At 39.0% G+C, this 119,785-nt stretch overlaps 6 protein-coding genes across 7 annotated transcripts; 2 read left to right on the top strand and 4 right to left on the bottom strand.

The window, feature by feature from the left end:
• The first annotated feature begins 24,610 nt into the window (after window positions 1–24,610).
• Window positions 24,611–54,569, top strand: LOC121947348 (chemokine-like protein TAFA-1). The gene is made up of 6 exons (XM_042492354.1): window positions 24,611–24,666; window positions 25,923–26,064; window positions 52,723–52,863; window positions 53,970–54,094; window positions 54,275–54,363; window positions 54,507–54,569. Exons 2-5 carry the CDS (start codon window positions 25,923–25,925, stop codon window positions 54,305–54,307), a joined length of 441 nt encoding a protein of 146 aa, XP_042348288.1. The 5' UTR covers window positions 24,611–24,666; the 3' UTR covers window positions 54,308–54,363; window positions 54,507–54,569.
• Window positions 54,570–66,213: 11,644 nt separating this feature from the next.
• Window positions 66,214–79,524, bottom strand: LOC121946474 (chemokine-like protein TAFA-4). The gene is made up of 7 exons (XM_042491041.1): window positions 79,500–79,524; window positions 78,319–78,438; window positions 75,854–76,009; window positions 75,510–75,634; window positions 74,038–74,045; window positions 66,940–67,110; window positions 66,214–66,238 (listed from the first exon to the last, which is right to left on the bottom strand). Exons 1-7 carry the CDS (start codon window positions 79,522–79,524, stop codon window positions 66,214–66,216), a joined length of 630 nt encoding a protein of 209 aa, XP_042346975.1.
• A 1,576-nt stretch (window positions 79,525–81,100) lies between these two features.
• LOC121946477 (NEDD8-activating enzyme E1 catalytic subunit-like) lies at window positions 81,101–89,174 on the bottom strand. The gene is made up of 18 exons (XM_042491046.1): window positions 89,116–89,174; window positions 88,976–89,014; window positions 87,452–87,575; window positions 87,228–87,308; window positions 86,618–86,700; window positions 86,180–86,260; window positions 86,048–86,091; window positions 85,904–85,968; window positions 85,642–85,797; window positions 83,933–84,035; window positions 83,713–83,823; window positions 83,535–83,588; window positions 82,521–82,557; window positions 82,355–82,436; window positions 82,133–82,233; window positions 81,512–81,575; window positions 81,369–81,423; window positions 81,101–81,262 (listed from the first exon to the last, which is right to left on the bottom strand). Exons 1-18 carry the CDS (start codon window positions 89,133–89,135, stop codon window positions 81,174–81,176), a joined length of 1,389 nt encoding a protein of 462 aa, XP_042346980.1. The 5' UTR covers window positions 89,136–89,174; the 3' UTR covers window positions 81,101–81,173.
• Window positions 89,175–90,013: 839 nt separating this feature from the next.
• Window positions 90,014–94,620, top strand: LOC121946478 (PRA1 family protein 3-like). Its single transcript, XM_042491048.1, has 3 exons — window positions 90,014–90,252; window positions 90,857–91,074; window positions 93,591–94,620. The coding sequence occupies exons 1-3, from the start codon at window positions 90,071–90,073 to the stop codon at window positions 93,764–93,766; spliced, it is 576 nt and encodes a 191-aa protein (XP_042346982.1). The 5' UTR covers window positions 90,014–90,070; the 3' UTR covers window positions 93,767–94,620.
• A 582-nt stretch (window positions 94,621–95,202) lies between these two features.
• Window positions 95,203–99,287, bottom strand: lmod3 (leiomodin 3 (fetal)). Its single transcript, XM_042491045.1, has 3 exons — window positions 98,987–99,287; window positions 97,294–98,865; window positions 95,203–96,265 (listed from the first exon to the last, which is right to left on the bottom strand). The coding sequence occupies exons 1-3, from the start codon at window positions 99,272–99,274 to the stop codon at window positions 96,218–96,220; spliced, it is 1,908 nt and encodes a 635-aa protein (XP_042346979.1). The 5' UTR covers window positions 99,275–99,287; the 3' UTR covers window positions 95,203–96,217.
• Window positions 99,288–100,699: 1,412 nt separating this feature from the next.
• LOC121947209 (FERM domain-containing protein 4B-like) lies at window positions 100,700–119,303 on the bottom strand. Of its 2 annotated transcripts, none has more exons than XM_042492149.1 (22): window positions 119,238–119,303; window positions 117,989–118,083; window positions 117,779–117,871; window positions 117,328–117,412; window positions 116,939–116,995; window positions 116,820–116,842; window positions 115,163–115,246; window positions 114,775–114,840; window positions 114,397–114,454; window positions 114,224–114,310; window positions 111,699–111,775; window positions 110,857–110,995; window positions 110,622–110,763; window positions 110,284–110,417; window positions 110,011–110,127; window positions 109,195–109,423; window positions 108,057–108,110; window positions 107,791–107,938; window positions 107,409–107,576; window positions 106,452–107,236; window positions 104,835–104,973; window positions 100,700–101,595 (listed from the first exon to the last, which is right to left on the bottom strand). In XM_042492149.1, exons 1-22 carry the CDS (start codon window positions 119,301–119,303, stop codon window positions 101,559–101,561), a joined length of 2,883 nt encoding a protein of 960 aa, XP_042348083.1. In that variant the 3' UTR covers window positions 100,700–101,558. The 2 variants fall into 2 exon arrangements, with proteins under 2 accessions (XP_042348083.1, XP_042348082.1); XM_042492148.1 differs by lacking the exon at window positions 100,700–101,595 and adding an exon at window positions 102,983–103,655.
• Between the last annotated feature and the right edge of the window lie 482 nt (window positions 119,304–119,785).

Here is a 119,785-nt window from a genome sequence, read left to right as displayed (position 1 = left end):
TTACTGTTGGCTTATTTACCCAAGGTGGTTATTTTTTATCCATTGTTACACACACAAGCTCAGGTTTTACAATAAACCTGTCACCTGCGTATTTGTTACATCAAGTGCTGCAGTGGAGGAATTTATATAAAGATTCTTAACTAAGCTGCTGATACCACTTTAATGTTTTGGTGTGAGTTGCCGAGTGTTGGTGAGCTGAGTGGTTAATAAAAATGAATAAATAAATGAATAAATAAAACATTTGAGAAACTCAGCACTAGCAATGTCTCTTTCGAGAAATGATGACCCAGGTACTCGAGATAATCCACAGACCTTGTTTTGGCCAGTTTCATGTAGGAACTATTCTCTTTCTACCGAATTACACCTGCAAACCATAACACTGCACAGAAGGAAGTGTGCATCTACTGTTAGCTCACCAAATATCAGAAAGCTAGCTAATATTGCAGCACAGCTGAGGAGGATGCCATTATTCTTTACATGGCTCCTTTTCACAAGCACGAGCCTCCTGTCCATAAGAAGTTGCACGCTCTCTTCTGCGCTGTGATATGTTTTGCAGGTGTAGTTCAGTAGAAACAAAATAGTTCCTACATGAAACTGCTCACGACGAGGTCTGTGGATTATCCTGAGTAACGGGTTCATCATGTCTGGAAAGGGATATTTTTTGGGCACTTTGAGCACCATAATCTAAGTGCCTTCTGGTTCCATTATATTGGAGAAAAGGCAGACATTTCTAACCAATATCTCAAACACTCTCACACTTGGCAACTCACGGCAAAACAATCTATAATGATAAATAGCACTACACAAAAGAGGAAAAATGTTTTTTTTAGAGTTTGGGCTGAACTTAAGTACTGAACTTTGGTAGATGTATTTTGTACATTTCCACCACTGTGCATATTATATTAAAAATTGCAAAGGGTATCCATATCATTAACAACTAGAAAGAAATAGCAACTGTAAGTTTAAAAATAGCTTGAGTAAGTGCAGTTCTACCATATTTTAGTGTGAGTAAATAACCCAACAGTACCCAAATTGGGTCAGTTTTTACACAGTGATTTTTAGTGTGTAGAGGGAAGCATGAATACATTATTTAAAGCACTCTTTTTTAAAAATATAGGTATAAATGTTATTATGCAGATATGGGCCAAATTTGTAATCTGTTCCTATGTAAATTTATTAGTGAGTGGTCACAAAGTGAGAGAGTGAAAACCTCCAATTAGTGGCAGTTCCCATAAACTCTGTATCATCTCTCACTGAACAGCTTGAGCATAATCACTGTGATGAACTGTGACTGATGTCAGTAAATCTGACTTTAATTGGGACCGAAGCGATTAAATCCAGGCAGCTCTGCGTCCAATCCCTGTGATGACTGCTACCGCGCTGAGACATGATGTTTTAACTGCGCGGCTGGTTTGAGCGGTTGGACCCCAAGTTCTGTTTTAACTGCGTGGTCAGGATGTCAGTAAAAAAGGGAGTGATACTGTCTATTTAATCCAACATGTTTGTTAATAATCTCTGCTAATCTTCTTTACCCACAGCAGCAGAACTAATCTGTCTTCACAATGTTTGCACTCGGAGGGAAAGCAATGTCATGTAAATACCACAGACTTAAGAGTTTATTCATCAGCACTGTGGACGGAGCTATTCATGACACATCTCTGGTCTAAAATAAACATCGATAGCCAGAGCAGCTAACATGAATACACAGGGCATGTCGACAGAGGAGCAATTGCCATGTCAGTCTATCCAAGGAGCTCTCAAGGACTCAATCACACCTTCCAGAGACGACAGGCACCATGTCCTGCAGTGTGCCTTAACTGACTGTCGTCCCCAGTGAAACACAAGATTTACTGAGATCATTTGGTGAAAACAAGGTGCAGAGTACTCTACTCTCAGAATCAATAATCTTTGCAAACAGCTACCAGAACATCGATCATGGTCACCTTGATATTTATGTGGCGTAAAATCATCTGTACTTCTCAGATACTTTTAAAAAAAAAAAGATTTTCTCGAGCACAAGCAGTCAACATCTGAATGTGCAGAGGGGGAAACAGAGGAAGTCGAGATTTTGTTTCTCATCCCTGGAGGGAGAGCCTGAATCAGATGAAAGACATCTGTTATACAAAACTCTCAGCTGATTATAGTAGTTAATATTCATCTTCAAAGGGCATTTGTAAACAGCTATACAGTATGTACAGTAAGCTGTGTACTGCTATGGTGAAAACAAAGTACAGTTACTCAAGTAGCCTACTTTTCTCAGGTTACTTATAAGTTAGTCTGTGTTCAATTACCACAACTTTTTACTTCCTCTCCATTAAGTTTCAAGCTAAATACACCCTATTTATCTATCAGCTGTAGCTTTGCAAAGTAGAATTTACAGAAAAGAACAAATGATACATTTATGAAAAACAATCTATTATTAAAGACGGTATTTGAGCTGAAACTACTGAATATTTATTTCAAAATCCACTTTTGTTATTGATCATTTTGACTTCAAAATTTCAAAAAACAATGAAAAATTTCCATCCCCATTTCCCACAGTCCAAGATTTCACAAAAAATGTATTGTCTCCTTTTTGTACAGCCAAGAGTACATTTGTTTATCAATGACTCACCCTGTGTTACATTAAATTTGTCAAGAAAATACTTGTATGGCTCTGGTGAACAGAGTCCAAAAATTGAGAAAATAATCAATGAACTGACGTCATCGGCAACAACGTTGAACAGCAAAACTATTTAAAAACATCCATTTACAAACATGACTACAGGACTCATGCGACATAATCCGAGTCTCATTTATCCTGTGGTATGATGAGCACTTTCCAAACAGACAGCCTTTTCCAACACTAAACTAAATTAAAGGTACAACACATCTATGCTGTCTTCAAAGCCAGACTTCATTAACAAAAAACGTAATTTTACCTCATTGTACATGGGAGCTGCTTGTCTATCGCTGCCTAAATCAGTAAGTTTGTGTTATTGGTGAATGTGATTTAACCCATTAAAATCAAAGTCACACAATAACACAAACAAACTACCAATTAAGGCAATGGCAGACAAGCAGCTCCTGTGTGCAGCGAGGTAAAATTACTGTTATGTATGTGAAGACAGCTCCGATAAATTTCACAGTTAGTTCAGTTCCCTGCCAGAGAGGGCTGTCTGTCTGAGATGAATTAAGCATATGACTGGATAAAAAAGACTTTTACACTGCATGAGTTTTGTAAAAGTTTGTAAAGGGAAGTTGTAATATGGTGTTTTCAATTTATCAAGAATTTTCTCCATTTTTGGATTCTTCATTTACTGGAGGCATGTGAGAAAACAAACTTCACAAACTCAATGTAACACATGTGAGTAACTGATAAACAAATGGTCATTTAGGTGAAGTATTTCTTTAAGTAAAGTATCTGAATACTTCTTCTACCGCTGATGTATTGTGCTGAGAAGGTGTAAGATGTTTTTAGGAGAAAAACAACAGTCTTTGGACGGATACATTTCTGGATGTTTCTGTCTTTACTAGGCCAAGACAGTTTGGTATTACAGACTCTCGACCAGGCAAGCTGTGCTGTTGCCGCTGCTGGACATCAGGCATCCTTGCGGAATACAAATTGGACAAAACAGGCCCTTATGAAGACGGCCATTTTTTGAACTCAAACAAAAGAGGAACTTAAACCCCTAAACTACTCAATCATGACTAATGCTTGTAAAAGAAATTGAGTCGCAAAGCAAAAGGACTTAATGAGATTATGTTACCCATAATTAACAATCTGTGAAACACATTTCCCAAAACCGAGAACACTACGGCTTTTTTGTCCGCCGTCGAGCCTATGAATGTGTGAATTATCATCCAAACGCACATTTACCCCACTTTTCAGAGTTGACAATGCAGAGCCCCTGACCAATATCCTTAATCTGCCACTCAAAATACATTTAGCCTTTGTGAGAACAAATGTGCGCCGCTGAAACACTGGTTGTGGAGGCTCTCTGCTGCCTATTAGAACCATTGTTCTTCTTTATCTGGTGAACACAGACAACCACTAAAGCTTGCATGTCTGGGGACGCTGGTGCTGTTGTGTGCATATTACAGGAAGAATACAAGGATTGTCCTGTGGATTATAATCTTTCCTTTGAATACCACACTGAATTACACTGCTACATAAACAATTTTGATTGAAGAGCTAAAGGACTGGGTGACATAAACTACCCGCAAGCACTGTAGCATTTACACATAGTGCACACACTCAGCCTCTAATGTAATCTCTGGCATATGGATGATAAAAAGTAAAAGGCTCGTGTTATCAGTCTATCAGAGCAGCACACTTGAGCGACCAACTCGACCTGAGAGATAACATTGTAAGATTTCGTTTAATTCCTCAGTCTCGATTTGGAAAATAGTATTGAATCTAAGATTGTTCCCAATCCCCATGTGCAGACGCCTGAGATAGGCATTCCAGCATCATGTCCTCGGGGATCGACACCCAGGCCTAGGCTGAGACTGAGAGCATGACACAGAGACTGGGCATGGAAAAGGGAGAGGAGCAGAAATAATTATAAGAGCAACTGAGGCGTATCGGCTTGTCCTTGCCTCAAAATGAAAAGCAGGATGAAACATGATGGCACAAATCAACTGCAAGCTCTTATACAGTACCTGATTCACCCATAACATCTGTGTAATTACACATCAGGAACCTTGTAATACTGGGATTCTGCTACCAAATTGTGTCATCTGCACAATTCTGGCCTGGACCCAGAATAATTAAACGTATCATTTCACCGAAGCGAAATTGTTGATTTGCCGGGATGACAGTATATCTCTCCCTCAGAATGTGGGAGGCATTAATGACGAACTTATTTTGATACCCAGCGTGCACTATGCCGTTTTATTGTCACTCGCCTGAGCTGAAAAGGTTTTGAGCACACTGGCCTTTGTGATTGCGAATGAGCGCTACAGTAGCTGAAGTGAATCAATGTCATCAGGGGTTCTTTGTGTTTCAAGGACAGTCTCTCCTGAGTCTGAGGCTGACATGACGAGGTTGTTGACTGTCGCAGCTGCCTCACTAAGCCCGCCAAAGGTGTGTGATTAAATTCCCATTCTTTTTCTAAAGAGAAGTCGAGCCATTTAGAAACCTATAAACCATATGGACAAGTCAATAAAATGTCTTTAAAGTAGAGCCTATAGTTTCTCTCTGAAGGAAATGACAACAGAAACTGGATGCATTTGTGTGCAGCACACAGTATGGACAAACACAGTGGGTTTTCTTTTTTTCAGATCTCATGTACAGTGGCTGAGCAGTTTTTAAGGTGACAATAGCTACACAGGTGGAAAGAAAGTCATTCAGAACCTAGTTTTCTTGTTTGTAGGTTTTTGAAGAATTGTTGTGTAATTTTGAAAACTGTTTCAAGGACTAGCACAGAATAAAGTTGTTGATATTCCCTATTTCCGTTTTTGTTAACAGGCCCAATGGAAAGATTTAACTGCCACACAGAGGACTGAGAAGTTGCAGTCTTGGGAAATGGACTAATCCATTGTTGGTTTTAGTCCTTTCGAGGGACTGATTGCAACAAGTCCTCCTGCCCTTCATAACAATACATATAAGCATTGGCAGGACAATGTCTTTATAAGCCACTTCTGTTACTGAATAACTGTTGCAAAGAGAAAACTTTTTTTTCTGATCTCACTGCTAAAGTAAAGGTCTGGTTATGTTCAGACACAAAAACAACTTAGCTCACCATAATAGACAGGACAGGAAGGGGAGAAAGCAAGTCAACAGTATATGCCACATAAAATGGTAAACATTGTCTGAAAGCAGGAAACAGCAGGAAAGCTCAGCACTGTGTTATAAAAATTGTGTTTTTTTAGGTGCCTATTCAAACTTTAAAGTTTGAGTGTGTAACACCCAGGCCACACTGCATGCATGAGCAGCATGTGACTGCTATTTTGCTGAACTGCTGCAGCTTGCATGCTTGCAGTGTTTACACTGACAGTGTTGTTGCTGCAGCACTGCTGCAGAGCTGCTACGACTACTGTATTTCCACGATTAAAATCTCCACAAATTTATGAAACCGTGTAAACTACTGCATTGTCAACAATTCAATCATGCAAATATTTCAAAGTAAAAAAGCCTTGTGTTTAAAACTGAAGGGATTCTGTTCACTGAAACACTGTCAGAGGGCTTTTATTGTTAAACAAACAAAAGGTTGAGTAAAACAGATATTTGTATTTCTATTTCTATGTCTGTGACTGATCTAGACACTGAAACTTTAGTGAAACTTTAGTGAAAGTGGTATGAAATCAATATCATTACCAAAAGACAATTTTCACTGTCCAGTTTTGCTGAAAACTGCAGAAAAAAAATCTGTGAGCCTCCGTTTTTCTAGATGTTCCGCAGCTGAACAGCAGCCGCGCCTGAGAAGCACTACTCATGCCAGCAGTGTAGCTGCTCTAATCTGTTAACATGGGCGACACATCCCGGCACATCCTCTCCTCAAAAAAAAATAAAAGAGGGTCCTCGGGCAGTGTGGCCAGGAAGTAAGGCCTCAAACAATATGATGAAAATATATGATGGCTATCTCCATGCTCATTTATGTCTTACAGGTTTTTAGCAATTTTGGGGTTAATACCATTTGTTACACAATTTTGGTGCTAAATCTAAGAATTTTTCACAACTCGAGAATGGATAAAATGGCCAAAAATCCACCCAAAATACCACATTAAGACACAAAGACTGTGAGACACCACACCACAGACACCACAGTAAAATCCATGCTGTGTTTTGGTGTTTAAAAAATGGACATTTGGAGATTTCTGTAAAAGTGTTTTTTTCTGTGATTGAAAGGTGAGCGCCTCTGGTCTGGAAACTGCAGAGAAACCCCCTTATTGTCAATATGCTTAAGAAAGCGAAACATCCTCTTAAAGCCCAAGGTCTCTAGTTTGTGGTTGTAAAACTTCATGAGTCTCTGATTATCCGAGAGGTCAAATTAGGTCTTTTTTTTTTTTTTTTTTTAAATGGTCGCATGAAATGGCTACTATGGAGACCAACAACATCACACAGGAATAAAACTAGGCTTATTGAATCCATAAGTCTAAGCTTTCCGGTCAGACCCAATATATGGATTTCCAAGCCTGTTAAGGGGCCCCAGTATGCAGATATATTCAAATACAGTAGATGAAAAAAAAACACATATAATGCATGCAAATAAAGATTCAAGATTCTTGATTATTCCTCCCTGAGGAAATTTGTCTTGGATATAAAGGCTGCCACACAGAAACGCATGCTTTTTGCCCAAAACTGCATGGAATTAGCAAAAAGAGGGTATGTCTTTAAAGGAGAGACTCATGGGTACCCCATGAACCCATTTTTATTCTGAAATCTTCAGGTGAGAGGTCAAAGGACCTATGTAGAAATGGCCATTCCTGTTTTTCCTTCACCAAAATTGAGCCTAACTTTGGAGCTTTATTTCGTCCCCCTTCTTGAAAAAAAAATGCCAGTGTATTCCTTACATCTTCTAGTTTCATGTAATGTAAAGTTTAAAACTTGGCCTCTTAAAGACAGGAATGTCAGCCAGGATCACCAGCTGCCCCTTGGGTCTAAAATTGGTGTTTGAGTTAAAATGCAATGATGGTTAAAAGAAACCAACACTGACTGTCTGTAGAAAATCAAACACAAACAGCAAACTCCTGTGTTAAAGAGCAACACTTTGTTGATCTACCTCTATAGCAACGTCACACCATGTCCTTTGCTGCTGATGGACAACAGTTATGATTTCTATTAGTCTAATTTGTTGAGTAAGAAAAGCATAAAATAACACCAGCCTTATCCTCTAACTTTTGACTGTTCTCCAGAGAAAAATGACAGCATCTGTTGTTTCAACAATGCCCAAAAACAACATATGTTTTAGTACAAGTGACAAAACCCTCGAGCAGCTGTAGTAATTATGATGGGAACAAAAGAGGTCAGGTGACGAAATCATGGCACGACAAAGACCGTGTAGGGAGGAGATTGGGGTGGGTGGATGGGTCAACAAAATATTGGACATGGGAGAGGGCTTTTTCGTTTCCAGTTTCCAGTTTCCAGCCAGCAGCCAGCAGCCAGTGATGTTTTAAAAGCATGACCTGTATTATTCAATAACCTTATTCAAGTGTTTATTATTGTCACCATGACGACAAGGCTCCTCTCACCTTTACAAAAGCGCTATTCGAACCATGATCTTCCCTAAACCCTAACCAAACTGTGTCTGTTTCAAAACCTGATAAAACTACACCCGCCAACCATATCACCATGCAGAAGAAAGCGTGCAGCTACTCACGGACGAGAGGCTCATAATCGGGATGGTCCAACGTGTAAAGTCTACTGCCTCCTTCTAGGTTAAACTGTACATTAGCTGGCTCAGTGGTGCTAGGTGAGCTAGCAGTGGATGCACATTTCCTTCTGCATGGTGATATGATTGGCAGGGTAGAAAGAAAATAGTTCCTACATGAAACTGCTCACAACATGGTTTGTGGATTATTTCAAGGAACTGGGTCATGATTTCTGGAAAAAGACATTGCCATGGAGTTTTCCAAATGTTTTTCAATTTTTCCAATTTTTTTGCCTCAAACTGACTGCCATCATATTAAAGGGAAGACATTTCTACAGCCAAAATCTCCGACACTTCGCAACTCACACCAAAACAATCTAGACGGATAAATAGCACTACAGGTAAGAGGAAAAGTATGTATTTTTGATTTGGGGGTGAATTGTCCCTTTGACCTCAAGAGGTGGAAGTTGAACTGAGAAAATGGTTTGAAATATCATTAGCCCAATTCGAGACTTTATCTATGCATTGTTAAAAACAAACATACCACCACCACCCGGTAACAAATCACAATTTGCCCCTTAAGGCAACTGACTTGACAGATGTGTGCACATGTAACTACATACTGCCACATAAGATATAAGGTTCTATCTGTGTTTTGAGCAGTTTTGCGATATTAGGCTCAAGTTTTTCCATTTTAATAGCAAAACTGATCTGAGCCTTTTTGTTTTCCAAATAAAAAGTCCAAAAATGCGTAGAACCTCACAAAAAACCTCCTTAATAAGTTGTCACAGAATAAGAATATACCAATAATTCAATTTTGACAAAAATGTCCGATAGATCCTTATAATTCCAGGACAACAATCTGATTTTGTTTGTGTTACGTGTAAAGCTGCAGAAAGCTTTGTGGTTAAGCAGTTCGGGAAGCACAGCATGTTTTGATGTTTTGTCTCACACCTTTTATTGTCTTCACACTAGTGTTTCTAAATTTAAAATAATAACAATATTACAATATTGCAACAATAACTACATTTACTTCCTATCAAACATGATTAGCAACTGACAGGCTCCGTCTTTAACATTATATTCTTAAAGCCTCAGTTTAATGTATATGTCACTTGTGCTTCAAAAAATATTTTGTGAATTTTCTTAAACAAAACTAAAATCAGCAAATCAAAGAGCATCAATGCAGTTTGTGATAATTGCTTTTTACACTTTTTGCAAATACAGTCAGAGCCCCTCAAAGATGAGAAAAAACTGAAGCTCCTTTCTCGCCGTACAAAAAACCCACTAACACCCACTAACATTGGCTTTTGTATGTAAAGGTTGCAGTTGGCCTTCACTCCGGGGTCAAATGACTCCACAATAGTCACGGTGCACAAAATAAAGGCATGCCTGTCTGCTGCAGCGCTGTGTACATGAACCTAGTATACCAGCAATAGGAAAGAAGTATATTGTCTATTTTAAGTGTTTTTTCCCCATGTTAAAAGAACCTGCATACTTGCACTAATTTTGATGGAAAAAAGTGTGTAACAAACTTCTGATTTCCTTTTGCAAACTCATATACAATAATGTACTTTTTGCAAACGTTTCACTGTAAATTTTGCCTTTTTAATGAATATGTATTATCAAAGGCAGTCTTCATGGCCATAGTTCATTGGTTATATTTGAGGGTCTTTTGGACTCTAACCATGGGCGGATTATGAGACAATGGGCCCCTGGGCCCATAGATATGCAATACACCCACCCATCTCTACACGACACAAAGATTTGGTGGTGGTTTTGCATGTTTTTTCTGTTATTTTGTTTGTCTTTGTCATCATGCATTTTTTAATGTATAGTTTTGTGTGTCTGTGATAATTGTGTGTATCCTTTTGATAGATTTGCATCTCTTTGTAGTTATTTTTGCTTTTTTGTTTTGTCCATTTTTTTAGTTATTATGAGCCTCTTTGCAGTTACTTTGCATCTCTTTTAATAATTTTGTGTTTCTTTGTGGTTGTTTTGTCCATTTTTGTAGTTATTTGAGTTCAATTGCAGTTCCCATGCATCTTATTCAGTACTTTTTGTGTCTCTTTGTGATTGTTTTGTCTGTTTTTGTATTTAATTTTGGTCTCTTTGCAGTTCCTTTGCATCTCTTTGCTGTCTTTTTGTGTTTCTTTGTGGTCATTCTGAGTCTCCTCCAGATCAATACATGTTAATTTGAGTGACATTTTGCCATGGGGCTACAGCAAAGTGAAGGTCATGGGGCCACCTGACACTTTGGGCCCTGGGTTTGTACCCAGTAGGCCCATTCAGTAATCCATCCATGCCTGTAACTGATTTGGAAATGTCAAAATATCACATTTTTTGGGGGTGCATCTAAGGAAAGGTATTACTGGGTATTTTCTTAACACTGGATATTCTTTACTAGAAAAGGAGGATTTATTCTGTCACTACAAATGCTTAAGTGGCAGCTCAACTGCAGCAAGTTTCTCTTACTAACTGATGATTACTGCTGCTTTAGTCACTGTTTAAAGTGCTTCAGTTCATTTATATAACCTATAATTAGTAAGGACAGCACTGTGTTTATGTATGAATACTATGTATAGATTTCACGTCATTTCAACACCTCTATTGTTTTTGTTTTGCTTCTCCTCTAAAATCAGTCCTGTCATTTATGTCCCTGCCAGGCAACACAAATCAATGATCAACCTTTAACTCATCAAGTATTTGTTGGCTCTGCAATACGTGTGTCGCCTCTACTGAAGCCTAAAGTGAGCATTAGAAATTATTTCCTTTATTTCTCTCATGTGGAAAATTATACCTCAAAGAACTATTTGACATAGATTTTTGGAGATTTTAGCAAACAGTCTCAGCAGCATCTATCTTTTTAGAGTTAAGAGCTAATGCAACAGAATGACAAACCACATAACTCACAAACTGACTCCTGTGCAGCCAATCAGCTTTAATGTATTGAAATGTATTCATAAGGTCGTTCGGTGGTGATGGATTGGCTGAGCTTCAGAAAGAAGGAAGCTAATAAACAAATTTGTTAAGTCTTTATCTCTGTTGGTGTTGCAGCTCAGGATGCATCACCACATGAGCGGCTTTAAATATGTCACTCGCATATATTTTTACTATCAAATCAAGAAGAGAGCAAATAAAATGTCTAATATGGTGTATGTAAAGATAAAGTTTGAAAACAATAAAAGCATAAATTAAAAAGGCCAATGTGATTAATTCATAATCTGAACTATGAAAGCCTGTAGTTAAAAATTAAGCTTGTTTTGCAGTTGAGTTAAACTGCTTACATAAAACAACCAAATAAGCAAAATATACACAAAAGACCGAAATTAACCTCATCACCGCAGAGTGAAGAGCATGATTGCAAGCGCAGGCAGCATTATACAATACCATGTTTCAAAAAGCAGCCCTCTCAGCTGTCTAAATAGGATGATTGCTGCTGGTCTGAAGGGTCCTTCAGTGAGAGGAGCTTTGGAGGAAAGAGACAGAGAGAAAAGAGGCAGCAGCACATGTGGGAGGTGCCAAATAAAACATCACTGATTAACTTGTTTAGTTGTGCAGTGATTTCCACAAGCCAGTGTGTGTGTGTGTGTGTGTTTGCACTTTTAGTCCATACGGCTACAATTTGTGAGCGCCCACGTGTCTAAAGACGGCAGATTTACTGTCACTTTTGATAAAGGAAAATGAAAGATGTCTGGACGCTCTTTTTTTTTTTCTCGCCTCTTTGAAAAGCGTTCACGGCCAGGTGAAGGACAGAGTCAAAGGAGGACGTCCTTTGTTGCAAGAAGCTGATCCTTATTATCCTTTAACAGCATGATGATCTAATTATCTCCCATGTAACTGCTGAGTATAGAACTAATAGCGACCATTTATCAGGGCATATTAATTGAAGCAGACTTCCAAAATTAATCAGTGGTTCTGGCTATTGTCATGCGCCACACTGCTTTTGCAAAGCCCAATAAAGCATTTGTAACCACATGATAATAAAATTGAAATGTCTCATTCCTGTTTGTATAATTCAACAGAGGTGTTTTAATGACTATAGCTTTCTTTTCTATTTTTCTAGTCGTGCTGACCTGCATTATAAAAACCGCTCATCCCTTGTGTCTGATCCGGAGCTTCTTGCTGCGTATTAGCATGCTCATTACAGCCCACGTCTACTCTGTTTTAAGCCATCGTCTGTGTCTCGTCAACCTTCATGTGAACCCGAGCGTCAAGCACATGTAAACTGGATCATGACACTGGCTTTAATTTGATTAGCCAATTATTTCCTTTGCAAATGACAAATCTGCAGGGGAATCATTCTTGAAAGTGTGAGTGTGCGAGTTGTCTGTTTGATGTTTCCAGTCATGAACACTTAAAAATATATTTTTATGATGAGACAAGTGATGATGTTTATTTTTAAGAGAGGTCAAAGTTGTTGTTCATCATAACTTGTGTTTAAGAGGTGCAAGTCCTCATAAAAAGTGGTGTAAAATACAGTACAAAAGAGGGACTCACTCTACACATCTACAGTATACTGTATATGTTGTTTTCTGCTGTTGAGTTATGGCAATAGCACACAATGGATGATAGGACCATAGACTTATCAATAATGCATAAGATAGTAAGAGAAATGACAGGCACTCTGCTGGTAGGTTCTCTCCAGAAGCAAGCCATAAATTTGCAGGGCAATAATAATGACTCTTCTCAGGGAAATAAAGGCCACCCTCTGCTCCCCATAGTCATAAACCTGACTCACTCTTCCATTGGTTGGAAGAAAAATGCTTCCTCTCCCACCACACAGGAGTCATACACAGGAGGTACTTCAACCAGCCAACTTGATATGCAATCATCTCTCTTTACAGAGGAAAGAATACAATTTCGTTTTTTATATTAGCTATTTTCCTATTATTCCTGTGGAGGTGGGGAGAAATGGTGAGCACAGTAATGGTGAAATGAAGTTCACTTGAGCTGCTCTGGAAAATATTCAAAAGAGACCTCCAGTAATTCTTTCACTTCAACCATCTTCTAATCCTGTTGTGCAGCCGTCTGTGTTGACCTGCTGCAGGGGGAACGCATGAGAATGGGCGAGATTCGGGGAGTTGGACGTTACGCTCAGTGTCAACGAACAGTAACAGTAAAAAATTACTGTGAAAGTCAAAACTCAATATTAAAATGTACTATTTAATGAACATGAAGTCAACTGGTTGTTATTTGGAAAATAGAAACACTGTTGTATTAACAGTTTGTAAAATTTTATCCATTGGACAAAATTAATTTTTTCACTCCAATAGTTTCATTTTATCAGAGTGGTTCCTGTCACATCTGTCTGCATGATGCGTATGGCAGGTCAATCCTTCTCCATGGCTGCCTGCAGCTACATGTTCCCTGTCCTCACAACTAGGGCTGTACAATATGCAAAAAAAAACAACCTTTTTTTTAAAAAATCACCTTGCGATTATTTTTTACAAATATTGTGTTTGCAAAATTAGTCACAATTTCAGTGGGAATGGAGATTTTTACATTTCATTTTCACTGAAAAAATACTATAATTTTGGGATTCCAGTAGCCCACCTGGTAGAGTGGGCGCCCCATGTACAAAGGCAATGTATTTGCAGCAGCAGCCGCAGGTTCAATTCCAACCAACAGCCCTTTGCTGCATTTTTTGTGACAAACAGGAGAAAATTCCCATCACCTGCTCATAATTCTGCTTATTATTTTGCCAATAAATCAGTAAAAAGTAAAATAAGTGAAACTGCTTTATTCAGTGTTTTAACCAGATTTTAATCACAACATCCAGCTGTTCTGGAGAAGAGGTGACCTCTGCAGATAATTCGGCTCCCAATAAAAACTTCCTGAACAATGTACACAGAAGGAATGCTAACTAGGGGAAGTTTGAGCCTGTTGCAAGCTGCAGTCCTCACAGCTAGATGCCACTAAATCTTACACACTGGGCCTTTAAATAGACAATTTCAGGTCGTTCTGTGCATTACTGCAGGCAAAAGGGGCAGCGTATTTAAAAGCTGCTTTGCCTAGTTTTGTTCCTCTAACTCTGGGGACCAACATCTGGAGAATATTGTGAGAGCGCCAGTGATACTGACTCTGTTTTTTTACATGTATGTACACAGATAAGAAAGAACAAGCCCAAGCAGAGATCTATACATAGAAATTAGTCAATGTGAAAGTCTGCAGACATACAGAGGGGCCATTCAACAGTAGCGTACAGAGTAGAGTGGTGTGTGCAATTTCCACAGCCAGTAGTAAAAAGCAAAGCACACTGGTATACAGTTTCCAGCTTCTTGTAGCACTGGTCAGGTGTGTTCATAAAAAGCAGATCACCATAATTCAATAAAGTTGATGAAATTAAGAGTTTAATTGCTTGGAGAGAAAAATTGGATCTATACCTGAACAAGAAACTCAATCTAAGTCAACAAGCAATCATTAGATAGATGGCAGAAATATATTTGTCACTTATAGAAAAGCTGATATATGTCGGTGAGGTTCCTCCAGCTGTTCAAGTCATATTCCACAAGCAGTGGCCCAGAAAAAATATTCTACTGGGATGTGAGAGTGTCGAGCTGGGTCTCCATAGTCGACCTGAGTGAGCAGCCCTTAGAGTGCAAACAGCAGGTATCAAACAGTTTGGGGTCCATTTCTTGTGCTGAGTGCTCTCCACAAAAGGTTGCATGAGGCACTCTGACCTTGTCAGGAGGGTTAGACTGAGACTTCTGCTGAATCCCTTCAAGACTGCAGAGGGGACCGGCAGAGATTTGACATGTCTCACTGATTTCATCCTGAATTATGGATCTTTAACTTGCTGTAACAGCCACCTGAGACCACAAAAAATGACACATTTTCTGTCCTTGTATGATTGTAACTTGTGGAGGTGGAGACTGCTGTGTGTTAAACCTGTTTTCTGACTAGTTTTTGTGTTTGGCTGTTGCAGAAACAGAAGAGGATGTACTTATCAGCATGTTCTCATCGCAACCCGTCAAATATCGCCGCTTTGTCAGTTTAAATCTGACAAGCTAGCTACCCTTGTACATCTGTTTCAGACGTTCTGGGACAGCATGTCATTTTATGCTTGTTATATGCATCATCTTTTCAAAACACACTTTTGTTTTCACAGGAAATGTACAGTTTCTGCTCATTAGATGAGTACATTCTTTTTCACAATAAACTTACATCAGTTAAACACCTCGTATTTATATTCATTTCCTTGTGCAACAAGGAAATAAACCTAAGCACTTCCTTAGGTTTAGAAGAAAACATCATGGTTTGCCTCAACTTTTATACAGGAAACAAACAGCAGGCACCCGGGTGAAGTCCAGGGTTTCTCGGACCCGGCCACAGTCCTGCCTGCCCTATAGGGACATTCCAGTTCCTTATATTATGTCGTTACTGGCAACATTTTTAACTGACACCATCCAGTGGCATATCACCTTTTGCGGTGGCTTAGGTGTCAGCGTCTGACACTGAATTCACTGACCAAGCGCTGGTATCTGACAACTTTGGAATTAGAATGACTTCCTCTATAGAGACTCTTACGCCCCAGATACGCCCAGTGCGTATCCTACCACCACTAAAGGTGCCTCAGTGCATCGGTGTCTGACGCTTACGTCCACTGGCAAAGCAGCAGTGTTTGACAAGTTACATTGTTGCCCGCTGCCACTAAAACTGAAGCACCCAGTACATGTCACACCACCGGGAAAGTTGCCTCTTTGCCTCAGTGTCTGATGCTGACATCAGTGACAAAGTGGCAGCATTTGACAAGATGGGTTGTTGTCTGCTGCCTTTAAATGATGTGTGTGTATCCCACAGCTGCAAAAGGTGCCACTTTGCGTCAGTTTCTGATGCTGATGTCAATTGACAAAACAGTGGTACTGGATGTGTTGGTCTGTTGTCCAGTGCCTCTAAACTGACTTGCTTGGTGAATGTAATATTGCCACAAAAGGGGCCTACTTGCATCTGTGTCTAACTCCACTGCCCGCTGACAAAATATCAATATTACAGAGTTGGGTTATTGCCCCCTGCCTCTAAAACTAGCATGCCTGATGCATATCATACCACCACAACAGGTGCCTCTTTGTGTTGGTGTCTGACGCCAATATCACAGTCCAGTCCAGCATCAAGTCAGGCATAAGCACAGACACAACCCTTTTACAAATATGATCTGGTGTGTGCATCCCTGACGTGTAACATACGGCAGTTACATGAACATGACCAAATTATTATGTTCATGCCATTCAGGTGCTAATGTAAACATCTGGAGGGCAAATGTGGCTCCATCTCAGGAGATGAATACAGGCATCAGAGAGCTGGCAAGTTCAATAACATGAGGAACCACAATTCTGGGGCTTGTCATGTGATGTGATGGAGCCAACATGACTTCAATGCACCATGTCAACCGCATGAGGTGAGGAGGCAATGAAAATGATTGATTGTACGACTAAGGCGAAAAATGATTTCCTCCCTTTTCAAAGAAATCCCTCAAAGAAGCTGTTTAATGTTTTCATATCGGACTCTGCAATCTTAAAAACGCACATCACACTTGGCATATACATTTAATCTCAATTATTAACACAGCCTTAGGCACTTAACCTGGATAACCGCTGATGGTCGATGACATTTTTAAAAGGCGGGAGTAAAAGCCACCTATTGTATTAGTGTTTTTCGTCACCTGGATGCCACGAGAGAGAGTAGGTTTTACAGTAGCAAATCTCAGGAGGCACAGAGGTAGTTACTGGATTGGAACGGTGAAGCCCAGAGCCAGAAGGCAACAGCATCTGCTCTCTCTGGAGACTGTCATCAGCAGTTTGGGCTAAAAGAATGGCTACTTATGTTGAAATGCTACCTCTGTTTTTTCTTTTCTGCCTGACACTGCAATACTGTAGCCCTCTTTGTTAATTTGAAATTTTCATAATGTGCATGCAATGACATTTGGCTTAATGGTGGGATCAAATAGTGTAGCTCTCGGTAAATGTCAATCGGACTCAGAAAATAATGGAGGAGAAAAGGCATTTCCAGTTTTGAATTATATGCTTTAAAGGAAAAAAAAAAACATAACAGAGCTGGGCATGCATTACGTCGCAAACTGTTTTTATTCCACTTTTTTCACCTGAGTTTTCTCATATCAAACCTCAGGTGTAGAAAGGTTTGTGTCTGGGAAATTAATGAGTTGTTTGGCCTGAGAGAAATATGCCTCACTCTTATCCACGACAAAGATATAATGGAAAAGATTAATATCCCTAAAAGAATCTATTAAATGTTAAGATCAACTGATGTAAAAGGTGAGACACTCAATTTCCATTCAACATGAGGGGCTCAGCGAATTGAAAAAACATCCCGCTCAAGACTCCAGTTATTTTAATAGCAGTTTGGGCTGATTCTACCCGCTAAGACATTAATACTCCACTGAATAAGATTCAAAGGCCAGATCCTCACACTGCCTTCTATAAAGATAATCTTATTTCTTACTTGGCTGAACTTGAGAGTTGGCTCATGCAGATAAAGTAGACACCAACCGTTTCCCATTGACCTTTGCAGAAAGGAGCAGAGAATGCTTCAGAAAACAAAAACACTCAATGAAAATGCAAATGAATCACTTGAAAGGGATCCCTCACTGTTTCACTGTAAGTAATTTCCTGGCAGTGATTTATTGATCTCGGGGAAAAGATATTCGCGTTGTTAAACCAACAGCGAGATAATATCTTCTTCTCTTATTGAATCTTTGGAACTGTTTTCACACCACTTGTCTTTTTTTGTATCTCGCAAGCTTGTGCGAGTAGACGAGGCATGAGGCAAGAGCATTTTTTTTTGTGTGTGTGAAATTATAGCAGAAATGCCTTTAGAAATATATGACTTTTATCTACAAGAACTCCCCCCGCTTGCTTTATTGTTCAAAAGGCATTGATGCGTGACATGATCTACCGTATGACATGTTCTCTATGTCTAATAGAAATCGGCCTCCGGGGAATGGTGTTATTGTAATCAACAGTAATATCATCTTAAAATGTCACATGTTTTTTTAGGGCAGCGAAACATTTCGTGATCCCTGTTATGACAAGAGTAGGCACAGCTGAAGGGGAAGCAAAATAGAAAAACTGCTCCATAGTTCTTCCCGAGACATCTCCAGCTCTCCCACCCTGAGCAAAACACAACGATTTATTGACATTTTTACTCTGCTTAGCCACCCTCGGCATAAAGTAGCAACCAACACCTTATCTTGTGGGCATGCCATTTGGAAAGGGAATTTGACATGGAATCAGACAGGCGTTAAGAGTAGACCCATATTGCTGCCATTATTTGTAAAATACATGACTTTATGCTGTCTTTCTGCAGATGTACGGAGAAGCACGATGCTTTGGATATGTCCCCAAGAATCTCATCACTGTAGGTATGTAACATTCAGGCCAAAAGCCTGTGGGAGCTTATGGGCTGTCTGCTTCCTGGCCATATCTGTACCGACCGTTTTAGATTTAGGAGACAACGCTCGTGAACATTCTTACAGAAAATCGTCTCTCTTTTTTTCAGGGTTACTTTTCAGAGAGCAGCCGTCAGAACCTTTCAGGGAGGAGTCCATTTAATCAGCAGTGCATGAACCTTTTTCAGACAGAAACTGGTGGTCTGCAGGTCAGGAAAAAATCTTTTTGATTGGTTTGTTGCATGGCAAGAATGATAGATGTAGATTCAGGGGTATTTGGATTTTTTTCCAATATAGGAGAAACTGAACAATAAGTTTGCGTTTTGTATTGAGCTCAGTGATTGTGGGTCGTTGAAAATTACATCTGTGAAAAAAAGTCCATGTAAGAGCCACTTGATCACATATTATAAACTTGGTAAAAATGTTTTTGTTGGTATATGAGATACAATATAGATTCTGATTTTATTTATTTACAGGCCTTCTAGTTGTACTTTACTGATCCCATGTCTACTTGTGCTTATTTCTTGCTATTGTAGGATTCTGTCCTTTTTTTTGTAATCCATTTGAGGTGAGATTCTCTAAGTCTCTAGAGGTTTTCTGTATCTCACCTGTACAATCTACTTCTATTGTGTTGTTGTTCTGCTGTTTGTTTGTTTTTACTGTGCAAAACGAATACATAAAAATTAAAAAATAAATTTAGGTTTACATAACAGTTTTGTATATTTTTCAGTTTTATATAGTTTTCATGTATATTTTGAATAGTGTATAGTAGTAGCCATGTTTATATTTGTATTACTCATTATAATATTTCTGTCAGAATACAGGGAGAGCTGTATACCACAGCTATGGAGCAGTAAGGCAGTTTAGTGTGCACGACAACTGAGGACAGGATGACGTCCTGCTAAAAGACGACCAGAAGTCTGCATAGATGTGGATCAAAATAAGTTTTTGACCGTGCTTTATCGTGTAGGAACGTGTTGTACTATTTTATGTGAGATAAGAAAAGAACATCACGTCAGTAGTGTACCAGACAAGATGTGATTATGGAAGGACTTCTCCTGCTGTATTTTTCTGTTTTTTTCTGCATTCCAAAATAAACTTCATTAAAGTTTTTTCCTGCCTCACATGAGTGTTTGGATTTTACAGAGCTGGAACACGAGTCAAAACGGCGACACCTTGCAGACGAAGTGGTCTAGGAACTGAGGTTTGTTGAAACGGCCACTATAATCCAAATTATTAACACATATTTTAGATGTAAAAGTTAAGGGATGTAACAGCAAAGCACACTCGACCTTATCAGTAATCTAAGAGGAGAATCTGTTTTGTAAATTTCACTTGTGCTGCTCCTGTAAAGAGTGTGAAACAATGACAGAAATATTTTAGATCGAACAAACAGCAAATAAAGCAAGCAAATGAAGTATTGGTATTCATTATATTAATCTACATGGTCATTTTACCACTGATGGTAAATGATGAGCCTGTTAATATTTGATATTGTTACTATTATCAATAAATTACATGTAAAGACAAGACTCACTAGGGCTCCAAATGTGGATTAACCAGCTACTGAAAATAATCCACAACAAATACACAATTTACTCCTGAAAAGGAGGAGGAAATGCCCAGCTGTTTAAGAAAACTGTTGATCATTAATAAAATGTACAGGCATTATTTGTGACCAGTTTTTAAAGATTTTAACCTTCAGTAGGAACCTATGGACTTGGTGTAGTGTGACAAAGACAAGCCAGGGAAGTCAGAGATTACTGAGAGACAGACTACAATATTGTTGGTTTTCTTCTATTTGCTGGATTTGTTTACAATAAGAAAATTACAACACCAGACATAACCTTTAAAGACCAGACCAAACAGATGCAATCATTTTTAAAGAGACAATTCACTCCCTGTCAGTAGAGACGTCTGCCTTCTCTCTAATATAATGGAACTAGATAGCGTTCAGCTTCTGGTGCTCAAAGTGCCAACAAAATACATTTGAAAAACTGCAATGTCAATTTCAGCAATTTCAGAAATGATGACCCAGTTACTCAAGATAATCCACAGACTTTGTTGTGAGCAGTTTCTTGTAGGAACTATTTTCTTTCTAAAGAACTTCACCAGCCAACTGTATGATCCCGCAGGAGGAAGTGTGTATCTATTGTTAGCTCATCCAGCACCACTCAGCTAGCTAACGTTACAGCTCAGCCGAGGAGGACACCTTTAATCTTTACATCTCATGCTGTCATGAGCACAAGCATCTCACCCATGAGTAGATGCACACTTCCTTCCGCACAGTGATACAATTTGCAGGTGTAGAAAGAAAATGAAAATGCTCACAACAAAGTCTGTAGATTATTTGTGTATATTTGGTTTGGGGGTGAACTGTCCCTTTAAGTTTATCATGGACGTGGATATTACTGAATTAAAATGGAAACACATAGTGTATGTGACAGAATATTAGCTTTGGGAATTCTGGGACTCTGTGGCCACATTAGGCTCTCGACATTCATGATGTCCAAAAATAAAAAAATGTCAATAAAGGCTTGTTGTTTTTGAACAAGCGGCAAAGTAACCTCTTGACTGTGCTTGACTGGGTTCCAAACCCTTTACAGTTATTGTCAAGAGTGATTTGTTTTGTGTTTAATTGTGTCCAACTTCATTACAGACCTTTACAATGTTTACCCAGGACTTTAGAGACTTGCTTTTAGCCAATCATAAAGGTGAAATGGTTGTTGCACATTAGAGATGGGCAGGTTGATAAAAAAAAAAAAACTCACTGATAATACTGATACTAAGTCTAAGTCTACAATACAATACTATGTTTTGAGTGTCAGTACTGCCTTCAATGGGACTGATGCTTCTGCACTCATGAACTTCTTAGCGCATGGCCTCTGCTTGTAAATGTATTGAGAAATATATTAATAATGATGCATTCACCACTGATATCATGACATAGGACTTTCTTGATTGGGTTGGGTATTGTTTCAATAATTAAGATACCAGTACCAACACCAGTATCCTTAAAGTGATACAGAGTAATCGTTACCTTTTTGTCTTTCTTATTCTTTCTTCTCTCAACACGTGGAGCTGCTAACTCTGTCAAATACAACATGTTCAACTTCATCACACCACAGACTCTATGTGTTGTAGTCAGTGCAGTTACTTTTAAAATGTACCTCACTTCAGATTACTTGATAATTGATCTAAAACATTATTTGTAATATAGTCAAACTAAGTCACACTTCCAAAATACTTTTAGAATAATTCAAAATTGCCTTGCTGAGCTTTTGTCTGGGTCTTTTATTTCCATGCCAAAAACAATTTCCTGACAGTGTCCTGGATGAGCATCTCATCTGCCATTTTTGTGAAGCCAGTGAGCTTCACACATTAAAAAAAAAAAAAAAATCAGTTTATGGGAAATGCGTGCCTCATATGAATTTTATACCGTGCCCTAACAACAAGCCAGAGACGCTTTCTGTCAAAACCGAATCCGTCAAATATGCACTTCTGTTACATCATGTAAACAAACCACCGAGGCTACCAAACAGCTGTGTGCTTGACTTAAGATGAAATTGCTTAAAAGCTGGGCAAGTACTCAATTTCATGAATCAGCCATTCTTCGTTAAATGGATTATTGTTGCTACCTTCAAGGCAGTGATACTCAACTTGCTTTGATTGGGGGCCACATTTGCAAAATGACAGGAGGCCAGGGGCCAACATAGTAGCCCCATACATGTTTTTAGGACTATAGGACATATCTGGGATTTTAGGTAAGTTCTAGGACTTTAGGATGTTTTAGGATTTTAGGACATTTCCCGGCTTTTAGGGTGTTTCTAGGTTTTTAGGACATCTTTTAGAACATTTCTAGGATTTCACATCACTTCTGAGATTTTCTGACGTCTCTAGGATTTTAGGATATTTATAAGATTTTAGGGTATTGCTCGGATTTCAGGACATTTCAAGGATTGTATGTTGCTAGCATTTAATATGCACTCTGATACCTTACGTTTACTAATGCACAAAAACAGTTCCCACCGTGAACCACTTTATTTTTATTGTGAAATAAAAATTGGTTGGGGAGCCGTCGGGCACCCTATCAAGGGCCATATTTCTCCCGAGGGCCTTAAGTTAAGTATCGATGCTTTAAGGTATTGAGTACCTAAACACAGCGCTATTTGCTGATCGCATATTAGTCTCCTGCTTTAAAAAAGAATTGATATCAGTATCAATATCAGTGATTCTGTGATATCACATTCCCCTGTTCCACATCTTTAAGTATGACCATATTAACTCTTCTTTTCAAGTGATCTGGATATCTGTCTGTGTGTCTCGTAGGAATAAGGATCAATTATATTGTTAACTGTGTTCCAGATACATGACCTCCGATGTGCTCCAAGAACTCTACACATCTCTGAACAAACTCCTTGTGAAACAGATGGCTCGAATAAAGTTCACTCCTCGTGAGTCAAAGCACAGTGTCAACACGGGGAAATCTCTATGAACAATTAATGACCGCCCCATCTTCAGAAACCATTGTTCTGCTTAGAACAACTCAGCAATTTATGCTATTTGGCTTCCTCCTATATGTCCCAAATCCCCTCTGCACACAGTTGACTCTGCCAAAGCCTCAGACATTAATGCTGTGTTGTAGTGTGCCTACATCTCAAGCAGTTTCTAGCTGTTCCTCTCACTCTGGGTATTCTTCACTCCTTCCTGAACTGGGAATGCACCCTGTCTTCCTGAGCAAGCATCAAAATAAAATGTGAAGTCTTTATGCCGTAGAGATGGCAGTGTGAGCTGCAGGCCTTGGGCATGTTCTGCATGCCAGTGATAAAAAATCCAGACACAATGCAAAAGTAGAGCTCACCATGTAGTGAAGGTGGCGAGGCACGGGGAGGATCGAGCTGTTAACCACACATACAGATCTGGGCTGATTTACTCCCAAATAACAGCACTCGCCTCCCCTTCTGTGCTCCGATCACCATTACGTCTCCATCATGCACTGAAGAACTCCCCCACTGTAGGTGAAGATTACCTTCAGCTGAATGGACATTATTATTTCTCATCACAATCCGCTTTCAATTTTCTTTTCTGCTCAGCTTGTTAAAACATGTGCTCATAATCTCCTTCTTTGCACCTTCCTCTGACAACACAAAGGTAAGCTAAGGATCGAGGGTTTATTTTTTCCCTCCTCACATCCTCAAATCTGGACACGTTGGATCTCTCACTGAGTTTCTTGAAATAACTTTAAATCACTTAAAAGCGATTAAGCATGTTCTTTATATAGGGGAGAGTAAAAACTGACAACAACAAAAAAAAAAGGAATAAAAGAAATTTCCCTCAGGTGAAAAAGAAATCCTTTCTAAATGTAAATAATTGTTAATCATGTGGTCACAGCGACGTGAGTGGTGCCGGTTTCTCTGATTTGCATTTGTCAGAAGCATATGATCAGGTGGAGTCCCACCATGCCATCTAATCCAGAGGCAGTCTGGCTTTAAGACATGTGATACAGTCTTTACACACAGCCAGGCTGCACGGGAACATTTGTTTCTTAGTGCTCGCTGAGGGGGGACTCAGCAAAAGCCGCTGCTCAGAGGCTGCCTCTCACTGGAAGGATGCAGACGGTGAAAGAAGAGATTCCACTACAGTTAATTAAGGAGCACTCCGCACGTGCCTATAAATGCGAAGGGGCAAATGAATTCAGTGTCAGTGGGAGCAGCTCCTCAAGGGGAAGCAGTGATATTTCAAAGGTGGAATTGAAAGAGCTGTAAATCTATTTCCTGACTTCGGCTTGACGGTCATTTCTGAATCACTGGACTGTTGCTATCAAAGTGTGGAGCAGGGAGGCAGAGTCAGTGGAGTTCCCTCCTCGAGCTATATTCAGAGTTATTGGATGGGATCAACATGAGCGGCATTATGGATGGATTTATGTCATTCTTTTGAGATATTTATACTCTTTGTTGGGTTTCTCAGGTAAGATTTCCTTCTTTCTCCTCTGGGCAAAAATAAATCATGTCATTGTCAAGAGATTTAGATTTTTGCATAAAACTGGCAAATCATACATGTACCGTAAAAATCTGTTTGGATTTGAATATGAAATCTGCAAACATAATTATATTCTCTAGCATACTGTTGACATAAACAAAAAGCATTTTTATTTTATCTTATTCCATGATATGATTTAGTGTCGATTATACTGAGAATTTAATTGAATTAAACATGTGTGTGCCGTTTTCTAAACGTTTTTATTGCTACTTTGGAAGCTGAGAATCACAATGAGAGTGAAAAGCATGAAAAGTATTCTGCACTCTAAATATCACTGGCAGAATCCAGAGAATGCACTTCTGTTATGACCTTAATAGCACAAATCGATGCAATGCATTTTTTCTTCCTGCTGTTCTATAAAAGTTTTGTGTGCTTGAAAAAATTCAATATCATGTTGGAGAAGTGTCCTGGAGAACATATCTCATAAATGTTACTCCTAGTCTTCAATATGAATTATTGCATTTAAAAAGAAGGTTAATAATCTAATGCTTGTTGGCAGTTTGCTGCTGTGAATAAAACTGTTTCCAGGGCTGAAACATTTTGCATTTTCTCCTTCATAGATTTCCTCCACAGCCACCCTTCTCCTATGACCAGGAGCATTCCTCGCTGTTGTTCTATTTCTTTTCTTTTTTTCTCTCCTTATCTATAACAGCATGGTGAAACATTACAAGGCTTTTGATTCCTATTACTGCTGTGTCACTGTCACATTATTCTGACAGATACAGAAAAGCCTCGGCAGCCAGATGCTTCGAAAAAAAAAATCTTATCTTTCTTTAAGTTTGATTTAGGTTTTGAGGCAGGAGCACAGCTCAGGAGTTGAAGGGAGTCAGCCTGTCAGGGGAAATCTCTGCTGCATGGGAAAAACTCCCCAGGGATCACTCCACATTTGCAGCGTTGTGGCTCAGGGACAAGACAGGGCAAACTAGGAAGACGAAACAGTGAAGAAGTCATACTTATATAATCATGCTAATGATAAATTCCGATGACTAAAAGACTCCGCTGAGGAGCGTTAAGGCCAATTATAGACCAGGGTGCTTTTACAAAAATTATTTTTTATTTGTATTTATTAAATTATTTTGCTCATGACTCTGGAAGTGTGTTGGGGAGAGGAGGGGGGGTTTAAGGTCATAGGTTGAGAACATGATGTATTCTGCTTTGACTCCACCTCTGCCGGTCCTTAGCAGATGTGTCCTGTCATGTCCTGGCTGCTCTGCCTGTGCCTCTGGGTCAGCGTGACTGCCATTCAGCTGTGTCAGGCCACTTTCTACGACACCATCCAGCAGCATCATGGGACGAGGCCTGGACGAACCACCATCCACATGATCGGTGAGTCCTCCTCTGCCATGCTCTGGGTGCTAAAGATCTCTCAAAAGCATCACAATGAGAAGCAACTGTTCTTTCCGTCACCCCTTTAGCAGTGTTTTGTTGCATCCTGGGTGTGGTTGCTCATGTGTTTAATTAGATTGTCACAAGGTTGGAAAATAACTTTTATTTCGCTCTGGGTTCATATTTCCATCTTGATTTCACGAAGCTGTTACATTCATTGTTATAGTATCAGTAAAGCTTGGACTAACAACCAATTATTTAGCAGGAACAATGTACAAGGGCTTTTTTTTCATTAAGATTTGGCCTTGATAGCATGAGAGTTTCTGTGCTGAAGATCACAAAGATAGACAATGACTGCCTTTGCGCTTTCTGTCTTGAGCTATTACAGTTGATATTCATGCTACACTGCTCCCTCTCAATTTGATCTGTGCGATTGTGGTTCCTGTGAAATTGCACTGAATAGGATATGACCGAAACATTGCGGTTCGAACTTTTGTTTTTCATCAGGCGGATGTGCGCCGTGGTTATGGTAAATAATTATGATCTCAGGATTCGGCGGAGGAGAGGAAGTCGAATGCTGTCAGAACTTCAAAGGGAGAAGTAGCTGCATGAGCGTGCAGGTCCTTGGTGTCTGTTATTTCCTCTATTCGCCCGGTGCACCTCAAGCATATCAGCAAGGGGTCTTTTCAATACTCTCAATATTGTGAGTCAGAAGACTTCCTGTTCCAACACCTTCATTTCATTACTCACGTCTGCACATATATTGGAGGAGGAAAAATGTTTTAAAAAAAAAAGAAAGAAACACTCACAAATAGGATATCTTCTAGAAAATGTGCTCAAGTCAACAAAAGGGAAACGGAATTAATATTTCAAATGTGCATTGAGGTACCTCTTTGGAGGAAACGAGTTCAAAGCGGACAATTTGAATCCTTCAGGACCCTCTGCCTCTAAAAGTGTAAATGCCCTGTCATTCCATTTACCATAGTATGGCTAGTCCTCACTCCTGGATAAATGAGATGCCAGTTTTATGAGAGGAGGATGGGAAGCCTGTCTGGATTGATTCTGACACTGGGACATTTGTTCTGTGCCGTGTGCTGTGTGCCTGTTGGATTGGTGGGAGGATTGGGGTTGACGGGTCATGAATTGGTGGCAAGAAGGCCATTGGTTGCAGACCATTGGGCCAATCATTAAAGGCAGCCAAATGCCACAAGTTCACGGTGACTGGTATTACCGGCGGAAATCGAGATTACAGAGGCCGAGGGATCAGTTGTGTCCTTGCCAATAGAAATTTAGATCTATTTGGGGGGGACGTAGCTTGGAAAAACCAAGTCAATCACATGTGGTGAATTTGCTAAAGTGTGACCTGATGCTCAGACACACAAACTCCAGAGAAATGATGAATAAAAACACCTGTAGCGTGAAAAAGGCACACAAGACAGGAGGATTACAGATTTATCAGCTGCTTTATGTTGCTCACTCCAGTTCTCAGTGATAATTTCTTTCACAGCATGTAAGCATCTATTCCACCCATGCGCCATGATATTGACAGCCTCATTGCAAAGAGCGTGTGTCCAGAAGTCCATTAGCTGGATGACCCTTGAGTAGCTGCTTGTGTATGCTCAGTGATTCGGACAAGGCAGCCCGCTTTCCACCCTACAGCTCTACTTACAGATTGCTGCCTGCCACTCTCTCAGATATGCTTACGGCTGTTCTCTGCCTTCCTGGTGCAGGCTGTGTTGCTCTCTGCGGTATGATTCATAAGGTGCTGTATTTATTTGGTGCAAAGAGCGTGAACTGTGCACAAAAGAGAACAGATTGTATTTGTCGTGCATCCGCAAAGTGCTGGGCAGAGATGTTGCTTTTGGGGTCATGGGTTTCTCGACCCTTAAATATGTTCAGAGGAAACCTCAAAATGAGGACTGTCCTCAGCGGAAACTCACTTCACAAAAAAATAACCCTCCCACTTGCATCGATTTTCAAACTTAATCCTGAAAGTATGCTATGCAGGTGTTACAAATCACTTCAGGAGTAACAGCTTAGATCTTGTATGTAATATTTGCTCACTGCAGAGACAACAAAGGTGCATTGACTGTGTTGAGCAGCAGTCTTTTTCTTGTGGAGGAAATTGCACCATTGGCGATGCAGTGCATCACATGCAGGTGATAACGGAGACAAAAAGTAGATAGCGGCCGCCTGAGGTGGCCTTGCTCCCTCGTGAACTTCCTCCCACGGCCAAGCGGCTTTGCGGGGTCAACCTGTTCATAACTAAAAGGGCATCAATTCTCAACACTGTGCAGATAATCTCTTACCTAGCGGTTGCTGTAAAATGTGTAGCGAGCATAACGAGGCAAGTTATTCAGAGCAGCAGAACAGGGGATACAAGCAGAAGTAACTCACTTGTAAGTATCCACTGTATACTATAATTTATTCAGACTTAAGTCATAAATACTTTACGCTGTGCAATATCCATTTCACTGTCTTCCTCTCGCCTCACACTGTTAGCTACTGTGATAGTCCTTTAGAGCAGCTGTGGTCACTCTCCCTCCTCGACCCTGCTGTTCCTTCTTTAAAAACATGGATGCAATTTTTAAGCAACTTTAATACCAGTTTTCTTCTAGAGCTCTTATAGTTTCATTTCTTTCCAGAGCAAAAATACCATTTAAATCCCTCATGTCTCCCCTTCAGGAGCTTTAATGACAAGTAGAGGATCTGGGCTTTTTTTTTTCAGTGCGCTCCAACAAAAGAAACCACTCGCTGCTAAAGCTCACAATGAAACAAACATGAAAAATGGATTTTCGGCTGTCACAAACAAAGGTTGTATCCTCTATGCACTGTTTTAGACACTGACAATTTAATAGCCTTATATAATGCATCCTGCAGGCACATTATTTTGACATACATCTTCCTCCGCCCCTAGCCTAGACCTCCTCTCAACAATGCTCTCGCTAGTGTCATCCCTGCTCCGCTGCAGCGCCAATGGGAAGTGGCGTGCAGCCTCTGCCTGAGGCCTCTCCACATCTGGAGCTCAGCAAACCCATTTTGTCCTGATGTTGTTACACATGCCACTGTGACGTCTAAAGGACCTCTGACCGTTCTGTAAAACACCAGAAACTTCCTCCCTTAAAAGTGGCTTTGCTTTAGTCGAAAGGAAAGGCAAAGCTTGATTACTTCACCAGTGTTTTATCATATTTTTTTTTACCAAAAATAAACTATCCGTGTCATTTCCTTGGTTAGCCCTGAAAGAAAAATATATTCTTAAGTAAATGAATCTCAGAACAATCAGTGCTGTAATTATTACTGTATGCTCACAGCTACAAATAGGTTTTACATATTTCAGTATTTCCCATTTATTTTCTCTTCCCGGCTATGAATAATTCATAAGAGAGAGCTCCTCTAAGCTTGTGGATATTTGTTTAAACAGCATGTTTAATTGAAGTCTTTCAGCCAATTCTGTGCAGGGGCTATGGTTTGTGGTCACAACGCTTATATGCAAAATGAATTTCTTTGGCCCACAGCTTAATTAATTAGCCAGCTTTCTCTCTTAAGACTACACCAGCTGTTTCTTGTCTTAGCCAGAATCCCCAAGCATTAATAAAAAGGGTGTTAACAGCAGACAAAGTTCACGGCTCGATACGTGTCGCAGTGTTGAGGTCACGGTTATATGTGGTACACTGGGAAGAATAACATTTCTTTTCATTTTAAATATCAGAGTGCTATGTTTTTTTCAAGCATTCCTACATATGTTGGGTCTTTAGAGACTCATTATTTGTTAAACACAAATTGAGCTACAAATTAAAATAACGTTGCTTGTAAAACTCTCAGAACGCTTTGTTAACAGCAGTGACTCCCACATTTATTTTTTTACCATAAAGACTATTTGTTTCCTTTCCAATATACACACTGAACTGTGTTACATGAAGGTAACTGCTCAATGACTGGCAGGTATAAAACACAAACTAGTCAGCACAGTGATCACAAATCGTACAATCGTGTGGTCATTGCAACATGTTTGTACACACTGCAAGCAGCACAAAGTTATTTTCCCATTGAGTCAATTAATTCTGAACTAGAATTGTCAAACTCAGCCTCCAATTGTGTTTCTAAAAGATCTGACTTATCGTTCGGCACACAAATGTAATCATTATCATCAGGCAAAAGATATAAAACTATATATATTACAACAAGTCCAAGGAGGCTTTCACATCAGGGACATGGACCCAGATCTGAGTACACTTTACCGCAAAGTGCAGTTTGTCTGATCAGTGTGATCACTGAAAGGTGGTCTAAAGTATGGTTTATTTGTTCTCCGTTACGGCTCAGGTATAAAAAAACAACTACACCGAAACACTGAAGAGGACTTCAATTTAACACAAGCAGCTTTTGGCAAATAGAGTTGCAAAGGCAGTTCTCAGCACCACTTGTTTCCTCCAAAATCTGCATTTGCGTACAGCACCCACCACTCTCATCCTCTGAACTGCTTTGCCATGGGTGATAAAGTAGACAGGCAGGCGAGAGGGTCGTTCTGAACACTGTCCCCAAAATACAAATAATAGTAGCCACAATGTAGAGGTTGACTATCTTGTATGGGCTTGGGATCTTTTGGTCTCTTTTCTACACTGTAAACACATACAGGACTTAAGAGCTGCGCCCACTGTGGCCAGTTTTAAGAAGCAACTCAAAATGCTTCTGTTTAGACAGGCGTTTGCAGAACATTTGTGACTATATGTCTATTTTTATTTTTATGACTGTAATTGATTGCAGTTCTGTTTTCTGAGTTTAAATTGTTATCTTGCATTCTATATTCTATTGTATTTTGTATTTCTTTTATCCTTTGTAAAGCACTTGAGTCCTCTCTGTGAGAAGTGCTATATAAATAAAATGTACTTTCTTAAACGAATGTCACATAGATGATGTGATGATGACAAGTGTAAAGAAAAATATAACTGTATTAATGTGAAAGCTGGGAGGAGGGTGAGTGAAGATGGCGGGCAATCATACTTGATCAAATAAGAAAAGACCTAACATCCTACCCTAGTCTACAGTAATGTCAGGCTGCACTTGTGCACAACACAAAGTACAGCTGAGGCTGATGTCATAAGTGCATCCTGTCAATTAGCTATACCCATTTGTACTTAAGGGTCATGGGGGGCCGATCCCAGCTTAAACTGGACAAGAGATGGACCCTGGAAAGGTTGCTAGTAGATCATGGAAGAGACAGACATCTGATGATGGCGCTACAGGAAATATTCAGCCATCATCAAGGTTGTTGCCATTCATCATGAGGGTGCCGGGAACGTTTACATCAGATTTCACAGCAATCAATCCAAAGGTTGAGATGCTTAACTGAAATCCACAAATGTCAATCTCACGGTGGCACCAGAGGAACTAGAAGTAGCACCTTGTGGTTGTATGCTTCCACAAACCAGTCAAGGTACAGTTTACATCCATGTCCATCAAGACTCATCAGACTGACAGCTGACCATGCTTCAAATACAGATGTTGCTTCAAAGAAGCTACAAATTCTAAAACATGGATTCTTCACACACATCTACAAACTGGCAGCACAGAAGATCTATACAATCAGCACAGTTTCAGGGTGGACACCCAAAATTAGTGCTACTGGTTCAGTATCTGACCAAATGTCTCCCCTATGTTATGACGTTGAGTGATGGACAGAAGTGTTTTTGCAGAACATTATGAGGTCACGTGAAGTTGACCATTGACCTTTTGGATATAAAATGTCATTACTTCATTATTTTGTCCTATTAGATATTTGTGTGACATTTTGTCATAATTGGCATATGATTTTTTGAGTTATGGCCAAAAACTTGTTTTGTGAGTTCACAGTGACCTTTGACAACCAAATTTTAATAATGTCATCTTTTGAGTCCAGTCCATTTGTGCCAAATTTGAAGAAAACCCCTTAATGGCGTCCTTGAGATATTGCATTCACAAAAAATTTATGGACACAAAACCCAAAAGCATAAAGCCTCTGGCCATGGCTGTCACCGGCACGGGGGTAATAAAGGTCAAGGGATCACAAAAATCATTAGGCTTCATCCTGCAGGCACCATGACTGCCTTTCCAAAATTTCATGGCAATCCATCCAATAGTTAGACTGGATCAAAGTGGTGAATGGCCATTAAAACAGATTTTCTGTCAGCACAGCTACTAAAAAGTACTTTCAACAACTTCAGCAATCTGAAGCAAAAGAATTATTAGAGACAAATAGTTTGAGAAACAGCAGGGACTAAAGAGCTTAACTGAATAAAATGAATCAGTTAGACAGTGTAACACTGACCTCAGGTATGGCTTTCAGGGTGAAGAAATGAAGAAATAAACAGCTGTACATGAGCTGTCTGGTCAAACGCTGACATACTTTCAACTTTTCTTTTGTAAGACTCAGACTTTTTAATAATTGTTATGCAATTTATAAAATGTAAACTGTAAGTAGGGTGTATTAAACTACTAAGTCTGTGATTATTTGGATCACAGCATAGGGGGAATGAAACACTTTGTGTACTAAACCAAATGTCCTGTTCCAAACAGCTAATGAGGAATATACTGCTACAACCCAAATTAAAAAGTACATTTATGTTAGTGAACTGCTACCATGGATTGCAGCCTCTAGCCAAAAAAAATAATCATGACTGCACATAAAAGGAGGCTTGTAGTTAAGAGACGTTTGCTTTTTAATAACTGCAGAACACATTGTGCCTCAGAATGGGATTATTAGTCGTTCCAAACCACTTTGCTCCGTTGGGTAAAAGAAGCAGAGCATCCTCTTGGGGTCATTAACAAGATTTTAAGACCCTTGTTTTGTTTGGTAGTTAGCAGCAGTTTTCTAAATATGTTGTTGTGACAGCTGACATAGCTGAAGGATAGTTGACTCTGAAACCCTGAGTCCTGATAAAAGTGTTCAGTTTGCTTTAATCCAAAAATAGTCCAAAACAAAGCTCAGCTATTACAGATACCATTCCTTTTTGTGTGTGTGTGTGTGTGTGTGTGTGTGTGTGTGTGTGTGTGTGTGTGTGTGTGTGTGTGTGTGTGTGTGTGTGTGCAAACAGCAAAACAAATAAGTGACTTTGCTCATATTAAGCAATGTTCTGGAAACTTATTGTGCCTGCAGAACATTTAGAACTATCTGTAGCTGAAAATAAATTAGAGGCTTCTTAACAGAGTTTATGTATTACATTAATTTTTCACATTGATAAATGTGTAATGATGATGTTAGCTGTAATTAGCGTTAAACTTTCATGACTGTTAATCGTGCCTCTGCTTTTGACCAGGAGTTTTAAAAACTTTTAGATGTTGGGGGTCAGGCCAGGGCAAAGTTTTACATTTGTAAATTTAGTCAAAAATATGTTAAGACTTGCATTTAATTTCCTGGTTCTGGGCAATGAAACTGTACATTATTAATAGTTACATTGTGTATTCATTGAAATAAATGAATGCCAAATAGAAGTTGCTGCTGCTGCTGTGAAATATTTATAATAGCTGCTATTTGTAACTCTAAATAACTCATAGCCAAAGACAGATTATTAGACAATGAGGCCCTGGACACAGAATTGAAAAATGTCTTCTGCAGGACACTCTTTGTAGTAATTTTCCCCACTTTGTCATCTTTTGGCACCTATGTTTAGTCTTTTTGCTTGTCTTTTCAGTCGTTTCACATCATTTTGCACCCATGATACTAAAGCTTTGTGTATGCTTAAGCCATACAGCATGGCAGGGGAGTTACAAGCGTGCAGAGGCTTTTATGCCCAATGCTTTCTCTGTTGCCGTATTTTCCAAAAAGCCAGGGGGCATTCAAAGAAAATGTTGTTTGCCGAAGCACAAACTCAATAAGTGTTAATCACTGACTACATAAAAATCATGGATGTAGCCATCATGTTGTCACTCAATGGTTTGTGGACTCCAGCTTTGAAGACTCAAATTTGGCATTTTGGCAGTCGCCTTGAAACTGTGGAGCCAGAAGTGACCATATTTAGGCAAGATGGTGGGCAAATATTCATTTCTTAGGAATAGTGAAGGGACGACTCCCCTCTAATCTCTCTCTGATTGGCTAGTACTCGTTCCCTACCTTGGTATGACTGGTTAGGTTTAGGTAAGAGGAGTGAGATTGGATAGAGGTAGGGTAAGAATGTCAGGGGAGGTCAATCAGATGCAGACTAAAGCAGTGTAGGGCTGATCAAGCCTTCACCATCCTAGGAAACTTGCAAAGTGCAGCATGGATGTATTAAGAATCTAGATACACCCTTTGAGGCGGGGCCTCATTGGCACATGAAGCAAAAAAGGCTCTTTTTCCAGGTATAAAACTGGCCCATAAGGCATACGCACTAGAGACTTGTGGTGGTCGAGTGTGTCTGAGTTGGTAACTTCTGCTGGTGGAGCAACTGACTTCCACTTTAGCACTCTGCTTGTGGTTTAAAAGATTTAAGCTTTTAAGACTTTACAAGTGATAATTGTGATAATTAATGAGACAATTGAACTGGATGGCTTAAATCTAAATAGTGAATGAGTCATTTTGCGGGGGTTTTGACGCTCAAAAAAAATTATTTACAGACGTCTTTTTCCCCATGTAAGTCAATGGGGAAAGTCTTTCTGGGTCAGTGGACATCACGTGACCGACCCGGACAGTGTAATTTCACTTTTGACCACTATGTTTGACCACTGGCGTACTTCCTGGGGGCTTAGATTGCAGGAAGTGGAAGCCCTGTCTATGGTTAACTGAGGTAATGCTCATGCTAATGTTAATTTTTGCCAGAAACAGGCCTAAAACCGTTAAAATACAATGTACTATATGTGAAAACTCAACATCTCCTCAGACGGTGTCATGTAAAAACACAAATTAAGCAAAATTTCATTAAGTGACCAAAAATGTTACAATTAACTTTCATGAGCTGAAAATACATTGAAATAGCAACTGTACAGCTAAGCCAATGCTTTGTGAATCTAAGGTTACAACATAGTTATGTTAGATACACAATATTATCGCTGTGGTAACAATTTGCCAGCAGACGGCCCCCACCTGTCACTCAAAGCAGCCACACACTTTAATCTGCATAACTTTAAGCTCTAATAACATTTAAATGGGTGAATTCTAAAAGTTAATACAGTTGTCATGAAAGAGTATATTTGCTAGAGAAACCAAAACTGTTTTTTTTGTTACCTGTTTCTGCTGTACTGTGGGGCATTTTAACATGAGTGTCTAATAGGGATTTACTTTGTAGCTGGCCTCGAGTGGCCATTTGAGGAACTGCAACTCCCTGGAGGTTGCAGTTTGGTATCACTGAAAGAACAATCATTTATTTTCAAAAAGGGTTTTTTTTTTAATGCAGGATTAGGAATAGGAATTTGGTTTGGTGCTTTCAGTAAAATGTGGGTACATTAACATGCACACCACTATCCCACTATTATTCTGAAAATGGCAATATCTGATTTAATATGGGTTGTGTGAACAGCATATTCTGTTTGGATATTCTGAAGTAGCTTTTATTCTGACAGAAACATTTACTAATTAAGCCATGTGGGATATGCCAGTATTATTGATGTTTTAGGTGCATGGTTTTGACATGTATACAGCACATTTAGAATATACTGTATGTCTCAAATTGGGGCATTTATCGCAATTTGCGGCAGACAGCCTCTTGCCTGTTTACTGTCAGCTCTGTGTTGCCACGGATGCACTGTGCACAAACCAACTCACCAATCCTTTGTAAGGCAGTGGGGTAGAGATGCATCTCCAAAAGAAAACCCCACATTTCTGGTCTGATGGAGAAACACACCTACTTTTACACATCATGAAAGACTACGATAACATGTTTTTTTTAGATTTGCACAAATATTGCAACAGCTACTTTTTCAAAAAAGGTGGTTGAAGGAATGAAAGAGGGAGGCTGTGTTTGCACGGTCCAACAAGTCCAAAACCAAACTTTGAAAAATCCTGGCACAAGTGACAGCTGTTCCACTTCTCCATATGTTGGTTTGATAAACAGCATAAGGCACATTAATTGTGGTACGCACAGCTGCATGTAAACGTGAATATTAGTGGGATATTCATTTTCTTTGACAATGTAAACAGCTTGGTTGGAATATTGTCTTTTTTCAGAATCAGGGCAGAAAAATGAACATTTTGTGCATTTAAGAAGGTGACCACCACACATCTGAAACACTTTACAGCAACACATATGGACTCAGTACATTTTCAGTCATGGGTTGTCCTTTCTGGAGTCACACCCTTCAACCCACTGAGTTACAAGATAACAGACTAAATTAAATGTGCCCGACGCAATAACAGCACTTCAAAATTTCTCTTGATTAATAACATAACAAAAAATAAAATCAATCCAACCTCCTCTATCTTTTGTTCTCATGCCAGAGAATGAAAACAAGCCCTCACAATGGAAAAGATCCCACCATCGCCGCACTTCACAGTAATTGCTGATGTCAGTGGCTGCACAAGCCTTTGTGGGTTCATGTGTGAGCACTGCTCCTCTTTAATTCAACATTCTCCCTAATGATAGCTTTGTGTCCCCACGGTTTGTAAATATTATATCAGGGAGTTCAGACCTTCTTGTCTTATGTGTTCAGAGGAGCAAATATGCTCCCCGCCAAGGTAAAAGACAACCCTGCTGCCTGCTTTTCCTGTTAACCCACATTATACAGAGGGATGTAACAAGTTTGTCACAGGGTGTTTTTGTCCTTTTATTCCTTTGTGGAGGATTTTCAAGGTGTGGCAGTCCTCAGGCTCTCCCTGCTCTTTAGACGACGAACAGGGTTTTTGTCACTTCACTGCTGGCCATTCGTGGCGAGATTTAGATGTGATTTTGAAGATTTGGTGACCCACTTGTGAGACACATCGTTTATTCAAATCTAGTTAAAACTGGGTCTTTCAATTCTGTGCAATTTCATGTGACTAATACCCTACCATCCCCAAATGGAATCAGCGTGAAGAAAAACTACTTCTATTAATTCATCCTCTGTATTTGTGATGGTGGAAATGGGACCTAATTTCCTCATTTCTGATTTTCTCAATGAAAGAAATACTTCTTGCAGAATGGGAATTATGCTTGAGAGATCATTTCATATGGCATTGCCTTTGTGGTTCCACTAGCCTATTTTAAATGCTTGGCAGGAATATGAAATTCATTATCGTTACTTAGACCTCATTAAACTGAAAAGAAGCATCTCAACTTACTAATTGGTTCCAAGGGGGAGGGTAGTGTGAGAAATAAGCAAAGTAATTAATATTGGGTTTATCAGGCTCTATTGCAGATTTCAGTTTTTTTCTCTGCTCTAATATCTCCTTGGTGTGCCATAAGTCTTCTGGCATATTTACACTACAGATCCAATTACCTTTCCTGGAGTGACTGGAGTGTGCATGTGTGAAAATGGGGGGGAGAAAGTAGGAAAAGACATTTTGTCAAATATGAACAACATGATAGCAGGATTGACTGAAATATTTCATGTCCTGCCTCACAAAATGAAATTAAATTACAATAAAAAAGCTTGTACATGGTATTTTTTATAGGCTTCTACTATGATCTGATAGTAAAGCCTGTAAATTAACAATTTAATTTAACAAGGGAGTCATTTAAATAAACATTTATCTACAATTTAAAGGTCCAATGTGTAAGATTTAGTGAGATTTGCATCTAGCAGTGAGGATTGTAGATCGCAATCAGCTAAAACTTCTCCTGGCTAAAATTCCTTCAGTGTTCGTTGTATTGTAAATGAACTGGGCAATTTAAACCAGTAAAACACTAAATAAAGCAGTTTCACATCACAAATTACTGTTTCTCCAATGCTGTTTAGATACGGGCCAGTGTTTGGTTGTCTGTTCTATAGAAACACGGTGGTGAAACATGGTGATCCTTGTAGATGAGCACCCTCTCCCCATGTAAGGTAACAAAAAAAAATCTTATTTCGAGATAAAAATACACCACAGTAAATATATTTATTTTATTATATTCCTTTTCTGTCTATATATCTCCTTAAATCCTACACACTGGACCTTTAAAACACGTTGTATAGGTGTTTCAAATATCACCCCACACAGCAACACATGTTCTATACCTTCCTTAACTGCAGTAAGATGTGATCAAAATGTCGATCATGTGGCACAATCTGCTCTGTTGCATCACACCAAATAAATAAAGGACCCTCTCGACCAATTACTCCCTTTATCAGCTCGCAGTGTTGCGTAATCGTTGCCGTCGACCCTTCAAAGAACATCATACAGCACAGAAGGTCATTTAGCCTTTGCATTATGCATTATTGCACAGTTTACATGTTGCAGGCACACTGACACCCTGTGTGGATTGTCTGGCTGTCAGTGAGAGGGCCAGCAGTCACATCAGAGGCTAGCAGCTGTTCTCTAAAGGCTCTCTGACTCGACTCTATCTCTGCTTCCTTTTCTTCCTCCTGAATGCAACTCTTTCATCAGAGCGGGCGATCTAAAAATATGAAATACCAGTTCTGGACATTTGCCAGGCGGGGAAAAGGGCTAGAACGAAGGACAGGAACAGCCTGACATTTAAAAATGAATGACATCTCACTGACAGAAGACGTGTTTTTGCATTGTTATTTTTCTGTTTCAAAGAAACCCAGAAGTGAATGTGTGTCAGAAGAGGAAAGCGTAGATAGAGTGGCTTTGTTTATACGTGTTTAATGGACATGAAAGCTGCTGTGCGACTGCTGTTGTACAGTAAATCGCTGTCATGCTCAACAAGCCACACATCTCCACCATAAAAACCAAATAACCACGGGCACTTTCTCTTGCAAGGATCCTTCTCGTCGAGAGTCAGAATAGCATTTAATGCCCTTGATCAGGACCAGACTCGCGGTGTCCTGGGCCCGCATTGTGTGTGACAACGGAGACGACAGGCTTTGAGGCTCACATGCAAATGCAAAAAGCCATTCCCTACTACTCGCTGCTTCCTCTGTTCCATGCAGTTTTCATGCATCTTAAAAACAACACCAGCTCTGCTCTGCGAGTAGTCATTTTGCATTTCAATAAAGTATCACCCATCTCTGGCCCACTGCACAGGACCAATCTTACGGCCTCCTCATGTGACACGCTGTCAAAACCGCCAGCCATATTTCAAGACTTTCTGCGCTTTTATTTGTCATGGACAGTGATTTTTTTTAGAGTAGCAATTGGTAAGTTTTCTATGCTTTGTAAATTGTTTTGGCTCCTCTCTCCGGAAAGCACATGCACTCTCTCCTACATGCACACACGTGCACTTAAAAAACACACACGTGCACTTTAAAAAAAAAAATCCTCACGTGTTAACACCTTTGCTATCTGAGCCTTTTCCTCCCAAACGTTAATTCTCCAAACAATTCTCAGATTTACTCAAGCGTTTTGTAATCATTTACACCAACACACACAAGAAGCCCTCTGCTTTTTCTTCAGCCTCAAACCAAATTTGCCTTGCAGTTTATCGAGCAATATGTCACTCACTTTCACCCCGGCATTTATGTCTAGAATAACAACAGTACTATGGGGACTTCAGATGTTTTCACACAAGCAGGGGAGAAAAAAAATAGTCACTCAATTTGACACCATGCAGTCACATGTTTTGTACCTCTCACTGTCTTCCATCTGCATTAATTTGACATTCTCTAATCTGGCGCTCCCATTTCCTGTCAGCGACGGCACCGCTGTTGCCTGCTGGCTTGGATGTCTGCAGAGAGCATGCACGGAGAAAGTAGAGCCTATTATGGGTCACCTTGGATGCATTTCCCATTAAAAGGTGACAGGCATGCTGCTCTGAAACACGGACTGCTGTGGTTTGGAAATCAGGGCCTGCTGTCTCTTGTAAATGACTTTTAAAGCCACAAAATAATTTACCGCAGGTTACAAAGACTCTGAGTTTGCAGGGACTCACATGTGACACGGACTCTGAGCTTGCAGGGAGGTATTCAAATGTCACGCAGTTATCAGTTATATCGTCACGTGTAACTTAAATGTGTGTGTGAGCATGCACATTCAGAACGAGGTGTGCAAATAGTGCCACTGGCTGCCAATCACCCGAATCCAAAGCCCCAGAGAGTCAGGTTACCTGCTAAATTGAGTCCCTTAGGCTTTCCATTTGGAGTGTAACAATGACTACTCTCTCTGCTATCCTCTCAGTCGTACGCTATACTCATTAAATCCACATATTTCACTTGAATTATTAGGTTTTACCCAAATGATAGATGTTAAGAATCCCTCTATAAATCGCAGATATATTATTTTTCATGTACACATCGTGTCGAACGCCGAGAACAGATGGCAGAGGAGTGTTGCCATTCAGACAGTATACTTGCTATCAGCGTCTCCAGAGACAACCACACAGTCTGGGCTCATTACTGTAGACAGCCAGTCATTGCATACTTATTGCATACTGACATTTCTATTGAGATAGAGTGACCATTTTCCCCCGCGCTATGGCTGTTACATCACGTTTGAAGACCCATTTACTGGTCCCACATGAACTCTGCTCACATTCATTAGGCACGCAGAACCGCAGATCCACAGAAATTTTGAATCGGCGCTCGACGTTCATGTCATGCATGATTTGACAGCATTCGCCTTCATCCAGGCTTGCTGTCCATAACTCATCGGATTTTGATGCAACGTTGTTGGCTTCCAGCGTGACTCATCGTGCCAGGCACGGCGCTCGGTCTCCACCCAGCAGCTGAGGCACTGCTGACGCCAGGTGTTGTCATTTGTGTAGATAATAGCATTATAGTTTAGTGCTCTGACAAATTTCCACGTGGTAGACTCGAACAAAGCAGATCCTGCTGTGAGAAGTTACGTGGCTTGCCAAAGGGGTTTGTTGGGTTTCACAAAAGCCATTTTACTCTCACTGTTTAATTTATTTTACAGCAACTGTCAACACCATGTTACATCTTGATTTGCAGATGTAAAAGAGGCCTCTTGCCATGTGACAGGCAAAGAATAGAATAGAAAACTGAGGCAGACTGAAAGACAGGGTCATAATGAGACCAGAATTAAATTGAGCCTTTTTCCTTATTTTGGCGATTCATTTGTAAAGGTGACAATCAGCCCGGTCCAAAGAAGACATGTTGGCATTGTACGTTTCTGACGTAGTTCAGATTACATGTAAATGCAAGAGCAAAAGCTTTCTGTCAAAATTGGCAGGGGCGTACATGAAACAGGGGGTTTGGGAGTCCTCTGCCAGAGAATTTTTAAGTGAAAACTGAAATTTCTGCATTTTGATGATTTTTTTGTTTTTTCTTTTCTGAATAAATGATGGCATAAATGCCTTTAATTTTTGTCTAAATAAAAGTCCTCTGCTACTTTCATGTTTTTATTAGAGGAGACAAAACACTTTGACACACACACGCGCGCGCGCGCGCACGCGCGCACACACGCACACACACACACACACACACACACACACACACACACAGCTGCTGAAGACCAGTGGTGTTTGTGGTGCCAAAAGTGGGACTACTGTTGTCAAAACCATGTGTCTATTATTACATATTGATGCTAAATACATTTGAAACAGTTTTGATACTCATATTTCACAGTATCAATACTACTGACCCACCTCCTATCACTCACTGTGGTGTTTTCTCTTCTCTCATCTCTGTCTCTTAGGTTGCATATCAGCTTTTGAGAGACAATTTTGTCTTTTACTTGCACTTTGTTACATTTTGAACACATGGCAATCTTAGAGACTTTTGAACATGTACACTATACTCTAAATGAATACAGTTTTTATTCATGTAAAAAAAAAAGAATTATTGTAAAGTCATTTGGCTGTTCGCTGCTTCTAACCAGGAAATTAAGTTGTTATTGTCATGTTATAGCCTTTTTATATTCAAATCTTTAGACTTTAAATTTTATGCAGTCAATGTCAATTTTTCAGCCTGATAACCAAAATGGCATTAAATATTGATATTTGTTAAGGTACTGTATTGAAATTAAAAATTCCAGTATCATGACAACACTATTAAGAACATTTCTGTCTATGGTCGTGATGACAAAACCGTGCCAAAACCTGATTTTTGACCACAAGTGTTATTTTGTGCCTGAACCTCACCACATATTAATCACAGTTCTCACACCATAAAATTAAAATCTGAAACATAAAGAAAGGTAAAGTTTCCACTTATCAGCCAAATATTAAATTTACAAATTTAACATATCTGTGGTTTACAGAAACATGATGGCAATAATTATTATTATTCTGTACTATTCTGACGATTGGGTTGAAATTATTTACACATTTTGGAAAATACAAGTAGATACACAACCCTGTTCCTTTACAACAGGAGGCAACTGATCCTCAGACATGAAACTGAACAATGTTGTTCTAACTTGAGAGAAGCTGCAGAGTTTGTGAAGTAAGACAGGAGAGTCTGACAGCTTGCTATAACATCAGATGATGAGAGTCATTAGACAGACCTGTTATTGAGGTAAAGTATTCGTTCTTGACCTTGGAAACAGGAATCGAGAAAACAATCTCACCACAAGGTTTATTTGTGATATTCCCACTTTTATACTTCAGGCTGAGTGCTTCTTCCAAGTCTGCATTTACAATTCAAATTAATGTTTTTTTCTACAAGTTAAAAATATATACAGCAGTCATGCAGTTATGAAATCAATCTCACCATGAGGTCCATTTTGTAGCTGAATTCTGAGAGTTTCCATCAAATCACATTATCTTCATCAGCAGATGGACGTAGTTGTGATGCTCTTGTAGATGTTTAAATATATGTACATTTTAAGCAGATAATAATAAAATTATAGCATCCAGTGGTGGAAGATATTAAAGTCACAGATATATTATTTACTCTAGTAATAAGTAATACTATACTGTAATTATTTTCAGCCAACTTAACTTTTAGTATCAAAGTAAGAGTACTGCAGAAAAGCCCATTTCACAGAGGTGTATATAGATTATATAATTGTGTCATTACTGTTGTGTAATTAGGGGTCAACTCCAACACAAAACTTAGTTTAAATGCCTTTAGCAAACCATTAATACCATTACAATTAAGTACCATTAAAATAAAAAGCTGATACAGATAATTGGCAAAATGCTAAATATCAGCCCCAATAATCTGTCAGGCCGACTAGTATTAATGTGTCAGTGGCATTTTACTGTTGCAACTGGTTTACATGGAGCAACTTTTCACTTCATTATATAAAATAGTGTGTAATGTGTAATAGTGTGTGTGTGTGTGTGTTAGTGGGTGTCTCACTCACTTGAGTCACAAGAGATCTGACTGGCTGAGTAGCATGTCGTGAGATGATTAAACGTCTCTAGTTCAGGTGCTATATCGTAGGCGACTGGACTTGCTTGAGTTTCTTGAAGACATTTCACCTCCCATCCGAGTAGTGTGACCTCATGTGCCCTCGACGACTCCGTGAGGCTTCGCACCCACGCAGGGATTAAATCCTGCAACTCCTGACTCGTCCATTAGAGCTGAAGAAGCCGCTCGGATGAGAGGTGAAAAGTCTTCAAGAAACTCAAGCAAGTCCAGTTGCCTAAAATATAGCACCTCGAATTACCATGACGTGGAAGACTGAGAATTTTCATATTGCCTGCAATTGTCCAGCTAAACCAACACTACGAATGGTAAACAAAATTTTATAATTATAATAGTTTATTGGTTATAGGTTCAGATAGGAGGCATCTGGGTCCACAACGGGGGGGATAGAATTGGATGGCAAGGAGGACACATTTTGGTTATATGGCAACAAGGGGATCCTAAAAAAACCTTTTCATAAAGGGCCAGAGTGAATAAATCTGATTAAGATTTCAGTATTTCCACCTGCTTTTAATTCAAATGAACCTTTCTAAAGAGCTGACTGTATCTTAAAGAGGACAATAAAAACATGTCCCTCAAATTATTCACTCAATCTATAAATAGTTCAAGTTCAATTAAATTGTCACATATGGTCTATGGATAAAAATCTAATAATAAAGCAGCATGACTAACGCTGCAAATATTCTTTAAAACTATTACTTTGTACTTATGTGCAGTATTTGAGTAAATGTACTTATATTCCAAGACTGTTAACACGTGCAATCTTGTGAGAAATAGGCAGACTCCATCTGCTGGTGAAGATGATGAAATATGACTAAAACCTCCAGAATGCCTTTAACATGGACCTCAGTGTGAGACTGATTGAATCACTGCTGTTTCCTTTAACGTGTTGAAAAACATTAATTTGAATAGTAAAGGCAGACTTGAAGAAACACTCAGCCTTAAGTATAAAAGTAGAAGCATCACAAATAAACCTTGTGGGAATTGTTTTCTCAACTGTTTCCAAGGTCAAGAAAGAATACGCTAACTCAGTATCAGGTCTGTCTAATGATTCTCATAATTTGATGTTATAGCAAGCTGTCAGACTCTCCTGTCTCACTCCTGTCTCCGTCTTACCAACTCAACAACACGAGCACAGTGTTTCACATCAAAGCATCAAAGGCCGTCTGTTGTATAGAAACCCAAGTCGTAGGTCTACTAATGTTTACCTAAACTTGTGTATTATTGTGTCACTTTATAATGAGAGGTATTATATTTTAGCCCAATCTTTAATCCCAAACAAAAAAAATACATAGGAAAGAGATCCATAGAAATGAATTAATAAATATAACAATCTGAGTCTGGACTCATATTGTTACACGGATGAACAACTGAGCTGACATTTGAGTAATGAGTAGGTGTGTTTGATTTTAGGACTAGGACAGGCCAATCCTCACCTACACAGCCCGAGGATGCGTTTTAAGGCAAAGATAGGAAGCAATTGTTGGGTGTAATCATCAAAATGCTAAATTCTGTGTAAATTTATTGTATTCATTCATTCATTAGCCGTGACTGCTTATCCCATTACGGGTCGTGGGGGGGCTGGAGCATATCCCAGCTGACACTGGGCGAGAGGAAGGCTACACACAGGAATGACACACAGAGAAAGACAACCACTCACACTCACATTCACACCTATGGACCATTTAGAGCCAATAATTTACTTGCATGTCTTTGGACTGAAAGAGGAAGCCCGAGAACACAGAGAAAACCCACGCTGACACAGAAGGAACTCGTCACACGGCGACGGTCGGTCGGTGACCTTCTGCAAAGGAGTGTGAAGCCAAAAGCCGCGTTCCGCGTCCACAATCAACGCACACAGATGCATCAGATGATGACGCGGCCGGATGAAACCAGTCGCATGCACCTGAAATGCTGAAGGACAGCATCAGGTAATAACGCAGCCAGTAACCACGTAATATAAGGATCACAAGTTCACTTTTAGGGCAACCCGGTGGGGAGGTGGATGGAAATAAGGAAATTCAATAAAGATTTGAATTAAAAACAAAAGTAAAAAACAAAAGGAGACAAGAAAACAACCTTGTGAAAGTGCAAAAAATTAAAATAAAATACTTTTTTTTCTCTAACACCATTTGACATATTTAATGATAAGAATTAAAGATGGTGCCTTACTATGGTGACTTTGTGTGGCTGGCACTTGTTTGTCTGCTTGTTTGCTGCGTGTCTGGAAGTGGAAAGAGTGCACTTTTCAATCGATCGTTTGGCAAGTCTGCTGGACTTTAAACCAGGGCTGTTACACTTCTTGAGGAACTTTGTTGCCAATGAGCACGTTAAAGCCGCAGTGAGAGACCAAGCAAAAAGGGAGCGAAGAGCCGGCTTCCTGATGCAGCAAAGGTGACAGTGTTACCATACACCACTACCCAGTATGACACTTTTTGACATTCGCTCTTTGGCAAACAAGCTGGATTAACTAGACATTTTATTGGGTTCAAGGAGAGACTATGCTGACAGCTCAGTTCAATGTTTTACGGAGAATTATAAATATAGTTTTCTGGACATTTTTTCCTTTTTTTGGATAATAACTGCTAATCTCCACTAATTTTTCAAGTCACTTTCTTGTCACCTTTTACTTTTATTTTGCAATCCTCCACATTTCTTGCCAAGTTGCTCATTGCCATTTCCCCATGTTTTTAAAAGAAATTAAATCACTTTTCTCATGTTTCAGAGGTTTGAATGCTTGTGAAAGGTGTGTGAACACAGCACAACAAAACTGATGTCAATTCAGTTTCTAAAGCTTAAAACGTCACACCTGGTACGCTTCTTTTGTTATCTTGATGCCGGCATGTTGTCTTAAATCACACACTGGAGGGGCAGGATGCTGCCGTTGTTTGTTTCTGTGTAAAAATGCAAAGGTGGCGCAAAGAAGGGACTCCATAGTGGCCCTATAGTACGTGTAAAAAAGACGTAAGCTTACAATATATAAAATGTTTGCGTGGTCACAGTCATTTTAGTCCGAGAATAAGTCAAGACTGAAATCAAATGCAAATAAAACAGAATAGAAAACTTTGACCAGCAAAACTAAATACAGCAAGTGTGGAGGAAGATTTTTTTTTTTTTTACAGCCAAAAGAGAAAAAAGAAATCTCAGCACGAGAAATAAATCAACATAAGAAACCAAAAGAACACCAGGAACAAAGCATCCCAGAACAGAAGACAGAATCTCCACATCACAAAGTTAAAACTTTTTTAGCTCTTTCAGGCCTGAAAATGAGAATGAAAATGAGCTGTGCCCTGTTGGGCGCAGGTTGTAGGTGGTCACCTTGTTTCCTGACAGTCTCTGTTTCCCGACTCAGTAATAAAGAGGCAGAAGCACAGAGCATGGCAACAAAAACAGGGCAGTTCCAGTTGAGACCCTCTGCTTCTGTGTGACCTCTGACTCCACGAATGACAACTTCTGTGTGACCCTTGTTCCCCATCAGTCAAAACGTTGCTGGAGAGACAACACAGGCACTCACACTCACACAAACACATACACACTGAAGCTGTCATTTGGGAGACTGACTTTGTCACTGATAATGGGGGAAAATGGAAATACAGAAAACAATTATACCCTTGCATGGCTCCAGCCTTCACCTGATGAGAGCGTTCATCTCCAGCCATGTTATTCTCCGTCTCCCTCTCAAATATTTATAATGCAAAGATGGGGTCTCGGAGCATGCAGCGTGTTGTACTTGCAGGCTGAAACCACGGGTGAACTTCAAGTGTTGCATCTCTTTTGTTTAAAAAAAGGTACGCAGCACACCTGCCAGCTGGCAATACCACACTGATTTGCATTTTTATTTGATTTTAATGTATTCTTCGGAGATGATTTCCAAATATAGAGTATCCCGATTCTTTGCTCTGTTTGCTAGCAACAAGCAATGCAAGTTAATTCTGTTGCGTAGTGTGTTTTTAATAGATCAAAGAGGAAATCTAGGGCTGTCTTATGCAATTAAGGAGATGCATTAAGAAGAACAAACCCCTGTGGGCTGTTGTTTTCAAATGATGCCCCACTGCTTCCACTGGTACATCACGATTAACGTTGTGCAGACATGCCCTTTTGTTGAGTGCATCAGACAGCAGGCAACATTCTCCCAGACCAGATACAAGATCTGGATATTTTTCGGTTAAACCAAAGGCTGTTGATGTTTTTTGAAACACAGAGCCAGCTGTCATGATAACCCCAAGAAACTCAACAGACTTGGCAAGACAATAAGGAAAGACATGCTTTCTTTATTCTTTCCTGTGCGTGAACTGAAATTTGGCTATTAATTTTGTTTCTCAAAACCACCAAATCCAATCAACACCTTGACACTAGTTCTGTTTATTATTACTTGTCAAGTGCGAGCAGATTTACAACCAGGCGCTGCAGGTATCCAGCATATCCACTCCTGAGAAACACTCGATCCTGAATGAACTGTAATCAAGTTTATCATAATCTGATTCTGATTCCTTCTGAAGTTGGAAGAGAAGATGATTTTTTTTTATGGTGCAATGTTTTGGAGATGAGAGCATCAAGTGTGAGGCGAGCCGACTGATCTACTTCTATCCAGAGGGTCAAGTGGGGCCCCGCTGGTTAATCCTCACAGGAGCTCACATGATGGTTCAATTATATCCAGAAACTGACACTCAACTCTCTCTCTGTCTGTCCGCTCTGAATTTAAGCTACTTTATGGCTTAGTTTGGCTGGTTTGAAATTGCAGGCTGAACAAATATGTTTCTATGTAATGCAACAATTTCCACTGTGGCAGATTTTAATTTTTTTTTTCAAACTTGATCACCAGTGCGCCCACACTCTTGTAATCCCAACTGACTTGCTGAGATTTGGGATTCGAAGCTAAATGATAATACTTCATTTTAACCCTCATTTAGCATTTATAGGTAAAAAAAACACAAGGCATATTTTTTAACAATTTGAGAGCTGCAACTCTTAATAGATTAATGTTATGTGATTGACAGTAGGGCTGCAAATAACAATTATTTTTATTGTGGATTAATCTGACAGTTTCTCAATTCACTGATTTCTTTGTTTGGTCTTTAACAGAAAATGGTGAAAAAATGTGAATCAGTGTTCCCCAAAGCCCAAGATCCCCAAACATCCAACATCCTCAAATGTCTTGTTTTATACACAACAAACAATTTTTCAATTTACTGTCAAAGAGGATTAAAAAAGCAGAGAATATTCACTTTTAATACACTAGAACCAGAGAACTTTGACTTTTTTTTCTTGTACTTGATTATTCCATTCCACCAATGACATTGACTGTCATTGTCATATACTATTCTTTCTATACAAAAAGTTATAATATTTCGGGATTAATCGTCAGAAAAACATCTGCAGATGAATGCAGAATGAAAATAATTGTTAATTACCACTTTAAATAGTTTTTTTAATTCCTCCTATAAGCCATCCATAAACAGTGTTTAAAGAGTTAATAAATGCTTGATAATATCAGTTGGCTGTAATCATGTTTAATTTTTTTGATCACGATTAATCGCAGGATTTATATACAGTAGTTAATCGCAATTAACGGCATATTTTATGTTTTCAATTGCATTACTTTACATTACAAAGCAGTTATGGCATCTATTCTAGCATTGTACCTTTCTGCAAACCATGGATACATTTGTACATTATTATGTAGCAGATACATTGACTTTACATTACTTTATCTTTCAACAGCACTGTGGCTAATGTGAGGTTACGTTTGGTCACAAAAACAACTTCGCTTAAAATGCCCCGTTTTTGTGGCACAATGCTTGCTGGAAAGGTAGCAATGTCTCAGTGAAACCACCCATGTTTGGAGGCTAAAAAGCTTCTGGAAACGCAGAAACACTTGTTTTGTTGTTTTTTGGTCTCAAACAGCAACAAAGTCAGCTCATAGCTGCATCACTTCAGAAACGTTAATATCATATGTATGAAACGTGCAAATGTAATGTGTCTGTGGTTTGCAGAAAAGTCCAATGCCAACATTTTCTTCTGGTGCCTGTTCTACAAATCCTCATATTTAAGAAGCTGGTACAAAAAAGTATTTGGTATTTTTGCTTCATTAAACAACCAAGATTAATTGCATATTAAATTGCTGCAGATTACTCTTCTCTCAGTTTATCATTATGTATGATTACAACTTTGTAATATTGTGTTTTCAAGCATTAATCGTCCATTTATATACCAGCTAAGGATGTTTCATAGAACAAGCTAAAAAGGAGGCTTTATAGTCATTGACAAATAAAAATGTTTTTATATCTTCTTAAAACGACGCTATTGTTTGTTGTTGTGTTTATGCTGCTTCTAAATGCCCATTAGAGAATGTTGAAATAAGAGCCACTTGGCTTTTATAATGATTGAATTATGAGCTGCAGTGATTCGATGGTGTTTGCTGCTTTAAGTACAGCAGGTTTTCTCTTAAGATATCATTCCTGCCTCTAAGAAACTGCTCAGCATCAGGAGGGCCCCACAAACCAAAATATTCAAATGTAGTAAAGTGATATATGCAAATCTAGCCATGACACATTTCACAAACTCACAGCTCATTGTCAAACATTACTTCAAATCACTTTGCTGGCAAAATACTAGCTACGTTTTTCCCCGTCTCTCTGCTCTTTCTCTCCACAACCTCCTTGATCTTGTGTCACGCTGACGGGTGTAATTGTCAGATGGTCCTTTGCTGCAGAACTCTCAAATGTGGAGAGTTTGAGCGCAGTGGGTGGGAGAGGCCAGCGGTTGAGGTGGGTCGAGTCCGTTCAGTCCAGTCCTCTCATCCTTCAGGGCACAGCCAGTAGCTTGGTGATAATTGCATGCTGGAGCCAGTGTTCATATTCATGATAACCCTGAAGCAGGCCTCTCCTCCCGCGAATAGATGTCATTTTTTTTCTGCCCGCTCTCACATATCTCTTCATCAACATTCAACGAGCTGCAGGGCTCGGAGAGTGTACAGCGCAATTATTCTTGTTTACAGCAAACTTGTGCAGTGTTTAACAGTTATTTTATTGCGTGAAATAAACCTGTGAGATCATTTCTGAATAAACATAGGGAAAATTGAGCAAAAGATATATGCCTTCAAACTGTTTTATTTAAGGAGTGTTAAAGCTAAAATGTAAAAAACAAAAACTCTGCTACAAGTAAAATTAATTAATTCAAAATCCTACTCAAATTACAGAGCAGCTAGAATATGAGTTAAATGCATTTGAAGTATCAAAGTAAAAGTACTTGTGATTATATGTTGACCGTACTGACGCATAAATGTCTAGCAGTGTTTTAGTGGATGTAGCTGGTAGACATGAAGCTTGTTTTATATACAGCGAGGTAGGTTAGTCCGACAGTCTCCAACTTCAGGGTCGAGCCCCTCCAAAGACTCACCAAAACCATCCAAGGGATCATGAGATGATTAATGGGAGTGGAAGGAGGAAGTTCTGCTACACACAATTGTTTTCAATTTTTCCCTTTGTAATGAGATATTGGATGGTATGAACAGTTATTTAAATTAAACTATCAGAGAAATTTGAAGTGCAAATTTCTGCTAACAACTCAAAGACATCTAAAACCAACAAGGGCCCTAAACACACACTGTTTTTTAATATGAGGTTTGAAGCCAAAAAGCACTGGTTTAATTGTTAACAATTAATTTAATGCGGTTATTGTATGGTAAATCTTTCTCTGTAAAGTAACTACCAACAGCTCTCTGATTATCTTGAGCAAGCCTGCAGTTAAAAATTAATCTGCTATTTATTTTGAGTTGAAGGGATACTTTGACAATTTTCAAACAGCTTTGTATCCTGACAATGTGGGCTGTATGTGTAGGGGAAATGTGGGGAAATCTTCCCTCCATCTAACTTGTATCTAGACCTCATTTGGCAGATTTTCACTGGCTCTCAGGCTTTTACTCGAACTACAGGCTGTACTTACATATTTTTATATTGCCCACCATCGCAGACAGAGTATAGAAAGGCATCAAGAGACAGACCCACCTCTCTCTGTCTCTCTCAGACTAAACTCGCATCATGCCTAAGCAATACTGATCAAATATAAACTGAGATTATGTTATTGCGTTGCCTATTTCTTGCCTAAAATGTTTTAAGAAACATATTCTAACTTACTGTTTAACTATAATAAGAGATTGTTTGTTACCAGCTGGCTGCCATTGCGTCAAACAGACAAATTTGCATTACGTCGCCTGCCAGCGATGACATTTATTTTTCTGTTGCAGCACAATGTATTCTGGTAGTTGTAGGTTTTCTACCTTTTGAGCGAAAAAGCAAATGCTGCACACCTTTTCTCTGTTTTCTCTGGTCACAAGGCACCAATTTTTCTTTAATTGTTTGGTCAAGAAAATATCAGAAAACCATGAGAAATATCCATCGAGTTTCTCAAAAACCAAGGCGACATCTTCATGTCTCGTTTTTGTTCGACCAGCAGCCAATACTCAAAAATATTCAGTCTACAATGACAAAGAACAGAAAAAAGCAGTAAATCCCAGCATTTGCAGTTAGTTTTCTCACAATCGATTTATGGATTAATTGACTAATCGCTACAGCTCTAACTCAAAAGGGGCAAAAAAGTACCATATCTCTCTCTGGAATGTGGGGAGGTAGAAGTATAAAGTAGTGTTAAACAGAAGTACCTAAAATGCAATATGCAACATTTAGAGTCTGTGTCGGTAATGCCTGCTCATAGCTCACACCTCTGACATCACAAGCAAACATGGAGGTGACTGAGCCAAATGGCTGCAGTTAACAGTGTTCACCCTGCTAACGGCACTAACAGCACTAACAGTGGCAACAGTGCTCACGGAGCTAACAGGATATCCTGAGGAGGAACCGGAGGATGGGCGCCACCGTTATGAGCAGTGACTGCTGTATGAGCGCAGTGCTAAGCTGCAGCTATAAGCTAGCCAGTGGGACGTGACGGGAGGGATTTGCATGCACACGCAGCCGGCCCAGCTACCCAAAAAAAACAAAAAACAGAGAAGCTCAGATTACAACACAAACAGAGGGAATGTGACTTAATTCTCTGCTCAGGATGCCATTACTACCCTATATCTTCACATAGCAAGTAGTGGTTTGCTGGCTGCTTTATTTAATGTGCTGAATATCAAATATTGCACATTTAAGTAGGCTACAAGTACCTCAAAATGGTACTTAAGTGCAGTACTTGAATAAATGTACTTAGTTATAATCCTCCATTGACAACAGTCTATGTTTAGTCACAAATGTCCCCACAGCGAGGCGTTCAGATGTTCTCAGAATGTTCTGTTTGATCACCCCTGAGCGGCTGAATTAATGTAGTTTTTTGTCGTTTTTTTTGTTGTTGTTTCCTTATCAGAGGGGGGCACATGTGAAGTAATCGCTGCTCACCGATGCTGTAATAAGAATCGCATTGAGGAGCGGTCACAGACGGTCAAGTGTTCATGTCTGCCAGGGAAGGTGGCTGGAACCACCAGAAACAGACCTTCATGTGTCGACGGTGAGTATTTTAACAGATAGAGAAGAAAAAAGAAAAATGATCTTTTACTACAATGCTGTCCTAATGTTGCATAAGGAGGAAAAATTAGTTTCGAATGCAAACAACATTGCAGGAGAATTTAATTCAACTTTAAACATGCACTAAAAAGTAAGACCCTGCCAGACAAAACTGCTATGTTTTGTAAAGATACAGAGATCTGTTCAAATAAAAGCCTAAGTCACCCATGCAATGCCTTGTCCCAGATAAGATTAACATTACCTGGGATAATGTCACATCCAAATTCTGTTGCTGACAGACAGCAGAAGGTATCTGCAGGGGTAAGCTTACTCCAACAGTCAAACACAACTGCTGAATGTAGCACACCTCAGGGAAGAGAAGAAAAATAAAGAATAATATAAAGCATATAAAGAGATGCGGAGGAAAGCAGCAGTTGATTACATATGAACTTTGTAGATACTTCATGACGGTTTACACATGCTTTGACAAACGTCTGCTGCACAGGCTCAATCCCTTGTAAGAAATGGATTTGCAGCTCAGGTCTGACACAACTAAAACATATATTGGCTTTAGTAAAACCTCTCACCTGCAGCTTTTATCTTAAATCCTTTTGCAAATATTACTGAAATCTCAGAGCGGACTGGGGGAATATGAGGTTGCTCGATGTCAGCTCTGACAGATTCCTTTCCACTGTCACACATTACAAACCATTTACTGTCTACTTACCCTGTATTTAAGGCAATTTTCTCTCCTGACGGCAGAAATGTGGCGTGCATTAAAGTCAAGTCACAGTCACATCTACCGATCCACTCACTCAATGAAAAGCCCCGGTTCCACCCACTGCATTCATGTATAACTGCATCTAATAAAGAAACCACATTGTACTCTGCAACAGTTTTGCGCCATAATAAGTTGTCTGAAGCGTACACATGTGACGCACAAGTTACTTACTGCCACCTTTAACATTATACATTTAATAATGAGAACTAGACACCTCCGCCTAATGGCCATCTATCTGCAAAGTGCCACGGCTGTGCTGTCTGGTTTTTACACTCCGTTAGAGTGAAAGGTACCTGCATCACCATTTCTCTTGTATTTGTTGCCTGTAGCATCCATAGTAATTGGGAAGTGGTGGTGTGAGATGGAGCCTTGCCTGGAGGGGGAGGAATGCAAGACGCTCCCTGACAACTCAGGCTGGATGTGTTACGCTGGCAACAAGATCAAAACCACAAGGGTAAGATAACCTCTCTTGACCGCCGGGAAACAAGACGTTATAGCAGAAACAGTGGGAGAGAAATGTACAGCGTTGCGACACACAAAACAGCATAGCTATCGGGACTGAATTCTGCTGCAATCTGACTTGTTAACCACACAGTCTAACCCCTGAATTTTCTCCTCCTTTTTTTCTTGTCAGAACACTCAGCCATACACAACATCAACATATTAACACTTTGCGGAAAAGGATGTGAGGGAACGCCTCTGGTGGGAAAGGTTAATCTGCAGGTCAGCCTCTTCATTTATACTGGGACACCGGTATGCTAATTAATTTCTCTCAACTGTTTTAATTGCTTTGTTGAGGGGCAAACACGCACTATATATGCATTTCTGTGATATTCACGCCACCCTGTATTTCCTTCTCGTTGCAGCGCTGTCACAGGACCAATTATCACAAAGACAATGAACCTATTGTTGCTTTAAGATATGTGAACACTTCTCAGATCAAAGTGTAAAAAAAAAAAAAAAAAAAAAAAAAAAGATGTAGAATACATAAAGCACATCCTGCTCAAGGCTACTGAAAATACTGACACTCCGAGATGCCTGCAGGGGAACTTCATCATATCCTTGTAATGAATATATTTTCATCGTTTCTTTCCGACTTTGAGATGGAACGTGATCGTATGTGCATTTGGATTAATATCTGGAGAGCATCTGACGTCCCTCCTCAGACATCAGTGAGACAGATGTTCTCTACGAAGCGCTAAACAGGAGAGGAATACATCAAAGGACATGGGATGAGCAAGTACAGTAGTTGACAGCCCTCAGGTTTTTCTTTTTTCCTTTTTTTTTTAATATCGTAAGAGGAAAAATATTGTACATAACATGTTTGTCCTTCCTTGTGTACATGACCTTTATTTATGGTGGTGAAAAACAGTCCCTGAATGCAGTCTTGATCTTCCCTCTTGTTTCCCACGAAACCTAACACAGCCAAAGTTGGACGAGTTCAAGGACGTTAAGATAAAACAGATGCATTGCGGGGGTTTTACAAAATACAGCTTGTGTGTCTTGATTCTGTACATTTTACCATTTTCTTTGTATGGTACTTGTATGCCTTTGATCACCTCTTAAATGACTTTACCAGTCGAACTCGGTAACGTGTCCGCGACCCTGAAACGGATTGATTCACCAAAAATGTGATACCAGTAGGTTGTTTTTCGATACTTGAAATGCCTTATTTGTGTCAAATCATTCAAATGATGATATTGTACATATAAAGCCATCTATTGATATGTGCTGAAATTTCATTAAAGTCATTGTTCCTGTAACTAATGGGACTGCATCCTTGCTCACTGCGCTCACAGGTGTCAGTGCTCAGTCACAGTAATCTGGATACACCTCAATGCTTAAAGGAGCCAAACTGCTGCTTTAAAAGAGAGTTTGACATTTTTGGAAATTCCTTTTTACACAACGACTGTCTTACTAAGAACTACAAAGGAAGATTAACACCACTCTCATGTCTGTATAATAAATATGAAGTCAGAGCCAGGAAACGGTTAGTTTAGCCTAGAATAAAGACTGGAGGAAGGCTCAAATAGTCAGCCTGGCTCTGTCAAAAGTAACAAAATCTGCCAACCAGCACCTCTAAAGGTCTGCAGTTAACATATTACAGCTCATCGGTTTAATCTGACTAAAACTGAAGTGTAAAAATGGTGTCTTGTGGTTTTACGGCAACACAGTATCACTTGAAATACTGACAATAAGTCAGTGGCCCTCAGTGTCAGATACTGAAGCACCGAGGCACCCTATGGCAGCAGTGTGAGATGCACACAGTTTACGCTCATTACATGCATTGTGTCTTTTCAAAGTAAACTTCCATTTTTACAAGAATTACACAGTTTATGCTTGTTAAATTAAACTGGGGTTTGGTTTATAAGTATGATTGTAACTTATGTAACGTAACATCACGTGATATAATCACTAGTGTATTATGTTATATGCCAGCCCATTACGTTCATTACGTTCCAAAATAGGTCGTTTTTCTTGGGGGTTCATACGGGATGCAAACAGTGGTCTTCCTTCAATATTTCTGATTTTATAGGTGTTTAATAAACAGAAACCACGCTGGTGAATTTCCACAGGAGCTGTAGTGTTTGTTAGTTCACAAAGTAATTGCAGTTCGCGTTTATTAAAATTTATGTATGGGTTACAATGATGAGATTCCCTAAAAAACGACACAACAGACCAATCATACAAACAGTTAATCACAACCCATATTGAAGAGTAGTGTAGGCGGAGACCTCTAGTGACTACAATAATTATGACAGATGTAAAAGAGGAAATCAGATGACTCGGTATAAAGAGCAATAAAGTCTGCATAGGCTGGTGGTCCGGGTAGTTGGATGGGTCAAAAAAACACAGGACTTTGACCCAGGAGACTGGAGTTCATGAACTGTTATAAACTAAAACTCAACACCGACATACTTACTGTCACTATCACGTAAGGTCACGTTAAGTATGTGACACAACCACGATTTTCCTAAACATAACCTAACAGCTATGGGGCGCTAAGAAAACAATCCTGTGGGTCATACAGAAAGAAAGAACAAATGATGTATGTGTTTGTATGGACTTGAAGGACTTCTTTGTGGTAATTTCTGAAAGCATACTGTACCAAATAATATGACTTCATAATAAATAAACAGATACGAGAGTGGTATTGATCCTCTTATCAAACTCTCGGCATGAGCGAAAGGCATAAAATGTCAAACTATGAAAAACATCAGCCTCTTCAGACTTGCATCTTTAAGCCAGGTTATCGACTGGAGTTACTCTCGCTCTCAGTACACACAGGTACATAAAGTTAAGATATGATTATGCACATAGATGAATGGGCAACAGGACTCGCTCCTGTATTTACAACACTTTGATGCATTATCACAGTGGGACTCTGGCCATTGCTTTCACAGCCTCTGCCCCTCTGGGATTATTCCAGGAGAAACGCTGGGTGACTGCTGGCTCTGTGCATCATCCATCTTCTGGAAAAATGAAAGTTTTTCCAGGACCTTCCACCTGTTTCATTATTTCCCACTGTCCACTTAAATTCAGCTTTGTTTAAAAGCACTGCTTGTCTGTTCATTTAAATGGACCACTTGCCCATTCAGATAAAAATAGAATAATAGTTTTTTTCCTTTTTGTTTTCCTTGAATGTCATCTGCTTTTAAATTTAAAAATAATTTTGCCCCAGCATCTGACCAATGATCTGCCATTGTCAACGATGTTAGAATAGGAATAGAGAGCTTCTGTTTCAGTTGCCTCTTGCACAGTTTATTTATGCACTCAAGAGGTTTCTTTTATTAGTTTTTGCTGATATGATGTGATACTAGGTATCTACATTGTACCTGTGAGTGACACTTGATCATCTTGTCATTTAAACTAGGATAAAACAGTGATTATTTTTGGTAGTATTCAACAATGACAGCTTTTGAGTCTTTCAGAACCCTGTTTCCGTTGTTCCGACTCCATGATCTGGTCACGCAGCTTTACTTGTGCAAACCTTAGAAGGAAAGTCAAAACATTTTTTATGTGTTATCCAGAAACAGGCTGCATCTTGAAATGTGTTGTCATGATCTCACAGATTTCAGCTTTGTTCTCAGACAGATGAAATGCTGAACTATGGCAAATCCAGTGTTTGAAACCAGTATTTTGAAACAAGCTTTAAGACCATTGCTCACAGGCTGCAGTAGTGACCAGCGCAGTCTGAGGAAATATTAGATTTAAACGTTGGTTTTGCCTCCGGGCAAATATTTTATCTTTCTGAGCTGACAGTGTGGTGTCATGAAAACACCTTTATTGATACAACCTGCTGCTGAATAACAGATAAAAAAAACAGATGACTTTTCCCATAAGTCAAGTACGCGACAGTGGCGTCATCGCTCTCTATTTCTCCTCAACGTTTTGTATACAGTGCAGGTAATGCCACTTTGAAAACATAATTGCATGAGGGGATCAAATACCATTTGTCTAGTGTGTTGACCATTTTTCTGAAGCCTCCATCGCTCACAGTGGTTTTTGGACATGTATCTTTGGCCAAGTGGAATGTGATTGCCTTGGATATTTCAGTTTGTCTTAAGGAGCTGGAGGAAACGGTGAAGCGCTCTACATTGTTGTTATGGATGTCTTAGTTGATGCTACACAAGGATGGGACTCAGTGGACTTTATGCATTCATCGTAGTATCATTGATGATGATTTTTTTTAAGGTGGTTGAACCAGGCCCACAGGAAGTGCTTTGGGATTTGAGGCCAATTTTCGTTGTGGCCAAACTGTGGAATTCAAAGTCCATGACGAGATACCATTGGGCCCAAAAAGATTTTCTCCCAGAGACGTACATTAGGAAACAGACAACCGCAAATCCTCTGGGAACTATAAAATTTTTTAAGCATCACAATCCCAACGAAATGACTCGTTTCACTATCAGAATTTGATCAACTCAGTTGGATAACATTAGGAAAGTCTTGAAGAGCCAGAAGATTAACTAATTTTATCCTCATTCAAGTTAGCGAAGCACTAAACTGGAAGTAGGCAGCTCAGCCAGCAGAGATCTCTAGTGCGCTATGGGTCCAATGATACGGAGGCAGCACTGATCATCCTGGTAATTTTTACATGGCAGTGTACATTTTTGGCTTCATGCGCCACTGACCAACTTTCATAGGAATGAACGGTGCCTCCAATGCTGTATCCAGGTCTCTTTAAACATCCATGGATTAAACAAGCTTTGCAGCGCAGACAAAAGTCTGATGCACTCTCTACATATGATTTGTTTGTGCTAACATCACTTGTCCTAAATCCAGAATATCACCACACAACGGATGACGGTCTGTTTTGAGGAAGTAGTTCTTTGCCTTCTGCTCCAGACATTTTATTTCCTCTTTGCCAACTTTATGTTTACAGCCTGGTACAAAAAACAGTTTTGGTGTCTATAGCTAATCTCAACATTCATGACAACTGCACGTGGAGTGAATTTTTGTATACCTCATCCGTTTAAATCTTATTAAGGCTTAAAGTTATGCATAATTAAGGGAGGGCTGCTTTGAGTGACAAACTGTCTGCTGATAGTGTCCTCAACTTCTCCATTAGACTCTCCCTCACTCCTCCATAGCTTCACCCTCTCGCCCCAATATGGTCACATCTGGCACCAAAAAAAACAAGATGGCACAGCCAAAATGCTGAAATTGAGTCCACCAACCAATGGGTGATGTCATGATAGCTACATCCATTATTTTTACAGTCTAAGGTGTGTGCAAAGAGGCATGATACAGCCCTCAAAAAGTAAAGCCAAAACATATCGATCTCACCCGGTGGCTGGCTTTTACCTTAGGAAGCTTTTGTTTTAATATGCACTGTTATTTGTTGTTTTGTTTTTTGAGCGGAGTGCATATTTTAAATGTCAATATCACAGTCAATCACGTTCATTTAATTGTGGAAAGGAAAAAACATGATTGTGATTAAAATTCACTCTCAAGTGTGCTCTTTGATGTGACAGAATCACAGGTTGACGTCTGCTGAACTCACATATCAAATCCCCGAATCCAGTTCAGCTTCCTAGAAAGACTTGTGAAAGACACTCACTTCTGCAAAAATACAGCGCAAAAGCAAGTGGAACAGAACCTGGGAGTGAGGCGAGTCTTTGGCTCTCACATGAAACACATGCTAAGCTTATTTGCATGGCAGCTAGAGTCAACTTGCATAGCTGTTACTTGTCGCACTAGCTTTTGCCACCCCCATTCATTACCATACAGCTTGTGAATTTGACTCAATTAGAAAGTTTAATAGAGAGACAACCATGTTCAGCTGTAATGAGGGGGAGGACATTGGACTGTGAATCCAGTTAGTGCAATATTAGAGATCAATAAGCATCTGAATGCCATGTATTCAGTGTTTCCTTGCTGTGTTTCTGCCCTTGCACATGTTGTCTCTTGGCTCCATCTGCGCTGCGGATCGTGCAGCATAAACACAGATGCCAAATTACAACACACTGTCCATCATCCATTGTGCTGAAATTACAACATTTGTCCGAGACAGCAGTGACTGCGAAACATGGCGTGGTAAATACATGAAAATGTTGTTTAGGCCGTGCCTTATTTGCTTCAGGCTGTGACAATTCAAACTAGCCTCTGAAATAATGTTTCCTGTCCAACATGGGGATAGCTAAATGGGCATAATATGTGCAAGATGGCAGTGAGCAGCATCTCATTTTCTGTCAGTCTTCGGAGTGGCTCTCTGGGCTACCGCTGTAGGCTCTGATGTCTCACATCAAGCTGCAGAACAGTGAGAAATAAGACACAAGTGATGGTGATGTGCCCTGACTTCTCTTTATGATGCACCAGGGACGTCCTGGGAATTGAGGCTCCCATGGGTTTGTTCTGAAGACACATTTCATTCAAGACACTCAGACAGTCTAGTCATGCCCCATTCTCTGCACTTGGAAGCCGCTGCTCTGTTTCCATGAATATCAAGGTACAACTTAAAGCAACAGGATATGATGATCAAGTGTTAAGTGTGAAATAACTCCTATCAAGACAAAATCCCCACGCACCAATAATTATCTGCTTGAGAGAAGATCGATGCTCAAGACGCCTTTTTATTAGTAGTGGATAAAATTAAGTGCACGGCTGTTGCAAACACTAGATCTGCACCAAATACACGTACAAGAAACTGCAAGCGATGCACATACACACAAAGCATTTAACAAGCTAAAAGTCATTGACCCCTCTTTGTTTTCTGTGGCATCAAGCAATCGCCAGAATTACCTAGTCTAATCACATCCTGTAACCGAGAACTGTCTCCACTGCCCCTGCAGGATTCTGAGATTTTAAAGTCAAGGTAACGCCGACCAAACTGGATTCTAATTAAAGTTGACATCAGGTGCCTCATGCTCCTTCTCCCCCCTCCTCCTCAGGCTTTCATCTAAATGATTCATGCAGAGAACACCAGGCCTTTCATGCCGTTAGGTCCTCACAAAGGAATAACAACTTGATCACACAAAGCAAACACAGACAGATTTACAATGACACCGGCACAGTGTCTGTTGCACCGACTTATATCAAGTTATGTCAGAGCGATGCCGAGGCACTCGGCTGACATTTGGTGTTTTTGCAGGGACGCTTTTGCTGATATTCGTGCTGACAAATGTGGGAGAGTAAATTAAATCAGAGGGCTAAAAATGGTTTTCTAATAGAATCACACTGCACCGTGAAGTCGAAACACAACAAAATGTTAAGTTTCCTGGTGTGGTAATTTGAAAAGGGTGTGTGACCCGCTGTGAACCTGAAGTGATTGTTTGGAAATGAACGTGACAAGTGTGTCGGCCATATGTCGTGGGCTGGAGCGGTGGAATTGTGGAAGAGGATCAGTTTAAGCAACTCAGTGTCGCTCTGGGTAAGAGCATCAGCTAAGCGCCTAACGGAAACATAAAATTGAATCCCTCTCTGAAATTGCAGACGATACAGGTAGGCTAAATAATTGCCGAATACAGAAATGAATACTTGCAGGCTTTTTTTCTCCGTCTTATAAGTGGGAAGAGGATTTATCTCACTGTGAGAAAACTGCCTTGAATTAAAGATGAGCTCTCCCTGCATTTTTTCAAGCTATTGTGAACAACACAGCATATAGTACACAATAACTACAGGTATGCAAAAATAGGTCTGGTATTATAGTTTAGCTTTATGGAGAGGCTGAACAGACATACCATGACATGGAAGTGCCTCCAGGCTGAGTAAGAGGACTGTGTGCGCCTATTATTGGCATATTAGAATTGCAGGCTGAATGAAAAACCTGAAAATGAGTTGAAGTTGCGCTGCTAATGAATACCGACAACTTTAACCAGGCTGGTAGTTTGGTTTACGAATGCCTAAGCCCTGAAAATAGAATTCTCTGTGCCTTTAAAGGGACTGAAAGGACTTCTTAAGGCTTAAGGATTTTACTCCCTTTATGTATGAAAGTAGATTTTTCAAATAAAGTAAATATCACTATCCTCATACTTCCATACGTCCTTTACATTGTCATAAATAGAGCCAATAGATGGCATTTGAGGGAAGAGTCAAAAATTTCACACAACAAACGAGGCGACGGGGCAGGAGGTCATTATATTGTACCTTTGAAAGGCGGCAGCGTTATAGATGGTGGAGGTTTCTGCAGCCATTGTATACATCCTGACATGTGGAATTCTTTTCACTATTATTACTATATATTATCATACACAGAACTATTCTGTACAGCAAAGTTGAAAACAAGTTACATACACTGAAAGACTGAAGTACAACTGACTTGGGATCAGGTTTATTTGACCAGAAAGGTTTATTTTGAATCATTATAAAATTACCTCAACTTGTCTTCTCAAATTCAGTCAACTCAAAATTTTAAGGCAGAATGGACACTAAATTTAAGTTAAAACAAATACTCATCTTAAATTCAGTCAGTTTAAATTTTTAAGGTAGAATGGAAACTACGTCTTTTGAGTTAAAACAAATGGGCCATGTGCTAAATTTCCTCTAGCAATTAGCCCGTATCCCTCAGTTTTGCATCAAGTCATACACTGTATACAAAAACAGACGACATAACAGCTCCCCAAAAGTGAAGTCAAAACATCCTGATCGCCCCCTGGTGGCTGGCTGCAGTATAAGTCATAAACCCTGCCCCTCCATGTCAGTTGATGGGGCATGCATGGATGTATTAAAAGACCTGAACACCGTGTTCAAGGTGGGACCCCGTTCATTCCTATGAAAGTTGATCAGTGGCGCATGAAGCCAAAAAAATGCTCTTTTTCTGAGGTAAAAAATAAGTCAGATGATCGGCACTGCTTCCAGACTCATGGGCCAGCACACTAGAGACTTCCACAGGCTGAACTGGCAATTTCTGATTTAGTGCTCCGCTAACTTGAACGGGGATGAAATGATTTAATCTTGCAGCTATTCTAGACTTTCCAAATGTTAAAAAATTCTGATAAGGAAACAAATCATTTCACGGGGGTTGACACGCGAAAAAATGTATCAACTGATTTACAGACATTTTATTTCCAAATGTAAGTCAATGGGAAAAATCTGCCAATGATGCCCAGTAGCTTCTAACCCCAGCACATTTCCCGCGGGCCTGGGCCAAACAAAAAACTCAAAGTATGGATTAATTTGGTTTAATTAGTCATGAAACGCTTTAAAAGGGGGATTTGACATCATAACCGACAGCTGTGCGTGCCAATCTGTGTGCTCGCATTTTGGTTGTCTGGGTGTATTGGGTGGGAAGTTACCATGGAGATCGCTACTGCACAAACTCTAGCTCCAAATGACATCACCAGCACAAGATCGCATGGGCGGGATTTGGTATATTTTGGCTTTGTGTCTTTGCAATGAGAGTAAGTGTAAATGCATTGTCCATGTTTATACAAAGTCTATTTGTGAAGCTGTGCTCTTTTTTTATTAGATGTCTTGTTTGATTGATTAATAGCGTGATACCTGATTTGGTAACAAGTCACGAGCCCAGATGTGTCCATGCTTTTCTATCTGCATCAGATAAATGGCACATCTCATCGTGATAATACCATTATTGCCACAGTTGCATCTGTTCACCATCAGTGACAACATTTGATTACCTATGAGGGTCCTAAAGAGTTGCACAATTTACCCCTGGTAACTCCGTTTTAAAAGGCATTCAAAACGAGGGGTAAAAGGTAAAAATAAGAAATGGGATGGGGCCTAAGATTCACCTATTTACTCTACATATCCGTTTAAACATTTTTGGTTAGGGATACTATTGTGTTTATCTCCAAGAAACTGCCTGCCTGTGATTTTAATTTGTTTGTTTGTTTCATGGCAAGACAATGACATAATGCGAGCGTCACCCTTTGAGGCGAAGGACGCGAAATGAGCAGCGAGCGACTCGTGTCCAATCCTTCTCCCTGTCTGTGGTGTCTTGCTGTAGGTTATTTTCTTCCTCACCACACTGGCCTCACCCTTACACTTGACTTTAATGGAGACTGACAGTAAATCACAATTACCCATACAAGACACTTTAAAAATAGTTTATGAAATTAGACTGCCCTAATCTGAAGGGTGAGCACATGGCCCGCGCTCAGCAGCATTCTGTGACGGCCTGTCATGTGAAAGTTGAGAGTTCAGAGGACATGCATTCACACCCTCGTCCTTGTTTGACTCCATAATACAAGAAACACTGCAATGGGAAGGGTGAGATTTCATTTTAAGGGGGAAAACATGCTGCTCATCAACATGTAGGCTTATTAAAAATGCCATGGTGACAATTATTTCCTAGGCTGTGTGCACACTTGCACAAAAATGACAGCTTGTCTTTTAAACTTACAACTAAGCAAGAGGTAACACCAGACAAGTTATGTTGAAGCAGCAAAGGTACTTTTAGCAGATCATAAATGTGATGTTATTTATAATTCACGTGTTTAACAACCAGTCTGTAAAATAAAAAGAAAAATGTTCTCAATCCAAAAGGTCTGCTTACTATCTTTTCCTGAGCCTACAACCTAATCCCAAAATCTTCATCAGTGAATGGAGCTTTCTAAAACATCAGCTTATTTTACCCACAAATAAAAAATATTTAAATTTCTTTGTGTGGAAATGGTTAACACATGCGTGCATCCCACCGTCACCGAATGGCATGCAAATAATATGGGTTTACGCTTTGAAAATATGTTCAATGTTTACGCCAGCGTCTAATTTTGCAGTTTGTTCCATCTTCATCTCCGGGCATAAAGCTGTCCCTGAGAATTTTGCAATGTTGAAATTGCAGCAATTAACGCAAATTCAGCAAATGCCTGTGACTTCTACACAACCTTGCAATTTTGTCTAATCACCAAAACTTTACCACAATTTGACTATTTAAAACGGGTAACAAAAACTTGCCCCCGTATTTTCATTGCAAAAAATGAAACAACTTTAAACATCACAACATGCATTGTAATTTTGTTAGAAAAGCTGCCATGAAATCAGGCATTTCAGGCCCCAACAATTACAAAACCAGCCCGTGAAATTCTGGAGGGACTGATGAAGGCATAACTCATCAATTTCCAGGTAAAATCGCAGCCTTTTAAAGACATGTGAGCAAGGTTGAAACAGCCGTGTGCATAAAAGAAAGGTCTCCATAGGTATTATTGGAGTGGCTTACTCCAGCGTGCGCATTGCATGTATTTTCAAAGTGATGTTATGTTTTACCCCACGGGGTGAGAGTGGCTTGGTGTGTAAGGTAACTTGAGGCTGTATCAACGCATAATTTCTTAACTATAATTGAACACATTCACACATCAGCATCTTTTTTGACTTCAACACATCAATGAGATGTAATATTGTTCCTTGTTTCCTTACCTACTCGACTTCATCAAGCTTTGTTAAACATGTGATAAAATACATTTCCTTTATCTCAAAGAAAAAAGCAAGTGAGAAATGTGTTACTCTGTTGAAACTGTTAACCTGGGACAAATGCTATAAGAGTACCTACTTTTTTTTATGTCTGACTACCTAGAGGCACTGACATCTCCATAAACCAAGACACCCTGGCAAACTGAAAACTGTCAATATGCTCTTAAGAGACTGTAGAAGAAAATGTCTCGGTACTGTCAGCTACACTACTGCCAGTATTGTAAACCTGACATTTACATGTTATGCAGTGATGGTTTCTTTTTATAGCAATTTTAGAGATGCCATTTTTACAGATTCCTGATTCACTTGAGGATAGAACATAGAGGGAAGTTCCCACATACCCTGACAATACTGCAAAGATATACAACTGTTAATAGAGCTGGTACAATATCAGATTTTCACTACACAATTATCGTGGCCAAAACAGTTCACAATAATTATATTATTGTGACATCTATAGAATTCTATATAATAGAAGCTATTATATGTTCTTATTTTTTTTTTTTTTTTTTTTTTTTTTTTTTTTTTTTTTTTTATGCTATCAGTCACATTCATCCTGTGTTTATTCTGTGTTTTGTCTATTTTGGCAAATTAATTTAACCCTAAATACAAATGTAGGGTGGTGGAGAGGGTGAGAGTCTGTAAAATTGTACTAATAGAGTAATTACACTTAATGGATTATGGAAAAGCAGCCAGATGAAGTTAGGTGAAGGAGACGAAGCGAGAACTGAAAGAAACAGTAATGATTTAAAAGGTGCTGAATTATTTAAACTGTGTTATCCTAAGTGTATTATTAAAATGACATCAATATTTTATTTTATATATTACAAATATGGTCAATACCAGTATTTTGCGAAACCCTTAACCTTTAAATAATGTGAAAATGCATAAAGAGAGAGAGAAACACAGCATTATAGTGAAAGTACTATTGCTTTTTTAAAAATGAAATCACTCAAGTAAAAGCAAAAGTTCTTGTGTAAAAATGCACTCAGGGTAAAGACAAAATGTTGATAATGATACATGACACTACAGTCAAATTCAAGAACACCTTCAGGCTACAAAATCAATTGCATAAAATGTCACAGTACACACTGGTGGAACAACATCAGCAACAACAGCCTGTATGTCCAAACCGACAACAATAACTTCCATCTCTGCAGACTGCACTTTGCAGCCTGTGCATAAAAGCCATAATCAATTACAAATACACAACCGCCTTCCAGAAATTAGGATAAAACTCAAGACAATTTCACAAAAAAGACTTCACAAGACTTCTCATAGATTCAACAGCAAAAGAAAACATCACCAGACAACACAGAGATGTGTCAACAACACAAACTTCACAGCGACTCTAGCCATACTCACACACATTACGGCGAAAACACGCCCATGCAGCCAGTAGGCCAAAGACTTTGTTAATGTACTCACCTGTCTGAAGGCGCGCTGCGAGCCTCCTGCATGCTGAAGTCCTCCACAATCTGGTCCAGGTTCAGCTTCTCTGCTCGCTCATCTTCGAAGCAAAATGTAACTAGTACGCTCCGATCCCAAAATAGTCCCAGCGTCTCTGGCCCTCTCAACAACGTTTCCAGACATGTTGAGCTGAACTCAGAAACATCTCAAACAGCAGAAAGGCCTCAAACTCCTCAGTGAAGGTAGCAGCTCCTCAGTGGAAGCGTAGCAAGTAGCAGTTAGCCACGCGGATGCACCTGGTGGTGACGTCAAATCGTGGGTGTGTTTGATTTGGGTCACTTAGAATTCTGCCCGGGAGGTGCATTATATTTCTGCTGAATTAATAAGATAAATGCAACTATTAACCCCCTTTTTTGAACTATGGGGAGGTACAATAATGCTAATTACCACAACCTACAATCAAGGTCTATCTACTATTAGTGAATAAAGGCAGGGGAATACAGTGCTGGTTGTCACATTTTTTACTTTAATTCCCATTCAATGTGCAATGGACGCCTGAAATGTTAGATATTAATAAAATAACCTTACTCTTTATCAGCTTATGCTGTTCAAAATAAAATGGACTGCTGAATATGTTTTGTGTACTCCATTGCGGGGTCAATTGTTGTTATATTAATGAAAGCATTTTTTTAAGAATTAATTTAATAAGTTAAATTTCATTGAAACTGATTGATTTTTCAGTGAAATGCAACAACTTGTTGACAAAACATGTGACAACCAACCCCAAAAGAAAATGTGAAACAAGAATCCCCAAATGCTGTCTAAGCTAATAACCACACGCTGAAGTCTACCTAAGGGGAAAAAAAACGCAATTATAGCTCTCCCTTCTTATTTTTTAAGGATTACAATTGTTTCGTAATAAATCCTCTCCCCTCAATGCCAAGTATCTTACTCCTGAAATTACCCTGTAGGTGACCTCTGAACCCAAATCTGAAAATTTCAGTACCAATATTTTTTTAACAGCACCAGGAGCAAGATTTAATTAATGTGACAATCAACCCCATTCTCCCCTACTCTACTACTAAACTCAAAAAAGTACAAGTACAAAAAAATGTTACATCGGTAAGAGTAAATGTTACCCCTGATGAATGCAATAAAAAAAACTCCTTGAGATGACGTGAAGCCCTAGAACAGCGAGGGGTTCATCCATCTGGAAAAAATACATTATAACATAATAATTTTCTTTGATGACTCCTTGTCCTAATCTTTAAAAAAATAATTTGACATTTTAGGAAACACGCACTTTCTTGCTGAGAGTAAGACGAGGAGATTTATACCACTTCGATGACTGTGTGACATCTGACTCTCGACAAGAAAGCAAATGTATATATTTTTAAAAATGTCATATCTGTCCTGCCTTGTCTAGATTTAAATATTTATTCAAATGATTTTAACAAATTCTTTTTTAAGTTTAACTGACTCAGTGTTGATGTTTAAACGTTGGACAGAGTGACTTTAGTTTGGCTGCTCTGATCTTTACAAGCCATTCAGTTTAATCTTCTACCATTAGATTTTTATTAAACGAAAGCATAATGTCTTCTTTTCTCAACATATCACCAGTTTGAAGAAAAAAACTGAAATGATTCACACAGAAGTCAGTTGAATGAAACCTTATTATCACCTGTACAAGGAGGTTAATTGCAGTGTGAGATCCATTACACCTTTTTTTCAGAAATTAAAGAAAAACTTTTAAACAATCAACTTGCACATTCAGCAAGATATAGAATGATTCTTTGTGTAGTTTTGTTTCTCTCCTCCTTGTTGGCGTGCAAAACACTGTCTGTTTCATTAATGTAACATGCAGCCATGAGGCATGAATACATATGAATCCATCACACGCAGCTGATAACATTAATATCATCCAATTAATGTTTGTTTGGTAAAGTGTAACTGTTCAGCTCTCTGTTTTAATTAAGCAAAAAAAATCTCCATTCCAGATAATATGTATGCATAATGACAAAGCAAATAGATGAAACCTCTCAGCCATGACCAAACTACTTTCAGTCTATTGCTCTGAGTCGCCTATATAGCTGCCTGCAGTAAAAGGCTAATTTAGTTCACACACACACACACTCGCAGTATATACACAAAGAGAGAGAGACAAGGAGAATTGTGTTTACATTTTTTATTACAAGTGTCAACACTGTATGAGGAAAAAGTTGTTAAAGGGGAATAGAACAGCGTTTCCATTATGTTTTTCATGTGCCCCAGGACAGTTTATTTTCTATTAGCGAACATGAACTACTGTCCCCAACAGACGGCCACAAGAGAGGGAGGGCCCTCTGCCACATATCACCTGCAAACTGAGATCAAATAAGCTGCCAGAAAACTGACTCCGGTTTGAAGTATGAGACTCAAATCTAAAGAAATGTCCACACTTTTGTAAATAACGTCTCTAAATTGAGGTTATTTCTGTCTCATTTTGTGGATGAAATGGAGAAAAGTGTATTTAATCTTCTGTTCATCTGTTGTCACCTCCTGTGTAAGGCAGTTTTTCTCAACATGCTCGAGCTAAGAGCGAGGATCCCATAACTCCTACCTTAATTACCTTATTTTGGCTGCTTTCATTTTGAATTTAGGATGTGATTTTTGTTTTTAAAGCCACGCATGATGACAGGTGCTCAGAGGGTTTCCACTCAATTTCTTCAGACTAACGGAGATAAAGCTCTTTTGACTGGCTTTAAGGTTATTTTAAAGATAAAAAGGTAATCAAGAAGCGTGGAAAGAGTTCCTAAACCTTTGTAGGAACCTGTGTGTGTGAATCTAAGACACATCTGCAAGTCACCTAATGAATGTCACACCAGCTCCTTTGAAAATGAATCAGAAAAAAAGAAAGTTGTGAGTGCTGCTGGTATTTTAGGAATATAGGCACAAATATGAGGACGCATGCTGTCGACGTTGACATAAACCCCACTGGGGTGTGAACGTTTTTTAGCTTATTTCAAACTTTTATTATAAAAAGTTAGTTCTTGTTGAGAATTTGAAAAACAAAATCTCTTCTTTGAGCAAATGCCCATAAAGGTTACAAACAATATACAAACATGACACTACAATATACACTGTGCACAGTACACAGGAATAAAAAAATTATGTCTCAATACACTCATGAAAAAATAAACACAGAAGAGAGTGTGAGGATGGTAATAATATGGAATTCACATCAACTTATTCAGTTCAATTCCCAGTGGATTCATCGTTTCTGCAGCTTCTGTAGAGTCGCTGAGAAAATGTAGCTCCACGAGTTCCTGATCTTTCCCAAGCTTTCTCGTCCAGATCTACTCCGATTTTAAGAACACTCAGGGAATCTTGGGACCTTTAACTTCAATGAGCGTTGCATTTCTGTACAATACGAACACATAAATACAAGATGGGGAATGGTTCAATGAGCAGGAATGGGAGATAAGACTAGCGTTGGACTTCTAGAGCAGCCCATCCAGCTCCTGAGTTTAACTTGCAGGAATATATAAAATCTAACTCTTGTATTTCTTGGTTTATTCCCAGAGTTGCTGTATACATTATTAACAAGATTTTATATTCAAGAGAAGTTTCAGTTCCAAAACTGAGCAACTAAAAACACAAAATATGAAAAACAAGTAATGACTATTTTCATTACCGTTAACAGCCAGTCGCCAAAAAGAAAATGTTGGCACTGTACGTTTCTGCACGCCATGAATATGTTACATTTGCATGTTTTATATGTATCATATCAGAATTCATAAATTGACGTAATATATATAAGCTGTCTTTGTCACTGGGAGGTGGAGGGGACGGTGACACCTTAGTGAAATGCCTGCCAAGCTGCAGACCACTTTTTGAAGCCGACAAAAAACCAACACCAGTTGGATTTTTTTGGCAACACTTCCCAATGTATCCACCTGTTTTTGTCACACTTGAGTGTATTTGCTGACATATCATGGCAATTCCTACAGTGACAAACCTGGTTGTTTTTTTTTTGGTGATTATACACTTAAGAAAATATACTGATAAGATTAAATACCATTTCTGTCAATATGTCTCCCTAAATGCTACACGCTGGACCTTTAAGCCAAAACGCAATCTTTTTTTTTAACCATAACCAAGTTGATTTTGAGCCTAAATCTAACCAGACCTTCACCACATCATTGTTAAGAAATGTAAAGTGGCAACAAACCTGCTATAAAATAACATGTAACATGTAAAAATATATATCATATCTGTGGTTTGCAGAAACATACAATAGGAACATTTTTTTCTGGCTATTCATTTGCGCTTCATCTGCCTGTCACTCTTCTTGATTAATGATTTGGTCTAAATATATTTAGTTTGCATATTCTGACCAATGTTCCAAAACCTAAAGATGTTGCTTTAACACATAAGACAAAGAAAAGCAACAAATTATAACTGATTACACTTTTTGCTTAAAAAAATCTTTAAACATCATCTGACAATATAAAAACCAATTAAAAGGTGGAGATACGTGTTGACTAATCCATAAGGTCCAAATGTTCTGAAATAATACTGAATAGTTGTGGTTTATGCACAAAACCTTAAACACAGTACAATACAATACAAAAGCTGTAATTTTGTCAATATTATATTGTGCCAGAGACGTGCTGATTGAAATCTAAGGTCATTTTGATGCCATACAGTAATTTAGAGCATTGTTCGAGTGGATTGCACATTGTGTGGAGTTTCCATTGCTGCAATCCCCCCTTTGTGTAGCATTACATTATAAAGTCAGCTTTCAAATCAAATACACCCAAGGTCTTCTGTTAACAGTATGTTGGATGAACATTTTCCAACTCTGTATATGGCTGATCTCCTCAGGTTGTGTTAATAATACTATTGTCAGCAGGCAACAATACAAACACAAAGATGCTTACGAAGTTTACAAAGCCCATGACCAGAAACATTTTTTTTTATGCAATAAGCTTTCAGTGGATCTGCTAAAACACAGAAACAAAAAAACTTCATTCATCAGCAAAGGTGTATTACTCTTTCATCGACATCACTTATTCAGGGAGGAGTTTTCTAAATTAGTGGTTCCCACCTGGTCCAGGCACTGGGTCCAGATTTTTTATTTTTGTTTTTGTTTTTTTGCTTCTTTTTTTTTACTTCAAAATTTTTAGTGATTTTTAAAAACTTTTGCCGTTTATTTATTTATTTATTTATTTATTGTCTCTTGTCTTGCTTTTGTTGATTTTTCTATCTTTTAACATTTTTGGTTATTTTCAAAGAAAACATTTCTTCCAAACCTTTTGGCTCGCCAAAATAAAAATCACCAAAATAGCACCATTTATCACAGCCAGAGACTGTGAAAATACAAATTATTGTTGAATTTTCAAATTTCTGACGGTCCAGGTTGAACACATCCTGTGGAACGAACATTTAATGCATTTTCCTCGAGTCACACAGGGAGGCTCAAGGAAAAATATTTGTAGCTTTGGGAAGGGTCTTCTCGAAGAAAAAAAACCCTTTCTCACTCTACAGCAGGAAACCACACTTCAAAATGCAAGCTATGTACTGTAAACTTATTGTACTTTGAAATAAAATGAGTTTTCCATAAACTTGACATGGTCACGAGTCACTTGTGGTAGCATTCAGAATGGACCAGGACCACTTTTGGATTGTGACCCACCACATAAGAATCACTGTTCTAAATGATTCAACAAATTCAGTGTCAATATTATCATTAATATTAAAATTATATGATTTTGATGACATTCACAGCCCCACTAACATTAAAAAGTGATCAAAACTTCAGTGTTTACAAAGCAAAGCCATGCCTAAAGTGCCTCGGACTGCGTGACAGCTCAGTGAAGAATCTTGTCACCACTGAGACAACCAAAATGCATAATTGCATTAAGTAAATGTTGAGCAAACTGCTTAGAATTCAGCTGCTTTCAACTGGCACAGCATGTGGCATTCGTACAAGTCTGAAGCTTCGGATGGGATGATTTGCAGTCGCCGTATAAGTGTTATTATAAAATGTCTCTTCATTGCAAAGGTAAAATGCAAAGCATCTCACTGAACTCAAGAGATAAAAGAGAAGCAATCAGGGTGGGTCCAGAAGGAATATTATTCATAAAAAGAGGACAACCGATGAAGTGGTAATAACAGTAAATATTCAGTTCTGTTAGTGGCTACAATTTGCTTCAAGGCAGAGAACCTCCAATGTTTCCCATCATTACTATAAGCGGAGTTCCCTCCACAGGAGTACTCAGTTTAGAGAGACAAACAAAAGCATGATGTAAATACTCTCAGCAGTGAAGAAGCTCCTCTTCTCTTCTCTCTCCCTTTCTCCCCATGATTAGCATTTCAAACAGTCCTTGTTTTGCATCAGAGCTTCATGCTTGTGTGCATGCCATCACAGCCTTGCAGGTGGTGGCCTGTCCAACCAGTGGAGTCCAAAAGCAGCCTGTGTATGTGTGTGTGTGTTTGTGTGTGTGTGCAGGTGTGTTTGGAAGAGTGCCTCTTTGTGGTAAGGCGTAGTCCACGGGGATCTGACCTCTTTACAAAGCTCCAAGTAAGTCTACGGGACAGCATTGTTTACAAATGCTACATAATCATAAATTTCTCAGTATTTGTGGTTTCTGCTTTGATCGGCAGAGAGAGTCACAAGCAACCGACTGGATTCACATTCTGCCTCCTGAAAATCCACAAAATCTCTCCTTAAGTGTCTGCCAGCAGGCCCATCCAAACTTTGATTGAGTGCATCACAATGTGCCCAGCATATCAAGCACTGGAACAATGATACAGACTTTTGCAGCAGCTGCCTGTTTGGACTGGGAAAGGGGCGCTGCGTCGTTTTATCTTAAGTCAGTCGCTAATAGATTGTCCACTCCATGGGATTAACCCCAACTAAAATTGTGTTCAAGCACAGGGAAATTAAAATAATGAGTTCCTGCAGTTTAAAGCTCAGCCAGGAGATATCTAATTAAATCTATATTGTTCTTTGCTCTATCTGACGGGGCGTTCACTGTCCTCAGAGTCCAGTGTTAGTTAAGGTGACCGCAGCAGGGCAGGACAGGCTTGTACTGATTAGATGGAGTTTCTTCTACTTTGTCGCCTTGCTACCGTGCCACCTGAAAACAACAAGATAGTAAGAAATAAGGGTAGAAAATTTTCCAACTCTGGTTTTGTTAATTTCATCACAATTATTTCAATATGTTTCAAACAAGATAAACCTGAGCGATGTGATAAAAATGTAATTATATTCAGTATGTAAAGTAATTAGCCTTGCATCTACCAGAGGCAACATTAAAATGATGTACACATTAATGCATCAATTATTAAAATCCTCTAATTTATTCTGAAATGGGAAATTCTGCATGATTAGTACTTTTTCTTGTAGTGTAGTACTTTAAGTATATTATGATGCAGATAATTATGTGTTTTTACTAAGGTTAACGTCAGTATTTTTCAGCATGGACTTTATTTTTCCATGTTTTTGTGTTGTTGTGTACTTTTAGTGGACGTTAATTGACAGTGCAGAAAGGTCTCTTAACATTACATTAGAGAGAGTTTTGCAGATGCCATCTGCAACAGTCTCACTCAATATTACACATATTTAAAAAATCGTCTATCCCATTAGTTTCCAACACAAAAAACATAGGAAATTAGGGTAAAGGTTCACAGAGGCACCCCGTCAGGAGGAGCGAACCAAGCAAATGTTCAGGGCCCCCCAAGAAATTTGTGAAAACAGGTACCAAGATGGCCGCTCATATTAGCAGATATTCCAATGACAACTAGAAACCCACTGAAACCTTCCATAAAGGCACTATATAGTCCATTGCCGCTGCCTCAAAGAACCATTAAGTTACCTAGACACAAAAACATGGCTGGAAAAAAAAACATTTTGAATGACTTTTACTTAAAACTGTATTTTAACACTGTGGTATTACTACTTTTACTTAAATAGCAGCTCTGAGTACTTCTTCCACCAGTTATTCTATATTTCAGTCCTATAATCTGATGGCCCACATGACCACTGGGTATCTTTTGATCACCAGCTGCATGCTGCCAGTGTTAACATGCCCCTGTTTCACTGTAAAATGTTTCCCCCTGAACCGCTCACATAAAATGGTTGAACAAAAAGGCAACTTATGAGTGCATTTCTGAACACAGTGGGGTTTCCTCTGGCCGTCAGATTTAATTACATGGTTTTTACTGTTCGGTATTAGTTTACAGCTTATTTCATGTTTGTCCTCTTGGCCCCATCATTCACCAGATTATAGAATTAGGTTTTCTGAGCCAACTGTGCTTGCCGGGGAGCAAGAGGCTTGATACGGCCAATGGGAGCAGTGATTACGCCTGATTGTGGAATCTTTCAGCATCAAAGGAGAGCTTACTAAAATAAAGCTTTATGATGAGCATTCACAAGTCTGTCGGCCCCTGTTTTGCATACGAGTAATGCAATAAAAATGAAGGAGATTTACTGTATGGCTGCATTTAAGCATCTATAAATACCATGCCTTAAACTAAAGCCATTTTATGTTTTTCTTACAGTGCAGATGCCACTGTAACTCACACACTAATGCAGGCCTTACCTTTGTGGTCTTTACTTTGTTCCCTGAGATGCATGACCAACCCGTGAGGTCAGGGAGAACGCGGCACTCTTCCCCCTCCAGACATGGCTCCATTTTACACCACCACTTCTGACGAACAATGGAGGCTGGAGAAAAACACACCACAGCTGAAGGTCACTTTTTAGACGAAAGGACTTTTAAAAGAAGACTTGTTTGGATAAAAACATCTCAATCAGATATCACACTCTCTGGTCCTTGACAGCCGCAGTATCAGTGAACTCTGGTGAAACTGAATACCTGATAAATAATACATTCATGTCATGTCAGAATATTTCAGGTTAAGAGAGGTAGAAGGGTAATTTTACCTTCAACACAAGAGGGCAGAGCTCTTGTTGTCCCCGCCACCTGTCCTGGGAAGCAGGAGCACTTGACTGTTTGAGAGCGTTCCTCGATCTTGTTCTTGTTGCAGCAACGGTGAGCAGCAACCACTTCACAAGTCCCTGTCCTCTCCTGCGATGACCCTGAGGAAAAGAATTTAGTACATGTAAGTAGAGGCAGCTTGAGACAGATGGCACTGTTATAGTCAAAGTTAATGAATTATTTGTTTTATAAGATGTTAAATAAAAAATAAATATAGAAGCCTTTTTGCTACACTCATTCAGATGAGATCATATAAGCAAAGTCATAAAATACTTCAACTGTCATTTTGATGTTTCCAAAGCTGCAGCACCACCAAGTGGATGAAAAGCATCAGCACTCACGCCTCACTCAAACAAAAACACATTCAAGTGTCAAAACATATTTGCTACAATCGGCATCTTCAGCTTCCTAATTGAATGTTTCAGATTGCCTGAATGAAGAGAAATGAGCTGAATTAACAGCACGAACAGAAATTTCTGTCCCGCACCTGCTTCTGCGTCATTTATTCGGAAAAAAACAACTGAATGCTGCTTCAGATGATTATTACACTGCTGATGATTCATGCTGACACACTTAAACCAAATTGCCAGTTGAACGGGTGCAACAAAGCAAAGGTAAAACCATGAAGGAAAAAACATACGCGCATTTGATAATCTAGAGCAGAGGTGTCTGGCTGCATGGCGAACAATACCTGCAGGACTGAAAGGTTAATTAATGATTAGAGTTGGGCTTAAAATTGGACTACAATCAAAGAAAACCTCTTTAGAAGTTCTGTTGTCGTACTAGCGAAGTGTACATTTTCTCAAGTGCTGGACTTAATGTACCTGCACATTACTTTACGCTATACCTCTATTTAAAGCTACTTCATACTTCCGCTTCAGTTGAAATCGTACTTTTTACAGATCAGCGATATATTATGCAAAATGTTCCATTAAAAAAGAGAAAAACAAAAAGAAGTATCACTTATGACCCATTACAAGAGTGTGGTGGTGTATTTATCTGCCGATACTCTGCCCTCTGCCTATATTTTCTTATTTTCGTCTTAGTTTGCTGTGTTCAAGATGTTTCTGGGCACAGTGCATAAATGAGGTCAGAACTTAAGAAAAACACAGCAACCAGATACCAGACTATCAGCAGCATGTATCTGAGAGGAAGCAACAAAACACACAAATATAACGTGGAGAAACACCAAACATAGAAAGCAAAGATTGGCCTTCACTTTGCCTAAATATAGTGCTTACAAACAGTAGCAAACGATTCCTGCATAGGATACCTAAGATTTTATGCCACAAATAATAATTATTTAAAAAAAAACACTAGATAGTCTAGTCTGTATATTATTGATTAAGTCAGTGGTGTCCAACTTTTTAAGCTTGTGACCACTTAAGCAACTGAATATTATGTTTGGTAAGATTTTTTCCCCTTCCAACCCCTTTGATCATCTCACAGTCCCTGGAAGCAGGAGACCTGGCCCCTAAATTGAGAACCGCTGACTTAAACAGTCTAGAGGTATGAAGTAGTTTATATGCTGCTCGTGCATTGATTTATCCATTCTAACAATCTAACATAATCTATTATGTCCGTTTTTTGGCCGAACTAGTACTTTTAATTTTGATTCTGAAAGGCCATGATGATACCTGTACTTTCATAGAGGTAGAATTTGAAATCAAGGATTTTAACTGAATGTTAAAGATCCAGTGTTTTGGATTTAGGGTCATCTAAAGGGTGTATAATTTTCATAACTTTGTTTTCATTAGTTTATAATCACCTGAAAAAAGCAATCGTTGTGTTTTAATTGCCTTGAGCCATTTATATCTACATACTGAGCGAGTCTTCTGCCACAGAGTCCACCGTGTTGTTCTTAGCCCAGAATGGAAAAACCAAACACTGACTCTGCACAGAATCATTTGTGCTTCACGTCAGCCTCTGTAGTTCTCCTACATGCTTAGCATGCAGACGTTTCCATTCTGCAACCTCACCACTAGATGCCACTAAATCCTACTTACAGGACCTTTAATACTTCTTCCACCATTGATGGTATGAAACAAATGTCCCCCCCTCTGCTTCTCATGTGATACTGCAGGGGTTAAATGTTCAGTGTGTGATAAACAGCAACATTATGCTGGATGTAATTAGATTCATGTCAGCTAGCAAGAGTCAAAGTGCATGGCCAATTAAATCCATTTTATCTCATTTTAGCCTTGACATTGTTGCTTGTGGATTATCTGTCTGATCATCAGCTTCTAATAAGCATGAAAAAGGACATCTTAAATTTTCTAAGGAGAAGCAAAATGAGTTTCAGTGTCTTGTTGCTTAAACTAAACTCTCTACACGGTGACTGGGCTGGTGACCAGGAGCTATAATAAGTCCCTCAGGGGGTGTGACTGGTCTGGCTGGGTCTAACACCTACCTGTCTGTCCTCGGGAGCTTTGGTTGCCTGCAGACACAAGCTGGCTGCAGAAGCCCACGACGCAGAGAAGCAGAAGGCCCCCGTGTAATGGTCCAGCCAGTATGTTCAGCTTCATCTTGCCTACACAGACAAAGAGGTTCATGTGAACTTAATCAGTAGGAATTAGGTTAATACCTCTCCCTTAAGCATGTGACCATGAAACTAAATTAATACAGCTTCTGATGTCTCCTGATATTTGGTTCATAAGATCATTGCATCTATTTGTTCAATCTCACATGACTGACTTAGGCCAAGGCAAATCAAAGAAATGCCAATAAAAAAGCAGATCAGAGGCTTGATTTTGGATGCTGCAGATGATGAGTGGGTCCTTGCACTCATTTCTGACTCACATCATCCCTTCAGCTGTAAAAGCTAAATTCTTGCTCCAAAACAAGTTGTATTCCACATGAGTCACAGAAAAAACTGGGGCGAGGACTTTTATGTCAAATTACAGCAATAACTAATGCAAGAAAAAATGACAGAAAGTAAAACATCACTGCTGAAGACTGCTTGAGGTGTTTTCATTCATCACTTAATCCCTTATATATAAAGTTTATGGCTTAATCTAATGAATAATTTTATTATTGATTAAACATTTGGTCAATAAAAAAGTCATTTAAAGTTTGCCTAGACCAAATCTTTAAATTGCTTGTTTTGAGTCAAATTTAGAGTTAAAAAAGAATATAATAGTGTACCTGCATTTAAAAACTGGAGATGACTTGACTTAATAGTGAAACGATTTCTATTTTATTTATTTTTTTACATTTCAAGAAATTATATAACAGTATTATGATACATAAATCCAAAAGAAGAGAAAGAAAAGGGCAATAAATTACAAAAGAAATTTAAACAAAAACAACAATAAGAAAGTTTTAAACATGCTGCACATTCATATTTGGTATATTTGTGCCAAAACACTGTGTCAGTTTGCTATTATTATTACGCACACATATAGCCTACATATAAAGGCTACAGTGTTGTGCAACATCATCATTAACAAAAGTGAGTCTGACTTCTTCTTAACATTAAACCATGCCATTACATAATAAGCAATAGTTAGATAAGTAAAATTAAAGACGTATTGAATTTGTTAGACTTTTGACAGTGATTGCAATGACAATCTTGAATGTTGTCCCGCTCACCTTTGCTCAGGTTATTGATACACATGAACAGCCTCCACTGAAGCCTCCATCGGTGTCTGGGTTGACGTCATGCATACTTTACGCAATGATCGTATGAGTAAGGATGCAAAAGTTTGCAGCGGATATGATCCTCCAGTTTCACAAAGTTTTCTTGCCTCCATCCAGAGAACGAGCGAGAAAAAAACAAGTCGCGAGATCGCCCGCGTGCTGCTAAATAACGCCCCAAGCTGAGATAACAGTCAGCACTTCGTCTGAGTGAAAAACCTGCAGTTTCACACAGGAGCTCCTCTACCTGGAGTTACTATGGCTTTCAGGCAGGATGTGATGTGAGCGATATGTTGGTCTGTGAACACAGCGGAACCACTCCGACGAGCGAAGCCTGCCAGCTTTTCCCGTCAGGAAAATTAAAAACTTAATCAAGACAGAAACCATCTGTCCCCTGGACAATATGCGGCCACTTTCATTAGCGCCCTAAGAAGCTTAAAGTGAGTATCGACATCCTGTCACACAGAGGATAGAGGATATAAACTGCATCTGAGGGCCAAGTGCTGTTTTCACGAGATATTTTACGTGTTTTCTTTAAAGCTCATATCTGAAAACAGACTTTTCACGTATGCTGTCACTTTGCCAAGCAGCAGAAGTGAGATTCACGCCTGTTTATTTATTTATTTATTTATATTTGCTTCATTGGTTCCCAGAATATGAATTAATATTTGCAATTCAATAATGAGGCATAACACACCACTCAGAGTAAAATATCAAACTGTGCTATAAATATTCAATTAAGGCTCACTGGAAAAGTACAACAATAACTCATAAAAATAATAGAAATGTTTTTAATTGCTCATTGATTTATAAAAAATAAATAGGTCTACATTTTAGAAAGTGAATGAAGAATGATTAGTGATGCGTCTGTGCAGTGATGCAGTTGGTGGGTGTAGTTCGGTAGAGAGAAAATAGTTCCTACATGAAACTGCTGGCAACAGGGTCTGTGGGTTATTTTACGCAACCGGGTCATGATTTCTGGGAAGAGACATTGCTGTTACATTTTGAGAGTTGTTTTTTTTAAACTATTTTTTTATTTGAGCACCACAAGCCAAATGCCGTCTATGATGTTTTGTGACCTTGACCTTTTAACGGACAGACGGACAAACAGAGGGACGGATGGACAGGAAACCCGAAAACATAATGCCTGCCCCCCCAGGTGTTGCTGGGGTTGTGGCATAAAATGCATTTAAGTTGTGTAATTCAGTTTCTTTCAGTACATTCAAAGTTAACCAGTGAAGCTGCTCAGATGTTTTTAAGTAAAGATGATGATCATGACAAAAACCTGTTTAAAGAGGCTTCCTCTACAACCATGATAATAAAACTTTATTAGAGCACAGTGCACATCATTATTCTCATTTGATTGACAGGGAAATCGCTACAATATAAGTCAGCACATGACAAGTACACAAAGAAGTAAACAACATTACTAATAAAAAAAAAACCAATGCTGTTAAATGATTCCGTGTTCATATGACATCCAATCCTATCTCACGAGAGAGACCTCACTCATATTATTTACATTTTTATATCAAATGTGCTCCTGCAATATCCCAGTAACCTTGCAAGACCCCGTTAGCATTCAGATCCAGTCAATCTGACGTCAGTGCTGAGAGTTGTAATGAATGTTCAGGCGGTGAAATTGAGCTTGAAGAGAACCGTCTGGGGCGTGGTGACGTCAGCCACAGCAAGTTCCTGTCCATCCGACAAGCCCAGCTCTGCATCAGACCAAAAAAAACCCCAAACATTACACATGAATATGAAAGTCAGTGGCTGCTTTACTTTGGACAGACTGGGAATTATAAAATCGATGCATCTTGTTACCTTTCAAAGTTTTGCAGAGGTTTGGCCTGGTTCGTTCCTCAATGGATTTAACAGACTGGAATCAAAATGTGGTCATCGCACTTTAGTTTATGATGAAATGCAAGTGACCAGACACCATGCAGCATTCTCAAAGACTATATTACCTGCAAATACAGCGTCTTATTCTTGCCTTCCAGAGTTGTGGTGATAGCTGGGGACTTCATTTGTCTGGAAATCATTTATATACAACTGTAAACTCATCATTGTTTTTTTTTTCTAAGGAAGCTTTAAAAATAATCTCAGATCATCTTTCTGCTAGTGAGAAAATTACTGCTACAATTTTGGAAATCTGAAAACCTACCAATGTTGGAGTATGTGGCTGATGGAATCAGCAAATGTTGTACAATTGGAGAAAATAAGTTTCACTATGTCAAACAGGGACAAACTCTTTCAGAAAATCTGGCAACCAATTATTGATCTGATCAGAAAATTGAATTGAATGGTTAATGGTCTAACAGGTTAACTGTATCAATGTATCACATGTCAATAACCTGCAATTCATGTGTATTTTTTCTTTCTCTGGTCTGTTTTTAACCACCAATGTCCTGTTTTTTTCCTGTTTGATTTGATTTTTTTATTGTGCTTGTTTATTTGCTGTTGTTTGTTTGTGCATTCACTTTCTTCTGTTGCTGTTTTTTTGTCCATTGTGTTCTTATACTGCTCTATAAAATTGATAAATAAATGTTATAAAAAGAAGCATTAAATGTTTTTTTCGGAATACTCACAGAGAGGCGTTTTCTGTTAGGTACTCTAAAACCTCCTGTAATTTGGCAGATGGAGGAAACTGGAGGTCCTGAGGTACCTGGCTGCAGGCTGAACAGTTTTCCTGCCGATAAAAGATGATGCAAAATAAAACTGGTTAGTCTCTGTACAAAGAAATGCACATTATAGTTCTGACCAGCAGCTCACTGGTGATTGTGGTTACTGACAATTAAGGTACAACAAACCTTTCGTTCAGCTTCAAACGTGTAGGTGTAGAGTCCATCCACGTCATTAAAGACCAGGTAATTATTTAAAGGAATATACGCACTGCAAAATAAAATTTCTTGTTAAGTAATGTTCGTTTGACAAATCAACCGGGATGAGAGATTAGGAATTGTTTTTGCTCCTGACCTTGTAGCAATTTTAAAAACTTCAGTGGCACAGGCAGCTACAGAGAACAAAGACAAAATTAAATCTAGTAACAAGAATTTCATATTTGTTTCAGTAGCAAACAATAAATAATAAATCCCCCCTCAAAAAAGAAATGTATTATTGAACAATAAGAGCAGTAGCAGGGTCAGCTTTTTTGTCTTTTCAAATAAAAACACAAGGGCAAAACACTAGGAAATGGATTATTCTTTATTTTTATTTTTATATTCTACATGGACGACTAACTTGTCAGGAAGTCTTGTATGATTTAATGTTTTGTCTTTCTATCAGGTATGAAGCCGTCACGTGCTAATTTAAAAAACTTTTCCATGGTTATTGCTTCTTAAAAAGTCAACCTGAAATATTAAAACCTAAACTGGAGACACAGGTTTCAACTAACTCATGGACTTAGTATTACACAGCTCGCTAGCCATAGCTGATAAAATCTGCTATTATCGTTAGCTAGATATAAGAATCCTGCTTTTGTTTACTACCGCGTCAAATTGAAGACCCACAATTTTAAAAAATTACAACAGTTTTTAATTAGTAAATCTGCTACCTTCATCACGTAAACTGGATATGTGCTGTGCAAAAACAGTTGGCTCGACAGGAGTAGCAACAAGGATCTGTTTCTTTCGCTATTTCAGCAAAGATATTCTATGAATGTTGCCAAATATTTCCTTTGTCATTATCTCTGAACTACGGAGGCCCCAAGGGGACATGAGTAAGGAAAAAAATGGGAAAAAAAGGTAAGTTTTGCGCTCCGAAGTTTGCCTTGTGCGTCGGTATCGGATGCGGAGGGGGATGATGAATCATCAGTATTTCACAACCTGGGAATACGAGTTGAATATTTCCGGGAAAATTAGAGTTTTGGGAGATATCACTAAAGTTTCTTAGGAGAACGCAAAAGTATTTCTTTTTCGTCCCCTATGTCCCCTAAGGGGCTCCATTCTCAACAGAAACAGCTACTGCGTCAAAAACTTTAGAGTGTCATACCGGCGATTACAGCATTAGTTGATGCCACAGCAGGAATGATCCTCTTCACAACTCCTGTGACACAAAAACCGTCACCAGTTTAATTCCAGCCCATTACAACAAATAACTGAGAACCTGTGAGCTGTCAGTTATGACGAGAAAGTTATCAGAAAAAAAAAAGCTTTTTCCTTTAATTCACCTTGAGTGAGTCTGTACGTTACTCCTGTGATGTTGAACTCTGCAGCTCTTTCTTGGGCTCTTTCAAACACCCACTGGATGTGTTCTGGACTGTCTCCGTCTAAGCTCATATCTAGTTGGGATAAAGACCCTTGTCGTTAGTCTTTATTGTAATAATGTACACAGGCTAAAGATTAAGTGCTATGTTGAAGGTAAAAGAAAAAGTGAATATTTTATCTTACCTCCAAATGGCTTTTCTTTGGGCCATTGTAAGATTCTGGCATATTCAATGCAGTGCTCTGGTAGCCTCGGCATTGACGCAATTGTGCACATGGGGAAATTTATCTGCGGATCGTAACATTAAGGTCAAGCATAAACACATTTAAAGGAGCACATAAGCCCTTTTTCTATTCACCTCTATTATCAAAACAATAAAATACCTGCTTGAAAGTGTTCATGAATGAGTTGAATACTTGAATTCTTTAAATTAAGTTTATTTTTAACACCTCTTTCTGGGGCCTTGAAGTAAACTGCAGTCTCTTTCCTGTTGCTCGTGCTCACACTCTGTAGGCACGAGCAAGCACCCGGGCATCAGCCAAAACAGCGATATGACATACAGGGCTGACCGACGTCATGTTGATAAAACGCTGGAAAATATATTCAAATTATTTTCAGAATAACTATCTGTAATGTTCCAATATTTTATTTGAACCGACAGATCCATGATATCCGCCGGCGCACATCCCAGCAGAAAGTGTTTGTTTGTTATAGTGTGTGCCATTGTGTGCCATTTCTGAGCTACTGTTGCACACTGTTAGCTCAGTAGCGGAGCTATTTATAAATCCATCAGCTGGGAACAGGCAAGGCACTTAGGAGCATGCCTAACGTCAAATCCTTTGGTTTTACCAGGAAAATTAGTCCCGAATCCTTGACATAGAAATCTGTCCAGTTTCCAGCATATGTTATAGAAAGTTTAGGAAAGTCTCCATTTTTAAGTTATGTTCCAATATTTTCACCTATTGGCCATGCAAAGCAATTAATACATGTAAAAAGTTACATATGCAACCTTTAATTACATTTTTATTGTTTCCTTTTTTGTGTGCGTTTTTAATGCAAAATAGTCAGTACTCTAGGGGTTAGGGTTATGATAAAATAATGATTTTCTGGTGTTCATTAATGTGCTATGTCCCTTTTAAATAAACATTAAATTGAATTAGATGTGCTCCAATCTCCCAACCAACACCAGAAATAAAAGTGTTCACAACACTGAGATATTTGGCAGCAGTGCAGCAGTGATGACTTGGATCTGTCTCAAATAATCACACTATTACGTCCCTTTCAGTCTCATATTGTGATGCAGTTTACTTCATCTCCACTGGGTGTCCACACACTGCAGGCTCACAAAAAGGACAACCAATCACATCTTTTAAATTATTGATAATACCAAGCAACGGGATCAAACACTCCTCCTAAGATAAGATAAGACAAAAGATTTTGCCCCTTTGTTGCTCAGAGTTGAGGCATTTTTTTCTGAAACTCTTAAGCTCGGACTCCTGGCTAGAAATTGAGGTCTTCTGGGAGTGTTTGTGAATACAGCCCGTGTTTTTCACTCGTCTGCCTGCATGTGTCACATTTTTCTCTAATTTTCTAGCACCATTTCTTTTTCTGTTTCGGTCTGGTAGCTATTATTGCTGATGTTTATGACCCAAATCTTTTTTCCTTTTTTTTCCCCCAAGCGAGCAGCTGTTGGTGCAGATGGAAATGTGAAACATCACCTTCTGTGCACCACAGATGATTTCTCCCACCAAAAGACAAGTTGAACAGCAAATGCAAAAGCTTTTGTAAAAAGTTGGTTAGCCATTCTGTCATATAATTCATCTACTGACAATAGAAGAACTGCTGTATATGACTCTGAAGTTAAACTACAAGAAAATAACTTTTGAAAACTGACCTGTGGAGGGTACAGCTCCAATGTGCAGTCGATGCATGCGGTCATGCCGGGCAGAATGACTCGAGCGTTTCCTTTAAAGCCCTCCGTTCCTCCATCAATGAGGGGGATGATGGAGCTGGGGTCCAGGACTCCGTCTTCATAGCTCAGGAGGGAAATCTAGGGAAGGCAAAGTCAAACATAACTCACCACAGATTGCACAAATACATTCCTAATATGAAACGGTTTATCAAGTGAACAAAAATGTCAAATCTCTCTTTCCTACCAGCATCCCGTTCATCCAGCGTCTGGCAATGATGGAGTCGAGTCCACAGACGATGATGTGGAACTCTGGAAAGAGATGATCATTTTAAACTGCTTACTCTGTAAGTTCCACCGGTGCATAAATCTTGAAAAACAAAATACTTACGTCTGTAGAAAGACTCATCAAAGTCTTGGATCTTCTTAAAGTGACTGTATGTTGTTGATAGGGAACAAAAATTGTTGTCAAGATATTTTATACAGTGTATTAACTGTAAAAAATGGTTGCTTCAAAGGATACGGGACAACTTTACATCCAGGGATGCGACTGTTGATGAAGTCTGCAGCCACTTCTGCCTTTGGTCGTCCAACATCTTTGGGTCTAAATGCATATAACAGATTCTGAATATAATCTGATTTATTACACTGATATTGTTACAGTGCTACAGTCACTTGATGGAAAATTCATGTCACTCTATTGCAGGTACACATGACATGATATCTCATGTATTTTAAAATGAGCACTATCAGATTATTACAGCTTATTATCTTGTTTCATAAGTTGTATATAAATCAATTAAATATTATATGAATGGAAATGAATATCTCCCACTTTTTGTGACAAATATACCCAAATTTAAATTAAAAAATTACATGTTTTTCACCACAAGCTGTATTTATCAAATATAAAACTTCTGTTAAAACTATAAGGAAGAAGAAGGACAAAGGTGAAACTTACCTGAAAAGAAACTGCCTGTTGAGATTGGACACATCGATCGTGTCCATGTCAACCACATGAATAAGGCGAAACCCTGACAGGGCCTACAGCACAAAAAGATTCAGTAAGAACTTATCAAATCATGCAAACGGCAAAGGTAATTTGTGTTTGTTTAGCCTACACTTAAGTAAATACATTAATTCATCATTTACTCATCGCATTAACTGGAATTCATGAAGAAAACGTTTTCTCCTGTGTCTCCACAGTGAACAAAGAATACTTAAATCTGAAATGTTACAATTTAAAACACATCAGTACAAAAAGCAATAGCTTGCCTGGGCAGACACGTGCATTTGACATCTGCTCAAAAGAGCTTATACACACGTGCATGCTCTGACATACTCAGGGTGCTTCACTCGAAAGCGACAGTGATCTATAGTGTATTGTTTTAGTGAAAATGCATGTGTTGGGAAGTACTTAGCATACGACTGGAAAAATGAGACTTGGATTATACTGCAGGATTTGATTATTTCAACTATAAGCGTTCACCATGTGAGAGAAACAATGTTTTCTTTACAAATTTAACATAACATAGAAATGGGTCAAATATTCCTTTAAAACTATTTCCTACCAGATTTTTGAGGAGTTCACATCCAAGTCCTCCTGCACCAATGACCAGAATCTTGCATGTTTCCAACAAGAACTGTAGAGACTGAGATGAAAGAAACACCGCAATAAGTAAAGAATAGAGTGTGATTTGAAAAAAATCATTACCAACGGACAGAGTTGAGCTACAAGAGTGATTTACACATGAAAAAACTGTGCTTTTGTTCAACGAAAATATTTCAAAGTCACCTCTGTGCTTGGCTCAAAGTCAGGATGGGTGAACGGGCCCGGTCTTTCCAAAAACTTCCTCACATGATTCCACCGACCATCCCAGTCGCAACCACCGTCCCTGTGTCCACCATCTACAGCCATTCTGGACACACAACGCACCGCGATACACTGAATTTGTACTACAACTCTTTTTATTTAGCTGAAAATGGTGAATTTCTGTTTTTTTTCTTAACACTGCACAAGCTGTCTTTGACTAACTGATGGGATAGTTTTTTTTCCCAAACTGAGATGGATTTGTGGGGCCAAATTAAGATTACCTTTGCGGGATTTGTTTGTTTTTTTTTAATTGGCTACACTTTTTTTTTACTTTCCTGCAATCATTCTGCAGTAAAAGAAAATCACTGTGAGGGGAACTCTTCAGTTAAAAATCAAACATCTCACAGATATTAACTTATAAGACACAGTAGAAATATTCTCTACTAAGCAGCATTCCTACATCTTTTAAAAAAATTTAAAAAAAAAGTGGGATTTAAGACTTTTCAAGACCTTTATAATGCCACTTGTAATGAAATTTAAGATCAATTTTACAATAGCCAAAATTGAAGGGGAAAAAATTATGAACTGACAATGGTTTCTTAAGATACAGGTGAACTTTGCCAAATATTTATTGTGGCATGACTTTTTGATGATGCTGATGCAAGAGGCTTTTTTTTGTCAGTTATCCATAATTTTGAGCTTTCACCATACAATATCAGAAAAACAATTCCTTATAATCATACTTCATATGTCCATTGCTAAGACTTTTGAAAGACTAATTAAAGACATTTTTATATCAATTAAGGCTATATTTTAAGATGAATGGATCCAATGCCTTTTAAGACCTTTTAGGGATCCACAGGAACCCTGCTGTGGGGTCAGAGCCAAACCAGTAAATTAAGAAATAGGACTGCAGCATGTTCATCAGAAAACCAGATTTATAACAAAGATGGCTAAAAATCCTCATAAACGTAATACTGTGTCCCAATTCATTACTACACTCCAATCCTATACAGTATGTACTATACACTAATCCTCACAGTATATTAAGAAACCGAGAGTCCCCAAACCAATATACTTCACTGTTTTATACAACACACGCTCCGTCACAGTGCAGTGCATTGTTCACATTCATGATTCAAGTGTTTTTAAGAATGTATTCTGCCTTGTTTGAGTTTATACACACAAAATTACATACTCAAATCCTTCTTAGGGTGAGTATTTAGTATGGAATTGGTTCTCAGCTTTAACGTTGTGGACATTCAGGGATATGTTTTGCAGACAGGTTGCGTGATTTGGTGCAGTGCAGGGTTTCTGCATTATGTGTGACACTGTGAATGGATACACTGCGTAAGTGCATGTATTTTATAAAAAGCTAACTTGGTTATTAAGGCTGTCCCTTGCTAAAATGTGTATTTTCATGTCTCCTGGCCCAGCAGTCGCTGCTCACAGTGCAACGCAAACCTGCTGCCAGTCAGAGACCTTTATTTAGCATTCGTCACTAACTTCTCAGTAAGGTCCTCTATTCGCCTTCTTTTCTTCTCCCTGGAAGAGGAAAGTAAAACAGGGTTCAAGCATGTCGGTTAACGGCGAAAGACGCGAGTTTAACTGCGATAAAATCATATTATTCGTCCATTGAGACTTACGGCTCCTCGGCATCCGCCATACTTTCACGGTCCCATGTCCCCGATTGTTCCTGCTGTGTTTCTGAGAGTCAAAACTGCACCCTGCACGCAGCAGCTCCAAATGCCCATGGAAATATACTAATATCCTGCTTCTTCTCTTCAGTCCGAACTCTATAATGACCATAAAAATTGGCTATCAATGAGGTTTAAGTGTAGCATCAGATTACAAATAAATGTGATCTAGAAAACATTATGACAGAACTTTAAATCAGACATTAGAAGGCACACTCTGAACACTGCTACAGTCTGTTTGTTTATGTATTTATTTACTTTTTTATTCACAATTTCCTTTCACAACATGTGCGCTAAATATTGCTGCATTTATTTTGAAAAATATTTGTAGTGATTTGAATATCTTAGCTTTGTTTATAGAGCTATACCATAGACTGATATATGTCTATCAGCTATATAAATAAAGGTTGGTTTTTTTTTTTATATCGCAAAACATAATTTTAATTAACATAATTTGCCGTTTTGAATTTCAGAATTTACACAAATTTAAAGATAAACCATTTTCCTGAATCGAATTTAAATTACTGGATTCTATAGAAATATAGATATAAAATAAAAAAATATAAATGAAATATTAATATGAATATAAAATAAATATAGTAGTAATAATAATTATTGTTGTTGTTGTTGTTATTAAAAATTAAATGAAATTCATTTGTTTCTTTTTTGGATGTTAAACAAAACATTCTAGACGTCTATCGGTGCTGCTGCGCATTCTAGAACGCAAGTCCAACATTCCAAACATCTCCTCGAGAACCCAAACTCTCGCGAGATCTTGAACGGGAGTACGGCTTGTTGACTCCCCCTCCTTCCACGTACAGACGGCGATCAGCTGGCCTGTCAAAATATTACGCAGCGCGTGCGGGTATGTTTGTGTTCGTGTGTCTCTGCTGCGCTTGAAGACATGGCAACCAAAATGGAGCTCGCACCCCTCAGACCGTGGGATGACTTCTTCCCCGGGACGGACCGGTTCGCCAAACCCGAGTTCGGAGATTTAACAAAGTGGAACAACAGAGTGATCAGTAATTTACTGTACTACCAGACCAATTATTTCGCCGTGGCTGTGGTGGTTTTCCTCATTGTAGGGTGAGTTCTGACAGCATGCTAACAGGACAGCTAGCATCTCTGGTTCTGTGCTTAATTAGCCTGCATACCTTCTGTCCACACCCATCATGACCACACAGGCTATTTCTGTCACCTTTCCTTTTGTTGTGCCAACATTTAAAGCTCTCAGACTCTCTTGGCAGCCTTTGACTTTTAGACATTTAGCTCTCTTGGCCTTTAGCAGTTACATATTTTCCTTTAAACTATCTTCAGTAACGCTAGCAGTCATTATAAGTTAACACTGCAGCTAGCTTAAAATGTGCTTACTGTAATGTCAACATTTTTTTTTTTTTAGTAAACGTTACTTACCGGATGTTGAGTGTTAATGAGAATCAGTGATGTTACATTTAATCTGAAGCTCCCACATTCACATGTTATTGCTTCTAGTTTTGCAAACATCAAGCTGGTTTGATAGTTTTCTGTGAATCGAGCATGATGTAGTGATGAGTATATAGGCCTGACTGCAGGCATCTGCCCTCCGGACAGAGTGTCAGCTGTTGTTTTACCACCAGGTTGTGCTATTTAAAAACAATGCCTTCACTCAAAGGAGCACATAATGTACAATATCTCACTTTCATATTTCCAGGTTCCTGAACCCATTTGGCATGTTTCTGGGAGGAGCTGTGGTGACACTGGTCTTCATGGGTTCAGTGTGGGCAGGAGAGAACAAGGCCATGGTCAAGAATTTCAAAAAGAAGAACCCCACGCTGTTTGTCATCGGGGTCATGGTCACTAGTTACTTTCTGCTGTCGCTGTGTGGCGGCGTCATGGTCTTCATCTTTGGCATCACTTTCCCTTTGCTGTGTAAGTCACAGTGTTTACCGTTTACTTTCAAAGACGTCATACAGTTGTATTCAGGCTGTGGCAAAGCACTATATCTACTGTTCCCCTATTTTATTTGGGTGTTATGAACCACAGAGTGCCCTAAAAATCTTCTAGTGGAATGAAAAAATTTGTCCATGGCAAGTGCAGACTGGAGTTTGCTTAGTGCTCATGGAGATGTTTTTTTTATTGTTACCACATGCATATGGAATTTTGGTCACGTGAAAACGCCAAACTGCTGTTTCCAAGATCTTATCAAGTTTGACTTTGTTCTGTTTAAAATAATTAAAAAGCCAATGTTGCCATGAGCTTACCTGTAGCTACTTGACATGGTAAATTAAAAACATCACTTGCATCATAATACAGGGTGCCGGGTAGCCAGTTGACCATTTTCGAATTCACAATAAAAAATAAAATGATTTACACCGCGACATTTTTTGTATTTTGAACGCAGTTAAGGTGCCAGAATGTATTACAAAAAGCATCATCAGCTTGTTTATCAAAGAAAGTGCCTGGGAACCCCTGACAAAGGTCTGGGCTAATTATTTATGTATTATCATTAATAGTTGTTTTTGAATTGGCCCCTGGCCTCCTGTCATTTTGCAGGAGTGGCCCCCGGGCAAAGTAAGTTGAGTGTCCCTGTCATAGGTCCTTCAAAAGTCTCAGAGGGCATTTAATTCATTAATCTAAAAATAAGCATTAATTAGTATTTACATTTCTAAAATCAATTTTTAAAAGTCTTAAAATGATGAAACATGGGGTGTTGGATTTTATGAATATTTTTTTTTTACTTTGCGTTGTAAAATTAAAAATGCCTCTCACATTAACGTCATGCAGATCAGGATAGCGGAACCAACAACACATATTTTGTTTCCAGCCAGGATGCTCCGAGCAAAGGATCCATTGTCTGCTGAACTATGGATGACATGAGGATCAATAAATTGAAAAAAAAAAATTAACAATTTGAGAAAGATTTTGGCAGTATGGCTGAGACCAGTACAAGGCTCTGTGTACTTAATGGCAAAAAGTTTTTCAAACTCAGCACAATGGGAGTCAAGGCAAACACAAAATAGCCCCAAAACCCACCAACAAATGCCAGGTATTTCCCCCCAAAAGTCATGTTTTAATTTGATATAAACATTGGGTTAAAATTGTCCCTAACCTTAAGTAATTGATTTTATTTTGGTTTTTATTCCTTCAGTTTTATTTATTGTAGAATTGACCTTATTGACTCTTAATGTCATTCAGTGTCTTAAAACAAATTTGCCTTAAGCAGTAAGAAACCTGTACTAATAGATCATGGAAAATTGAGCTGTCAGTCATTTTTAATTGTGTCCTTTCAGTTCCCACACACTCCCATTTGTAATTTAAGGGCATGGCCCTGGTGAAGTTAGATTTAGTATTGAGGAATCACACAAACACTCCTTTCTCTGTCTGTTTCTTCTGCTATGCTGTGATTTTGACACAAAAATGCAAAACATTTGAGGCATCAAATAAGTTTTTGGGGTAAAACAGGTTATTTTTACTTGTATCCAGTTTCACAACACTTTAGTTTAATAGATGTGACCAAAATGTTCTCTCTAGAACTGCTTAAACTTAAAGTATCTTTATAGATGTAGTGCTCAGCTTAGTGTAATCAGAACTGTAACTTGCGTTCTTTACAGTATATTGCAAACACTTGTTGGCTAATGTTCCACGTAAACAGTAAAGGGGGATGTGAGTCACACAGGGACGCATAACTGAGGTTTTTCTGCGGGTGAACAAGTTTTTCCAAGCGCTCTCTCATACTGACTCACTGTAGGGCTTGAACTGCGTGTTCAGTGTCACCGACATGGATTCACTCATGACACAGATTGCAAAATAAAGTCGTTATTACAGAGCGAGTAAACTGTAGCTCAGATGTATAGTTTTGGGTTTGCTACAGTTCTCTAAATAAATTCTGAGTCAGGCAGTTGGCAGAGTGCTTTGGATAATTGATGGGTTGGATCGTTAGAGCAAATGTAGCAGCTCTCACATGGTGGCGGATAGATGAGGCAGTTTGATCGCTTCCCAGGAGGCCTGCCCACTGCTGCCTGTGTTGACGGGTTGCTATGGGTTGTTGATTTGGACAGAACTGCATTTACGGGCTGATGTCATGCATTCAGTATCTGTCTACCACGGGCATAAAACACACGCCGGTCCTTACACCTGCTTTAATTTCTGAGTTTCAACAGTATCACATTTAATTTTCTCAGGATGTGTTCCAGGCAAAATCATTTTTTAAAAACAACTCGAGGCCTACCTTTTTAGTTTGGCTTTTTGTTTGAACTAAAAAGGTATTATTATGTGTGCTGTTATCCTTTTATTTTCTTTTTATCTACAACTGAGAGTATTTTATTTATTTATTTTACTTATTATTGTTATATATGTGTGTTTTTTAAAGTCTGATTGACTGAAGTTTGAGACTTAAATTCATGCTCTTGTGTCCACATAATATAAATATCTTGTTTCTCCTGTAGTAATTCTGATCCACGCCTCTCTGAGACTGCGCAACATGAAGAACAGACTGGAGAACAAGATTGAGGGTGTCGGGCTGAAGAAGACCCCCATGGGCGTCATCATGGACCTGCTGGATCAGCAGGAGGAGAAAATGAACAAGATTCAGGATTTCATTGAGAGCAAACTGAAGGAATAAGAAGCTAGCCAAACGTGTGCCAAGGGGAGTTCAGTGTCATATAGTATGGATTAAAATTTCCATAGCATAGTCCCATGTGTTGAGTTTTTATCCCCTCTGTACATGTAAAGTTACTGACGTTTGCATTCCCATACTTTTTCATCCATCATTCTATTTTGTGTGACTCACAGATGGATAGTAACATTATTACAAGATTTGCACAATCACAGCGTAGATTGGATGTTGAAAGGCAATGGGCACCAAAGGTTACCAAAGGTCATTCCTGTGTCAAAAAATGTTCTAAATACAAATCATTTGTCGACTTTGTTCCCCATGACGACTGAGTATTTATTTTTTAGCAAAATGAAGCAGAATGTCTTAACACAATATCTGTTGTGTTTGTTCTAAAATCAGATCCTTTCAGTTTGCTACCTCAACACAAGCATGTTTAATTTACCCAAAACCCAGTGAACTGTTAACTGCTTATTGAATAGCAATAACTCCCGTCTTGGACCTGTATGAATACTGGTTTGAGACCAGTTTGCTTCTCGTGTAGACATGGTTATATGGCCTGATTAATAATCTTGGAGTTTAAATATTCCTATTCTTATTAAGATGCGTGCACACAGTTCCTGACCGTGCAGGCTGGCCTGAGTGTATCCCTTCTGATCACAGCTATGCAATATTGAAAAATGAATGGCAAGTGCAGCTTTATTGTTTGAATATTATGTCATGATGTGTAAAGTTTGTTGTTATTTCTGATGTGTCTTTATTTTCTTAATATAGCATGCAGAAATGTATTAAATGGCTATAGGATACAAAGGACATAATTTTGGCAGTGAGACAAATTATTTATTAAATTAATTAACTTCCCAGGTTGTTTTCCCCATGCTGTGTTGGGAGTCCCTAAAGTACTGAAAAATCATATTTTATTATTAATTTTCTTGTGGCAAGTCATGAAAAACCTGGAAAAGTCATGGAATTCCAAAATTTGTTTTTTTCAGGCCTGAGAAAATCATGGAATTAGTAAAATCCTTTAAAGTTATGGAAAAGTCATGGAATTTTGTTACAGTAATTCTCTGTGGTTAACTGAATTTCACATAAATGTAGAATGTAATGTATGTAGCTGTTGACATAACGCAGCTCTAATATGCATTGATTGGCCAGCATAGTTTTTTGTTTTTTTTTTACTGAGGGTACCGATGCGTACTGCTGTTCGTGTTATTTGTTGCTATTGTAATGGAAATTTAATTATGAGTCCTTTAAAAGTCATGGAAAGGTTTTGAAACTTTGTCTATGAAAATGTGCAGGAACCATGTTATCAGCATAATCTTTCCACAAGATAATGAACTTGTGCGTACAAGATTTTAAAAAAATAATAAAAAATCACCTTTCGGGACTTAAGGGGCTCCATAGAAGTCAAATCCTCTTTTCCTTGTGAAAAAAATATACATATATGAATTAATCTGTCATCTATAATGTCAGTTGTTCATTTTCTACTGTTACTCCTGATAGTAAGAGCAGCTGTTTTCCTGTTACGTTTCCACACGTGCACACTAACTGCAGTTTGTGCATGCTACCTTCACAAATGGCGGGTTACAAAGATTGTTTATGTTATATTATTATATATTCTCGATGTTTTTATGTGACTTTTTTTCATTCTTGAAAAGTGATAATGAAGTCACAGAACTGGAAGTGAAACATGGCTGTCCTCTATAAAAATAAAGATAACCTGATTCATGTTGCCATCTTTTCCCAACTGAGACTCAGTGTGAATATATAGATCCTACTAATTTATCGCAAAATCAGGTTTTTGTCTTTTTTAAGTTTAATATTTCTGTGAAACAAATTGCAGGCTATTCCTGAAACAAATGAAATGCTTATTTAAACTACTGAATAGCGAACTAATTAACATCCCCTCCAGGATTGTACATACTGTCATTGGTTCAGACTAATTATCTGCATCACAACAGTTTCTCAGGACTCTGACTCATCTCCATTTATGTAATTTGTCTTTTTTGTGCACCTTGAAGAACTGGGAGTAACTGCAATGATTCACTGGGGATCCTATTTGTTTAACACTGAGAGCTATTCCATTTTAATAACAGCAGAAGAAAGAAAAAACATTCCCCGGGTAAAGTGTGAAAGATTTTTTTATAGCAAAATGCAAATATATGGAACAAGTTTTCTCTAAAATAAAATCAGCTAACTTTTAATCAAACAAACGTACTTTAAAAGATCTGGTTTCTAGCACAAAATGATTAGAAATATATGAGCGATGGCAATAGCAAATGATGAAAATATCGTAACGAATATCTAAAGAGTGTATTAACACAAGAGAGCAACACCAAACACCCGATATCTCTTATGTGTGAAAGTCTGCTTCACTCTTGCTTTGCACAGTTCATTTGAGAATATGTGTAAAATAAACATACAGTCTGGTGAGGAGAACAAACAGCTCAAGTTGGCACCTCAGAGGAGACTCGTTTCACTTGATTCCAGGACTTTAGGGAGCGGCACCTGCAAGCAGCAACAAATGAAAGAATAAAAGATGACTTCTGGGACAGTGGTGTCACATAATCATGGATAACGAATACAAAACTGTAAAACAAGTTCAGATAATTTAACACTTTCACATGCTATAAATGCTCTGTTTTCTCTGTTTTAAGGCCTTTACTACCATTAACAGTAACCCTTTATATCAATTAAAAGTCCAGTGTGTAGGCTTTAGGGGGATATATTAACATAAATGGAATATAATATAATAAGTATGCTTTCTTTAGTGTATAATCACCTGAAAATAAGAGTTGTTGTGTTTTTATTACCTTAGAATGATCTATTTATATCTACATATCAACAAAGATCACCATGTTGCACTGTCATGCTTCTACAGTATCCAAGAAAGGACAAGCCAAGCACTGGCTCTAGACAGGGCCATTCGTGGCAAACAAGCCCCCAAAAAACGCTGAGTCTTGTTTTGGAAAGAGATCTCTGTGGATGATTTAGCAGATTTTATGTTATCCCAGAAAAAAGGTGAGCAATAGACATTAGCCTTGCAGCTGCTAGGCACTGACAGCAACAACCACATTTTTAGAAAACTTTTTATTGCATTTTTACTGAGTTGTTTTTTTTTTTTTATGTGTAGCTGCAACAGAGACTAATTTTAGCGGTGACATCATAGTGTCACAGTGCTCGATGCACACAGGTTACATTGATTTTTTTGGGGTTTTTTTAAGAAAAGCTAGGCTAGTGGCCCATTTTTGACATGCTACACAACTTTGGAGAAACACTGATTTTTAACATGACACTGCTTTATTCAGTGATTTTATCAGTTCTAATCACCTAGTCTGTTTGATATCGAGAGGAGGAGACCTCTGCAGATAATTCAGCTCCCACTAAAAACCTCCTGAAAATTTCAGCCGGCGCAATCTTCAGTCTTCACCACCAGATGCCACTAAATCATAAACACTGGACCTTTAAAAAATGACTTGTTAAATGTTGGAACTACCCCTAAATCCATGATCTCGACTTGATTCTCGGATACTCACAGATTTGAGATAGGCCACGTTACTCTTTTTGATGTCACTCAGGAGCTGATCACGGGGTGTAAGATCAACTTTAGGTGGCTGTCGTCTGCGAGGGATGGGCTTCAAAGTCTTAATGACGTCACTCAGGTTTGCTCTTTCATCCGCCACCTCCCCACTGCTGACATTCTTTGCTTTGGGAGTCTTCCTCAGTTGGAAACTTGCCCTTTCTGGTCCCTTATTATCCCTCGGGTCCAGGTCCAGAAAAGGATCGCGTTTCTTGGGTGTCCTCTTCAGCTGGACGTCCTTCAGTGCGTTTGCCGGTTCGGCGGCGCTGGGTTGTTTGGGCACGCTCTTGTGTTTAAGCTTCCTCTGAGGCTCTGGTTTTTCTTTCTGTTGATGTGTTTGAGGTGCAGTGCTCACATCTGAGGAGGGGGGGACGAGCCCATGCTCCTGGAGGAGTTCTAGAGGCGGTACGTACCCGAGCATCTCCAGTAAACCAGGAGGCAGGTTTAGACTGTTCTCATACATCTGCATCAGCTCCCTCTGCTCCTTCGCTTGCTGCTGCCTCTGCTCCTCCTTCCTCAGCTGCCTCTGGCGGTCCAGATTCCTGGTTAAAAGGTTGGTCACCACCATCCTCGGCCCCGGCTGCTCAAAGTGGTAGCCCATCTTCAAGAGGGTGTTGTTGGCTTTGAGCAGGCGTGAGATCTCCATCTCGGCGTGGTGACCCAGCATGTGCCTCTGGTTGTGAAAACGCAGCTCTGTGAGAGTCTCGTTGAACTGGAGGCAGCGGATGATGGCGACGATGCCCTTTCCGGTTATGAAGTTGGACTCGATATTCAAAGTCGTGATGCTGCGATTCTCTCGTAACATGTTGGCCAGGTTGAACGCTATGTTTTCATCAACTCCGGTGTTGGCTATGCTGAAGGTTTTTACGTGTTTGTTCTTCTTCAAGGTGTTGACGTAGTCCAGGAGCATCTCTTTGGGAATGTTTTCAATGTTGTTGAGGTTTATCTCAGTAACAGAGGGGTTGTTGTTGCGGATTTTGTCGAGTGTCGACTCCAAGTTTGTCTCATTTCCTGAAGGTCTTGATGTCATTTTTATGTTATTGAGTGACAGCTTAGGAATATTCAATTTGTTAATTTTTCTCTCTTCTTTTGGAGGGGGCTTATCATCGGTGTCATTTATCTTTGGCTCCTCTGGAGCTTCTTTGGGAAGCGAAGATTCTGTGGTTTTAATTTCCTCTTTCTCTTCAACTTGTGATGTGCTGTGTTTTGGGTCTGAATTCTCATTCTTCTTTGTATCTGAAACGGGCTGTTTGTCATCTGTATTGTTTTCTGGTATTTTTTCAGTGCTTGCATCTGAAACATCCACATGTTTGTGCGTGGTCACAGGTGACTTCACTTCTTGTTCATCTTTCACATCCACCCCTTCGTCCTTTTCGTCAATCTCTTCAACAATTTCCTCAATGATCTCCTCTATAATTTCCTCTCCGTCTACACCATCTAAGGCTTCTTCCTCAATGACTTCCTCTATAACTTCATATTCAACATCTTCTTCTTCGTCTTTCTTTTCAGTTTCCTCCCTCAAAGTTTTCTGATGAAAACAACACATCAGACCAAGGTTAGAATTGTAGTCCAAACACTTCTGTAAAAGAAATTCTGCCTGTAGTTCATTGTTTCTGAATAAATATCAATATTCTAAATTGATCTCTTACCTCACTGGGAAGCAGGGTAGCAGGCACTCTTTCTTCCTCAAGCATACGTTTGGACTCTTTCTCCCAGTAGAGGTAATCAACTAAGGATCTGTGGTCGAACGTCCCCGTCGGAGGCTTCTCCGTCTGGTCCTTCTGTCTCTGTCCCACCGGTACCCTCTCATCAGGGGCAATAATAACATCCATCTCACTCTGGAGCTCCCTAAGCTCGTCAGGTGAAAGCATAGCGAGGAGTTCATCCTCATCAATATCCTCGTCACTTGGATTCTCCATGTCTTTATCGTCCGACATATTTGCTTCTTTCTCCTGTCCAATCTATGACAGAGCAAACTGAGTAGCTTCTGACTTCAGCAAGGAACTGACTGCTTGTGCCGCATGTGGAGGCTAAAATTAAACCCTGTGAACTGCATGGAAGATATTTAAGGTACAAGCAAAAGAGACATGCGAACATTCTTCTTTCAGCCCCTGCTCAGCTGGCCCGGCCATCAGGATCTTTTGGGATGACAGTTGCTTCAGGCAAAGGAAAGTGTTGGACAGACAGCAGCAGGTGGACCATTTTGACTGGGCTGCTTGTGGTGGGGGCGTAGAAAGTCTCGCCTGAACGCAGAGCTCCTCCCAGTCTCCCAGAGCTCTGAAGTGCTGCACAACAAACACGAGAACAAGCTAGAAGTGATAATTGAAATGCAATTTGTCATCAGATTAATGGATACCAAGAGTTGTAGAGAAGACATTTTTTAGGATCATTATTCAAATCAGTTTGAAACATATCTAGTGTGAATTCAGGTTTTATTTATAGAAGAAATCGACAACTGTACAGGAATAGTCTGACATTTTCGAAAATATGCTTACCTCTGGACAAAGCCAAGTTAGATGCTGCTCTTTTTTTACAGTTTTTATGGTTAGTTAATCAACTTCAAGTTTAACCCTTTATAACCTGGACAAATTGGTTTGACTTCTTTCAAAAATACGGGGAGAGACAATGAGAAACTTAACAAAACATGGCCCAAAAAAAATAGCAAAATAGAATAGCAGAAAAAAAAATACAAGAAAATCACATGAAAATAAGCAAAACAGTGAGAAACAAAAACAAACATGAAAATACAAAACTGCTGATAAAATATATTTATTTGATTTTTTTTTCTGTAACAATATGAATCAGTCTTTTTAGGTAATTTTCTTGTCACCCTTTACTAATTTCTTACAGTTTGTGGTGCATTTCTTGCCCAGTTGGTCATTGTCTTTTTCCCCATGTTTTCAAAAGAAATCAAACTAATTTGCTCGAGTTTCAAAGGGTCAAATAGCTTGTGAAAAGCATTAAAGCGCAGCACAAGAAAACTGATATCAATCCATGTTTCAAGGGGTTAATGGACAGATATGAGCAATGGTGTAGTGGTATTTGATAGAAATAGCTAGATGGGTAGGTTACGGAGGAGGACATAAATATACTCTCCTAATTATTCAAATAGCTTTTTGGCTGGTAGGTGGGTATACTTAACGGCCAGAAAAAGAGATCGGTATACCCGGTAAACTCTCCACGACACCACTGAATATGACAGTGATCTTGATCTTCTCATCTAACTCTCAGCAAGAAAGCAAATACTGAATACCAAAAAGTCCAACTATTCCTTCAAGGCTTACTCATGTTCTTCGTATCAGAACCTGAAACGGTTGTTTACCAGCCACGCGGGCCTCTCTAAGAAAGTGACAACAGCCATCTATGTCGCACATGTATTTATTCACATCCTTGTTCCCGGTGGAAAATATTTTATGACAACATCTAATCACATATAACTACACACTGACTGTACAAATATGTGAGAAAACAATGAGACATGGATATGTTTTTTTTTTTGTTTTGTTTTGGGGTTTTTTTTAAACGGCAGTGGTCCTCTGTTGATATAAAAAGAAGTTGTTATCCAAAAAAATTCTTATCATGCATTTTAAAACACATTACACCACCAACAAAGACCAATGTTTCTATGAACAATATTGACATAATACATTCTGATTAAAAAGGAGGAAATGGAAATACACAGTCTGCTCTAATGATCAATTCTTGCACTGTCATCGTGGACATGTTCAAGCTTTGTTTTCAGTTTAGATGTTTTTTTAAGACTATTTAATCATACTTTACTGAGATGAAAGTGGTGAAAAACGTTTACTCTATAACCTACTGTTTTGTATAAGGCAGTAGCTAGTTGCTGTTAAAATACATGGAAATGCAGTAAAAACACGTTGCCTCTTTTTTTCATTTTTAAAACACAAAAGGGTTTGAATCCAGTGTGGTTGTGCAACATCTTAAAGTTCCTTGACACATTCTCATCTGCCCGTACAATTCATCCAATCCAAGGCACATGGGAAAGTCATTCAAGAGTGTCATCACTGTGTTCAGAGGTTACTTTAACATGAGGACAGCGTACACGTAGACTCTGCCAAAAACCTAACAAACCCAACATCTCTCCAGCACGGGGTTATGGCAGCAACCGAAAGTCTGCGTACAGTATGTTTCAACTTCATCCCCGCCATGTGCTGCTGGCCATGGCTTTATTTGTGCCAAAGTTTGGTTTGGTCCTCCTCAGTGGATGCTCATGTAGCTTCCATCCAGGTGATATCTGCACAGGCAGCAAGACAAGAAGATGTCAAATCGACTACGGTTCAATTGTTTAACAACAAATGAGCACATGACTGGATCTTGTGAAATAAACTGAGGAATGGACGTGAAGATGCACTACACCAAAAAGTCCACATTACGATGTGAAGGCATGCAACATGATTTCAGCTTCATGGAGAAAATGGAGACTTTTACTACTTTTTAGCCACAGCAGCACCAGGATTAAAATGTTGCATTGGTCAGCCCGCCACTTTGATCCAGAAATACTCAGTTATAAGATGGTTTTCCATGAAACTGAATTCAAACATTCATTATCCCTTGAGAATGATGCCTTCCAGCTTTTATAATCCCCTGACTTTTCCTCTGGTGCCATCATGAGGCTGAAAGTTCAGCCCAGTCACCAGAAAAAAATGTTGGCATTGTATGTTTTTGCAAACCATAAATACATTTATTCATATACAGGAAGGAAATCCAGGTACTCCATAAATGTGGAAAACGAGGAACTGCATTTAAAAGCCTTATTTTTAGGGGCTAAAGCATTATAAAAGCCAACATGTTACAACCACTGCTGGTCTTCGGAAGGGCTTTAATGACTTAGCCACTAAAAATAAGGCTTTTAATGTACTTCCCGCTTGTTTTCCACAATTTTGAAAAGCCTGGATGTCCTTTTTGTTTATCCTGTTGTTTCCCATTTTCCATCAGCACCCAACACATGTTTTTAACCTATGTCTAATTATAAAGAGCATCCAATTATCTCTCTCTCTCTGACATTAATTTAATTGTCTCATACGTATCAAATCAATGTTTATAAGTTAAGTAGCATAAGAAGTGACATTGTCATCGGGTGGTGGAGGGGACGGTGGATGGCGTGATATGTAGGCGAGACGCCTGCCATGCTACAGACCACTGTTAAAGATCAATAAACATCAAAACCAGCTGTTTTATAGCCAGTCATTGCTTAATCTCCAGTGGCTTTTTAGCCAATAATCATGAGTGTTTTTTAGCGACCCATTGCTTTGTTTCCATCCGGGATAAATGCTACAAATAGCAGTTGTTTTTTACTGAGACATGGACAGCGTCTCCAGCAGTGATTGTGCCACTAAAACATTGTTTATTAAACATAAACATGATTTTTTTCCTAATCGTCACTTACATACCCATGTATCCACTACATAATAATGAACAAATGTAACATATCTGTGGTTTATAGAAACATGACCTACAATGCCAACATTTCTTTCTGGTGATTGTGTTTGAAATTTCTCTTTTTAGTCAAATGTTTTAACGACTATTTTATATATTGCAATCACATTTCAACATTTCTGTTTCCTTCACTTTGATTTGTTATAACTTTAGTGATCCCCAGACTTTTCATCTTAGCCAATACCAGGTGAAAACAGGTATTTTTTTCCAATATGTTGTTTTATGACCAAATACCAGCAAAACTGATGACATTCCAGTCAGCCTCAGCTGTATTTGCATTTAGGGCCTAATGAGTAAATATAAGCGTGCTAACATGCTAACATACAGAACATGGTGAATACTTACAAACTATATTTGTTAAACACTAGCATGTTAACATTATCATATGTGGGCACATTAGCACGCTGATGTTAGCATTTAGCACTGCTCTGCCTAAGTCCTCACAGAGCTGTTAGCCTGGCTGCAGACTTTTTGTTGTGCGGCGCTTTAATCACGTGATTATCACCTCTCAGGTATGCTTTTGCCTTGCTGTATGTAAGATCATTGAGATAATGAGTAAAACATTTTTGTGCAAATACCAAAGAGATGCTGTGCCAGAAGAAAGAAAAAACAGACCACAATATAAAAATGTTGATGATTTGCATAAATAGTCTATACAGGAGTGACACACGAATGAAGATGGGATGTCAAAGTGGAGATGACTGGCAACACGACACAAAGCAGCCCGCTGTGTCTCACCCTTAGGTGCTAGAATGGTTGTCTGATGGTTCATCTGTACTATTGGCCTCAGAGCCAACCACCTCAACTGACTCAGATTTTTTAGGAATTGTGTCAGACACTTTGTTTTCTGGAGAAAATCTGCACACATGAGCATTAATCATAAGTCAAGATAGAAAAGGCAGCAAGAAAGAGAGCAGGTCCTTGTAGATACTTTTGTAATGAGCTAAAGGTCAGGTCAGACAAGAGAAATACAAGATAAAACTTATTTTTTTTATAAATGCAGAGAAATACAGTGTGATGTTTAATCCAGAGGCAAAGCAGCACACAAAACACCTGAGAAAACTGTCTTGATGTCTTTCAGAAACATAGGGAAAAGGCAATGAGCAGCATAAGAAGAAATTACACAAGAATTAGCAAAAAAGTATAAAGCACAGGAAAATTAGAAAAAAAACAAAGAAAAAGACACTAAAAGAAAAAAATAACAATGACATTATCCAAAAAGTAATTAAAAATAATAATAATTCAGTCAAATAATTTTATTATATTATTTTTATAATTTTAATCATTTTGGTGTGGGCTGCGGAGCGTTGGAGACATTGGCCGCAGAGATGTCTGCCTTCTCTCCTATGTATATATATACACATTTGAAGAAATCATCCAGACATCATGAGTTGGTTACTCAAGATACTCTAATTATCTTAATGTGAGCAGTTCCATATAGGAACTAATTTATTTCTACCTAAGTACACCTTCCCACCGTATCACAGACAGAAGGAGGCATACGGCTATTTATTAATGAGGACTTGTGCTTGCAAAAGCGCAAGATGCAAAAATTAAAGCAGTCCTCTACAGATGAGCTGTAATGGCAGTAGCACCAACTGTACATGCACACCTCCTTCTGCGCAATGATTCAGTTGGTGGGTGTGGTTCAATTGAAGGAAAATAGTTCCTACATAAAACTGCTCACAACAGGGACAGTGAATCACACTGAGTAACCGGGTTATGGTTTCTGGAGAGACATTCCTGTTGAGTTTTTCAAATACAATTTTCGATGCTTTGAGCACCACAAGCCGATTGCCATAGATCTATTATACTTGAGAGAAAGCAGACATCTCTTCTGCTGATATACCAACTCGCACCAAAAAATCTATACTGATAAATAGAACAAGTGAGAGGATTGTTTTTTAATTTGAATTGTTTTCAAAATAGTAACCAGCGTTTTATCTAAAGATCCACTCATATTTAAACTGAAAATAAAGTCTATGATTGGGTCACACTGTTGCATCAGCTCAGCATGGAGTAACCTGCTGCACTCACCTGCTATGTGACGGACTGCGGTTGTACGGAGAAGCAGGAGCTCCAGGGTGTGGGTACTGAGGTGTGTCAGATGTGTCGTACTCTGTCAGGCCGACTGCGAGCTGGTTGCGCCAGTTTCCTGTGCTTTCCACTGAGGACACTGCAAACAACAGAAAGGCAACAACGCTCAGGTAATGTTGGTGTGGAACTCAGAAGTAATTGTTGTTATTGGAAACACTCTTTAAGTCCGGCTTAACGTCACCTCTGCAGGACAAACAATTACAGCTCACATGACACAGCATTATGTTATTATAGAACTGTTCCTGCCACTTAACATGGACACTTACAAGGACCTACACCTCCAAAAGTTCTTTTGTTTTTGTGTTTGGACCAATATCTTAAAATTAATTTATACCTTTTAATCTCATTTTAATAAATCACAAGTACAAGTTTGTGCATCTCATGCATCAGTGTTACATTAGATAGAAAAGACTTTCAACCCCCTTTTCACTGAGATGTGGCTCAGTTTTCTAATCAAAAGAATTACAGTCAGAATTACATTCATCCTTAATTTGTACAATATGAATCAGCATTTTAAAGTTTTATCATTAGTTACACTTGTTTATATCAATCTTAAAATAAGGAATGGGATGTAATTTACAGCTGCTCGTTTTAGAAATTAGTTTCACAACTTGGGAAATGGTTTAAAAATCTTTTAAGATGTCAAGTGGAAACAATATTTTTAAACTGAGGTGGGTAAAGTAGTCTTTGCATATTACAGAAATGCCTTCATATCAGCAGTAAGTCAACCACCAAGCATTCATCTTTAAAAAAACAAAGATGCTTTGCTCTGTGACTGTAATGACTGACTGTCACTATGTAAATAATATTAATACATTAACGGCACAAACCGGGGCTTATTCTCTCCCAGACTACTATTTTTGGCAGCCTGGAAAAGCTTTGGACACATCAAGTGAAACTCTCGACTGAAACTCACATAAATAAAATTGTCTTGGGTGGCTTAGCAGTTCTTGAGGGCTCGGTGGAGGAATTCAAAGTGAAGAAGAAATAGATATAGAAATAAAACAGCATCCCTTGCAAGATACTTAGACAGACTCCACCAGTTTATGTGATATACAACCATCAGCAGATAAATGTAAGCAATATATACGTGTACATCTATTCCTGATTTAGAGAAAGTAAAAACATTTATATTCTCTTTTACTTCATACACCATTAAAGGTCCACTGTGTAAGATTTAGGGTGATTAGTGACATCTAGTGGTCATAATTGCTGACTGCGATCAGCTGAAACATCTCCTGGGTTAGGGTCCTTTCTTTATTTATTGTTCAGGAGATTTTTAGCAAGGGGCAAATTTGTCCACAGCCAGTGTTTGGTTTGTCCTTTCTGGGCTACCATAGAAACAAGGCGATCTCCGTATATGAAGGTGCTCAATATACAGACTTAAACGGCTTATGCTAATTTAACAAAAACACAACAATTCTTACTTTCAGGTGATTATACATAAAAAACACACTTCATATATTTAATTTAAATTCTGACAATAAATCCCCCTACATCCTACAAACTGAACCTTTAATTTTGTCTTTATCAAACTGCTCAGGTACATCATCTCACCTGAAGAAAAGGAGGTGGTTCTGCTGGAGTGGCTGAAGGCCGCCGGCATGGTCTGGTAGCCCAGGCTGAGCTGAGAGCCGCTGTCGAAGTCATATCCAGCCAGCATCCCCCTCCCTCCCTCCCTGTGGCCCTTGTTTCGGTGGTACCAGCCTTTCAGATGCTCCGCCACCAGTGCCTTGTGCATGTTCTTGGCCAACAGCTCATTTCTGGGCCCCTCTCTGTTCCGTGGCGGCCTCACCGTCGCGTAGGGATTCTGGGAAAGACTGTCAGCCCGGTCACTGCTGTAATTCCTGAATCTGTCATGTCCATGATACCCATTTATTTGGTAGGAAGGGTTGACGTTGTAGTGGCCCTCGACTTCGTTCTCATACACGTAGGCACCGTTAGCGTAAGGCTCCATGTCCGGGCAGGGGTAGCCGGAGACGTAGTAGGCACTGGGTGCATAGTGTGCTGAGGTCTCGCATGAATAACTACAGCCAGAGTGGTGCTGGACCAAGTTGGGCATACTCCCAGTGTTTCCATACACTTCCACCTTCCTGTGGAGACGATGCATGGTTGAGGTTCGGGAGTCCAGGGTGCTGTACTGGGAGTTTGCCGCCCCGCAGTAGTCCAGACTGGACTGGCTGGTGTAAGACGAGCAATCCTCTAACACCTCAGTGCTGTTGCTGCGGTGGGCTGGTGACAATATAAAGACGGGCTTCTCGGAGTCCGTGTCTTTTCTTAGCTGAGGCTGCGACTCCAGACTTCCGCTGCGATGCCTGAAGCAATGAGGAGACCCCTCGGACCTGGAGGAAAGACATAACTTTGAAACTGTCTTCTAAAAGGACAAAATCAGTTATATTTCTGGATTTATTAGATAAAATAAAGGGAGATTTGGTAAATATAAGGGAATTGGTGAAGAGTGTTAGGGAGACAGAAAGATATTAGGTCTGCAATGCGTCAGTGCAGAGATCACACCTGAGCTGGCTGCTGCTGTAGGCATTGCGGGTCATAACCGGGGTGGGCGGCATGCTGCGTGGATCTCTAGGAGGTCTGGGAAGGGTTTTATAGGGACTACTGTGGGCGGAGGAGACCTCTCTTGGATTTTGGTAGTAGTGGGAAGCCTCCTGGCCTTCAAAAGCTAATCTAAAAGGTTGTGGCATTGGGAAAGGATCAAAAAAAAGAAAAGGAAAAGGGGATGAGATGCAGGGAAAGGAATGAGGCTGCAAACATGACATAACAAATATTATGGACTCTGCCAAAACGTGATACAATTGCTTCATTTCAAGATAAAATCAAAAGTTGTTAAACAAGTTGCATACTAAACGTTCTGGCAACAATCAGATTTGTGTTTCCCCACCTGCTGTGGTTCTTGTTATGGTGGTTTTCCCTCGGAGATCCCTGCCTCTCCGCATCAAATTCTGCTCCCAGCGATCGCATCGGGCTGAGCTGAGGGGAGCCTTGGACCGACCGTGACCGTGGCCTCTGACTGACGCCGTCTGAGTCATCTGAATACAAAAGAATTTCACAGTAGCAATACTCGCCCTTTACACTCGCCCTTTCAAAAGTATTCATAATAACAGGTCTGTTGAATTTAATGCACCAGAATGTGTTCGTGTGACTCACCATCATCCAGCGGGAGGCTAGACAAAGAGCTGCAGTCTGAACGAACGAGTTCATCTGAGGGAAGAGAAAACAACTTCATGTTTACTGTGAATATATAAATTCTTTGTGCACATAATCCAGTGATAATCCAATAAAAGATTAAAGTAGAAACGGACACTTTTTTTGCTTTAATTTATCATTCTGAAGCAAATGCTGATTGCACATTGTATTGGCTATAGCATAATGACACCACCAGCGTTACGAACGGTCCCCTTGAATTTTACTATGCAAATCTGTCTGCCACCTGGTAATTTCTATGAAGTGCATGAAGGCTTGATTTATGGCACAAATGAAGTGCATCAACCATTATGCAACCAAAACAGAGAGAGGATTTTTGTTTTCCCCTGCAGCTGCAAGCAGCAACGTCCGGAACTGAGAAATGAAGCCAATATGAAGGTGCCAAAAGCTGCAGTTTCTTGAAAGGCTACTTGAGGATGCCTCCCAAACCAGGTCAATCCCCCATAAACCCCCATGTTAAAATTTTACAGCCAAAATAAACATGTTTACAGCCTTGTACAAAAATGGGTTTATTCTCTATAGCTAATTCCCCTGTTTATGTCAATAGTACATGGGTGAATTTTTATTCAACTCACCCATGTAAATGTTATTAAGGCTTAAAGTTACACATGATTAAGTGAGTGACAGGTGGGCGCCATGTGTTGACAAGTCACTACTACTGTGACAACACTGGTTAGACAACATGGCAATGGTTTAACCCCATATTCAAAGAGTATAGCTGTAGTTGTAGCTAATAAGGTGTGTTTTCAATTCGTGAAAGTTAATTGTATCTTTCAGTCCTGTTCAGCATTTGATTGTGGCAAAAGACTCCCTAAAGAGTCAGTCAATTTTTCTGATAAGTACATTTGCTTTTTATGATTTTATACCTGTTTTTGCAAGCACAAATTTGCATTAGCAATAGTACTTTAACAGTTAACTATAGCTTTAAATGCACCATGTTAACCAAGCTGGCAGCTAGCATTACATTAGGGTTAGCTCCACTCTCTCTTCCAAATATGGTCACTTCTGGCTCCAAAACTCCAAGATGGTGAAGGCCAAAATGCCAAAATGAAAAAATGTTTTACTTTAACTTGCATCATACCTGCAATGATCACTGAGGCCCGCTGCGTGGGCTTTTTTCCTTTCTTGATTCTGTACTGGTTCATCTCGTCCTCTATCTGCTGCAGTTTGTGCATGGCATCCAAACAGTTTCTCCTCCTCTTCTTCTTCACTGTTTTGCACAGTTCTGGCTCATTGGCGAGCTTCTTAGCCGCCTCCACAATCTTTTGCTGCAAGGCGAATCTGCTCTCCAGGTTCCTCAGGATGGGATCCTGAAACACAACAGACCCCCAGAGATAACAATGAGTAATAACAAGAATTCACACACACTACACGTAGTTTATTGAGATAATAACTACAACTGCCACCCATTTCAACAAGTTTCTATTTCAATGTTTTTTGACTTTTTTACCCTGTGGCACTCTATGTGGAGTTGTAAATCTTTAAAAATGGGTCAAGAATATATAGTTGAAATTTTAAAAGCTGAGATAATTTCCTGTAATTGCAAGGATCTGCACTATTTGCAATTGCTACTCCAATAGAAAACAGTATGGCTGATAAACTAAAAAATAAACTACAGTGCACATTTGTCGTAATGAAAACCATGTCACGAAGTGCAACTGTGTGGCTCATTGACACAGTTTTAATAGTTTTTGGATGACACTGGAGCTCTGTGATGCAGAGAAATAATATTTTTTGATGAATTCATTGTTGGTTGTGAGCTTTCTGTGGAATCTGTTGACAACAAAATGAAAATAAAATCTCACCAAATGCTTTAAACTTTAGCCTTAACCTCACTTAAAAAGTGAAATATGTGAACTTTTGCATACATTATATAGAAAAACAGTTCAACACAGACCTCATTGTAGGGAAAAAGGTCATCTAACTTGAAAGCAGTGCCAACCCGCCGTCTGACGTGTGGCGGTCTTTCACCTGAGGAGAGGGGATACTCTTTTGGCAGCTTGCCAGTAAGCTCCTGGAAACACATAACAGAAAGACCCCTAAGCACTTACATGAACTGAATGTAACAGCAGAGACCATCAATCTTAATAATGACGTTTCAGCTGACTCGATGTGCCTTGCAAAATGTAGAACCAGTGCAGAAGAAGTGTAAAATAAAACGATCTCTCACCGCCTCTCTCAGGCAAATCTTCTTTAGCTCTTTTGTCTTCTTGGCCAAAATATCTTGAATCTCTTGTTCTTTTCTTCTCAGTTCAGACAGTTTCTCTTTCTTCTGTTCTTCACTCATTTCAGAGTCTGCAGAACCTGTGAAAACAGCGTCTCAGTTGTCGTGCCAATATATCTAAAAATTACATCCAACCAGCTGATTCATCATGTCCTCTTTACTTTTTAATTCACAGCTCAGTGTTTATCCTTCGCAGCTTAGTCGAAGACACTTGGAAGCTTTTTGTTTTGAAAACATGAACTTAACAGACAGTTGCTTCATGAACTTGAGTAATTATAACCAACCTGTAGACACCAGGCTGCCATTACTGGCTGTTATTAAGTTATTTTTCAGGCCTGCGTCTCCCAGTCTGTTTATTTTTGCTCCTCCGTGCTCTGTGAGGTCCATGGCAATTTCCTCCACACTTCTCGCTGCTCCTAATTTAGACTGAAAGAATTGAGAAGAAAATACAACAAAGATCAGTGGATGGTATTAACAGTGTTGAAAGTAATGTTGCAGTTACTAATAATAGACACTTACTTTGCTTTGCTTTCTGTCCAGGTAGAACTGGTGCTGGCTTATAGCCATGACCCAAATGGTTTTGATCAGAGAATGGCTGGCATACCAGGTGTGGATGAGTAGACCCGTCTGTCCAAATGTGCGCTTGGTTACTGCTCTCCTGTTGCAAGAAACACAGCAAAAATAAATCAGAGGCTAAGATGGAGTTTTTAAACACAATTCAGATTAAACAACACAGTCATGAACAATCTCTTTGGATAAATGCTGAAGATACTACAGGTGGATAGGGAAACAAATTGTAATATTCCTATAACATATCCCCATTTATCTTTCCTGGCTGATTACTTACATAAAGATTATTATGATTTTCTGTATTACAAGTTTTCTGAAATTGTATGTTTAAATATGCAAATGAGGAATTATATAATTAAATATGTGCTACTTTACATGCATATCTAAAACAGATATCTGAACACTGGATAAAGCCAGTTTTAGAATTCTTGTTTTATTTAGTTGTGTTTTTATGGAGCAAATTTGATCATCTCATCCCTTTTTAATCACTCAAAAAATCAGATAATACTGTCAACATTCATAAAAAAATCAAATTTTGCAGTGTTTTAGGTATAAAATGCTACATAAATCAGGCTATAAATGATATATGAACAAATCCCTCAATAAAAAACCTTTATAATATAGATAGGAGTGGGAGAATCAGGTGTGTGTAAGTGTAATTTCTGGCTAAAACTATGGGAAAAAAAACATTTAAAAAAATTCCATACATACATTCAAGTTTGATTGACTCAAAAAACGAGAAATTTGTAAAAATAGCCAGTTGACAGAGGCGAATCTCTCCTGCTGCTCACCTGTGTGGGTCGTTAACTTCTACGGCAAACTTCTTCTCCCGAAAATACAAGTTTTCCAGCTGCTTCCACTGATAAAGCTGGGGATGAAAAAAAGAAATAATTAATAATTGCACTCTGTAGTTTACAACATGAAATGTAATGAGATGAACAGAAATGTTGTCACAGGAAAATGACTTTAAAACATGACCGCTGGTGCCTTCAATCCTGGTGAATAATTATGTTTTATTTTTAAAATCATATACAGTATTGAAGCCATGAGCATGATGATTGACATCAAATAAACTATTAGAAAAAAAAAGATTAGTAGTGCAGGTGTTTTGGCTCGCCTGTTTCAGCCACAGTCATTAAAGAAAGCCAGACTGTAACATGAACCGTCATTACAGTCTGGCATGCCAAGTCTGCAATAATGCAGGTGTTAGAAAGCTAAGAGTGCCACAAGGGGACATTACTCAAAGACTCATCGCAGTATACAACACTTTCCATGGCTCATCACGTCCATCCCTCTATCACCCAGGTGCTCACTGACAGCAGAATGATATGAACAACCTTTTTGGGATGGTGAGTCACTGTGTGTCTGGACAAAATCCGAATGAGACACGATGTTGAGCAGACAGCACACAGAAAACGATACATGTGGTTGTAATTTGCAGAACAATGCCACTGCGTGGTTAACACTCAGTGACAAGTATAGAGGCTAACATCAAGTTTTACTATTTAAATGTATATTTTTTAAAAGATACATAAACTAATTAGTTGTTGTAAATTTACTTAGTAACTTTAAATAGAAGATCAGTCTACTTGCAGTATTTCTGACAGTCAGACAAAGTTGTTTAGTTTCCAGGCTTACCAGTACAATGGATGTTCACAAGTCCTGTTCTTAACTTATTAAATCCTCCGCTGTCAACACAAACATATACTTTGCTCCTTCTCCTGTCAGCTCCTGACTTGTCTCCTCAGGTATTCTGAGAACATGCACTACAACGCCCCAAATCCCGCCCCTTTTCCCTTTGACATCACCAGCTCACTCCCTCTTCTCCTTCTCCAACAACGCACTGCTGCTGCCTGCACACAGCCGTCTGCTGCTTGCACAATTTTTGGAACGCAGCAGTCAAAGACAGATTGCACCATATCCTGTGATACAGGAAGACAGTGCCAGTTATTTAATGTGCATTGCTTTGAACTTTCCTTTTCTTTATGTAACAGCATTGCATGTGTGCACGCCTGCAGATACTGGAGGCACCAGGCTGGACGACATAGCTGACAGATCACTCACATGGGTGTTTCTCCTATCAACCTAAATGCTAAAACAACTGCAATGAAACAAGAAAAGCAGGTTCATATGCTGTTCTCATAGAGTTGATACAAAACTCACCAGTCGTATTAAAGGGATAGTTTAGATTTTGTGAAGTGGGATTGTATGGACTATGTGTCGATACACAGTATATCACATTTTGTAGATGTCAGCCAGCATGCTCCCAGTTTGGAGAACCAGGCAGAAGACCGACATAGAAGCTAACCAATCTGCTGCTGTGGATGGCGAGGTGAGCAAAAAACATACTTTAGCCTCCAAAAAAAGTCCCACCTAAAAAAAAACAATGTCTGTATGACAGTACTGTATATTTAGAGTATTTTTTAATGCTTTACCTCAATGTCAGAGAGTGGTGTCCAACAGAAAAATGAAGCCATATTACATGACTCTCTCCAAAGCCAAAACAGTGATTTAATACTGCTGAACGCAGGAGCTGCTGGTCGACCGCTGACTCAATCAGTTAGTTTATGTTATTGTGTAACTTTGGCGTTTCAAAGGGTCATTTCGGATTCACCAAGGTCACTCAATAACACAATCTAACGAAGTGATCGAGGCAGCAGTAGACCAGCAGCTCCCATATTAAGCAAACTAAAATGATAAAATGTTTTTGTCAAGTGAGTCTGGTGGCTTTGACATTGAAACCAGCAAAACAACAAAACAAGCAAGAAAATAACCTCACAAAATGCTGTCTTAAAATAATAATAATAATAATAATATTTTTAGGTAACTTCCTTGTCTCCTTTTAGTAATTTCTTGCAGTTTGTGGGACACTTCTTGTCAAATTGGCAATTGTCTTTTTTACGCATGTTTTTGAAAGAAATCAAACCCATCTGCTCAGGATTCAAATGGTCAAATAGCTTGTGGAAATCGTCTGAATGCAGTACAAGAAAAGTGATGTCTATCAAGGTCTCAAAGTTTAAATATGTTTTTAAACAACTCCCATCCCCGGCAGTATGTCAAAAAATCCAAACTATCCCTTTAAGTGCCAGAGCTCTCTAGTCTGAGATTTCGCTCCCATTCTTCAAGTCTGGCCTCGTCTGCTGCAGCAGCTGAAGCACAGCCTTTGTTAGTGTGAAACAGATGATGCATGAATTTGAGCTGGTGAATCACCACGATATGTGCAACAGCAGCAAACCCCTGTGCTATCATGTCCACAGTCGGATTAGTGAAGAAATGGGAGCAGTCGTTATAGAGGCAGAGCAGCAGGAAGGTTTACCTTTCTGGGTTTTAATTTGTCCTGCAGGTCATACTGGCCGATGCCCTTATAGCTGATTCCAAGCCACCACGGGATCCCCTGTTTATCCTGTGAGGCAAGAGCACAGCTTGAAGGCTGACTCAGTTTCAATCACAACAGCTGTCACTTCCCATTAATCACAGCAGAGGACCTACCTTTACTTCGTAATAATGCACGCCATACGTGGGCAAGGACTCCACTAACGTCAAATACCTAGAACAAAAAATGTATTAAAACCAGCAGCTGCTTTCTTAACATCTGCATATGGTTTACCTTGGAGATTTGAAAAGACTGAACGGGGAATTTGATCTGTGTCCAGTGAATCAGTGCGATTCACTGGACTGCAACTGAGGAGGAGCTATTGATTTCTATCAAATGATGAGAAAAGGAGTGCCGGAGAGAGACGGAGAGAGAAGGGAGGGGCTAATAGAGGTGAGAGGAAGATTAATGAACTCAAAGCTTAATGGCATTCATCGTTTAATTACTAGAGTTGAACCTTTTTCAGCAAATGCACATTTTTCTTCAGTACTCACTGCACGATGGCCTGTCCTCTGGAGACTCCTTTCAGCTGCTTATAATGTTCAATAACTCGATCTTCACTGAAAGGTCACAGAAAGAAGACACATTTTTACGCTTTAACAGATGGACATTATTAGATAAAGCTTTTCTGTGCACTATATGTGTATTTAGCCCTGTAACTCAGAAATATAACTGAAATAACAATAACTAAAACATTAACCTCCAATCAATTTGTTACAAAAAATTAAACACTTTTTATTTTACGGTTTTGTCCATCACTGCCAATCTGTTGACTTCAAACAAACTGTTTTAACTGCATGTAAAAAATTAACTAAACTCAGTCAATGTTTTTAAAAATGTAACTGTAGGCAAAATTTCAGTAAGTCTTTCCTGTGAGCGTACCAGTATGCAAGTGATGGGTGTTCCTTGAGTACTTTGGTGGGAAGCGTTGGTAGTTTCTTTAACTCAGCCCTCGTGTTTTCATCACTGAAACAGAGGAGACAAATAGTGCAATCAGGAGACATTATATGCAATTAGTATTTTACATTACTTAAAGGCATTGTGTGCAGGATGTAGGGGTTCCTAGCTGTGAGGCTATAGACTGTGACCTACTGAAACTTCTCCCGTGTGTCATTGCGTAGGAGAATATGGTAATTGATGAGAAAACATGATTTCTCGAGCCAGTGTCTGTTTTTGTCTATTTTGGGCTACTGTAGAACAATAACTTAAAATAAGGACCCACTCCAATGCAGACATTAACTACTCATTTTAAGGCAACAAAAGCACAATGATTCTAATTCTCAGGCGATTATATACTAATGGAAAATAGTTGTGAATATTATATTCCATTTTTTCCATTTTATCCCCCTAAATCCTACACGTTGTACCCTTAACTGCACTTCTTGGATTTGTGAGATTTTTGCCAGTGACCTTTTATGCTGGAATATAAACCCAGTACAATAACTCAAGTAGAGTTTCGAGGTACTTGCACTTTGAATATTTTAATATTCTACAACTTTGTACTTTTATTCTGCTACATTTTAGAAGCAATTTCTTTAACAAGTCAGAATTGAATATACTGAGTCTATTTTTAACAGGAAAAATTTACAATTCAAATCTTGCAGATGCAGGTGCATTGGAAAGTATCACTTGACTGATTCCTATAAGAAAAGGATCTTATAAATGTATATTTATGTTACATGTAAGATACAAGTATACACTTTTCAATGATGCATGAAAGCTGCAAGGCCAATGTATTAATTCATCAGATCAGCATTTTCTGTAAATCATCTTGCAAATAGACTTAATTATGTAGGATTTCCTTTTTTTCTTCTTTATATGCAACAGATGGTACACATGTTGCTGTTAACTACCGAGAGACGCACTGACAGGTGATTATTTGTCCTACACCTGTGCACTAAAAAACAGGCCAAGCACTATCTATTTAACATCAATGTTGTGAAATACCTTCAATGAAGGTCAAGAGGGGCCAAAACATTCGTATAACCAGTAAAACTGTGATGCTGAGCAAGTGTATGGGATCTTTTTTATCTCAAGACTCAAATACTTTAAGTCAGCCTATAAATATATAGGTTTCAAATTAAACATTGTAAACTTGTTGCTTAAATTCCCCCAAACATACCATAAAAATACAGAAGACATGACCTTAGCATGTCCTAAATGGTAGTCACAGCTACCATAATAGAGAATTTACTCATATGAACAAAGATGTCTGTAGTCCTTATTTCATGAGCTGGTCAAAGCCAGGTGGCGACCTGCACAAAGACCTGCAGTATCCCCTCTGAACATTTCATGCTGTGTTAAATGCAGACATTAGCTGCTCTCTGTAATGTAAAGGTGTCTCTGCTCTGGCTTCTGTCAGCACTGCGAAACTAATTAGTTTCCTGGTGCAAGCTTCTCTGCAGTCTGTGGTAAACCTCACATAACACTGACATTGATTTTTGTTGTGACCTATGAATGCGTCCACTAAAAGCTCTCTATTAACTTGTCCTGCTGCTGTTAAATACCTCTTACGCTGATGATGCTGATATGCACTTACCTTGTGTAGTCTCCCTTTGCCTCCTGGTGATAGAAAAAAAACATCTTATCAGATTACATACTTTAAATGGATTTCAGAAGCAATTAATGTATGTAAATGAGGCTATTAAAGGCACCAACCTGCAAAGCGTTTGCAGCTAATTTGAAGACATTCTCACTTTCCACTTCTATAAACCCCTGGGAGACAAAATAGATCAATATGGGAAAAAATGAGCAGGATGCAGAATGTGTGGTCCTTGTGGGAAAAGCTTTCTAGATCCAAACATAGAATCTCTTTCTGTGCTGCCCTCCAATAACCTCTGCTTGTTCTCACAGTAAACTCTTATGTTTTTTTTTCTATTTTCTTAGATTGTCTACTTTACATTCCAGCCAGCAGAGTGAGAAAACTGTGCCCCGCAGTCATTGTCTGCGGCGCTGCAAGGGTCCAGAGACAGTGAATCATCCGCAAGCTGCTGAGAACAAAAACAACCAGCCACATAATTTCTCAAAAACAAGCAGAAAACACTTACGTTGTACACAGCAGATTTTGCATTCAGGAAGAACAACTCCACCGTAATGATGTCCTTAAGCTGTGTTATGTTTTCTACATAAAACCTGTGAAGGGTAAAAGCAGATGCACACACAACAATTTAAAGGTTAAACTGAGATTATTTGTCACCGTGTTATTGCAGCTTATAAAATTTGCACTTTTCTCTCCCTGGTGAATATACTTGTTAGCAGTGTGAGGTGTGCCTGAGAGTGACGGCTTATGGTGATTTGCAAAAGCCTGAAAACCACCAGAGAGACACTTCACTGTTAAAGCTTTTCAGCCAACAGTTGGAAACACTTTAATATATTCAAGACAATCAGGATTGAAACTATTCTGAACGTTTTGTTGACCGCTAACAGCTCTACTAGGTCAACAAAGTAGTGCTCCCTGCTGGAGATGTTGTGATTTGCATGAGAAAACTGAATTATTACCTGACCAGGAAGTTGAGGACAATGGAGCCAGGTTTCTTCAAAAAGTCATGTTCAAGAACTCTGCGGTCCATCTGCAACCATTTACACTGACCACTGCAACACACACTGAATCATCAGAAAGCTGCACTTTGCACACGCACAACATACACATGTGGACATCTGTACATATTCAGAGACATTAACATAAAATTAATTTAACAGTTTACATACTTGTCATCAAAAAATGCGAGTCCAAAGAACTCCTTCTCTTTGAGGTTGAAATGGGAGGAAACCAAGTCAAGGAGTTCGTACGACAGCAGCTTGGGCTGAGGAAGCAGATTTAGATTTAGTTGCAAACCTACTATATTAAAAAAAAATCCCTCAGAAAATAATTTGTAAATGTGCCACAAAGAAAATGAGGAAATTATTTTTTCTGTTGCTTGCTTTCCTCAAAAGACAGGCAAGACTAAAGAGGAACAAGCGAGCTGTACTCAGGGATGCTTCAGCATCGCACACACTCAAGAATTAATCCAGGTCATACTGCTAGAGGGCAGTCTTTCTACTCACTAATCTAATGTGCTGCCCAATCATATATTCTGTAAATTTATATTCTGGAAAATGTGTTGGAGGGAACATACCTCCCTGCCAACCCCATTTATATTATATTCCCACTGAAAACATGCCTAATAAAGTATATAAGATGAAATAATGAGATAACATAATCCTATTAGTCCCACAACGGGAAAACTTGCAATATATATTTCCAATATATCATTAAACTACAGCGATATCTCTACTATATTTATATATCGTTTTATCAATAACTTTGTTAAAAACATAGTGATTTCTTAAAATTGCTGTTGGCAGTAATGTCTGATTTATGGAATAATACAAAGATGTTCAAAAATGTTCAGAATCCCAACTGTTAAAATCTTTAAATAGTGTATCAATAAAATTTATTTTGAACCTGGTTGTGTCCCATTTTTGGATTTCTGTTCTGGAAATGTTTGCAACTTAGCAAGTAGGGAATCACATAATGTTTCATTTGCATATTTATACATAAAAGTTCAGAAAATCTGTGCTACAACAAATAACTGTCTAAATATAATCAAATGCTAAAGTTTCATGGTGATATCTAAGTTAAAAGTTTTACCCTATTTGTTTTCTGTCTTCACCTGCAATGTGTTTTTTGTTTGTTTGTCAGGTAGTGTAGGTTGTTGTTGGAGCTTTTTATGGTGAAAGTGACAAAAATTATGCTATGAGGGTAATGACAGTGAACCAAAATGGCCCAGTCGCAACCATAAAAAACTCACAATGAAATTAAAGACATTTATTCAAGCTGAGCAGAACTGCAGAGTCAGGCGATTATTCTTTATGTGTTCATTATCACCAGCAACCCAATTTACATTAATCATCTGCACGCCAATTAATCCATTGTCATTATAAAAACATCGATTATAGCCGTCGGGAGTGTTCGTACCTGAACCAGCAGCTCTAGCTTCCTGTCATCCAGCAGCTGCACTTGGCACAGTCTGCCCTCAGTCATCTGCAGGGAAGAGAAAAGAGGAAGTTCAAAGCTTGTGATACAGATTGCAAACCATTCATCATCACAAGGCACAATGACATCAGGTCTTATGTAAGGGGGATGTGTTTACAACTACGGACAAACAGTACACATAAGCCTTATGTCATATGACATGACAGGTCTTGTAACACTAAAATATCTCCAAATTGCTAAATGGAGGAAGTTGTGTCAAATCTGGTATTATGCAGTAAACAGACCTGAGTTATTCTATTAAAACTGCTAGCTTGGGTCAGCAACATTTAAAAAGAACAACAAGGCAGCATAAAACTGTTACTATTAATCTCAACGGCTAAAGACACTATTCACCTGTACTTATTAGCATGAATTGAAATGAAATTAAAGAATACAATTGGATGTTTTGTATTTTTATCTGTTTTCTATTAAACTAGTCATTTTCGCATTTGTCCTGAGCTTTTTACACATTTATGTGACATATTACTAAA

This window comes from Plectropomus leopardus, chromosome 8 (assembly GCF_008729295.1).
Source record: "Plectropomus leopardus isolate mb chromosome 8, YSFRI_Pleo_2.0, whole genome shotgun sequence".
Taxonomy (NCBI): domain Eukaryota; kingdom Metazoa; phylum Chordata; class Actinopteri; order Perciformes; family Serranidae; genus Plectropomus; species Plectropomus leopardus.
The sequence above is the reverse complement of the archived record's forward strand: the minus strand, read 5'-3'. Positions and strand labels throughout refer to the sequence as shown.

Bases quoted from the DNA above. Each gene is read 5' to 3' on its own strand.
- LOC121947348 (XM_042492354.1), top strand. From the start codon at position 25,923: ATGTGTCCTGTCATGTCCTGGCTGCTCTGCCTGTGCCTCTGGGTCAGC. The intron at 26,065-52,722 runs GTGAGTCCTCCT...TTTCCTTATCAG, and splicing joins AACCACCATCCACATGATCG to AGGGGGGCACATGTGAAGTA. The intron at 52,864-53,969 runs GTGAGTATTTTA...TGTTGCCTGTAG, and splicing joins CAGACCTTCATGTGTCGACG to CATCCATAGTAATTGGGAAG.
- LOC121946474 (XM_042491041.1), bottom strand. From the start codon at position 79,524: ATGTGTATCAATAACCTGAGCAAAG. The intron at 78,439-79,499 runs GTGAGCGGGACA...TTGTCTGTGTAG, and splicing joins TATCAATAACCTGAGCAAAG to GCAAGATGAAGCTGAACATA. The intron at 76,010-78,318 runs GTAGGTGTTAGA...TCTTTTCCTCAG, and splicing joins AAGCTCCCGAGGACAGACAG to GGTCATCGCAGGAGAGGACA.
- LOC121946477 (XM_042491046.1), bottom strand. From the start codon at position 89,135: ATGGCGGATGCCGAGGAGCC. The intron at 85,969-86,047 runs GTAAGTATTTTG...ATCTCTTTCCAG, and splicing joins TGATGAGTCTTTCTACAGAC to AGTTCCACATCATCGTCTGT. The intron at 81,576-82,132 runs GTGAGTATTCCG...AATGATTTCCAG, and splicing joins CTAACAGAAAACGCCTCTCT to ACAAATGAAGTCCCCAGCTA.
- LOC121946478 (XM_042491048.1), top strand. From the start codon at position 90,071: ATGGCAACCAAAATGGAGCTCGCACCCCTCAGACCGTGGGATGACTTC. The intron at 90,253-90,856 runs GTGAGTTCTGAC...TCATATTTCCAG, and splicing joins GTGGTTTTCCTCATTGTAGG to GTTCCTGAACCCATTTGGCA. The intron at 91,075-93,590 runs GTAAGTCACAGT...TTTCTCCTGTAG, and splicing joins CATCACTTTCCCTTTGCTGT to TAATTCTGATCCACGCCTCT.
- lmod3 (XM_042491045.1), bottom strand. From the start codon at position 99,274: ATGTCGGACGATAAAGACATGGAGAATCCAAGTGACGAGGATATTGAT. The intron at 98,866-98,986 runs GTAAGAGATCAA...TGTTTTCATCAG, and splicing joins CTACCCTGCTTCCCAGTGAG to AAAACTTTGAGGGAGGAAAC. The intron at 96,266-97,293 runs GTGAGTATCCGA...TGCTGCTTGCAG, and splicing joins ACGTGGCCTATCTCAAATCT to GTGCCGCTCCCTAAAGTCCT.
- LOC121947209 (XM_042492148.1), bottom strand. From the start codon at position 119,303: ATGACTGAGGGCAGACTGTGCCAAGTGCAGCTGCTGGATGACAGGAAG. The intron at 110,764-110,856 runs GTAAGTGTCTAT...CAATTCTTTCAG, and splicing joins TGGACAGAAAGCAAAGCAAA to TCTAAATTAGGAGCAGCGAG. The intron at 110,418-110,621 runs GTTGGTTATAAT...CTGTTTTCACAG, and splicing joins TGGCAGCCTGGTGTCTACAG to GTTCTGCAGACTCTGAAATG.